The sequence below is a fragment of the Erythranthe guttata genome, chromosome 3 (genome assembly GCF_056151865.1).
Source record: "Erythranthe guttata isolate IM_541 chromosome 3, IM_541, whole genome shotgun sequence".
NCBI classification, from domain to species: Eukaryota; Viridiplantae; Streptophyta; class Magnoliopsida; order Lamiales; family Phrymaceae; genus Erythranthe; species Erythranthe guttata.
The window spans coordinates 12,195,833-12,340,011 of record NC_142535.1 but is presented as its reverse complement, the minus strand read 5'-3'; the positions used below and the strand labels follow the sequence as shown (position 1 = coordinate 12,340,011).

At 35.4% G+C, this 144,179-nt stretch overlaps 10 protein-coding genes, 2 long non-coding RNA genes and 1 pseudogene across 15 annotated transcripts; 11 read left to right on the top strand and 2 right to left on the bottom strand.

Moving 5' to 3' along the window:
• Window positions 1-18,247: 18,247 nt before the first annotated feature.
• LOC105963542 (hypothetical protein) lies at window positions 18,248-18,821 on the bottom strand. The gene has a single exon (XM_012987948.2). The coding sequence runs from the start codon at window positions 18,729-18,731 to the stop codon at window positions 18,276-18,278; it is 456 nt and encodes a 151-aa protein (XP_012843402.2). The 5' UTR covers window positions 18,732-18,821; the 3' UTR covers window positions 18,248-18,275.
• Window positions 18,822-24,941: 6,120 nt separating this feature from the next.
• LOC105963543 (norbelladine synthase) lies at window positions 24,942-25,729 on the top strand. Its single transcript, XM_012987950.2, has 2 exons — window positions 24,942-25,232; window positions 25,294-25,729. Exons 1-2 carry the CDS (start codon window positions 25,049-25,051, stop codon window positions 25,581-25,583), a joined length of 474 nt encoding a protein of 157 aa, XP_012843404.2. The 5' UTR covers window positions 24,942-25,048; the 3' UTR covers window positions 25,584-25,729.
• Window positions 25,730-28,750: 3,021 nt separating this feature from the next.
• LOC105963531 (alpha/beta-Hydrolases superfamily protein) lies at window positions 28,751-31,772 on the top strand. The gene is made up of 2 exons (XM_012987935.2): window positions 28,751-29,340; window positions 30,684-31,772. Exons 1-2 carry the CDS (start codon window positions 28,943-28,945, stop codon window positions 31,603-31,605), a joined length of 1,320 nt encoding a protein of 439 aa, XP_012843389.2. The 5' UTR covers window positions 28,751-28,942; the 3' UTR covers window positions 31,606-31,772.
• A 20,291-nt stretch (window positions 31,773-52,063) lies between these two features.
• Window positions 52,064-54,048, top strand: LOC148771817 (uncharacterized). Its single transcript, XR_016030302.1, has 3 exons — window positions 52,064-52,140; window positions 53,429-53,547; window positions 53,672-54,048. It is a non-coding gene; the product is annotated as an uncharacterized LOC148771817 (long non-coding RNA).
• Window positions 54,049-62,364: 8,316 nt separating this feature from the next.
• Window positions 62,365-67,847, top strand: LOC105963532 (hypothetical protein). Of its 3 annotated transcripts, none has more exons than XR_001173284.2 (4): window positions 62,365-63,349; window positions 65,247-65,434; window positions 66,452-67,105; window positions 67,655-67,847. XR_001173284.2 is itself a non-coding variant. In XM_012987939.2 (3 exons), the coding sequence occupies exons 1-3, from the start codon at window positions 62,695-62,697 to the stop codon at window positions 67,007-67,009; spliced, it is 1,401 nt and encodes a 466-aa protein (XP_012843393.2). In that variant the 5' UTR covers window positions 62,365-62,694; the 3' UTR covers window positions 67,010-67,500. The 3 variants fall into 3 exon arrangements, 1 of the variants encoding a protein (XP_012843393.2); XR_001173283.2 differs by lacking the exon at window positions 67,655-67,847 and adding an exon at window positions 67,212-67,500; XM_012987939.2 differs by lacking the exon at window positions 67,655-67,847 and having other exon boundaries at window positions 66,452-67,500.
• A 2,489-nt stretch (window positions 67,848-70,336) lies between these two features.
• LOC105963533 (Carbohydrate-binding protein) lies at window positions 70,337-71,983 on the top strand. The gene has a single exon (XM_088815529.1). The coding sequence runs from the start codon at window positions 70,412-70,414 to the stop codon at window positions 71,600-71,602; it is 1,191 nt and encodes a 396-aa protein (XP_088671655.1). The 5' UTR covers window positions 70,337-70,411; the 3' UTR covers window positions 71,603-71,983.
• Window positions 71,984-76,450: 4,467 nt separating this feature from the next.
• LOC148771816 (uncharacterized) lies at window positions 76,451-78,588 on the top strand. The gene is made up of 2 exons (XM_088815527.1): window positions 76,451-77,041; window positions 77,431-78,588. Exons 1-2 carry the CDS (start codon window positions 76,896-76,898, stop codon window positions 78,578-78,580), a joined length of 1,296 nt encoding a protein of 431 aa, XP_088671653.1. The 5' UTR covers window positions 76,451-76,895; the 3' UTR covers window positions 78,581-78,588.
• Window positions 78,589-78,652: 64 nt separating this feature from the next.
• LOC148771815 (uncharacterized) lies at window positions 78,653-79,931 on the top strand. Its single transcript, XM_088815528.1, has 4 exons — window positions 78,653-79,014; window positions 79,137-79,535; window positions 79,614-79,701; window positions 79,800-79,931. The coding sequence occupies exons 1-2, from the start codon at window positions 78,653-78,655 to the stop codon at window positions 79,429-79,431; spliced, it is 657 nt and encodes a 218-aa protein (XP_088671654.1). The 3' UTR covers window positions 79,432-79,535; window positions 79,614-79,701; window positions 79,800-79,931.
• On the top strand, window positions 79,490-81,190 carry LOC148771814 (uncharacterized; annotated as a pseudogene). Its single transcript, XR_016030162.1, has 4 exons — window positions 79,490-79,535; window positions 79,614-79,701; window positions 79,800-80,213; window positions 80,311-81,190. The product of XR_016030162.1 is annotated as an uncharacterized LOC148771814 (transcript).
• Window positions 81,191-88,089: 6,899 nt separating this feature from the next.
• On the top strand, window positions 88,090-89,864 carry LOC148771813 (FBD-associated F-box protein At5g38590-like). The gene is made up of 3 exons (XM_088815245.1): window positions 88,090-88,941; window positions 89,297-89,431; window positions 89,559-89,864. The coding sequence occupies exons 1-3, from the start codon at window positions 88,090-88,092 to the stop codon at window positions 89,862-89,864; spliced, it is 1,293 nt and encodes a 430-aa protein (XP_088671371.1).
• A 2,374-nt stretch (window positions 89,865-92,238) lies between these two features.
• Window positions 92,239-102,984, top strand: LOC148771812 (uncharacterized). The gene is made up of 2 exons (XR_016030531.1): window positions 92,239-92,512; window positions 102,545-102,984. It is a non-coding gene; the product is annotated as an uncharacterized LOC148771812 (long non-coding RNA).
• A 12,579-nt stretch (window positions 102,985-115,563) lies between these two features.
• On the bottom strand, window positions 115,564-118,108 carry LOC148771811 (uncharacterized). Its single transcript, XM_088815244.1, has 5 exons — window positions 116,689-118,108; window positions 116,250-116,599; window positions 116,025-116,150; window positions 115,824-115,934; window positions 115,564-115,746 (listed from the first exon to the last, which is right to left on the bottom strand). Exons 1-5 carry the CDS (start codon window positions 118,106-118,108, stop codon window positions 115,564-115,566), a joined length of 2,190 nt encoding a protein of 729 aa, XP_088671370.1.
• A 2,107-nt stretch (window positions 118,109-120,215) lies between these two features.
• Window positions 120,216-120,671, top strand: LOC148771810 (uncharacterized). Its single transcript, XM_088815242.1, has one exon. It carries the CDS (start codon window positions 120,216-120,218, stop codon window positions 120,669-120,671), a length of 456 nt encoding a protein of 151 aa, XP_088671368.1.
• Window positions 120,672-144,179: the final 23,508 nt, after the last annotated feature.

Sequence of the window (144,179 nt, the reverse complement as noted above, 5' to 3'; positions counted from 1 at the left end):
AGCTGGTCCTCTAGTGAAGTCACGGTGATGTCTAGGTCATAAGGACTAATGGTGTACAACTATACCATAGATATCTCTACTCGATTATTGGGAACCACTTAGAGAGTTTTAGGGTGAGGGAGTTCAGTGAACTCGTCAACTTACGAGCACCCACTTATGCATGCCGATATCACAATACCGTTTACTGATGAGATGCAGTACACATACACTAAGTGCTAGTCTTAATGGGAAAGGCCGATATCCTCATTAGTGGCGTAACCCTTCGACTAGGAACACGTTTAACAGTTATAATACTTAAGTAAATATCTCACGATCCTAACGATCAATTACTAGTACTTGTAATAACTGTAAGGACTATATCTATGCTTGTGACAAAGGAACAAAGATATAGAATGCCAAGGTGTTTTATCATTAATACGAATAAATGTTCGTTTATTACAATAATAAATATGAAAAACCACAGCCACATGTTGGCTTGTTCGTCACCTACTCTAACAATCTCCCACTTGACCTAAAGCCAACTACCCATAAATCGCAATCCCATCGACTCTCGATGTTTCTCATGGACCGATCTCGGTAAAGGCTTCGTGAAGGGGTCTGCAACGTTCTCTTCCGAGGTGACTCGTTCTACCTTAACTTCACCTCTATCAATGATCTCTCGGATCACGTGATACTTCCTCAGAATATGCTTTGACTTCTGATGAGATCGCGGCTCCTTAGCTTGCGCCACGGCTCCGGTGTTATCACAGTACAACGGTACTGGATCACTAGCATCAGGAATGACACCCAACTCTTGGATGAATTTCCTTATCCAAGTCCCTTCCTTTGCAGCTTCGGACGCTGCAATGTATTCCGCTTCGGTAGTGGAATCGGCCGTCGTGTTTTGCTTGGAACTCTTCCAACACACGGCACCACCATTAAGCGTGAATATAAATCCAGAATTCGACTTTGAGTCGTCCACGTCCGATTGAAAACTAGAGTCGGTAAAACCCTCTAATTTTAACTCGGCACCCCTATAGACCAAAAATATATCCTTAGTCCTTCGCAAGTACTTGAGGATATCTTTCACGGCTTTCCAGTGAGCCGGGCCGGGGTTAGAATGATATCTGCTTGTGACACTCACAGCATACGCAATATCGGGTCTCGTACATAGCATGCCATACATTATGCTTCCTATGGCAGAAGCATAGGGTGTCCTTTTCATCTCCTCGATTTCACTAGGTGTTTGCGGACACATATATTTCGAGAGACGAACCCCATGGGACATTGGCAAGAATCCCTTCTTGGATTCTTCCATGCTAAACCGTTTCATAACGGTGTCTATGTACAGGCTTTAGGATAAGCCAAGCATCTTTCTCGCTCTATCTCTATAGATGCGTATTCTTAATACATAAGATGCTTCTCCCAAATCCTTCATTGAGAAACGTGTGGAAAACCATGCTTTCGTTTGCTGCAACATTCCTACGTCATTCCCAATGAGTAGAATGTCATCAACGTAAAGCACTAAAAATATCAATGCCCTCCCACTAACCTTCTTGTATACACAAGGTTCCTCCGGATTCTTCTCAAAATCAAACTCTTTGATAGTTGAGTCGAACCTAATGTTCCAACTTCGGGATGCTTGTTTCAATCCATAAATGGATCGCTGGAGCTTGCAAACCTTTTGCTCACTTCCAGAAGATATGAAGCCTTCCGGCTGCGCCATGTAAATTTCTTCATCAATATCTCCATTAAGGAAGGCGGTCTTCACATCCATTTGCCATATCTCGTAGTCGTACCACGCAGCTATGGCCAGCAAAATCCTAATGGACTTCAGCATCGCGACTGGTGAAAAAGTTTCCTCATAGTCAACGCCTTGCCTTTGAGTGTAACCTTTCGCTACCAATCTAGCTTTATAGGTCGATACCTTTCCATCCACTCCAATTTTTTTCTTATAGATCCACTTGCAGCCTATAGGAACAATTCCCTTAGGTGGATCTACCAAGGTCCACACCTTGTTGGAGTACATGGAGTCCATTTCGGATTTCATGGCAGTTAGCCAATGTCCCATGTCCGCATCCGATACGGCCTCATTGTATGTTCCTGGATCTTGTCCAAGATCAACATGATCTTCATCATTTTCGAGGAGGAATAACCTATCCGGCATTTTCCGAACTCTTTCGGATCTACGTACCGTAGGTTCAGGAGGTATATTAGTGGTTTGTTGTATTGGTTCGATTGCTTGTTCTTGCGTTTGAACTTCACTTTGTGGTTCTTGAACTACTTCAAGTTCTATCATGCTGCCCTTTCTATCGGATAGAAACTCCCTTTCCAAAAAGGTGGCATTTCTTGAAACAAACGTCTTTGCTTCTTTGACATAATAGAACTCGTATCCCATTGAGTCTTCGGGATACCCCACAAAATAGCACAAGTCGGATTTACTATCCAACTTATCTCCCAATAACCGCTTCACATAAGCGGGACAACCCCATATCCTAATATGTTTGTAGTTGGGTTTCCGGGAATGCCAAAGTTCATAAGGTGTGGATTTAACTGCTTTGGTGTTAACTCTATCCTGCAAATACGCAGCAGTACGAAGTGCATGACCCCACAAGTATGCCGGTAAGTTCGTGAACCCCATCATTGATCGAACCATATCTAATAAAGTTCGATTCCGACGTTCGGAGACTCCATTAAGTTGAGGAGTTCCCTGTGGAGTCCATTGGGATTGTATCCCATTCTCTTTTAGATAGTCAATGAACTCGATGCTCAAGTATTCTCCACCACGATCGGATCGCAGCTTCTTAATACTTCGTCCGAGTTGCTTTTCCACTTCGTGTCTAAAATCTTTGAACGTTTCAAATGTTTCAGACTTGTACTTCATCAAGTACACATACCCATACCTAGAATAATCGTCGGTAAAGGTAGCGAAGTAGTTATATCCACCCTTCGCACTAACACTTAGTGGACCACATACGTCTGTATGGATCAAATCCAAAAGACCCTCGGCTCGTTCCATTTTCCCTTTGTAGGGTGATTTGGTCATTTTCCCTTTAAGGCAAGATTCACAAGTTAGTAGTGATTTCACGTCCTCCAAAGAGAACAATCCTTCACTGACAAAATCGTTCATCCTTCTTAAAGAGACATGACCTAATCTAGCGTGCCAAAGTTGTGCGGGGTTTTGATCTATCTCCTTACGTTTTGCTGATATAACATTAATAGGTATTTCATTTGGATTTAGTTCATACAAGTTGTTTAATAGTCGTCCTTTGCAAATCAAATTTTCATTCTTTTGTATAATGCAAATCGAATTTCCAAAAACAAAAGTAAAACCTTCAATATCTAATACAGGAATAGAAATAAGGTTTCTAATGAGGGACGGAACAAATAAACAATCGTTCAAAACAATAGGAAAACTAGAATCCAAAACATTTAAGTAAATTGTGCCAATGGCTTCAGCAGCAACTCTTGCTCCATTCCCCATCCTTAGGAAGGTCTCACCCGCTCTAAGTCTTCGACTTCTTGTCATTAGCTGCAAATCATTGCACAAATGTGAGCCACGGCCCGTATCCAATACCCAAGAAGAAGAGTTGACAGACAAATTTACGTCAATGAAATACGTACCCTTTTCAGAACCTTTCTGCTTCAGGTAAGCCTTGCAGTTGCGGCGCCAATGTCCTTTCTTTCCACAGTGATGGCAAGCATCATCAACTTGCTTGCCAACCTTTGATTTGGGGCCCCCACTACCTTCACCCACTTCGAACTTGCTGTTTGGGAAGGGAACTCTTTCCTTTCTCTTCTTTTGGAAAGAACTCTTCTTTCCAGAAGTAGCAGCAATGAGAACAGACTTCTCTTTCTTAATGGTGGACTCGAAGCTGACCAACATGTTCATTAACTCATCCAAGGGAGGATCTAGTTTGTTCATGTTGAAGTTCACTATGAACGATTCATAGGAACTAGGGAGAGATAACAGGATCAAATCCAACGAGAGCTCGGCTGGGAGGGTGACATCAAGATTCACTAGCTTTTCAAGGAGAGTGATCATTTTGAGACAGTGCTCGTGGACCGAAGTCCCTTCGCGCAGTCTTGCCGTGATCAACTCCTTTGTAGCAGCGTACCTCGATGCCCTAATATTCTCACTATACATGCTATCGAGATGGGCCTTTATGTCGAAAGCATGCATGTGAGACTCATATTTCCTCGCAAGCGCGGGCTCCATGGCGGCTATCATATAGCACCTAGCATGAGTGTCATCTTTCTTCCAAACTTCATAAGTTTCCTTCTCAGCATCAGTCGCTGTGGCAGGTATAGTGGCGGGAAGTCTCTCGTTCAAAACATAGAGACGCCCCTCAACGGTTAGTACAAGCTTAAGACTACGCAACCAATCTAGGTAATTAGGGCCATTGAGTTTATTGTCGAGGATTGACATTATGGGATTCTTAGACATGATTATCTGAGACATATAGAGAAGAGGATTATTAGAGATTCGCGTTTAAATGATTGTTACAATTAAATGTTTCGACTTATGTTATTTAATTGTTCTCCCACTAATTTTATCGAGTTCCACTTCCCTCTAGTAGACAAACGAGAAAACTGATTTTTCTTAATGGGCTTTAGGTCCAATAGACAAATATAACCTGTAGTTAATCTAGCCCGATTATATTTGCCCAAAGGTAGATCACAATCAATCATATCCACAATATGACCCTAAATTAATTTTCCTCACACTTGATAATGACCTAAGTTAATCTCGCGAATATCAAAATCGTCGTGTGTCAAGTCTAACCTACCAATCAAAGATGCTCATAGAACTTGATTATGCCAAACTAATGCAGTCCCTAGTTAATCTAGCCGACCACGTTAATTCAACATAACCCTTTTCTATGACTACCTTCATCGCTATGTCAATTGAATTACAGCTTACTCTACCATAGCACTCCCCGCTAACACGGCTTATTGCACTATAGTAAAGGGCTACACATAATCCAACCGTTGGCAGAAGGAAAGAAATAACTCAACAGATTGGGTTTTTCTTTACAGCTTGAAATGATTCTTAATTAAATTAAGAATGAGGGATTTTTATTAAAATGTTTTATCTCATCAGAAGGTTTGGATTGGTCTATGTGATTCCTACATCTATGTTCTCTAAAGGTATATGGAAGCGCATATTGTCCTAAGAGGAACATACGACCTAATTTCATAATTAATCACATTAATTAATTATCGAGTTTTTCAAAATAATTATAGAACCTCAACTAGCATAAATCATTCAAATAATGTTGAGGTACTACTAATTAAGTTGAATCATAATCAAAATTATGAATGTGTTCTATTAATTGAAATCAATTTAACAATTTAAATTAATTAATTAATCAAACATCAATTTACTAAAATAGATGATTGTCGATCCAATTATCTAATTGGGATTAATTGAAAATAATTTTCCAAAAATTAAAATCAATTTGTTTTAAGTTTAATTTTAGAAATCTGAAATATTTTATTTTTTTTTATTTTCAGTGAACCGGTTCGGCCCAACCGGTCTGACCGGTTCGGACCGAAGCGGTCCGGTTCTGCCCGGTCCGGTTGACCCAAATCAGTGGGTCGGATCAGTCGGACCGAGAACCGGTCTGACCGACCCGAATCCACGTGGATTCGGTCAACTAGATCGCACACAACCATCGAACCGGTCGGTTCGACCGGTTCGATCCGAACAATTGAAAAACCGAAGTTTTAAAATAATTTCAGATCCGATTTTCCAATTTTAAACAATTTTAAAGCTGGAAAAATTCTAAACAATATTTCAAAAATATTTTTAACTTACGAAAACTCCCAATTACATAATACAACAATCACTACTTTAAAAATCGAACATGCATAAAATCATAGCATATTAAAACGAACGCAATTAATTGCGTAACGAGCTCTGATACCACTGTTGGGTTTCAGGCACGTGTACGCAGCGGAAAACAAAAATTTTATGCGAATTAAACGAATTTAAAGCACATAAACACATGCCCGATAATATAAATCAATTAATTGCGTACCTTTGCGCTTCCAGCGAAATTAAAAACAACATACATGCTAAAATGTTTAACTGAATTTAAACCAATTAACATGCTCGCGTTTAAACCAACTAACATGCTCGCAACGATTAAAACGATTACACATAATCACATAAAATCCTTCGAAAGCAAACATGAATATTTAGTTTAAACGTAAACGAATCGAAACATGAGATTCGTGTGTTTACCTCTTGAAGCGTGAGGTAGGAGCGCTAAGCAAGTCGAGATTGCTACGGAAACCAATCCGTACAATCCGGGGCAGCAGCGGCGAGACGACCACGGCGGCGCGTGTATCTCACGCGCGGTCTTCGGGTGGCGCGTGGGACCGCGTGCGGCTTCGGCTCGTGTGTTGCTCCTTGGTTCTTCGATCTTCGATCTTCCTCCTCTCGGATTTCAACTCGTACACTTCGATCTACTAAACACGTGGCACTAGACACGTAATAGTTAGAAAAACGGAAGAAAAAGAGAAGGAAAGAAACTACCAAAGCAATCGGCCAATGAACGGCCGATTCCGGCGAGGTTCCGGCGACGGCGCCGGTGATGGCCGCGGGAGAGAGGCCGAGAGAGAGAGAGGTGAGCGGCTAGGGTTTTGATTAGGTCTTGTGTGTTTTTGCAAGGCCTATAAATCAAGTATTTATAGTCCCTTGCATAAAACCCTAACGGGCTTAAGTTGGACCGGGCCCAACAGCTTAAGCTCGTTAGTTCATTTTACTTGCTCGTCTCTCTCAATTCAATGATCGGAAAAATGCAACGATTACAATTTCGGAATCATTATAATATCCTCGTCATTACGAGTGCCAACTCTCAATTTCCAACTTTCCAAAAGTGGAAACCCAAGTTCAGTGCACTTTCTAAATTTGGAAACTTCCCGATTTAGAAAGTTCACTAATACGTTCGCCTATTCGTTTCCTTTTCTTATTCTCATTCATAATTCCAAATTACGAATGTTGGATCCAATCATATATACTTCCAATCATGCAAAGATAAACTATTTTATCTCTGACCGTTTATTCAAAGATCTCATGTGCACGAGCAGTGTGACCCTCGATGGTTCAGGTGTAAGCTAGCCGTGGGCCCACAACCCTTTGTGGTCAAAACTCGTCCCTTAGAGTTACGATTAAGATGAAGCTCGTTTCACCTTAATCACCCAACGAATCAAGATTGGCGTCTAGCAACTACGCGTCATGATTCCCTAGATACAAATGAAGTGCCTGCAAGAACCTTCAGATATAGTTAACGTACAGTACGGTCCCTTCGATACATATGTCCCGATCGAACTAGAGGCATTGGTTCATCGAGACCTCTTTATATGTTCGATGACGGTGCGATCGTTCCAAATGTTGTAATCGTCACGTGCATGACTTAGAGAATCGAATTCTCTAATCATCACTTAGTCAGCTCTGGCCAGAGACTTAGAATGATTACAAACTTTCAGAACACACAGGACATCCAAGACTATTCTAGCGATCGAATCCCCGACTACAATGCACAGACCTCCCACTAGATTTCGGACTGCACGAACACTGGCCCTTGGGATGGTCCTCGGTGGAACTCAGGGACAGGTCACGATACAGCTGGTCCTCTAGTGAAGTCACGGTGATGTCTAGGTCATAAGGACTAATGGTGTACAACTATACCATAGATATCTCTACTCGATTATTGGGAACCACTTAGAGATTTCTAGGGTGAGGGAGTTCAGTGAACTCGTCAACTTACGAGTACCCACTTATGCATGCCGATATCACACTACCGTTTACTGATGAGATGCAGTACACATACACTAAGTGCTAGTCTTAATGGGAAGGCCGATATCCTCATTAGTGGCGTAACCCTTCGACTAGGAACACGTTTAACAGTTATAATACTTAAGTAAATATCTCACGATCCTAACGATCAATTACTAGTACTTGTAATAACTGTAAGGACTATATCTATGCTTGTGACAAAGGGACAAAGATATAGAATGCCAAGGTGTTTTATCATTAATACGAATAAAGGTTCGTTTATTACAATAATAAATACGAAAAACCACAGCCACATGTTGGCTTGTTGGTCACCTACTCTAACAAAATATTTTCTGCCCAGTCCGCATCGGTGTACCCTTCAATATTCAGATGGTCATGCTTACAGAACATTAGTCATTTTCCTGGCTTTAGATAAAGAAGGATTCACATTACGACACTCATATGGTCTTCACTTGGAATATTCATAAATTGACTAACTACACTCACTGTGTACGCAATGTTTGTGAGATAAGTAAATAAGCTTCCCCACTAGTTTCTGATATCTCACTTTATCGGTTGGAACTTGATCACATTATACCCCAAGCTTATGATTTTGCATAATTGGTGTATCCACCGGTTTACACTCTAGTAGCCCCACTTTTGTTAATAAGTCCAATACATATTCCCGTTGGGAAAGGAATATGCCCTGTCTTGACCTCGATACCTCTATTCTCAAACAGAACTTAAGCATTCCTAAGTTCTTCATTTCAAATTCAAGAGATGATTATTTTTGTAACAGGGAGATTTCTTCAACATCATTCCCTGTAATTATCATGTCATCCACATAGACAATCAATGCAGTCACCTTGCCTCGTTGGTGTTTTAGGAAGAGAGTATGATCACAATAACTTTGTTCATACCCATATTTCTTCATGGCTGAGCTAAAACGACCAAACCACGCTCGTGGTGACTGTTTTAGGCCATACAATGCCTTCTCCAATTTGCAAACAATTTTAGCTTCGGTAGACCCTTTATATCCTGGTGGAATGTCCATATATACCTCCTCTTCAAGGTAACGTGAAGGAAGGCATTCTTCACGTCGAGTCGATTTAACGACCAATCTAAATTTGCTGCAAGAGATAGTAACACTCTAACCGTATTCAATTTTGCTACTGGCGAGAAGGTTTCTGAGTAATCTACGCCATACGTTTGGATAAATTCCTTCGCCACAAGTCTTGCTTTGTATCGCTCAATTGACCCATCAACCTTATATTTTATAGAAAATACCCATTTGCAGCCTACTAATTTCTTTTCATCTGGTAGTGGAACCAACTTCCATGTATTATTTTTCTTCAAGGCATCTAGCTCTTCTTGATTGCATGTGCCCAATCTGAATTAGACTAGGCCTCTTCACCACTACTTGGAATATGGCACGACGAAACGCTGAGTCAATTTATTATGAGGCTCACAAAGACCTTGAGTAGACGTGTAATTTGCAATTGGGTACCTCGACAGTAATTTTTCCTTATCTGGAGAGTATTTGTTAGGTAGTTTCCCTCTATTGTGTCTAAAGGAAAAAACATAACGAGTGAAACCATCCAAAATATTATCATTTAAATGTTCAATATAAGTGCTTACCTAAGAGATATTCTCAGGAGAAGGGTGTTCGGGCACTGAAGAAAGAGGGGATTGTGCTTGTTCATTTTCAGCCTCTTGAACCGGTGGTTCTTCATTTCTTGATCTGTATGTTCATTACCATTTTCAAAATCTGCATGTCTGATTCCAGGTTCATTGGCAGTACAAGCAGAAGCTATCCACCAATTCAATTCTTCTACTTGAGACTCCCCCTGAAGAGAAGAATTGAGTGTCGATGAAGAATAAAAATTCTCAGATTCCAAAAACGTGACATCCATATATGTTCGTTTGGTGGTGGGATCATAGCACCGGAAGCATTTTTTTTGTGAACCATGTCCCAAAAATAAGCACCGAATAACACATGGGTCCAATTTGGTACGTTGGTTTTTGTGGAGATAGACAAAGGAAACGCACCCAATTTTTTTTGGAGGAAACATCATTATTGATGGGAGGGAGATACGGGTAGAGAGTGTTTGTAAGGGAGTTTTAAAGTGGAGTATTTTAAAAGGCATACGGTTGATCAAATAAACTGCAGTAGCCACTGCATCTCCCCAATGGTAACTTGGCACAACTGCTCAAAGGAGTAAAGCTCGAGATGTTTCTAGAATATGCCGATGTTTTCTCTCGGCGACACCATTTTGTTGTAGTGTTTGAGAACATGAGTTTTCATGGACAAAACCATGCTTTTGTAAATAGGCTAGAAACCTTTAGTTAATGAACTCACCACCATTATCGGATCGAAGAATTTTTATTTTGGAGGTCTGAACCATTAAATGAAAATTTTGAAAAATAGCAAAAACTTAGTCTTCAGTTTTCATTTGATAGAGCCATGTCATTCGACTGCAATCGTCCACAAAAATTACAAATCAACGAAAACCACTTGGGTTTGTTATCAGGGATGGTCCCCAGACATCCGAATGTATTAAGGCAAAATGAGTATCATTTTTATTCAAGCTAGCCGGATAAGAAACTCGTTGGCTTTTAGCCGTGATACATGTATCACATTTAAACTCGATATACTGCAAATCACGAAATAACGACGGAAGTAGATGTCGTAGATAGCCAAATGATGGATGCCCCAAGTGTCTATGCCATAGCCAAATTTGTCGTTCATGACTGTTGATTTGGTTATGTGTGTGATTTGCTTTGCCCAAGCTGAAGTCATTCATATAATACAACCCCCTCTCTTAGTACCACGCCCAATAATCTCCTTGTTGAGAATATCCTGAAGAAGAAAAAAAGTCGAGTACATTACCACAACACAGTTAAGTTTTTCCGTAAAACATCATTTGGATCAAATGTCATACGGTCCGTTGCTCCGGAGTTAGTAATCCATGCATCATTATTACGACTTGTGAAGGAGAAAAACACCCATGATTATCTTTTGTCCAGGTTTGGGGTAGAGAGGTATGTGGCTGCGGGAATAAGAGAGAGTTGAGAGTCGACTAAGGCCACCGCTGCCAGACCCGGGGTTTCTTCTGTCGATGGGGCATCTCGTTTCTTCCGAGCTTGTAATTCATGCCACCAATCGGGGTAACCATGTAATTTGAAACGCGTTTCCCGATTGTGTTTTGTACTTCCACAGTACTTGCACTTATTTCCATCAAAATAACCCTTGGATCTTAAGAAAGACCCTGGCTTCAAGAAAGTTTGTGATGGACCAGATTTAACTCCTTTGATGGCCATAACAGCACCGCTAGAAACGTTTTCTGCTCCCAAAACCTTCATAGATTGGCGGTGATCCTCTCTTCAAACATGGGCATATGCCTGCTCAATCGAGGGGAAAGGTTTCATCCTTAACACATCACTTCGAACATGGTCCAACCAATCATCTAATCTGTCGAGAAATAAGTTGACTCGCTCTTCCTGTATGATAGAATTGTAGATATGTGTGTACTTTGCACATTCCATTGGAATTGAGCGACAAAAATCGATCTATCGCCATAAACCCTGTAAATTGTTATAATATTTTTCTATAGAGCCGCCTGCTTGTTTCATCCGGGATACACGACGCCTAAGCTTGTATACTTGTGAGGTGTCAGATCCATCAAAGTATGTGGTTGCAATAGAATCACATACCTCTTTAGCCGTTGTTCAACGAATATAATTTACGACCAACGATAGATCCATTAAGTTGATTAGCCAACTTTTCACCATGGCATTCTCCATGCGCCACTTTCGAAAGGAGGGGTCAGTTTCTAGTGGTTAAGGGTAGTCCTCGTTGATGTACCCCAATTTATCTTTCCCAGAGATGTACATCTCGACAACATGAGCCGCCAATCCATAGTTGGATCCATCCAATTTGATGTTGATTGGAACCATCGTGAATCATGTAATAGGTGAGGGAGAGGTCTCAGCCCTTGTTAAGACCTCCGTCATTTTTTAAGTTAGGGTATTAAGGATGTCTTCATTAGCTCTGGATATTGAGAAAAAAACTTGGACCTTTTTTCTAATTAAGAATAAGGAACCCAAGATCGTGCTCTGATACTATGTTAGAAATAATTATTTTATGTATATATTAAACTGGGGCTAATTACATAATATATAGATACAAGAAGTTAATTATTTTAGAAAGCTAATATTTTGCCCTATACAAGGACTACGGGAGAGAGAATATTTGACCCCTAAATGATTCTTAAATCTAAGATTTTCACAATTGGCTAATTACGTGATTCACGCCAACAAAAAGTACATTCGTGCCTCGTAACCACTCAGCACGTATCCTATTATTGTGTTGTACCAATAGATCGAATAGTATATGTTGGTTGACGAATTATGTACTCCCGTATGAGATCATGAGCAATGGGGTTTGGACTTCCATAGTTATGACTTGCATGCAAAACAACAAATTATTTTCACAATTTGTTAGTTTTTAAATAAGACAGTGGAAAATAAAATAATAATAATAATAATAATAATAATAATAATAATAATAATAATAATAATAATAATAATAATAATAATAATAATAATAATAATAATAATAATAATAATAATAATAATAATAATAATAATAATAATAATAATAATAATAATAATAATAATAATAATAATAATAATAATAATAATAATAATAATAATAATAATAATAATAATAATAATAATAATAATAATAATAATAATAATAATAATAATAATAATAATAATAATAATAATAATAATAATAATAATAATAATAATAATAATAATAATAATAATAATAATAATAATAATAATAATAATAATAATAATAATAATAATAATAATAATAATAATAATAATAATAATAATAATAATAATAATAATAATAATAATAATAATAATAATAATAATAATAATAATAATAATAATAATAATAATAATAATAATAATAATAATAATAATAATAATAATAATAATAATAATAATAATAATAAATGAGAGAATTGAAAAGACTTATTGTGTGCGGAAGCAAATAAAATATTCAAAGCGAAAAAAGAGACAATTATTAATTTATTTATTTTTTGTGAAGGAATGAAATGCTCATTGACAATTGTAGTTTTCTTTGCCCTTTTATAGAATAAAAAGAAGGGCCATAGAATTCATAAGTATAGTAGTGCTTTAGAGTTGTTATTCACAATGCACAAATTTCTATGTGAAAAGACAACTAATTTAACAAGCCTGTAAAACACATGTATTTTCAAAAGAAAAACAACATAACTCCTATGTCAAGTTAAAGGCAATGTAAGACAACAAAAGACAAAAATATGTATTTTCAATATACAAACAAACTTTGTTTCATATAATGTGAGAGGGTTAAACCCTTTGTCCAATGGTTTTTTTCAGTAGTCCCACCAATATATATATATATATATATATATATATATATATATATATATATATATATATATATATATATATATATATATGCATCCTAGTTTGTCACTGTTGTCCGCATTTCCATATTTTCTCGTACCAGGTCCCACTCAGCTGGCATTGGTATATATTTTATGCTTATTATTTGTTATATTTTATGTTTTTAATGTTTATGTTATTTTTAAATAATTCATAACTTTTAATAATTAATTTTCCTGTTAGTTCCAATTTTATTTCATGGAAGAAGCCATCATTTTGACTAATATTGTTTTTTTCAAATTTGGATGTTTAATATAATAAATATTTGTTGAATGCGTGAGCGTAGTTAGAATAAATATTTATACCTATTTTATCTCTCTTAGCCATGTATGAAATTTCTTTTTGCATGAATATTAGTGTGATTTCTGATATTATAAACTAATGTAATTGTAACAAGAAATTATAAACGAATGTAATTTTTGAAATTTTCAAAACTCCGCCGATTCCGAGACATTCCGAAAACGGAATGAATTGTTGCATTCCTATTTTTTTTGAAATGGAATTAGAACTTGTATTTTACTTCCGAAAAAAATGGATATTTTTCGAATAAGCTATTCTCGATCAATGCCATTCGATTTTCATCCCGTGACACATCCATTTATATAAGATTTTCATTGGTTTTATGTAAGCGAGAATCATAAGCTATTTTCGATCAATTCCATTCGATTTCTCTCCCTTGACACATCCATTCATATAAGATTTTTATTGGTTTTATATAAGCGAGAATGGTAAATTATGATATTTTTTCTGCAAATTAAGATTATTCGGCGGAATTTCGGAAATTACATTAGTGTATAATATCTTGTTCAAATTCGGATATAGAGAGAACTTTCAACAATATTTTTCTATCTTTTTTTAAATTTGTGGAAAGTGCAAGAAAATCCAAAAGAGAGTTCGACAAAACGCAATAAATAAAAACACATGTACAAACAACAAATTAAAACATAGATATTCTTATAAGGAAAAATGCGGTTTTGCTTTCGATTTTCGGTACTTGCATTTTTCATATAAAATATAACATAAATTAAATTATGGAATCACAAAATATATCTTAGATTTATATTTACATATTTTGAAAAACCATAGAAATATTCGCAACTAAAATTGGATCGAAAATCGGAATTTCCAGTAATTTTATATACCATTCTGATTTCTTTCTAAATAAATTTGAAAATTTTGGAAATCAGAACTTCAAAAATGGGAATGAGAAACACGGTTATAAATTTGGATATTTTAGATCGGAACTGGCGGGATTCAAAAATTCTAATCCAATTTTCACCCCTAGATGTGTCATATTTTGAATTCCCGTTAGTCTGTTAGTAACAGAGACGAAATGATTTATAGATTCGTCACAACATTCTTTCATATTGAATATTGAATAAAAGGAATTTTGATCTAGTGTATCCAAGACCGATTCTTAAATGATTATTTTTATTGGTGCTTCTATGCCTCTGTTTTTTGTTTTCCATTGCTACCTTATTCTTGGTTTTTAGGGTAAACAACATTAAATTCCCTGAACCCCCTTTGTTAATTTTGTTGTGTAGAATTTCCCTCTGTTTTATTTTATCTTGCACATGATAATCTTGTTTCCTTAATACATAACACCGGTTAACTAATGAGGGGATTTCATGCAAAAGAATTCGTAACACAAGGGGATTTAGTACATGTTCAATAATACAAGAGGTTTCATGCAAAAACAATTTATTTATTTACAAATATTATTGATTTATTTATTTATTTTTAAAATTTTGTTAACTTTCAATTTTGATATAGTTGTTTTTTGTAAAATAAAATGGAATCATATTTTTAAAATCCTAATGAGAAAAAAATGTTCTAAAATTTTAAATTGGTAATGGCCAAATTGAAAAACCTTATTAGAAATTTCGATCATACTATTTGATATCGTGCAGAAAACCCTGAAGGCCCAATCCATAAAACTGTTGCTCAACACGGTCCAGATAGGGTCCAGACACACTACATGACAGACCATCCCATCTGGGACAGACGGATGATATATATATATATATATATATATATATATATATATATATATATTTCAGCTATGATAGAGGCGGAAAGCCTGCTGTGTGATGTGGACAAAAGAGGGGCCCACTTGAACCTAGAGTAAAGAGCGAACACATCTGCAAGATCTCTCCAATTGTACTAGTTTAGCTCAAAGTGCACGCAAGAAGCTTGCTGGCGAGAGGCATACATCTCGCTAAGATCTCATCATTTCAACGTGTGAGTATTACCCAAGTTAGAGGAGGGCCCTACCGCCCCACTCTTGAGACATGTATAAATACAGCCTTGAGAGCCAAAGTAGGAGGTATCACACAAATACTCTAATCAACTATCTATACATATTGTTATTTACATCATTTACTAACTTGACCATCAAAGTACTAACACCGAAATAATCCCTCTGGCACTTCTTTTTGCAGGTTTTCCACGGAATCTTTGGACTATCTTTGTGGGCTTTTTATTGTCCAAAACCCATATCACTGTCTTCCTTATACTATTAGGCTATTAGCCAAGAAGGGCCTCATCGCCTTATTCTTTAATTTTATGTATTCTTTAGTTTTATGTATTGCAATTGAATAAAATCTATTTGACTTAATTTGAAAAAAAAATATTATAGTTTAAATACATTATGTTACATAAATCCTCTTGTATTGTACCCAAAATCTATTGCGTTACTAAAAGGTTGTATAAATTTTTCACAATAATTAACGGTGTTAAAAGTTAACGGAATAGGGAATTTTACGCAATAAAAACAACAAAGGGTAAAACACAAAGGGACTTGGTGCGAATTTTCTACAACACGTGCAGTTTTTATGTTGTTAACTTGTGGTTTTTATCATAGAATTAAAGTTTGTTGTGTCATCAGGTGAAAATCGAACATATTAAATCATAATTAATAGTTCAAGAATTTATATTTTTCTCCGGGGTGAAAAAACCGATTTCAGCTCCGTTCTAAAATAATTTGAAATTTTTGATAATTGAAATGAAAAAACATGTTCTAAAATCAAAATTGGCATAATTTAAAAACATCATTTTATTTTATTTTTTCCGACAAGAAAAAATGAATAATAATTGTATCAGTGTAATTTTTAAATTTTGTTTGAATTTTTTGGAATTACTTTTCAAAATGAAAATTGAATGGAAAATCATTTCGTAAATCAAAGTCTCACATATATTCCAATTTAAAAAAAAAATTAGAAAAATCAATAACCAAGATTTCGGAATTCAAAATGAAAAAATATTATTCCAAAATCAAAACTTTTCAAGATGGTTAGGAGATTAAATTCCAATTTTCAGCCCTAGTCGTTATTGTAATTAATTTTCATTTTGATGATTATTTGTAATGTCAATCATTTTCTGGGTTTAAAAAAACAAACAAATCAAATTTATTTGGGCCTCAATTTTTCAGCCGACAAGATGAACAAGCAGACTTAAAGGCCCATAAAACCTGTTTCAAAATATCATTGATGCAAATTAAAAACATTTTCAGAGGGTAAACAAAATGGATATCTTTAGTACATACTCAAAGCGCACTAATATATAATTTTTTTATTCAATAAACAATTTTTAATTTTTTTTTTATGGGTGAACTGTGGATGTTTAAAACACCAAAAAAACTATAAAATTTAATCAATGAGCTGACTTATAACTTAGTCGTTGTTATCATAGTTGTTAAATCGAAAATCGAATACAAAATCGATTTGTCAAAAATTCAAATAGTAAATCGTAAGATTTGAATATCTTTTAAAAATAATATATATAATAATTATATGTAAATATTTTAAAGAAATTGTATAGTGTTATAACAAAAATCTGAGTCTTTTAAAAATTGTGAAGTCAAACTATGAAAGTTTTATCTTGAAGAATATAAAAAATTGATTGAATGAAATATAAATAAATAAATGACCTAATACGAGCTTACTTATGCTATTAAAATCGGTGGCGTGTGAGAATTCGAGTAAAAGTATAACTGTCTCTCGAGAACTACTTAAAATAAAATAATATTTATTTAGAAAAATAGAATTGAACTCATTCCAATTGATTTTCCTAATTCAATAGATGAGGAATATAAGCAAAAGTAATACTCACTCTGGTCCAAATTAACTGTCGCTTTGAGGAATTTTTCTTGTTCTAAATTGTTTGTCACTTTAGAGTTTCAATGATGCATTAGTTACCATTTTCTCAATTTTGCCCTTATTACTATTCATTAACTGAGAGAGGATTAATGAAAACCACATCAATATCATGGATATTTTAGCCATTCTATATAATTTTCTCTAAAATCGACACACATTTATTAGTTTTCTTATGTGCGCAACAACCCAAAGCGAAACATATATTGGCATAGAGGGAGTATGTATATTGTAATTTTGGTCATGTATATATTTGATTTAATAGTATTTCAGGGGATTAAGTGCTGACAATAACGTAATAATCACATCAACTATTTCTAATTATCGTCTAATATCTTTCTAATTGAAATTATTATAAACAATATAATAAATTAAAAATTTCTTTAAATCGTAAAAACCGTAAATTGTAATAATCAAATCGTAAATTGTATAATTTTATCGATTCTTAACATTTAAGATTCGAATCGATTTAAGAATGAATCAAATCGCAAATCATAAGATATTAATACCCATATTCTCTCTTGAGTTTTCTTCTCCATCTAATTAATTGATTATCAAAATATTTTCACCGAGCTCAATTCCTACAACACGTGACGGAGGCATGTCTTATAAGAAATCTCGGGTGTGCCAAATGCCAATGGGATCGAAATATCGTGCAAGAAAACAGAGAAAATAAAATGTTCAATTGGACACGTTCAAATCGACATACAGTACATTAATGGGCAAAATGTTTTTTTACCCGGCCCTACTCTATTTACCAAACTATATAGTTTTTTTTTCTTACACACATTACATAATCTAAACTTTAAAATCAAGTATTAAATTTTAAAATAAATAAATAAATAAGCTTAAATTAATCTTGTTGAATAAGTGACAGCATGACTTCTGCTTCTAGGGTACATAATTCCATTTTTACCACTATTAAAAATATCTTGATCACCAAAATTAATATAGGGCCTGTCTTCATCAATCCTCCCCATGGCCACACTGCTGCTTCTCGGCGGCATTGCCCGTGGCCCAGCCCCAGAGCCCACTATATCCGCGGTGCTCCGAGCTGATGCAGCCCGAGAAAGCTCCGGTAAATCCTCATTTTTGGTGGACCGGGCCGAGTTGACACTGAAACTCTTGGGCAGGCCCGAAACATGCGAGGTTCCTTGGGCCGCCGCCATTACATTGCCAAGGTTCATTCTGTCTCCATAGTCCGACAAGCTTTTTACGTAAAGATCACGGGCCTTGGATAGGGCCCGGATCGGAGTAGTGATTATTCGCATGAACAATTTACGTTGGCTTGCTTTCGATTTCATCGATCGATCTTCTTCAGGAAATAATTATTCCCTTAATTTTGTTGTTCTTTATATATACCACACACACTTGAATATATGTATGTATATATATATGAAGCCGATGTTTCTTGAAAAGATTAACTAAATCTTTAGCTAGCTAGATTATGTATAGATACACTTGAAATCAAAATAAATGGATGTATATATATTGTGTGTTGAGGAATCTTCGTTGAAGTAAAGTGATGGAGATATGAACAGAATTAAGATGGCGCGTGGACTTTTTGTGCTGCCCACCGGTCACCACTCACCAGATGAGATTAATTTATGTATTTATTATCAATTTTTTAGTCAGCAAAAGCTAGTCATTATAATTAGTGTGCCAAACTTGACATTCAAATTCAAATTCAAATTCAAATAAATTATTACTCTTTTGCATGATAATGTTGACGTCATGCCGGCTTCACTGTTTAATTGTAGTTGAAAATTTCCATGTTTTAATTGACATTTAGTTATTTGTGAATTCGGTAGGGTCCATAGCTTTGAAATTACATGTGTGACATTTTTATGTTTTTTTTATTTTTATTTTTTTGTAACGAAAGAACCCGCAACCAACCATATAAGTGCACTGGGTAAACCGACATTTTCGTTTCGTATAATAGTTTTCAAACAGTAGGAGAGACGCAAACCACACTAGACTAACCATATATGACGACCATTGACAAGGATTTTCGATCTAAAGGTATTTTAGTCTTCTAAATACATAGTTTTTCCTAATTTTTTTTAAGCTGCGTGAATTTCTTACAATTTATACAAATGCCTTAAACTTTAGTTATGTTACATATCTCCAGTGTAATTAAGTGGGGAAATATCTTCTTCTTACATAGTTATTGTGAATGTCTTCAAAACCGAACCGGCATAAAACCGGACGACGACCTACTGGATTCAACCTAGTTTGATTTTCTTAATTCTTTTTTTAGTTTTAAGGCTATGAATGTTTTTCTTAAGTGGTGTAGTAAGATAATTGTAGAATTGTTTGTGTTTTTAATGATGATTGATTGCATTAGATTCGACATGACATCCATTTATCGATTGATTTGACTCTTGATTGCACCTCGTGCTAGTTTGTTATGATTGAAGCTTAAGGATCGTATTATAACATAACAAATTCAATGTAGTTTGTGGGTATATACAGTGCAAAAATACAACGAGACTAGTATTATAATTAGTTGGGAAATCTTGGTGTTTAAACACTTGTTGCATGCGCTAAATACATCGTAGTTCGTACAAAACTTACATTATATTTTGCAAACTTGAAATTCAAACAAATTAAATAACATGAATGTTGATCTCACGCCGCCTTCATTATTTATTGGTGTAGTTTGAATAATTTCATGTTTCAATTTAATAAGTTGTGAATTCAGTAGGTCCATAGCTTTGAAAATAAATGGCCCCAATTCTAAATAAATTATTTCTATTATTTAATCCTGCCTCCATTTATTTTTGGGTAAAGTTGAGTGTGTACTCCTAGACTATTGGTTAGGGTTGGGTATGAGTAAGGTCGATAGGGGTACTTATCGGCCAATACTCGATCCGACCATCCGATTTTGCTGAATATTGAAAGGAGCTCTTTGATATAACCCCCTCAAAACTTTTTTTAATAGAGAAATGTCCAAACTATTTTACACCATTTGAGAAAAACTCACTCCAAATTTTAGCCACCCAGTTTTTCATTTATGTCCCTCCACCTTACACATCCCCATGACCTATCAGCCCACTATCCCATGATCCATCAGCCCATTATCCCCATGACCCAGCCGTGTCTCTTTCTTTTTTTTTTTTCTTTTTTTTTTATATTATCATTATTATTAATTTATAATTATTATTATTTAAAAAAAAATTAAATTTTCTTTTCTTTTTTTTTAAATTTTATTTTTATTTTATTTTCCTTTTTTTAACTTTTTTTCTCTATCAGATATATTAATCGACAATGAAGCATATTAAATCGACTATGATGAACTATAGTCGATTAAAGAAACGACTACTAAAAATAACAAATCAATACTACAAAAATGCAAACTCAACTATATTTTACAAAAACAAACAATATAAAAACATTATAATTGACTATACAATTGGAATCAAAAACAAAAAAATCAAAAAATAAAATATAAAATTGGAGTCAATGAAGCATATTAATCGACTATGATGTGAATCATAATCGATTAAGAATCTCCTACTAAAAATAACAAATCACAACTACGAAAAAATGCAAAATCAACTATATATTACAAAAACAAAAAATATACAAACATTATAAATGATTTATACAATTGGAATCAATAAACAAAAAAAATCCAAAAAAACTAAAAAAAATTGGAGTCGATGAACCTTAATCGACTACCAGAGCATAGTCGATTAGCTTAATCGACTATGAACATGTACATAATCGATTAATGTTTCAACCTGTGCGAAATTCTCTACAGGCGTCGTCTTCCGCCCAATCCACCAAAAAACCCTAAATATGTTTCCCCATCGTCACCACAGAGCCGCCACAACACACCATCACCACCTTACTTTGACATTATGACGGTTTTTTATTACAAATAAATAAAATATAAAATCACAACTCGCACCACCAACCAAAGCAGAACCACCACCCATCAAAATCCGATTCCGGCGACAAAACGACAATCTTACCTCTTTTCGTCTCTGATGTAGCAATCCTGACATTCGAATTCAGAATCGCTATCAAAATCATTTATAATGTTTGATGGGTGCTTCCTCTTCTTTCTTTCTCCATCTTCCGGCGGCGACCGCGGCAGCGGCGGAGAAGATTGTCGGAGAAAACAAAGGAAAAAAAAAAAGAGAGAAGAAGAGAAAAGCTGGAACGTTGAAAACGGCGAATAAAAAATTAAAAATAAGATTAGGGTTTTGAAAGAGTATAATAGACAATAAGAGTAGTTTTGGAATTATGAAAATATCACATGAGTGGATATTAGCTAAGGGGGTTATCTCTAATTATTTTTGGAAGGGGGTGTTTCCTTAACTCATTTCCCATATTGAAAACAATTATCGATCCGATCGTTATGGGTCAGATAATAGTTGGCAACTGACTTTGTCGGATAAACAATGGGTCGGTTGAAGGTATTATCGGCCGTCTATTTATTTATTTTTTTATAATAGTAAGATGTTTTTAAAAGTTTTTCAAAAGATATTTAAAATTTTGGAAAAACTTATTTGGCAAAACTCTTAACTTTAAAATTAAGATTCTTTTTTTATTAAACTTCTACAATAAGTAAATATATAATAAAAATATGTGATCAGAATTATAAAATAGAAATAGTACGTAGAGCCAGAGGTTTACAAATTTGTGTTTCGAGTTTTTGAGTTTGACTTAATTTATATATTATTTCAACGTTAAGAAAATAAGAATTACAATTAAATATTTATAATAAATTTATATTATTAAATAAGTCGGTTGGCCGATATTACCCAACCAAAACTACCGACCGACCCTTTTAAATATAGGTCGGTTAAAATTACCGGCCAGACAACAAAATTACCAGTTGAAAAAAGCAGATCGAAAGTGAATCGGTTGGACGATAAAACCGACTCATGTCCAGCCCTAGTATAAGGTGAGTCATATATCTCATTATTGAACTTCAAAACATACCAAAAAAAGCTCCGGTCATTTATGGTAATAGTTAGGAGAATATCACTGTTTGATTTTTAGTAGAGCTTTTTTTGCACTTAAAATTTATTTAATGTACTCCTATTTCCATATTGTTTGTTGAATTAGATTTTTTTTTTTTCAAATTATTTGGCAGTTTAGAATTCTAATGAAGCAGTAGTTGCAAAAAAAAAAATCAATTTTGTTCTCTATCACTTTTAACTACAAATAATTAATTACAAACGTATTTTAGTATTTTTTTATGTTTTCGTCACAATTCATATTATTTATTTATTTTCTTAATATATGGTCAACTAAAACATGAGAAGTCAGTATGAGCCAGTTGCACTTGTGTCAGACAAAAATTCAAAAAGGGTAATGTTTCATTTCAACTATATTGATTCACCTAAAAAGATTTTTCTTGAAATTTGTACTACGAGAAATAACAAAATTGTAGTGCATTTATTAGGGGTGAACATATACCTGCCAAACCCTGACCCGTCCGCCCAATCCGACCTAATCCGCTTGTAAACCGCTAGTTTTGCTTGTTAAAATAATAGTAGCAGTTTTATATTATGAAAAACCCGACTAGAGCGGGTTCGTTGTCGGGTTTACTTGTTGAAACCCGCCCCAACCCGACCCGCCCGCATCATATGTTTAAGCATATATTTTATTTATTTTTATGTTAAAATAGGGTTTTTTGCACTTTGCACTCATGAATTACACCATTTTGTCACTTTGCACCCTTAAATTGCAAAATTGGCAGATTGCACCCTTTAAACATAAATTGTTTGGCACTTTGCACCCCAAATCACTTTTGGCTTAGAAACTTACCTGCAACTTGCTGGGAAACCTGGAAGATGGGCAAATTCATAATTTTCTAATTTATCTATCATCGTACCCCAATTCTTAATCACCGTTCCACCATTTTTATCTTTCGTCCCTTTAATAAAAAAATCCTAAAATCTTTATAGCCATTTATTTCAATGGTAAATCCGTATAAACATTAAACAATAATAGAAAATAACTTTTTTTTTTTTTTGCTTTTGAGTTTAAAAAATAATGTAACTGGAAATTTTAGGCCGAGCCCTCAAATTTTTTTTTGAATAGTCAAATGACAGAATAAGGCTACTGAGAGGTTTATTTGGTGACAGAGAGGTGGTTCCTATTAGTTTCATGATGAGAGGAATTTTTTGGTCCCATTGAATAATTTGGATCAGAAAAATGATTTAAAAAATAACATTACCATGGAATAAAACTTTGATCTTCTGAAGGTGTTATCGGACTCTTGTCTATTATATATTCCGGGCATTCTTGAGTTTTAGTTCAGAATTTACATATTAGGACAAATAGAAATGGCTAAAAAGAATTTTTGATTTTTTGATTAAAAAGATGAAAAATAAATTTAGTGGAACGATGATGAAGAATTGGGGGAAGATGATATATAGATACTTAGAGAATTACGAATATGCCCATCTTCCAGGTTTTTAGCAAGTTACAGGTAATTTTTATAAGCCAAAGTGATTAGGGGTGCAAAATGCCAAACAATTTATGTTTAAAGGGTGTAATCTGCCAATTTTGTAATTGAAGGGTGCAAAGTGCCAAAAGGGTGTCATTCAAGGGTGCAAAGTGCAAAAAACCCGTTAAAATATCAAGTAAATCTAGGTTTTCTCTCACCTATTCTCCTTTTCCGTTTCCGTAGACTGTTAATCTTGTACATAGTTCTCCAAGTAATTGCCATTTTCATTTCTCTAGAAAATTCTTGCTGATGGCTTCATAATTTTAGCAAGCTTTGATTATAACAAATTCGAACAGCTTGTATGATTTTCTAATGAATAAAGAAGCGTGAAGACTAGCGGGAAAGAGTTGAGGGAGAGGAAATGAGAGATTGCGGAGAGATTGGATGGGAGGAAGGGAGAGAGGCGGAACAAGAAAATGGGAGATGAGAGAAAGTTAGGAGTAGGTGCGCGAGATGGGGGCATGAGTAAACAAAAAATGAGGTAGGATTTTTTGGTTTTTGGAATTTATTAAACCCGCCAATTCGCCCGTTAGCCCGCCCACCCGACAAACTCAAACCCGTGCGGTTTATAAATGGCAGATGCGGGTTTGAAATTTGTAACCCGTCAACCGTTGGATCGGATTGAATTTTTCTATAAATTAAACCCGCCCAAACCCGCCCGTATTCACCCCTGGCATTTATAAACAGGTAGAGGAGTTGAACCAAAACTTGTGGCCCCTATAATTTAACTAGGATTAGGAGAAGGGGGTATCTTGATCAGCTCACATTCTCATCCACCATTAGTGGAGGAATAATTAATTTATTTAGTAGGGGTATCCCCGCCAAACTAATGAATTGATTAACATGGCCGATACAGTCATATTTTTATAAATTAATGCAGTGAGGACTAGCAAAATTCTATTGATTTAACTAAATATTAAATTATCGAATTAGTAATGTAATACGTTTTTACCAAGTAGGGACCAGAAAAAATTATTATTTAAATGGGATTATTAATTTATCGAGATTACTGTACTTTGTTTTGCTCAATCACAATTGCATTTTTTTCTTTATAAGTGACAAAATTCATAATTGCTTTTAGTCACACACTATTAGGCATATCCTTTACCACCACCACCAACCACCATTCAAGAGTGAAAAGGCGAAAAAATGTTTGGAACGGTGTCGGATTCGATGGAGGTGAAGGTACCAGCAAGTGAAGCGTGGAAGTTGTACGGTACCCTCGAACTCGCCAAAATCGTACCCGAAGCGCTTCCCAATATGGTCAGCAAAATCGAAGTCGTGCAAGGTGAGGGCGGCGTTGGTACCATCCTCGAGCTCTTTTTTCTTCCAGGTACAACATCTCTCTCTCTCTCTCAATTTCAATTTCAATATAAACCTGATGATCGGAACAGGGAGGAAGGACATGACGTCGTACAAGGAGAAGTGCACGATGGTGGATGATGAGAAACGGGTGAAGGAGACGGAGGTTTTGGAAGGCGGGTTTTTGGATCTTGGTTTTACCCTTTACCGGGTCCGGTACGAGGTGATAGAGAAGGAGGAGAAAATGTGTGTGACGAGAGTGACGATAGAGTACGACGTGAGAGAAGAATTTGCTGCTAATGTTGCTCTCGTTTCCATCCAACCTATCGTTGTTATTATGGAAGCCGTTGCTCGTCACTTGACTCAAAACAACCCCAACTGAGAGATTTTGGCCAACCTGTCCGAAACTTATATTATATATTCCTTCCTTTTCATTTTAACCGTCGCTTTGGTTTAATGCACATTATTGAGAAAATTAATAAATGTGCATGAGTTCTTAATAAATCCATTAAAGTGACTAATATACCCTCTTTTATTAATTGTTTCGCCATTAATTATCCTTCATTGTACTAAAAGATGATTCATAATGTTGAGTTTATTTTATGTTATCCATATGGGCAGTTTGATTGTTATGATTTAGTTCAAGATCAGGCAATGTATTAAAATAAGGAAATTAGTGTGACACTGCCTCCCCATTAAGAAATTGCACTGAGATATGTCCAACATTTTGAGGAAATAAGTAGCGTAAGCAGACTGATGCGCACAAGCTAGCAAAGTGTGGGCAAAACAATGCAGCGTGTGCAGTTTTGGGCGTTGGTGCGTGCGCGCGCCTGGGCAAGGCAAGTGCCCAACAACCTACTTTCGGAGCAGTTTAGAGAGCAGTTCGGGAGCGGTTAAGACCTGGAAATCATGCAAAACCACCCCTTGTAACTTGTAGTAATTAGCCACATGTAAAGTCTATGTGCCGCCACTTATCTTTAGGAAGTTTGGTGTGTAAACTTTTATCTTCCTTGTTTTTATTTAGCTTAGAGTGCATAAAACCGAGCCATCTAGCATTAGAGAGTTCATATTGCAATTGTGGGCATCTGAGTGAGGATTTTATGTGTCCACCTTAGCTTCCTTTGCATTTTTTATTGGGAAATCAATATAAAGGTTGGGCATTGCCCGTAAACGTGTCGTGTTTTTATTTCCGCTGCATACTCTTGTAGATTCTTAAGTTGCCTTCAAAGATTTTGTGTTTGAGCGTTTGTGGGAAGAAATCGAGAGAAGATTGACTGATCTACTCTGATACTCCAAAATTAAAAAAATCCTCCTTCCATGGAGGCTTTAAAGTGACATTTATTTTGATACTCAACCACCCTATGGTTCAAAAATGCTCCCTGGAAAATGAGGTATCAAAAATATAATCAATCCATTATTCTAGGGGTGAGTTCGGGACGGGATTTCGGGAATTCGGAATTTTCGGGATTGAAATTTCGGGATTCGGAATAGAAATTTTAATCTCCATCTCGTCCCATACTATTAAATCCCGATATCCCTAAATATTTGGGAATTCGGGATTGGGATCGGAAAATTCCATATTTTTGCTAAAAAGTAAGAAATATTACATTTTTTTCCCATTATTATTATTTTATACGCTAAACCAGCTTGAATATATTATATTCATACTATTGTTCTTGCACTATTTATTTTTACAACGAAACGCCGAACAAATAAGATTTAAAAAATTTAAAAATAAGTTGAAACAATATATTATATTGTATTCCTCATCTCTTTGACACTATATATAAATTATTGATACTATATATAAATTATAAATGCAATCTACCATAGAAAAAAAGTTAAACAACCATTTTTTTCTCTTTCCCATACAAAAGTTAGAATACTCAGGGGCACACCACCACACACCAAAAGAAATAAAAAACAAAAAAAAGAAAATGATTGTCTAAATTATATATATATATATATATATATATATATATATATATATATATATATATATATATATGTGTGTGTGTGTGTGTGTGTGTGTGTGTGTGTGTGTGTGTGTGTGTGTGTGTGTGTGTTTATTAGGTTTTTTTTCCTTTTTTTCCTAATTCGGGATTAAAATATCCCGATCGGGATTGAACCAATTCTCAAATCCCAACCCCGTATTTGTTCCTAATCCCGATCCCGAATCCCGAATCCCCGAAGTTTTAGTCCCAAATAGTAAAATTCCGATCTGGACGAAACGGGATCCGAATCCCGATCCCAAATGCCCAACCCTGATTAACCTTTCATTAAATGACATGTGGCATTTAAAAATATAATTATTCATATATTTAAAATTTGATAATCTATTTGATATTTGTGGTTGGACACTATTGGAGTTGCTCTAATTTTTTGCTATCAGAGTTGTTCTAAGATGTGAAATATCAAAATACAAAGTCTATTTGATATCTCCATTGGAGTTGAATATTTTTAGTTTGGAATATCAAAATAGTGGTTATGTGTTTTGATAACCCATTAGAATTACTCTAACACACAACACCAATACATCTCAATTTTCTTATTTTCTACACAAAAACAAATACATCTCAAATTTCCACCAAAAATTTGCAAAATAAAAATACAACCATACGTCCCCTTTGTTTTATGTATTATATAATCAAACATTGTTTCATTTAATAAATATATATTTCCTATTGAATTGATCCATTTTTGTCATCAGAAGCAGAAGCAGTGTTGTTAGAACCAGACCAAACCGGTCGGACGGACCTGTTCGATCGTGACCAGGCGATGAAGTAGTTCGATCTGATCTCTAAAATTAGAAAAATTAAAAATCAGGTCAAATAATCAAAATCCGTTTCGACTGGGTAAAACCCGGAAATCGGCAAGTCAGTTAAGGAACCCCGTTTTTTTACCAAAACATATCAAACCACCACCATGTTAGTTATTTTGGCCAGATTTGAGCGAACATTCACGAATTTAAAGGTGGATGGCTAGATCTAGTCGTGAGCGGTCGAAGGATTGTCGGATATGGTCACGGGTGATCGAAGAAGGGTGGTCGATTGCCGAATTTGAAGAATAAAAAATGAGAAAATATAGAGTATAAACAAAATAAATTGAGTAAAAAGTGGAGTAATGTAGATAAAGTAAAAATAATGGGTGGAAGATAAAAAATATAAGGAAAATAATATTTATAAAATATTAAAATTAATAAAATAATGACGTAATAAGAAAAACAAAAAACCTGGTTGAACCAGTTCGACCCTATAAAACCATGACCCAAATGATCGTCTGATTCTATAGTCGGTCCGGTTCTAACAATATTGATCATAAACTCTTAAACACATTTTAATTATTATTTTAAATGTAATTTTCCCCTATTATTTATGGTAGTTTAATATTTTGAATAATGTATCACATTCATTAATTTCTCATTAACCCAAAAATATATTGAGAAAAAATATATAATGAACTTATTCCACCTAAAATTTTCAACCAAAACTAGATTAAAACCTATTTTTGGCCAACAAAAATATTAAATATCACAAAATCAATCACATCAATGCTACAAAACTAGTGATGCCAATTTATCTCTAACCATGAGAAACGTCAACACTTTCCCCACCACAAATCACCAAAATGCCACCCCACAAATTCCCCATCTCTCTCTCTCTCTCTCCTCTCTCTCTTCTCTCTCTCTCTCTCTCTTCCCATATCTCACTATCCACTGCAATTTAATTCATTTCTCGGCCAATGAATAATTTTCACTTAAATATTCTGCTGTACACAAAAATGGCAATTTTATCAATGTTAGCCATGGCGGCATCATCATCGGCTGCTAACGTGCACCCCGTGATTTTAATACCGGGGAGTGGCGGCAACCAATTAGAAGCTAGGCTGACGTCAGAGTACAAGTCCTCAAGCTTGATGTGCAACAAATGGTACCCGCTGAAGAAAGACCCGGATGGTTGGTTCAGGCTTTGGTTCGACCCGACTGTGATTTTCGGACCCTTCACAAAATGCTTCAATCGGAGGATGATGATTTACTACGACCCTGATGAGGATGATTACCATAATGCCCCTGGTGTTGAGACTAGAGTTCCTCATTTTGGATCCATTCAAAGTCTTCTCTATCTTAATCCTACTCTCAAGTAAGTTTCCCATTTTCTTTTTTTTTTTTCTTTTTTTTTTTGATATAAGTAAGTTTGCCATTATTAACCAACCTCGATGAATTAGTAATCTCTCTTAAATAATATTTTTTTCCTGTATGGGCTCCGTAAAAATGTACTAAAATATTAGATTATTAGTTCAATAATTTAATATTTCGCTAAATTAATAGAATTTTGTTAGTTCCGACCGTATTAATTTATTGAGGTTAAACGGTATATCTTAGCCGGTGGAATTGAATTCAAGAAAAAGAAAATATTGAATTCTTGAATAGCTCAAAAGGGTTGTTATAACAATTTGAAATTCTTACCTATAAATTTGTTTTCACCCAAATGCAACTTTAATTTCATGATTCAAATATAGGAATCCTAACTTAATTATATCGTAGGGCAAATTACAGCCAACCTGAGGTAATGCTCAAATTGTAAAAAAGAAACTCCTTATTTAGATAATTTATAATTACAACCACCGCTAAACTATATATTGTCTTGGGTAAATTACACCCACACCCCTGAGGTATGCTTAAATAACTGCAAGGTCCCTGTGGTATCGATAATTACACTCACCCCCTTGAAACGTAGTTATAAACTCTAATGAGATAATGCATTTGATACGTTATTACGATAGAATTCTAACGGACTATTGGTTTCAGGAAGTGGTAGAGACAACAAAGAGTTATGGGTGATTTAAGAAATATTGGGGGAGCCATGTCATCCCATAACTTTATGTTATCTCCACCACTAGCTAAAAGTAATAGTCTATTAGAACCCTATCGAAATAATGTATCCAATGCATTATCCCGTTAGAGCTTCTAACTACGTTTCAGGGGGTTGAGTGTAATTATCGATACCACAGGGACCTTATAGTTATTTAAGCATACCTCAGGGGTGTGGGTGTAATTTACCCTATTGTCTTATATGTCCACACTTATGATTTCGAATTTACCTACTGAATAAAAAGTTCTTTTCGTGAGACTAGTTGAGTGGTGATTTTAATTTTCCAAACATAAGGGATTTTTTTGTAATTAGAGCTTAACTCAGGAGTTATCGTAATTTGACCATTCTATGATTTTAGAAGTAAAGTCTTCCAAATAATTCGTGATTGATTTCGAAAGCTTTTATTAGTAGCATTAAACATGAAAAGTAATTCTAGTAAGTGATTCAACTACAAAGAAACTAAATTTGTTGCATGCATGATTCTTCATTCTATGATAGAAAATCAATTAATTAACTTGACTTATAAATAATTCTTTGATAAGAATTTTGTAGCAAAACCTACAATACAAAGCTCATCTCACAATTAGGAACACGTTGTTCATATTTTGCAGAGGTATTACATCATACATGAAACCCCTAGTAAAATCTCTCGAAAAAGTAGGCTACGTGAGCGGCAACAACCTCTTCGGTGCACCCTATGATTTTCGTTACGCGTTGGCCGCAGAAGGGCACCCGTCCAAAGTGGCCTCCAAATACCTAGCCGACCTCAAAACCCTAATAGAATCGGCGAGCGCCTCCAACGGGGCCCGCCCCGTAATCCTCTTGACCCACAGCTTAGGCGGCCTCTTCGCCCTCCATCTCCTCAACCGCTCCCCAATTTCTTGGCGCCAAAAGTACATCAAACGCTTGATCACACTAGCCGCCCCGTGGGGCGGCACAGTGGGAGAAATGCTCACTTACGCGAACGGGAACTCGTTCGGCGTGCCGCTAGTCGATCCGCTCCTCGTCAGGGACGAACAGAGGAGTGCCGCTAGCAATTTGTGGCTCATGCCTTCCCCTAGGGTTTTCAATGAATCTAAACCGCTAGTGGTTATGGCGAACGGTACGCATTATACTAGTTCGGATATCGGCCGTTTTCTCGGCGATATCGGATTTCCAGAGGGGGTGGGCCCGTACGAGACGCGGGTTTTGCCGTTGGGTTTGCGGGCCCCGCAGGTGCCCGTTACGTGTGTGGTTGGGACCGGGGTGAAGACGCCGGAGAAGTTGATTTACGGGGGTAGTGGGTTTGGGGAACAGCCGGTGGAGATTGTGTACGGGGATGGGGACGGAACAGTAAATATGGTAAGCTTGCTTGCGGTGGAAACGGAGTGGGGTGGGTGTAAGAATCAGTCACTTGAGGTGATCAAGATTGATGGTGTTTCTCATACTGAAATATTGAAGGATGAAAATGCACTTGGAAAGATAGTTGGTGTAGTTTCTTCTGTTAATTCTGGAATTTCGATGAGTTCGTTGGTTGTAAGAACCTTTTCTTGATCATGTTGACAATTTTTTTTTATATGGTTTGGGAATTAAATCTCAAACTTTGTAGTCATACATTTTATAGCTAAACGAGAAAATATAAAATGGATTAGGAGTAAGTGTTGGATTCAAAGATTTGAATTGTATTAAGAATTTTATTATCTTTTGTTTGGTTGATAAAATTATTGATTTCATATACTTCATTTGAAAACGAAAAAAATTGATATATCGAGATTGAGTATAATAAAAAAATAACATTCAATAAATATTTACAAATAAAGTAAATAACGTCCCGCACGACCAATCCAAATAGAATTATCACCATTAAAAACACCAATACAATGTGAACCAAACTCAACTTTCTTCACGATCACCGTCATATTCAAATAGAGGCAGCAAAATTAAAATTAAAAAACAACCTACCCTCCGTTAGTTATTCTCCGCTTGCTCCGCCGTTCTCCATCGTCACTTTTGCTCGCCTCACTGGATTCTCATACGGCTCCGACAGGGCCGGTCCCAGGGTCTCGGAGGCCCGAGGCGAGAAACGAAAACGAGGCCCACTTAATTACCAACTTTATTTTGATTTATTAATTCATTCCTCAACCATAATTCCATAACTTCATCTTCAACATATTTTTGCAAGATAATTTATTCAAATCTAAGAGCTCCATTTGTGATTTTTTTTAATATCCCAACTCAAACTTTTCTATTGCTCATTGTGTAGATAGATACTCAACTTATGAAATTCCAAAATATACAATATAATACAAAATAGCCTAATTATTAAACACAAAATATAAACACAACAAGTTAAAAAAAAAGTATAGGATTAGAAATGAAAGAATCAAGATAATGACATATAAACTTAATTAATTCTTAGCTTGTCAATCAGCACAGAAGAAAAGAAAAAAGGAGGAAAATTAAAAAATAAAATTAGAAAGAAAAAAACAGGGAAATTAAAAAAAATAAAAAAAAATAAAGAGGGAAAATAAAAAATTAAATTAAAAAGAAAAAAAAAGAGGGAAATTAAAAATAAAAGGAAAAAAAGAAAAAAAATATATAAAAAAGAGAAAGGAAATAGCAACTTTTAGACGGCCGGCCAGTCAATGATTCAAACACGCGACCTATGAGTACAACTTAGCCAACTATGTTAAAGACAATTCTTTGGAAAATTTTATAGCTCCATAATTATATAAACATTTCACAAAATTTGAAGCCCTAAAAGTTTTCGATTTTTCGGAGGCCCAAGGCGACGGCCTTGCTCACCTTGGACTTGGGCCGACCCTGGGCTCCGGCCGCGAAGAAATATTGTCGTCGCATCATCCTCTTCATTGCGTCGTTACCATAGTATCCAAAGGACTTCAAAGGCGCTCGCGATTTGTGCCATGGTGGTGGCGGTGGCGGAGTGGAGTGAAGTGAAGGGAGGATGGTGAGATCTGAATCGAGAAAAAAAAAAAAAAAAAAAAAAAAAAAAAAAGGAAGAGAAAGGAGAATGGTTAGGGTTAAGAGTTGAGTGGTTATAATCAAATACAAGTGTAGACGCATAAATTAATTAATTGGTTAATTAAATTAGCCAATTAAATTGTGTCTAAATTAAATTATAATTTATCTTGCAAAATAAGTTATGGAGATAATTATCAATTAATTATTGGCCAATATGATTATTTCTTCTCTTCCAAGTTATAAGAGATAAATATCAATTTAAAGAGAGTCAATCAAATCGCGCTACGTCATCAAGAAGACTTTAAGTAGGACTCTTATTCTACCACTATAAATAGGGACCCTCCCTACACAATTCAAGGAACAACTCAAGAAGAAGAAAAACCGTAGGAGAAAATTCTCTCTACAATATTCAAGTCGTTCTTCATCAAGTTCAAGGCGTTCTTCATCAAATCGAGGGCGTTCTTCAACAAATCAAGATCGAAGGAAGATTGAAGGGTCAAATCCATCAAGAAATCCAAGATCTTCAAGTCAAAACCCGTCAATGTTCAGCGTTTCGATTCGAGATTCAAGTCGCAAGACCCTCGGAAGACGTTATTCAAATCCAAATCAAATCCGGAGAAGATCAAGTCAACGACCCGTCTCCGAAATTCAAAGTCAAACACATATCGTTCTTGAGAGAAGAATCAGAGGATTAAATTAGAGTTTGTAACCCGCAATATTTATTTTTTATTCAATAAAATTATCTTTGTGCAAGTTTTTTTTGTTTGTCTAAATCGCAGATAAGAATTTGTTGTTACAAATTTTGGCACGCCCGGTGGGACATTTCTACCTCTCATCTCTTCTCTCTCGAAGATCCTCGAAGTGTTGCAGTGACTGCTCCACGTTCACAATGAAGATTTCTTCTTCGGATTCATCAAGTGTGGGCTTAGGTACAAGGAGTATGGCTAAGAAGCTGCAAGCATCCTCCGAGACTAACTCGACGCCTCAAACCATTCAGAAAGGCTTGCCACCTCTTGTCAACACAAGCGCAGACGTGGAAGGTTCAAAACGAGAGATTTCACAGCCCACGCCTCGTTCAACATCAAATTACTCAGAGGTGGCATCCGTCATGACAACAAACGCTACAACCATGGAGGAGAAAATTGCAAGTTTGGCAAGGGCCATTGAGGGACTCGCAAAGCATGTTCAACAACGAGATTCTCAAATTGCCGCGTTGATCAACAAGATGGACAAAGCCGATGCTAGTCAAGCTGTGGAGAATCAGATAGAGGCTCAAGACGAAGTCGAGACATCCAGAAAGCAACAGCCAGTTGAAAACGAGAAGGCTCCAGCTCAAGAACTTCAAGTTTCTCCCGAAGGGCTGATTCATGTAGATCAAGTGATGACGCTGATCAGTAGAACAATCAAAGACAAGTTGGAAGGAAGCTCGAAGTCGCCATCAACCTATGTCAAGCCATACACGCAAAGGATCGATGATCTAAAGATGCCAATGGGCTATATACCTCCAAAGTTTCGACAATTTGACGGCAAAGGCAACCCCAAGCAACATGTGGCACACTTCGTGGAGACTTGCAATGATGCCGGCACGTATGGAGATCACCTCGTCAAGCAATTCGTCCGATCGCTCAAAGACAATGCGTTTGATTGGTACATTGATTTGGGGGAAAACTCCATCGATAGTTGGAAGCACTTAGAGGAAGAATTTCTCAACCGCTTTTACAGTACTCGAAGAACAGTCAGCATGATTGAGCTCACCAATTCCCACCAGTGGATGAAGGAACCTGTCATCGACTACATCAACCGTTGGAGAAATTTGAGTCTTAATTGCAAGGATTGACTGCCCGAGACATCAGCTATTGAACTGTGCATCCAAGGAATGCAATGGGGACTCCGATATATCCTTCAAGGAATTCAACCTAAAAGTTTTGAAGAGTTGGCCACTCGAGCACATGATATGGAATTGAGCATAACTGCAAATGAAGTCGAAGAACCTTCATTCCAAAAGTCGTACCGGCTCAAAGAAAAATATGTTGAAGAAGAACAAGAAGATCATGAGGATGGGGGCAAGTGTTTTGAGGAACCAACACCCTATGCAATATGAAAAGTTAAATCAAATCAATCACTCCTTGACACGAGTTTAAAAGGTCTACATGTCAAAATCAAATACTCCTTGACACGAGTTTAAAAGGTCTACATGTCCAAATCAAATCAAACACTCCTTGACACGAGTTTAAAAGGTCTATATGCCCAAATCAAATGAAGTACTCCTTGACACGAGTTTAAAAGGTCTACATGTCCAAATTAAATAAAGCACTCCTTGACACGAGTTTAAAAGGTCCACGAGTTCAAATCAAATCAAGGCTCCTCGATATGAGCATAAACTATCTATATATCAAAATCAAGTCAAGGCTCCTTGATACGAGCATAAACTATCTATATATCCAAGTCAAGTCAAGGCTCCTCGATATGAGCATAAACTATCTATATATCAAAATCAAGTCAAGGCTCCTTGATACGAGCATAAACTATCTATATATCCAAGTCAAGTTAAGGTTTCTCGATACGAGCATAAATTATCTATATATCAAAATCAAGTCAAGGCTCCTCGATATGAGCATAAACTATTTATATATCCAAATCAAGTCAAGGCTCCTTGATACGAGCATAAACTATCTATATATCCAAGTCAAGGCTTCTCGATACGAGCATAAATTATCTATATATCCAAATCAAGTCAAGACTCCTTGATACGAGCATAAACTATCTATATATCCAAATCAAGTCAAGGCTCCTCGATACGAGCATAAACTATCTATATATCCAAATCGAGTCAAGGCTCCTTGGTACAAGCGTAAACTATCTACAAATTCAAGTCAAATGCTCCTTCAGCACGAGCTTAAACTGCAAATGTTTCTCCTTGTCCACATGAGTATAAACTGTGCATGACATCTCTCAAAATGATATATTTTGAACTACGTTATGGCTTGATCCCTTTATAGGTACGTAGGCAACTTAGAATCTCTCTAAGTTCAGTCATGATTTCAAAAGATATATGTGCTTTGCTAGATCGAGCTGCAATTGAAGTTGAGCAATTATCGAGACTCATTCACTCCAAGATGCATTGTCCGTGAACAAGTCTCGAGGGGGCATTTGTAGACGCATAAAATTAATTAATTGGTTAATTAAATTAGCCAATTAAATTGTGTCTAAATTAAATTATAATTTATCTTGCAAACTAAGTTATGGAGATAATTATCAATTAATTATTGGCCAATAGGATTATTTCTTCTCTTCCAAGTTATAAGAGATAAATATCAATTTAAAGAGAGCCAATCAAATCGCGTCACGTCATCAAGAAGACTTATACTAGATCCGATGTTTATGTTTTGAGATTCGTCGCAATCCCTTTGTAGCTCTACCCCTCGTCTCATCGTCCGATCTGGTGAAAAAACCTAGAATATTAGCATGAATACACATATTTTTTTCCTCAATCTAATGCAAAGTAAATTCATAATATAAGTTTGTTGTCAAAGTTGTAACAAGTCCATTGAAGTACTTAAATTGATTATTTTCATATATGTTATGATTTTCTTTTCTAAAAAAAATGTTAGATCATGTTCAAGTAATGGTAGGATATATTTTCTGTTAAAAATAAATTCTATGATTCATAGTTTACTTCATTTATATATATATATGCGACGGGAATTTAGATACAATCACACTAAAACTTGTAGACATTGTATTCATAACTTTGGAGTAATTCTTGAATTCTTGATAGAAGTTTTAATCATATAAAAATTAAACGGATTTTAATCATAGAAGTTTCGATAACTATGCAATGGATTTTAATTTGATAAACCTGCTGGAAAAATTATAAAAAGAATTATTTTTTTATTCAAAATGAAAAAAACGGACATAAAAAATTAAAAAAGAAATACAATTAAATAAAACATTTTTTATTCAAAAAAATTAAAAATCCCATTTAAAAAAAATCAAAATTAAAAAAAATTAAAAATTTAAAAATAAAAATAAAACAAAAATTTTAAATCAAAATGCAAAATGAAAAATATAAATAGAAAAAATAATTTAAAATACAAAACCCACAAAAAAAGAAAAAACATAATTAAAAAATATATAAAAGACAAGGAAATCCAAAATGGGACTAAGTGGGTTGTTTGGGTTATCTCCATCTAATGGATTTATAACTTATAAAATATAATTTTTCGGGCTATCATACTAAGGAACTTCATGGAGGGGTTTTTGTCAAATAGCCCCTTTTGTTATTTGCATTTGTTTGAGAACTCTCCCCCACCCTAACTTCTCATAACCCTATTTTACAATTGCATTATTCCTATTCTCCACTTCTATTACCCAGTATCTATACATTGTTCTATTTTCTACCTTTTTTTTTTTGATAATTTTTTTTTGTAATAAATTTGTCTTATTTTTTTCCTGACAGATTTACGACATCGTAAACAACTACATATTACAATAATCAACTACAAAAATCTAATAGGACTACAATTTATAACAAAACTAACTGTAAAAATACTTCAATCCAATTACAAATTTTAGCAACCCTACTACAAGTTATATATAGTAATCCACTACAATTTATTGAAAACAACTTCAACATCATAACCAACTACAAAATCATCAAACCCAACTACACAAACCATCGAAACCAACTACAAAAACCATCGAAACCAACTACGTTACAATATATCGAAATCAACTATAATATTATTGAAACCTACTATGTAAATTATCGAAATCAACTACAAGCCACCAAAACCAACAAAAAAAACTGGAATTTGGCACGACGTCGGAACTAGATCGCCCATTTTGACAACTAAATGAAATACCGTAAAATCAGCAAAATTCCACGGCGTTTCAAGTACAATGATGAGCCGCCGCAGAAGCTCCACCACCGCCACTCCCCAATTCGACTACCTCCTCCTCCTCCAATCACTAATGGCCTCGAAACTTGTCCCTAAAATCTCCTCCCGTGTCGCCGCTCTGTACCACCGTGTCCCTCGATGAGCTCTGCCTCTACATGTTCCTCAACGAATTCGAGTCTGACTTTGTGTGGATACCAACTCGCAACGGCGAATTGGAGAGGCATGAGGGATAGTTGCTGTGGAGGAGAGCAATGGCAGCGGTGGAAGAGAGTGGTGGTGGAAGATAGAAGAGAAAAAGGGGGAGAGATGTTGACGGAAGAAAGAAAGTGAAAAAGCAACTAGAAAGTAAACGCAGTGTTTCTAGGGTTAGACACTTGAAAAAAATACTTATTCTTTAGTCAAATTCTAAAAATACTTAAAAAAATATTTTTGTACTTTCAATTTTTTTTTTGAAGGAATTAGTTCTAATTTTCAAAACTAAAAAAAAGAAAAAAGAAAGAATTTGGAAGGGCTTGATCTTTCAATCTAGACTATCCAACAGTAAGGTTCCAGCGGTTCAAACAGTCACTTGATCTTTCGATCTGGACCATCCATCACCAACGGTCAGATAATTCCACTAACCCATTCAAATTTGAACCAGTTTAGGAACAAGAATCGAACCGATTTTTTCAATTCCGGTTCCAATTTTTGTCAAACCGGTCTGGTTTTGTAACCGTTGACCACAGTTCAGTTCCAGTTAGAATCATAAACGTGGTCATGTCTAGCCTGGGTACGTCATGTTTGAAAATGTTGATAAGTATTATTAGATTCAGCACGACTCTTTGTTTATTTTTATTTTTAGTTTAATGGGAAAACAATAGCTATATTAATGGAGCATTTCAAAATGAGGGACAGTGAAAATCATTTCACCCCGCTCCTCACAACACACGTACCATTTTTACGAATTGGCTTTGCAATAAATCACTTTTTACTCTCCCGCCATCTCTCTAGAAAAAAAATCTTTCAAACTTCTTTATCAGAAATCGTCCCGAAACTCATCTTGTTGAAGCGCTTTACAAAGAAAAATGAGTGCATCGGATGAGGATTGAGATATACAATACAATGACGTAAAATTTGTTTGTTTTTGTTTTATAAATTCGAAAAATGTGGTTCACAACCAAAACAGGTGCGGAAAAACTATTTTCACGCCCAAAATAGGCGCGTACAAGTCCGATCCACGCCTAATTTGGGACGGACAGTCTTTCCGTGCCCATTTTGGGCGTGTAAACTGTTTTTGGGCACCCAGTTTGGGTGCCGACCACCTCTGTCCGATTAATAATATTATTATTATTATTATTATTATTATTATTATTATTATTATTATTATTATTATTATTATTATTATTATTATTATTATTATTATTATTATTATTATTATTATTATTATTATTATTATTATTATTATTATTATTATTGTTGTTGTTATTAATCATTATTATTATTATTCATTATTATTATTATTCATTATTATTAGTAGTACTAGTAACCGAACCCTACCTTAACACGCCGGAGATAATACCCTACCTTAACGCGCAATAATACCCTACCTTAACGCGCAATAATACTATGTGCAATAATACCCTACCTTAACGCGCCGGAGATTGTGAAGCGACATCTGCATGATTGTATGACGGCGACTGCTAAAGGATGCCAACCGTTCCCTTCGGTGGCAATGAGAACCCAAATCACTGCATGCCGACACGTGGTGTGGCGATTGCGCTGATGGATAAGCAAATTATTGTGCATTTCCTTGCCGAGCTTCGTGTCTTTGCGAAATTGAAGGATCTCTACGGATTTAAAGGAACAGTTGTGTACAGTGAAGCATTGCCAAGGGAAGATGTGCGTCGCATGAAGCTCGTCGCAGTATGCGACCATTTGGATGATAGAAGCGAGTGGAGGTTTTAGATTGGATGACTTTTCTAGAATTGAATATTGTATTTAGTTAGCGCATCTCCGACCGGTTTCACCATTTTTCACCAAATCTCATTTGTGGTGGTGAAAAAATGGGTTCATCTCCCACCGGTAGCACACTATTTTACCTTTCCACTATTTTTGGTGGAAAATTGGTGTTTTTGGTCTCCAATGGATTTTACCAAAATTTAGACCAAATATTAAAATAATAATATTTCACCATTTCACCACTTATAGGAAATGGGATTATGTTTGATCTCCCATAGCATTTCACCATGTATTCCCCAAAACTGTAAATCTAATGTTTATCATAATTTTAGTACATTTTATTTCCTAAATATTAATTATAGATCCAATTTTAAGTAATAAATTTTCTTAACTATATAATTTAAAAATGATGTTATTAATTTTTACAAAACTATATAATCATGACATAACAAGAACTCAAATTATTTTACATATAATAAAATTATACTTAAACAATAATCTCATAAATTATTATATAAATAACAATATTAAAACAGAAATTAATTTTAAATTATAAAAAAATAACTTATATATTCACCATTAGTATCATCATCACCTATATGGTAATTTATTCATATGATAATTAAGTCGGTAATCAGGTGTAATTAGTTAAAATCATCATCTATATGCTAATTAATAAAATGGTGTTAGTTACACCAATCCTATTTTCACCTCTATATTTCGTAGGAAAAATAGGATTTGGTGGGAAAAATAGGAAAATGGTGGATGGGTGGGAGATGAAAATTCTTTCACCAAAAAAATTGGTAGAAAAATAGGATTTGAGTATCTGGTGATATGGGGGTTGATCACGGTTGGAGGCTAAAACCAAATCTCTATAATTTCAGATGTAATGATGATATAGGAATTTTGGGTGGGAGGATAAGAACACCTAAATTAGATAAAAAAAAAAAGGCGATATAGTGACCGGTCAGAGATGCTCTTAGAATAGGTTTTTTGTAATATGTTTTCTTTTTTCCAATAGAGTTGTATCCTTCTCAGTTTACATTTTCAACGAAACAATTTAGTTATAAAAAATGATGATGATGATAATGATATTTTAACTGTCTTATTTCATAACTTTTTCAGGAAGAGCAACAAAGTTCATCTGCATTTGAAGTTGATCATAATGAGTACGTATTTTGCAGTAACGGAACTGTAACTCAAAAAATGAGTTGATAGATTGGACGAGAGCGACCACCGCCAAGAGTCTTGCTGAAAAGTTGGTCAAGCATAGTAGTTCAAGTCCGTGTTCCACTAACTGACAAACCAATGTATCGAAATCGAAAAGGTCAAGTATCTGTGATTGTTTTTGTTTTTTGTGATGTGAACCTGAATTTTGTGTACCTATTAACTGGATGAGAAGGTTCCGCTGCCGATAGTAGGATTCTAAGAGATGTGGTTACTCGACCAAACGGTCTTTGTGTTCCACATAGTATGCGGTCTATTTTAACAAACAAATATTTACAAAAACAAAAGGTTTCCATTTATCGTAAGAAGTATCAATTATGCAGAAACCAAATGGCACAAATTATCTGAATATTCATAAGTCTGTCCTATACTTGAAGGTACCATAACTGCAGTGTTTACAACAAGAGAGAAAGCATTTAAACTGCTGGAAAAGTTGAAACCTAACTAGAAATAACCTAATTTATTTATTTATTATTATTAGTATTATTACTTTTTTTAGATCAAATATAAAAAAAAAAAAAAAAAAAAAAAAAAGGTGAATGTGAATGGTCAAACGAAAATTGGAAAAAAAAAAGTGATTTGAAGATGACAAAAAATGTACTGCACTAATATAACAACTATGGGTTTTGTTGGAATCACACGACAATTACCATCGACGTCTGTTGGGTGCTAAATACCAACACGCAAGTGTACGTATCGCAAACAAGTAGTAAAGTAGACTCGTGAGAGTCGGATGTCGATCCCACAGGGAATACGCAAATTATTTAATCCTAAGTACCAAATCCTAACAATTATGATTTTTATTCAGCCTACGCAGGGTTGTCAAATTAATTAACTAAATAAATTAAACTAATTAAGAAAGCAATTAATCACGAGAAAATATCAATATAAAACGGATCTAGGATTTTATCTTCCCCTATGCGATAATTCTTCACCCAATTAATCTCCTATCATGCAAGTTACGATTCCCGATTATTAACCCAAGACACGAAATTACTCATAACCAGCTGTCGCTGCGTTATAAGCCTATTATTCATAAAAGATTCACTATATGTCTATGCAAACCTAGTACAAATAAAGCATTAAATAACAAGTCTCGTAAACGACTACCTAAGGTATTATCTGTATGTCTACGATAATACATGCAATCAACACACGCATTCGGTGAAAAACTACTCGAAGGCTCTTCTATCCCTGTTCTAATTCTAACAATAACAAATAGCAACATAAATTAGCTACGTTCATGCGCTAAATAAGATCAAGATAGAAGAAATAATCGAAGAATTAAACTTGCATAAAAGTAGAAAAATAGGTTCGAATTACCACATAGGGTTCCAATAAAATCCTAGAATAAAAAAAACTTAGCTACTCATGTTCGTAACGAAAAGCATAATAAAAATATGAAAATTCATAAAAGTCGAGAAATAAAAATAAAAGGAAAACTAGGATGAAGATTCGTCAACTCTTCGTCTTCGTTCTTGTAAATTGCGTGTAGAAAAGATAAAAACTCAAGATTCCCCTGATTTCTCTAATTGTGTGCTTGTGGCCTTTAAATAGGGTGCAAAAATATAATAGGGCGAGTTTCCTTGTGTAATTAAAATTCCTTCACTGCGCCAATACGTTCTTCCGGACGGCCGTGCGAGAATAAGCTTTAAAATCCGGACGGCCGTCCGGTCTTCAATTCTTCAGAATTCTGATTTTTTCACTTTTGGCCCACTTTTTCTCCGAATTTCAGTTTTCACCCCATAAGTTGTCAATTCTTCAATTTGCACCTAAAATACAAATAATAGCCATTTTAAGCACCAATTATCATTAAAACACACCAAAAGCTCCAATTAAAAGGTACAATTAAGTGTATAAATATACACTTAACAACGTCATTGATGACAAAGTGTGGAACGAGTACGTGAAGGTAACAATTTTTTTTGTTCCATTAAGTATCGTACAAAACACGTGCATGCTCTCATTTAACCAAATCATATTTCATTATTTTGTAATAGTCCGATCCTAGTGCTCGCTTGATGCGTTACAAGTCATGGCCCTACTACACCGATTGAACTATAATATTTGAAAAATATCGAGCAACAGGTGAGGGTGCCAAAACACTCGTTGATGCGGTTAATGTATTGACAAAACATGACAAATATGTGAGTGATGTATTGATGGGAGACGAACACATCCCTTATGTTACCGGATCATATAATGACAATGATTCGATGCATGGTGAAGCATACATGTCCAAAATGCATGGCGAAGGAACCTCAACATCTACTCAATGTAAGGGTAAGAAAAATATTAACAGAAGTCCACGAAACGATGACCTTGACCCCCGAATAGTCGACATGATGGTGGATATGACAAAAATATTTGTCGAGACAAAGACATTGCCTAGAAGAACTGGCCCAACGGCATAGGTTTCGAGCATGATGCGTCTACTAAATGTGTTCTATAATTTTTAACCATTAATTTTATATAAAAAATAAAATGAAGTATTTTTATTTGAATCAAATACTCTAACAAACAGGGTAAGAAAGTCATGAATTGTGGTTGAAACGAGGGCTGAGGGCCGAGTTCCCTCTTGGTTGAAGATGGAATCAAATCCACCCTCAATTAAAAAAAAAAGCGGCGGATATATGCAACACATTTTTTATTAGTTCAAACCAACATAAATGAGTTTATTAGTTCAAGCCCGTAAATTAATTTTATTTTATTACATCAAGACCAAACATGACGAATATACCCTTATCAATAAATAATACCCAAATACAAACAAAATCTATTTTTCATTTGTTCAAGACCAAAAAATAAAAAATAAAAAAATAAAAAAAAATAGAAAAAACTCACAATTGCCGCCACCAAACCGCCGAGACACCGACCAGCGAGACTTCTACCGCGCCGGCGACGACCAGCGACCCACCCACCGCACCACCTCCACTGCACCAACACCACCACCAACAAGTCCTTTTTACTAAACTTTTGTTTGTCAATTCAAAAACATTAGTCGAGCATCGATTCTTGATAAATATGCGTGGATGAACATTAATCTATGCTTACTTCTTGTTGGGTTGCAATGCTTTAGCTGATTTCGGAAAAACAATTAAGATTGAAATTGATTTTTTTGTGTGTTTTCGTTGATATTCCAAATTGGTTTATCCAGACCGATTTTGTACACGAAAATCGGCGTTACAACGCCGATTTTTTATTTTTATTATTTATGATTTATGTTTTTTATTTGGTTTTGAATTTCATTAAGGGTAAATTAGTATTTTTATGTTGGAGGTCTTGAACTAATAAAAAAATGAGTTTGCATATATCCGCCGCCTTAAAAAAAAACTTCTACGGTTAATATTTATTAAATCTATCCAATTTTTATTATTTAGTTCTTCCAAAATCCAAATAAATGCAAAAAAAATGTCCTAAGTTTTTTAGTTTCCCATCTTCTAGTTTTGTCAAAAAGTAAAAATAAATTCTTTACTTTTCTTCAGAAGCGCTGTCCCGGAACTCCTATAAGCTTATGCTATAAAAATATCATACGCTCACCACTCTTGAAACAATCATTGCTTCCATTAATTTCTTTACGTTATTGTTTTTGTTTAAAATTGTTTATGTATGCGGTACACAAACGGGTGAGTATGACCGTTTAACTCATCGCAAAACGAATTAACTCGTCCCTGCTCACGAAATTCGGACGACCTGCTGTTGCTCATTCTTTAAAATGGTGTGTTGTAAAAAATAATTCCTATTTTTTAAAAACAAAGCAATAGAACAAATTATTCCCTTTTTTCACTAATTTCCACATATCGAAAGGAGTACAATGGGGAAGATGAATTGAATAAATACACTTTAGAGGGGTACAACTGTCAATTAATGCTAGAGATCAATCTATCCGACTAACCTAACGGAAGATGGATGTAATCAGCCCCTATTCATATGCGCCTAATCCAGGTGACAGGTGACGAGAAACGAGATCCCCCTATTTTTCATGTTTACAAAAGGGGAAAAAAGGGACATACCAATCTACTTACTAAAAGAAAATATTTGGTATCATATTTATCTACATAATAGTAGAAAATTTTCGTTTTTAATACAAGTATACAAGAAATATTTTATAATAATTATGTTGGATGAAAGTTGGATGGACCCGATCGGAAATAGCCTTTTTAGATAATTCAAAAAAAAATCGGTAGTACAAAATCAGTTCCAATTCCAATTCCAAAATTTTCGAAATCTAAGAATTCATTTAAATTCAAAAGGCCCGAAAATTTCGGAAATCAAATGAGTTATAAATTCAAAACTAAGCGGAAAATTTCATAAGTTTCCAAAAAAATAAAATAAAAAAATCCACGTCCATAAAAGTAAAACTAATAACTACTGAATCTTACTTAAAAATAAAAGTAAAAATAACTTCTAAGTTCTAACAACAATTCAATATGTCAAAATCTTAAAACAAAATTTAAATCAAATTGAAATAATTTATGGTCCTAAATTCGTTTAATACAGAGGTGTTGTCTTAAGTGTTATGACACTTGAACAAACATGCAGCGGAAATATAAAGATAAAAGAACAATACTCAGAATTAAAAATGTTCACAAGTAAAGACTTGTGAACTTGCCCTTTACAGGACGGAAAAATATATTAAAATCAGTATTCCAAGAATACAAATGGAAGAGGTGCGAAAACTTCTTCCTTACAAATGAATCATTCTCATGATCATTTTTACAATCAAATCTAGATACTAAAAGAAAAATATTAAAAATTCTAGATTTCAAAGAATGTACTCATAAGGAGTACGTACAACAGATCCTAGAAACACACTAAAATTCTCGAGATTAAAACTTCAGCACTTGTTTTGTTTCTTCGAAATCTGTGAAATTCTTGAGTCTTGAGTTTGGTATTTATAGACTTGCCAAGCTTCCACTCCTCAGCCCATGATCTGCAAGAAAAACCAACCACAAGAGTACTCAAGAAAGTGGGTTAGTGGGTTAGTTTAGGAAGTTAGAATAAAACCCACAATTAAGCCCACTAAACACTACTTAGCCCACTAAGTCATAACACTTAGCCCACTAAGTCATAACTAAAATTTAGTTTGAAAGTAAGAGAGTTAAAAACACTTTTGTATAGAGAACAACGTGTTTCAAACTCCCCCTTTTTAACTTTCTGATCAAAACTAAATTTTAGTTAAAACTCCCCATGAGATATTGCTTGAACTCCCCCTGAATTCGATAATACACAATATATAAAGAAATCAATTCAAAACAAATTCAGCAAGATAGTTCAACACAAATTAAAAGAAAAGAAATAACCAAAATGCAGTCCTAAACAAAAGTTCAGAGGGAAAATAAAAACAGAACAAAAATCCAAATATTGTTCATGAAAACGATTAAAGTAGAATATCCAAAGTCTCCTCAGTATCAGCTGCTGCTCCTCCATCACTAGATCCACTGCTTTCTGCTCCTTGAGCTTCACCCTCATTCTTTGCTTCCTCTTCATTTACTCCTTGCTCTCTGCCTCTGGCATCCAAAGGGTGAGAAGTTCCTGCTTCAGCTTCATGACCTTTTTCTCCCCCTTTTTGATCAGAAAGAGCCTTTTGAAGCATGTCCACCATGGACTGGTGATAGGTAAGCTGAGCTAGAGAGTGAGTAAGCTGTTGCAACAAAAGATCTCTAGGAACAGACACAAGAATGTTAGGAGTGTTGTCAACATGAGGAGCAACACCTTCAGTACCAAGATTATTTTGACCTGATTCAGTTGAGAGAAAATTATCTCCATTCCAGGGAAGATCTTGGACATGAGGAGCTCTTAGAAAATTTTGAGAAACAGTGATCATGCCTTGTGGAGTGTGAAGATATTCTGAGTCATCTTGACCCAAATTTTGAGAGAGTAAAATGGAATAGATGAGAGAAGGATAAGGAAGATGAGTGGAGGGTGAAATTTTCTGGGCAAGATGACCAATAGTATCAAAGAACAGTTTGCCAAAATCAACTGGTAAACCCATCCCCAATTTGTACATGAGTACTGCATGAGGTTTAGTTACTACAGAGACATTTTTGGATGGAATCCAATTCATCACTGTGAGTCTAAACAAGACAGAATAAAAGGCAGTGAGTTGAGAAACCTTGAATTTTCTGGGGTGTGCAGGCCAACTTCTTAAACGGTTTCCAGAAATAACTTTACAAACCTCAGTAAAATCACCATAATTATCCTCATCAATCACAGTAGGAGTTTGTAAATGAGAGTTGATAATTTTGGGAGAAAAGGAGAAGATGGAATTTCGCACAAAAACTTTGCCAAAGTTTGGAGAGTTTTTCTTTAAAAAAGAGGTTTGCTAATTGGCATAAAATTCCTTCACAACCGTGGGATCATAGGAGCAGGCAATCTCAACTAGGTTAAGAATTTTTCTTTGGTGAAGAAAAGCAGTGATCCTATGCCTATCAAACTCTTCCTTAGAAATTTTCTTTTCCTCAATGAATTGACAATTCATGACTTGAGGACTCAAAATTGAATCAGATTCAAAATAAAAATTAGTATTGAAGGCATTGTTTACCTCAAAAGGGGTTGACAAATTCTTCCCATCCAAGTCTGGTTCTTCTTCTTCTGAGGAGTCATCATCTTCTGAATCTTCAAGTTCATCAGGGACATATGCTGGTTCAGGTGATGCAACAGGTGGGGCAACATCTTCTGCCTGCTGAGAAGAGTCTTCAGAAGATTCACTGTCTGAACCAGAGAAGGGCAATTTTTTGCGAAAAGCAGCTAGAGGGACCTCCCAGCTGTCATCACTTTTCTCTGATTCTTCAGCCTTAGGAGGAGATGCATCTACTTGAACTGCTGCTTCTGCCAGAGTTTCCAGAGGATCTCCATGAGGTGTTGATGGTGTTTCTTCAGTAGTGGTGAAATCCTGAGCATCAACAGTGGGAATGTCAACATGCTCTGCAGATGACATCCCAGAAAAATCAGGCATTTCTTCATCCTGATAAGGAGCAGCATCCTCAGCAGCATTCTGATGAACATTTGCAGAGACAGTGGGTGCAGCAGCATCCTCTGGAGCATGTGCAGCAACACCTTCAGAAACAGGATGTTGAGAGGCTGCTGCTGCCATGCTAGGCTGAGATGTCTCCCCCTGAGTTGATGCTGGGGGAGGTGAGTCCTTTGATGATGACTCAGAGGAGCTGGAAGATAGAGCTTGAGCCTCAGATGCTGCAAAGGTAGGATCTCCTTCTTCATCATCAGTTTCTTCATCCACCAAATGAAGACCTCTTGGTGGATTTTGCCTAACTGGAGTACGGCCACCTCTGCCTCCTCTTCTTCCACCTCTGCTTCCTCTTCGGGGAAAGTTTTCTCCCCTCCGGCGTTGTGGCACCGCAGTATTCAGATCTGGGAAGGGGTTCATGCGCTTGGACCGGCGCGTTGGAAACCTTCCGGCAGTGGAAGATGGACCCACGAACTCGAAGTGGTCTGGGTCGATTGGGTTCAGCTCATCTCCGGGCTCAATGTAGCTGATTGGTACAGCGTCAAGGTTGACTGGATGAACGATGATGGCCAGATTTGGGTCTGCTGGTTCAGGTGCTGCAGCATCGTTGTGGACATCACCAATGGCGGCTGGAAGAGGATTTCTAGGTGAAGATGCCATGATACAGTAGATAAAGAAAGATTGCTTCTTTGTGCTTTTGATTTTTGGGTGTGAATTTTTGAGAGAAGAAGCACGAAATTTATAAGCCCTAATTTTGCTGAAGAAAGAAAGAAAAATTGAAGTGAAGAAGGTGAAGAAGTGGTGTGCGTTTTTCTAGGAGAGAGTGTGATTAAGGAGAATAAAAATTTCCTTGGCAGTTTAAAGAAAAACGTGACACATGGCACAATAAGGAGTGGACTTAGTGGAAAATGAAAAAACTAACCCATGTACCCATGACCCATATAAATAGGAATAATTCAGAAAATAAAAAAATAAAAACCGTAGCACTCATGAAATATTCACAAAAATAGAAAAACACATTTATTAATGATTAATAGTGAGAGAAAAAAAATGGCTAATCAGGCGCCTGATATATATGTATATATATATATATATATATATATATATATATATATATATATATATATATATATATATATATATATATATATATATATATATATATATATATATATATTTATTATAAATTTATTTATATATAATTTTTTTTTTTTTTAAATATATATATAAACTCTTATTTTCAAGTCAAACAATTCACATGGAACATGATCAAGTGTTCAGTTTGAAGGTTCCTCAGTTACTAAGATATGACTATCAAAATAGAGGAGTTTGACTTATGTGAGTGTAATTATTCCCTAAATGTTTACATGAAGCATGATCACGTTTCAAGGTGAAAGACTTCCAGTTACTGATTTAGAAAATAATCCATCACAGTGAAGTCATTATTTAATGAAGCTAATGCTTCAGTAAATTATGTTGCAGCTTAAGATATTTGATGAGGTGCTGCAACACATTTCAGGACATGTTTATTGAGTACACATCCCGAGAGATTTTCTGAGTTTAGAAAACCTCTCATAATCTAATGCCTTTGTAAAGATGTCAGCCAGCTGATCTTCTGTAGGAATGTACTTTAAGCACACTATATTTTTCTCAACTATATCACGAATAAAATGATGTTTAATATCTATGTGTTTAGTTCGTGAGTGTTGAACAGGATTTTTTGAAATGTCAATAGCACTTGAATTATCACAATATATGGTCAGGGTATCACTGGTTAACCCATAATCTCCCAACATTTGTTTCATCCAAATTAGTTGACCACAACATCCTCCAGCAGCTACATATTCTGATTCAGCTGTTGAAAGAGATACACAATTTTGCTTTCTACTAAACCAAGAAACCAGATTATTCCCCAAAAAGAAACATGCACCTGAGGTGCTTTTTCTGTCACTAATATCCCCAGCCCAATCAGAATCACTAAAACCTATCAAGTTTGTATTGGTGTCTTTGAAAAACTGAATCCCTAAATCTACTGTACCTGCAACATATCTAATAATCCTCTTCACAGCTTTAAGATGAGTGACTTTGGGATTAGCTTGATACCTGGCACACACACAAACACTAAACATAATGTCAGGCCTGCTTGCTGTTAGATACAGAAGGCTTCCAATCATGCTTCTGTAAAGAGTGCTGTCAACATCTTCTGCAACATCATCCTTGGACAGTTTTTGGCTGGAACCCATTGGAGTTTTCATGTGCTTGGCTGACTCCAACTCAAATCTTTTCACCAGATTGAGAGCATACTTCTTTTGATTTACAAAAATTCCTTCACCTGTCTGTTTGATTTGGAGTCCTAAGAAGTAATTTAACTCCCCTACCATGCTCATTTCAAAAGTGTGAGACATAGAATCTACAAAAGACTGCAAAAGGTTAGCACAAGTAGAGCCAAAAACAATATCATCAACATATATCTGAACAATAATGATATGATTATTAGTTCTTCTAACAAATAGGGTTCTGTCTGCCTCTCCTCTGTTGAACTGGATTTCAAGTAAGAAGTCAGTGAGTCTTTGATACCAAGCTCTAGGAGCTTGTTTAAGACCATACAGTGCCTTCTTAAGTTTGAAAACATGATTAGGTTTGGCAGAATCTTCAAAACCCTTGGGTTGTTCTACATATGCTTCCTCATTTAGAACCCCATTCAGAAATGCACTTTTGATATCCATCTGATACAGTTTGATTTTAAGAAAGCAGGCTATAGCAAGAAGTAATCTAATAGATTCAATTCTAGCTACTGGAGCAAAAGTCTCATCAAAGTCTATACCCTCAATTTGAGTATAACCTTGTGCTACTAACCTAGCCTTATTTCTAACCACTGTACATTTTTCATCAGTTTTGTTTTTGAAGATCCACTTAGTTCCTATCACATTTACATGATTTGGTCTGGGAACTAGGTACCAAACATCATTTCTGATGAACTGATTCAATTAATCATGCATTGCATTGACCTAGAATTCATCCTTCAGAGCTTCTGCAATGTTCATTGGTTCCACTGAAGACACAAAACAAGTGGTTCCAGTTAGTGCACATTCAGAAGATAAATTTGCAAATCTTACCATATCTCTGTAATTCACTCTCTCTTTTCTTCTGGTTCTTATTCCATCAAAGATATCTCCCACTACTTGAGTAGATGGGTGATTTTTCTGAATTCTAATTGAAGGTTTCTTTCTGCAGACATCAAAGGTTGGCTGCAATTCAGTCTCTGTACTTTCTGGAGGATGTACTGAGTCAGGTGTGGTAACACTTGGCTCAGCACCTTCTTCTCTTGAACCTGGACTGTCTGTATCTAGGTCATCTGTGGCAGAAGTGTCTTCTTCGGTTGTTTCTCTTTCAGCAATTAAGTCATCAACTTCATCTTCAGCTGTTTTACTGCGGAGATCAGCAAAGTCATCAAATACCACATTTACAGATTCAATAATGGTTCGAGTTCTTAGATTATATACTCTATAAGCATGACTGTTATTAGGCCTTGTTTGGTTCAGCTGACTAGGCATGATTGACAATATAATCAACCATTTACACGCGTTTGGTTCGTGTGTCAGGAACCCGGGATTGATCCTCGGCCCGGCTATGTATCCCTCATTTGCGTGATAAGCCATCCGGTGAGGGGAGGTGGGTTTATGTAATCTGACTTTCAGCTGATTGTGGAAGGAGTGTGAAATTACTTGGACACCCTCACACTGAGTCCATTATTTCACTCGTACCCACTATAAAAGGTCATATTCTCTCTCCCAAATTGATTTTCACCAGCCTTGGCTCCTGCAACTGGTTCATCACGATTTTCCCCTTTCACATCTCATCTCTCAAATCTCGGTTACGTTCTAATTTTGCTTCTCAATCTAAGTATAACTCGATCTTAAACATGGGTGAAGTGGAAAATCAGATTTGGAAGACAATCGGATTTGGAAGACAATCGAAGAGTAGAAATTCCCAAATCGATTTCTGGACGTCTTCCGATGGACTTGTCGTCGGATCTTGCAGCGTCTAGACATTCATATGCTTCAACTCTTCGAGGTTTGTAACTTATACCCTTGGTTCATAATTTCTTGTTTTCTTCCTGTAACCCTAGGTTTTGTTATTTCCATTGAAGAATAGGAACCTTGCAAACACGAACCCCTATTTTCCCAATCGGTTCCAGTAAAAATAAGAATAAAAACCCTTGCATTCCTTTTCATGAATTCCAGTGGAAAACAACTACGACTTTAATTTAATGTTGGAAATACTGGTGTGAATATTTTTTTTAGTTTGCTCAGTTTTAGATATGGAAAATAATTAAGAGTTGTTTGGTCTTCTATAGTATTCTCTATATTTTGTTGATGAGAAAGAAATCATATTCTGCTTTGCCTTGAGTTTATTTGTAACTAACATCGGATTTGGACTGTGGTAATGGCGAATGTTATGCGACAAGTTAAAGTTTCTCTTTTTATTTTCGGACTGTGGTAATGACCATTGTTACGTGACAAGTTGAATTTTCTCTCTTTAGTCTCTCCAATAGCTTGTTTTTTGGTGATTTGAGAGAGAATCACACTTGTGAGGATGCGTGATGTTAAAATTGCAGATCATACTTGGATATACTATAAGGAATTGAATTAACTGTTCTTTCACTCTTAAGTGAAGTACAAGTTATAAGCAATATTATGTACACTCATCTCCTCAATTATAAACGTATAGTTAATGAAATCTCATCAATTTTTTTCTTCTGTATAATCAACTAAGTACTTTCCAATGAAATCCATTTTTCTTAAATACTATTTTTATGAATTTATAGATTCCAAACACCTTAAGTAGGATTTGATTTAATAAAAAATGCCACATCATTCCTTGTTCAACACGATTTTTATTTACTCAGTGTCATAAAATATAAATGCTCTTGACTGTGGTAGACCTTATTGCCCATAAAAAAAAATATATAATTAATTAAAATCAGGAGGTTTAGTTTATTTCTTTCGGCAATACAACTCTTCCAGGATTTAGACCTTACTTTAAGCATGCAGCAGATTTTAGCAGCATGTATTATAATATCTTTGAGACCTTTGAATACAACTGCGGAGTAATTATGTACTGTTCCTGGAGTATGTATTTGCTAATGATTGAGCTAACTGCAAGTTTACGAGCTATTTTAAGTTCCATGAGGTCTATTTTTGCACGGTCCCAAAAGCATATTAGAATTTAGAATTACCTCATACATATTAGGTAGGAATTTGATACACTAGTGAAAGTTCCATGAGGTCTACTTCTGCCCAATTTGTTGAGCTCGTCATTTTCTTATCTTTACATTACATTTTGGCTCATTTTACTCCAGGTGTTGATTATATCATTTGCTGCATGAGTCCCTCTAATATGGCTCGTACAGGAATTGTGACTACTACAATGCCATCAATTACAAGGAATAACTCTCTACTATATTGGATATGTGTGATTGTGAGCTCATTTCTTCAATCACTAAACATTTTTTTTTTAGTTATTTGAAATTGATCTTGGGATCACTGTTGCCTAAGGTGATAGAATTTGAGATATTCACGTCTTTGGTAATGACTTTTATTAGGTAGTGATCTGGTGAAGAATATCAAATACAAGCCGCCAAGAGATTATAGAGGATGTATGGTGCATTTTAGATATTCACAAACAGATGTAGTTTAGCTTGGCTTCAATAATGCTTCACTTTCATTTTGTTTATGATGCTGAGCTCTGGAAATGTTGTTTATTTCATTGTTTCACATGTAATAGGATTTTTTTTCTTAACTCTTTGTTATTTAAGACATTGTGGTTAGATTTAGTGATATGATCATCAATATTTTATTTATGTTTCAGGAACTATTACATGTAATCTATTTCCAACGAGAATCTCCATGATTCACTGTATGAGTGCCAAGGCATCCGCTCTGACTTAATCTGTTGTAATGCTTTATGAGTGTTGCACTTTGTAGTCCGTCTGGTCTTGTTGTAACATCTGAATTTTACCATTCAATGTCTTTCAAAATGCTTGCAAATTAGTTGAACGAAGTGGAATATGACAAAATGTAGACAACTTGCAGCAAATTTGACAAAAAACCTATCTTTTTTATTTGTTTTTTAATTATTTATTTTTATTTTATGAAGTTCACGAAAGCCGTTTTTTTTTCAATTGTCAAGAACACAAAAACTGGAGAGGGCTTTCGACCGGTGAGATGCATACTTTTATATAAAGCAATGGCGATGGGCAATTTTGGTAACTACTACCTTTCTCCAATCAAAACTTCAAACCAAACATGGGAATGATACAATGAGGTTGGATATTGTATTTTTAATCCGTTAAACCAAACATGAGCTATTACATTTTTGGTTAATCCAAATAGTGCAATCCTACAAGGATTGTGCTATCCCATCCTATCCCAACTGCCGAACCAAACAAGGCCTTAGAGTATCCCATAAACAAACTCAAATCACTTTTTGAATCAAATTTAGCTAGATGATCTCTATCATTTAGAACATAGCAGACACATCCAAACACATGCATGTATTCCAGATTAGGTTTCTTACCATAAAGAATTTCATATGAAGTCATCATAGATCCTAATCTTAGATACACACGATTTGAGATGCGACAGGCTGTGTTGACAGCCTCAGCCCAAAACCTTTTGGACAGATTTTTTGCACTCATCATTACCCTAGCCATTTCCTGGATGGTTCTGTTTTTCCTTTCAGCAATGACATTTTGCTGAGGAGTTTTTGGAGCAGAAAATTCATGCTTTATACCCTTTTTATTACAAAAAGCAAGAAATAAAGCATTCTCAAATTCTTTTCCATGATCAGATCTTATCCTACGAACAGAAACTTGAAATTGAGTTCTAACAAACCTGTACAAATTTTTGAAAACTTCAAAAGTGTCTGATTTTTCTCTTAAAAAATACACCCAAGTATATCTTGAAAAATCATCAACACATACAAAGACATATTTTTTACCACCTAGACTTTCTACTTCTATAGGACCCATAAGATCCATATGTACAAGTTCAAAACAAATAGTGGTACCAACGTGTTGCAACACTTTGTGTGGTACTCTGGTTTGCTTTCCCTTCTGGCACATTACACATATAGGAATATCTTTGATCTTGAGATCTGGTACTCCTCTTATGGCATTGTACTTGTTGAGCAGCTTCAGATTTTTGAAGTTTGTGTGCCCTAGTTTCTGGTGCCACAGCTCTACTTCACTTACTCTTGAGCTCTTGCATGATATGGTGTCACCTGTTTGATAGCAATTATCCATTGATCTGGAACCTGTAAGTACACAATGATTTTGATTATCAAACACAGAACAACAGTATTTATCAAATTCTACACGTAGATCATCATCACACAATTGACTGATACTGATGAGGTTTGACCCCAATCCTTCAACATGTAGGACATTTGAAAGTTTTGGAAGTCCCTCAATACTGAGTGTTCCACGTCCAACCACTTTGCCTTTAGCTCCTCCTCCATAGGTTACACGTCATCCATTAAGTGTGTGGTAGTTTGAAAGAAATTCTTTTGTTCCAGTCATGTGCCTAGAGCATCCACTATCAAAGTACCATGAACCTGAAATGTTAGCATTTAAAGAGGTGTATACTGCCTTGCACAAAAGTTTACCTTTGGGAGTCCATATTTTACACTCATTTTTGACAAATTCTACATTTTTCTTTGAGGTGTTCCTTGGAGTGATGTGACTTATTTTGTAAAACATTTTGTCACTACTGAGTTTTTCACAAAATGGACGAATGTGTCCTGGTGAGAAACAGTAATGACAAACATAACCTCTTATTCTGGAGTCTGGAGGGGTGACTGTGGAATTCCTGCATTCCTTTCGGTTTGCCCCCTCTTCTTTTACAAAGACAATTTCTTTCTTCTTCACTGGCTTCATTTGTTTTTTGAACCCTAGCCCTTCATTTTTGTAGTACTTTTCCATTGACACAATCTCTTCAAGTTTAGTTGTGCCAGTATTCATCCTCTTGATTGCTAGAGTTGCCTTTTTGAGTTCATCTTTCACCTTTGCCAGTTCAAGATCCTTCTTGGTGATTCCAACCTCCAAGTGTGTGATTGTTTCTTTAAGGGAAGAGTTTTCCTTGTTGGCTGCATCCAGAGCTTGAGTCTTCTTCTCCAGGTTAATAACCAATTTCTTACACATTTCTTCCTCATCACTAACTGCTTCATTACTGGATTCTGCTGCATTCAAAGAAATAGAGTTTAAACATGTATAATAATCAGTATTTAACTCAGAAATTTCAGTTACTGAAAGTGTTTCAGAAAGTGTTGCAGCATCCAGAGAAACTCCTTGTGATTCTGTTTCAGAAGCATTTCCAGTGATATATCTGACAGAGAGAGCTTGTTTAGTGGATTGCTGTTCCTCTGTCTGTTCAGGTTGCTCTTCCTCCTCATCACTGACAGCACAAATCAAACTCATTCCTCTTCTTCTCAAGGTATTTGCACACTCATTAGCATAATGTCCAAATCCTGAACAAGCCCTTCATTTAATGTGATCCAAGTTAGGTGGTTCAGAATTTGAACGAACAAATGAAGGATTTTTTAAAGTGTTCTGAGAAGATGTTTGAGGAAATGTTCTCTGTGGAGTAGATCTGTTCCGGGGCTGAGTTTGTCGATTTTGTGAAGAGCTATCTGGAAATAGCTGTCTGGGCTTGATTCCACTTCGCCTGTATGCCCTATTGAATTTCTGAATTTGGAATGCAACATTGTTGAGACATTCCTCTGCATCATCATCATATTCCGGAGCAACATCTTCCTTCTCTAATTCTGCCTGGAGTGCATTTGAGATAGCCTTTCCTCTCTCCTTTCTTTGATCTTCAAAGTTCATCTCTCTAGACTTTAGACTACCAATTAATTCGTCCAGCCGTAGAGATGATGTATCTTTGGCCTCCTCAATAGCAGTAACCGTCATGCTGAACCTTTCTGGAAGAGTTCTCAATACCTTATTCACCAGTGTTTCGTTGCTCAAATGACCACCTAAGGATTGAAATTCATTAGCTAAATCAATCAATTTCTCATTGTACTGAGAAATTGTTTCAGTTTCCTCCATTCTCAGTCTCTCAAATTTGGAAGAGAGTAATCTGAGCTTGGTTCTTCTGACACTGTCTGATCCCTCACAATGTAGCTGAAGAACTTCCCACGTATCCTTTGCAGAAGTGCATACTGAGATCAATTTAAACATAGTTAAATCTACTGAATTAAAAATTGCATTTAACGCCTTTGAGTTTTGGTTAGCATTTGATAGATCGTCTGGTGTCCACCGTAATTCTGGTGTTGGAAACACATCCCCATCCGCATCTATGATAGTTGGTGGCTTCCATCCAGTGAGAATAGATCTCCAGGCTCTCTCATCAATGGCTTTGATGTATGCCCTCATCTTGACTTTCCAGTAGGTGTAGTTTGTGCCGTCGAGTACAGGAGGTCGCATAGAAGGAGTCATCTGAGTATCCATTACGAATTCGTTTCTGAAAAAGAAAAAATAGGAACAAACACTTAGTATACGTCAAGTTTTGGCTCTTGATGCCAATTGAAATAATTTATGGTCCTGAATTCATTTAATACAGAGGTGTTGTCTTAAGTGTTATGACACTTGAACAAACATGCAGCGGAAATATAAAGATAAAAGAACAATACTCAGAATTAAAAATGTTCACAAGTAAAGACTTGTGAACTTGCCCTTTACAGGACGGAAAAATATATTAAAATCAGTATTCCAAGAATACAAATGGAAGAGGTGCGAAAACTTCTTCCTTACAAATGAATCATTCTCATGATCATTTTTACAATCAAATCTAGATACTAAAAGAAAAATATTAAAAATTCTAGATTTCAAAGAATGTACTCATAAGGAGTACGTACAACAGATCCTAGAAACACACTAAAATTCTCGAGATTAAAACTTCAGCACTTGTTTTGTTTCTTCGAAATCTGTGCAATTCTTGAGTCTTGATTTTGGTATTTATAGACTTGCCAAGCTTCCACTCCTCAGCCCATGATCTGCAAGAAATACCAACCACAAGAGTACTCAAGAAAGTGGGTTAGTGGGTTAGTTTAGGAAGTTAGAATAAAACCCACAATTAAGCCCACTAAACACTACTTAGCCCACTAAGTCATAACACTTAGCCCACTAAGTCATAACTAAAATTTAGTTTGAAAGTAAGAGAGTTAAAAACACTTTTGTATAGAGAACAACGTGTTTCACAAATTACTGTTTCAGAAAACAAAATAAAATAAAATAAGAATTATATAATATATATATTATTTATTGGTGTATTTTCGGGAAAAAATCGAAAATTATCAAAATTAAATCGGATCGGAAATCAAAAGTTCCGTTTTTTTTATAATGCCAATTATAATCCAAAAAAAAATTGGAATTTCGAAGTGGAAATGAAAAAAAAAATTGTTCTAAATCAGAATTTTTAAAATCAAAACATGCGGAAATTGGAATTTCCGTTCCAACTTATACCCCTATACTTATAACACTATTTGAGTGCAATCACTATTTATTTTCTTTGTTTATTTTAGACATTTAACTACCTTGGATTTTTTTTTTTGAGAAAAAAAAGCTTGCAATTTTATTCAAACATGCTTTTCAGCAGATATAATATTACATATTGTAACAGGAAGATCCTCAAGAGCAAAATTTTCCATCTTTGACAAAGCTGCTATTTCATGAGCCACTTGATTTGCCTTTCTGAAAATATGTTATATCTGAAAATGCTCGAACCACTCCCTCTTCCGCTTAATATCCTCAATAATATTCCCGTACGTAGCTTCGGAGATTGCAGGTTCACAAACTGCGCAGATAACCTCCATCGAGTCACCTTCAATTACAATCCTTCTCCAATTATTTGTTCGAGCCATTTCGACCGCCATGAATGCCGCTTGAGCTTCTGCCGCTGTGGGATCCAGAGGTTTTTTAATGCAGCGAGAGGTCCATCCCACACACTCACCTAAGTTCGTCCTTGCGATAACTCCTATACCACATATTCCATCTACCTTGTTTATGGCCGCATCGAAATTTATTTTCACAACATTCATTTCCGGTCAAGCCCATCTTACAACACCTCTGTTCGTGCGAATGTTTGAGTTCAGCACTTCTGCTGTAGCATTCCACAAATCATGCCAATATTTAATAGCAAAACTCACTGTTTCCTTAGCTGCCATGTAAATGCCTTCGAACAATCTTTTATTTCTAGTATGCCAGGTCGCCCAACACATAACTACACATTTTCCAAGAACCTCCTTGCCTGCTTTCTCCTTAATTTCCAATATCCAATCAAGCATAATATTAGTTGATGTATTATATATTGAGAAGGGTACGTCACTTAAAGCCCAAATTTGACATGATAATGAACAAAATAATAGGCAATGGATTACTTGTTCACCTATGCAATTGCAAAAGATACATCTTGATTCATCTACTACCTTTCTTTTCCGCAAATTGTCTCCGGTTGGTAAAAGATCTTTGCATGCTCTCCAAAGAAAGATTTTAACCTTACTAGGCAACTTTAAGGACCACAACCATTTCCAGTCCGCCGCAATATTCACACTCGAGCCACTACCATGACGATTTTCTCCATCAACAGCCTTATGTAGAGCAAGGTGATGCGCACTCAGAACTGAAAATCTCCCATTCTAATTATAATGCCATATATACCGACCCTCATTTCTCACGCTCTCAAATGGAATGGACAGGATAGACTCACAATCTTCCTCAAAAAATAATCCACGGATAAGGTCGTCGTTCCATATCCCGTTTTCCAATATCAGCTCACTAACTTTCATATCCATTGGATGATCTCCTCTGGGGGAAAAAATCTGGAATGTAGTTTCTCGTGGCAGCCATCGATCCCCCCAAATATTGGTTGAACGTCCATTCCCGATCCGCACACGAGCACCTGCTTCAAGAAGGCTTTTTGCACTCCATAAACTCCTCCAGATGTATGATGGGTTTGATCCTAAAGTGGCTTCGAACAAATGTAAATTTGGATAATATCTTGCTTTCAATATTCTGCTAAGCAAGCTCTCCGGGGTCACCAACAATCGCCATAATTGTTTTGCAAGTAGAGATGTATTAAATGCCTCTAAATCTCTGAATCCGAGACCACCTGCTCGCTTGCTTTTGCACAGTTCTTGCCACTTTATCCAGTGAACTCCTTTGCCGTTAGACCCTTCCCACCAAAACTTAGCCATAAGGCTTTCGATATCTCTCGTGAAGTATTCTGGTAGACGAAAGCAACTCATTGCAAAGGTTGGAATAGCTTGAACAACCGATTTAAGAAGAATTTCTTTACCGCCCCGAGAGAGCCATTTCTCTTTCCACCCCATAAGTCTACTGTATATTTTTTCCTTAATGTGGTCAAACACCTCTCTTTTGGATTTTCCTACAATTGCTGGAAGTCCAAGGTATTTTTCATGTTTATCCACAACTGCCATGGGCAAGAGATATTTAATCCGATCAATATTTTCCTGTTTTGTCCGTTTACTAAAGACAATACTAGACTTTTGGAAATTGACTTTCTGGCCCGATGCTCTCCCATAGATATTGAGTATATTTTTAATGCTTTTCGCGGAGTTCTCATTTGCTTTACAAAAAATCATTGTATCGTCTGCAAATAGAAGATGAGATATTGCTGGAGCACCTCTGCAGATAGTAAGGCCATCTAAACGGCCCATATTTTCCTCTCTCCGAAACAAAGCACTCAAAGATTCGGCACAAAACAAGAATAAATAAGGTGACAACGGGTCACCCTGCCGAAGACCTCTCTCTGGGCAAAGAGAACCGAAAGCGCCCCCATTCAAAACAAAAGAATAATTAACTGTACTCACACAATTCATGATTACATTAACCACACGGAGATCCATTCCCAGTTTTAACAACATAATACGGAGAAAAACCCACTCAATGCGGTCATACGCCTTACTCATATCTAGCTTTACAGCCATACTTTGCCCCAGACTAGGCTTCATGTAATGTGCTACTTCATATGAGATAAGTATATTGCCTGTAATGAGCTGAGAAGGTACAAATGCAGATTGAGAATCCGAGATAATATGATTCATAAGAGGCTTCAATCTGTTTACTATTGCTTTAGCCGCAATCTTATAAATAACATTACTCAAACTTATAGGCCGAAACTGAGTCATGTTATCCGGATTCGCACACTTTGGAATGAGTACAATATTAGTAGAATTACATGTCGCCGGGAACTCCATATGATTAAGAAACCTCAACACCCATTTTGTGACGTCTTCCCCGACAATATGCCAAAACTTCTGGTAGAACAGTACTGGGAAGCCGTCGGGTCCAGGTGCCTTTAAAGGGTGCATGTCGTCTATAGCTCGTTTGACGTCTGAGGCTGAATATGCTCGTGAAAGCTCCATATTCATAGAATTATTAATCCGCGGCTCAATGGATTCTAAGACTTCATTCAAATCCTCATTCGTCGGATTTGAGGATTTAAACATATCTCGAAAATACTCAGTCACAATACTTTCCAACTCATCGTCTTTATCGCACCAACTACCTTGGATTAAATTAACAGAAATACATAACTTTATGAAGATAAATGGGCGAAAATTTAATTGAGTGTTGTACATACGACATACGGTGAAATACACGGATATTTTTTCATATTTAATTTACAAACAATCACAAATATGTAATGGTGATGTATGTACACTTTATAAAAACTTAGGCACATGTATATAGTAAGATATAATTCGACAAAGCACACCGAAAAGCATGAAATAAACCGTTTAATTGATGAAAGCTCCGTAGCTTGGCTATATGTCTCATACGTTGCAGACTTACGGTAGTAAAAACAGACCATATAGTTTATTTAGTTTAGGGCAAATTACACATACCCCTCAGTTATGGTTAAATTATAATAATCCTTTATGTTTTGGTAATTACAACACCCTTTCAACTATGTATTATCTTACGGAAAAACTCCATCTAAAGGTAAATTCAAGGATGTTAAATCGGTAAAATCGAACTGAAATTTCGGTATGCCAACATTTCATACCATTTAACGAAATGAATATATGATTTAATTCGGTAAATAACCGAATTACATAATGTTTTTATAAAATTATTTAAAATGAGGGGTGACTGTAGTTTACCCAATAGTTCAGACTTATGATGATTTAAAATAGATTTGATGTTCATTATTAGATTTTCAATTCAACTCATGCTTATTCATTACATTGTATATAATTTCAAAAGGCGTTTGAATAAATATTAATAAACAACTAAATGAATGACTTGGTTGTTGGCTAACTTCAATTGGGCATTTAAATTGCGTGACAGAATATATAAACTTATTCCCCAATTGGATAAGTTATTAATTCAAAATAAAATAACTTATTTATCAAAAAAAAAAAAAAGAAAAAAAAAATAGTTTGAAAAATAGGAGTCCACGTGAGCAGTAAAAAGAGGGCGAAGAAAAAAATAATCCCACCAGAAAAAAAAAACATCATCATTTTCTAAACCTGCAGCCAAAACTTTATTCAAAAATCAATCGTCGATCTCCATCACGCAAAAAACGACGTCGTTAGGAAAATATGTCCTGGCTTGCTCGTTCCATTGCCAATTCTCTCCGCCTCGATGACGACGGAGATGCGGCGGCGGCGGAGGAGGAGGAGAGGACCCCGGACGACGTCGTTCCACGACCCACCGCAAACGACGCCGCCGCGTCGCCGGAAGATCTGCCGCGACACAACGACGCGCTCTCTGCCGAAGATCGTCGGTCGTCGTCGGAGGATAGTGATGGCGATTCAGGTTACAATCGTGGCGGCGATGATGGAGATCTCGACGGTGATGACAATCAAGGGCGTGGGGTGAAGGAGGATTTATCTGAATTCAGAGACAGCCTCACGCGCCAACTTTGGGGCGTTGCTTCTTTTCTCGCTCCTCCTCCTCCGCCGCCGCCACCGCCGCCGCTCCCGTTCAGTCAGAAATCGGCTTCGTTGCCCTCGGAAAAATTATCCGGTGGGGCCGGGTCGCCCAATGATGACGAGGAGGAGAATGAAGAATTGGTGGAGTATGAAGAGGGAGAGTCTGGTCAATTTGAGGAGCCTGCATATGAGGATTATTACACAAATTTAATCGAGGACGCAATTGGAATTACGGAGGAAGTTTTGGCCTTCGCGAGGAATATTGCACATCATCCCGAAACCTGGTTGGATTTCCCATTATCAGAGGAAGAGGAATTTGATGGTGAGCAAATGTTTCTGTTGTGTTCTGTTAATTAGTATTGTTGGTTCTGATTTTATATTGTTTTTTGACACTTCATGATTTTGTGTATAAAATTATTCAAACTTGGAGAAGTATTGTTGATAAATTCATACCAGTTTCGATTTTTTTTGACCCCCTTATAAATATTAGAATCGGGAGTGGCACTTTTCACTTCACACCGAATGAGGATTTTTAGTTAGGACAGTGTTTTAGTGACCAACCTTTAGGCGAAGATGGTTCAGAAAAAGCTTGCTTCTACGTCTATGGTGAAAATGTGAGTCATTGTAGTTAGAAAAAGTAGAAATATATCTTTGGAAGTTAAATGGTGGAGATAGTCTTCGATGTCCAGTCGAGAATGCATATAACAAATACAAATAAGTATCTGAATTCTAATAGCACTTGTTGATTTTTTAATTTTTTTTAATTTGTCATTTTATTGTTCTTTCTCTCTTCATCTGCTTAAATGTATGCTATTTGCTGAGTAAAATCCATGATTATATGTAGTATGAGAACAGTGAAGTTTATTGAGTCGACAGATGTGTAATACAAAATATTAATTGGGAATAAGCTCGACACTTACTTATTTTAGTCAATACAAGAGTACTTGCAGCAATGTTGCAAAGTTTGGAGGGGCTTTTGTATGATATTAATACCCGGGCTTAGATTCTTTTAGTGAGGGATGTATCACGGATGATAAATGTACGGAACTAAGGCTACATAAATGTAATTGGAGTATTTTCGCGATGTTATGACTTAGAATTATGTAGTTTTGGATGTGATAAAGTTATTTTATATTCAACTTTTCTTGTAATAGAGATGGGAATGATAAGATGGAGTTGCATAAATCATGTGCTAATGTAATTAAAAAAATTCATATATTTTTTAGTTAGCTGAACTAGATAAAGACTGAATAAGATGGGTTACATTCAGAAGAGATGGATGACCTGATATATACCATGAAATGTAATTGGATAGGTATTAATGGTAAACCATTGCAAGACTAAACCTGAATTAGAGATAATGCAATAATTGAGAAGTTTTTAACTAATTTTACTTTGGAGCTGACCTCCAATCATAAAATAAGACTGATGTAGAGTCCAGAGAAGTATGAAAAGGCTGTTTTTCTGTCGAAGTGTGAGGTAGATGGGCAGTACATACATTTATCATAAAACTGTTTTCTTCAGCTTGATAGTTACTTGTGGAGAATTTGCAAGATGTTTATATAGAAAGTTAAACATTTGCTTATCATAAAATAACTAAGATATTCTTCATATATCTCAGTGTTTGGAAGAATAGCTCCATTAGACATACATAAAAGTTCATTTAATTGAAAAGTGTTTGGAAGTTCTGTTGGAATATAATGATATGAACTTTTTCTGTTGACAATTGCCACAAAAAATACCTCGTCAATGTTGATTTAGTGTGTTTACTAGGAGAAGTAGATGTCTTGTCGAAGATGTTTAGTTGCAGTTAGTGGGTTTATGATAGTTCAAACAGTAACTTGAGGGAATATAAATATATTCTCGAAATACTAATAACCAGACACGTTTCTGCATTATTTAAACAGTCACGTTTTGGCCACTGTGTTATTTTCAGAATCTGCTGACTAGATTTGTTGGGCTTGGCTGATTAAGTGCTATCTGCGTGTCAATAATCTAGTTTATAAAAGTAGAGTTCTTTTGGCGTTATCTACTTCTGAACTTTTTCCCCTGAAAAAACATGGATGTTTTTTGGTTTTACGATTGCGACTCGATGGTTCATATTTTCCCTTCAAATAGTTGTTTTGATAATTGTAAATGAACAAATCCACTATCATTAGAGTAATAACATTTCTACTCTTTTAGTCTTTTCCGTCTAATTGTCAATTTTTCCCTTTCAGATTTCGATATATCTGATTCCCAGTACAAGCATGCGATGGCTGTTGAACATCTAGCACCAAGATTAGCCGCTCTTAGAATTGAACTTTGCCCAGTTCATATGAGTGAGTGCTACTTTTGGATGGTCTATTTCGTTCTTCTGCATTCAAGGTTAAATAAACACGATGCCGACCTCTTGTCTTCGCCGCAGGTTAGTTAGTATTAGACGTCAAAAGCACTGATATACATTAATGTTTGAGTTTGCGGTTATTGAACCATCATTGATTATCCACAGTAGCAGCTCTCACTATTTTTCTGCTTAAATTACCAAATTTGCAACCACGATGCACTAGACAGACAAGTTTACTAAGTTGTAATGTCTGTGTAATATGCTCTTAGTTTACTTACCTTCCCCGTATTTGGTTTTCATGGTAATTAATGTTTTTCCTGACAATCACAAAGATTTCCTTATTGGTTGCGTCGATACAGTTATGTCCCTTAGGTTCGTAATGATTAATGTACATCGCTGTCAAAGAAATAGACCCAGACCGACGTTGTGGTTTTTTTTTTAGCAAAAAGTATAAATAAAAATCTAATTTGGCCTCGTATTAACTAATTTAAGAAGTTCTACGATATTTTTGACAAAATTACTCTTGGGATAATTTCAAGAACCTCATTTTAGTTTAAAGTTTCTAATATGACATCGACCTCTAACATTTGTTCTCGTGTTAATTATAACCCCAGTTGTTTGGTCCAGACTAGGAGCCATTATTTTATGAAAAATGTCGAGTGTTAAACCCCATGATGTTTATCCAAATTTAAAAACATCTGACTGAAGAAGCTCTTCCATATTTAATCAAATTTCCGTAAATATTATCCAAAGTATACTATGTGATAACTGTAAAATGAAGTTCTAGGGGTAGAATTGAAATGTGGCGAACCCTTGTAAGGTTACTATAATTGAACTTTTAAGAACGGCACAATTGTCATTTCTAGAAACGTGATGATTTCTCTCTAATGGATGTTAGTGTAAAATTGATATCCTTGGTGAAGATAAATTTATAATTATTTGTCGCCATCATGAAGTATGATTATTGCCCAGACTTGCATAAGCTAATTATAAAAAAAAAAAAAAAAAACGACTCGCATAAGCTGCTTTCTGTTATTTTACCGAGTGCAAATCATCATATATGTAATATTCTGCTAAATCATATATATTTGAATGCAGATTGTGGAAGCAAGGGCTATGTGGATGCATGAGCTACAAAAACAGAATAAGGAGTCATCGTACTGGTTAGGAATGAATACTTTTTACTCCAAAGAAAGCGCATATTCACCACGAGAGAACACGCATTCTCACGAAGACTCCCGTTTTGGAAGTGCGTCGCACCAAACGGCAGCTGTATACGAGATCGATAAGCACTCGTATAACGAAGTTGAGTTTGTTGACAAGTCGGTTATCAAAGAAGACCCATCGCCCAATTTCCACGAGAAGGAAATTATCGTTGTTTCTTCTTCTTCTTCTTCTTCTTCTTCGTCTTCTTCTTCTTCTTCCATTGAAACACCTATGCAAGAAAATAATAATGATAACGAAGATGAAGATGATGATGAAGATGACTGGCTAAAGGAAGATTCGGATTTAGTCGGTTATTGCAGCACCACAATTATAGAAAACGAAGAAGATATATCGTTTAGTGATCTTGAGGATGATTCAGATTGCACAGTGCCCATTAAATACAAATTAGCCTCAACCCAAGGAAATACAACCGCCAAAACTTCATCGTGAGTTTCATGTCGTTTTTCTGCCAGGGGGGGAAGAATTACTCTACGGACTGGTCCGTGGAATGGACTATGTGCCAGCAGCCCGTCTTAGATTTGCCAGGTTAGAAACATCACAAGTCCCTATTGTTTGAAGTTCGTCGCACGTGATAATAGCAGAGTGCAAAAAGTTTTGGTGATTCTTTTTTTTTTTTTTTTTTTTTTTTCAGATTTATTATTGAAGCCCAGAAAAGCCATTGTGGAGGAACACTTTTTGTTCCTCGTCTTTTTATTTTTTTCCCCTTTCGGTTTTTTGCTATAGCTTTGAGCCAATAACTTGGCTTAGCTGTGCAAATATCTCCCTATCATTGTTAGTGATTTCTTACTACATTGGTTTTTTTTATTTTGATGTTGTGAGGTCACAGCTTCATCTTCACTAGGGAGGAAAAAGCTGAAATGTAATACTTTTAATGTATATATGACAAGAAAATATGAAATATCATGTTGTTTGTTGATTCAGTTTGTATATGTATATATATAGTGAAAATACAGTACCTCTGTTCCGATGTCACATCTAAATCGTGAGATTGTTTAGTTTTTTATTTATTTATTTATTTTTTATTTTATTTATAGACTTGCTCACGGTTTTAAGAATTATCGATTTCTTGATCAGAATTGGAGGGCGAGTTCATGGAATCAGCGTTTCTTGAGTCAGTTTCGTGTTGCTTAAACGATGGTTCTGATGTTTTGTTTGTACCGTTAACTACTCATTTTGCAGATATTTATGTGTGTATATGTGGGATATTGTGTGTACATCTAGATATTCGGTATGATTAATTTGGTGTAGCATATACAAGATCAATTATGCAAGTGATATTTATTTTATATTTTTTTAGCTTTGAAATTAATTAAACAAAAGACTAAGTTATATCGACTCACAAGGCAGACTATTACAATCTGCCCGGCCCCAAGTTCATCCGATTTATGAAATACGTACTGACTTCCGGGTAGTGAAGCATGTAGTGAAAAACTGTGATCCGTGCAATAAAGCCGGCAACAGATTGCGTACTTTGTGTTACGACGCACGGAGTCCAAAAAAAGCCCGGTATTTTGCTTTCTTTCTTTTTAAATTTATGTTTCCCTAAATCTAATTATTGTAATTCTTTAAAGTTACGTAGCTTGTTTATTGTTCTTACTAAGACTTATGTTTGAAAATGTTGAAAATGAACTGCATAAGTAAAATTTGTAATGCACACAATATTTTTGGTTTTGAAATCGTAATAACTTTGAGTAGAAAAGTCAAATTTAAATTCGACACTCATCTTAAGGATCTCTAAAGTGCCAAATCATCTTTGTTATAATTTTCTTTTTAGTTTCTAAGAAAATATTCTAAGAAAATATTTTGAGCCTTGAGTGTGTTTGTTACATTGGAGAAGACATCAGATAATCTCAATCTTGCCAAATGCCAAATAGGATAGATAAAATTTTAAAATTCCCATTTAGTATCTGACATCTAGGATTTTCATAGTTTCTTTTGAGTTTGACATCGAAGATACTCAAAGTTTTACTTTCGTAAGATGAGCTGTCATTTTTGCAATTCTATGGGGTTATTACTAATAGGACTAGGGGAAATACGATGCTACACCTGGTGATTTTCACCGGGTGGCTCTTTTCTTGACATGTGTCATTTTTTATTTATTTTATAATTATATTTCTAAAAACTCATTGGGCCATAACTAAACCCGTAGTGGGAATCTTATTAATTAGGGTGCCTGGTTATATTCACTAGCATAGAATTTCCCTATTAGGGGCTACTAATTCATAAATCATAACTAATCCACCAAAATAGCTCATTTATTAAAAAAAAAGAAAAAAATGTTCTAATTTGAGCTGTAAAAGACTAAATCATCCCTCAAATTTTAATATATTTGAGTTATTTAATCTCAATTTCAATATCAATTTAACATGGTTTAACGATAATATTACTAATTATTCAATTTTGACCTCGAACTTAATTTTGATAGCCGCCGACGTTGATGGCCAATCTCTGGTGTTGAAATTTTTTTGACTTATTTTTCCACCGTTGACTTTTTTTTTACTTGCTTTTCTGAAGATTGTTTTTTCGCCGTTGACAGGTGGTCAATGATGCAAACAATAATATTACTGTTATTGACAATAAGATTAACTGTATTACTGTGGTTGATTTTTGTTTTCCATGTTGCAAACAATAGTAATACTATAGTTGATAGTGATATTAACTATATCACTGTCTAACACATTTATGCCCCGTTTGGTTGGTAAGATAAGATTAAATAATCTAATGAGACCCAATTATTTTATTGGAGTTTGAAACGTCCAACAAAAAAACTCATTAGAATGCAAGATAAGGCAAAATAAGCCATGATAATATAATGTTTGTTGTTCGACCCGGCAATTTATTGAGGATACCAAACACCAAATCAAGTCCAACTATTTAGTTAATCATAATTTATCTTTGGAACCAAACATGGTCTTATATTAAAAAAACAATAATATGATTTAATTAGACAATGATATTAACAACAATATTATTGTGTTATATAATAATATTGTTGTGCAACAGAAAAAAATATATTATAGAGATTGACAACAATATTATTGTCAACTGCAGCATCAACGATGTACTATATTTAAATGAAGGAAACGTAGTCCTTCAACCAACCTCTTTAAACTAATTTAATAGGAATTTTGTTATTATTTTTCTTAAAAATGGAAGAGTTTTTCTTATCACTTCCTTTATTGTATTTTCCCAAAAAAAAAAGAAAAAAAAAAAGAAAATCTGGAGCCTCACAGTGGCGCACGTGACCAGTATCCTGGGAAAGCCAATAGCAGATTATCATCTCAACAACAACAACAACAAACAAACGTATCACCAATTCTTTGTTCTGAATCGCCAAATTAAAATTCCCCTTTTTTAATTGTGCGCCACAATTTTGACCTTGCAAACAAACAAACCCTTCCTCTTTCCTTCTCAATTCAATCGCCCATCTCAACTCCGTTTTATCAAACTCTCTCTCTCTCTCTCTCTCTCTCTCTCTCTCTCTACATGTAGCCTTCTGTATGTACAGGTGGTGCGGCGAAAAAGGAAGGGTAAATATATTTTGTCAAGCTGCAGTTATTTTCCCAGAGTAATTATTACACCAATCAATCAATCAACCAGAGTTTCAGTGTTCACCAATCCCGAGGAGCCTTCTTCTTTCTTGGTATTTTCAAATTTTATCCTTTTTTTCTTTTATTTCCAGACTATAAATCCCTTCAATTTTATCTTCTTTATTAGATTTGAGCTCTTGCAAAATCTATTTCACCTTTACTTTAGGTTAGGTATCTTAGAAGAAATTGGGGATTTTGGGGTTTTTTTTATTTTTCTTTTTTATATATTCATTTGAGCTGTATGGATAATGAGTTGGTGAAAAGGGGTTTAGATTTCACCAGAAGAAAGAAGAAATGGATAATAGTATTGGGACTCGTCGGTTTCTCGAGCTACGGCGCGTACCGTGTGTACCAGATGCCGTGTGTAGCCCGAAAGAGGAAGCGAATCTCAAAGTTGTTCGGCTCCCTCGTTTCGATGGCCGAAATGGTCTCCGATTCCGCCGAGACGATCACCGTCGTGTCCCGTGATTTGAAGGAGTTCCTCGAATCCGACTCCGACGACATTCCCAATAGCTTGAAGCAGCTCTCGAAAATCGCCAGATCGAAGGAGTTTTCCGACTCGGTCACTCGCGTTTGCCAGTCCATGACTGTCGGAATATTAAGAGGATATAATGTCGATAATAGCACGAACGAGATTCAAGAAGTGGAAAGTTCGAGTTTTTCGGACAGGGTTATGGATAAGTTGATGTCTAGTGCCGGGACAGGGTTCGTCTCGGTCGTTGTCGGTAGTTTCGCGAAGAATTTGGTTTTGGGGTTTTATTCCGATCGTGAAAATCTTGGCTCCGAGAAATCTACTTCTTCATCAATGGGTGCTTGGATAAGTGTGGTGTCGGATGATAAATGCAGAGTACTAGTAGCCGACTGCATCAAGACTTTCGTCAGCACAGCTGTTGCGGTTTATCTCGACAAAACAATGGACGTCAATTTCTACGACGAGATGTTCTCCGGGCTGACGGATCCCAAACATCAGAACAAAGTGACCGATTTCTTGGTTTCGCTATGCAACGGAGCTGTCGAGACTCTCGTGAAAACCTCTCACCAGGTTCTTACAGATTCGAATCAAGATTCTGTGTCGGGATCGAGTGAAAAGGCGAAGAAATTCGAGCAAGAAACTCGTTTGAGTAACGATTTGGAGAATAAGGGATGGGTTAGTAGCGTTACGTCTACATTGGCAGTACCGAGCAATCGGAGGTTCGTTCTTGATGTGACAGGCAGGGTGACATTCGAAACCGTCCGATCGGTTGTCGAGTTTTTACTATGGAAAATAAACGAAGGGTTGAGGGGAAGTGTGAATGTTGTTCATGACGAGGTTGCGGCGAGAGGGTTTGAGGTTGTGAGATATGTCGGTGCTAAGTCTTCGGTTATTCTTACTATATGTTTTGCATTGTTTCTGCATATGGTAGGCAACACTCGAGTATTGATGCCTGCATAAAAAATAAAAAATAAAAACCCGAGCGTGGGACATTTTTATTTTTTTGTTATATTTTTATTTTTTCGAAGGAAGCAATTCTTATAGTCTTGAAATATGTAGTCGGCATTGTCAAATTTGATGCGTAGGTTCTCTACGAGTAGTCGGGCTGGCTGCTGGTGGATCGATCTGATGTGGATGCCGATGCTAGAAATTGATTTTAAATTCGGTAATGACTTCTCCGAAATCGTAGTTATTAATTACTATGTATTTGCTTCTAGGACATGAATTCTCTGTTATATAAACATTGTTCGATGTAGATATATATTTTTTTTTCTGTATTTGAAATGTTTTAAAGTGTACTCACAGACTATGAAATTGAGTATTCGACCTGTGATTTTCTCAGGATGCACGATCGAAAAGAAAAAAAATAGAGAAAATAGATTTACATAAATTAGTTTTGCTATACATACATCTATGGCTGCCTCCCCTGCTATTTTGAAGACGATGACTAAATTAGTTCATTACTCGCAATTTCTCCTATTGCATTTCTGTACATTTATATGCAAAAAATATTGTCATCCTTGTAATTTTAAATTCAAGCTTAAAAATCGTGTTTACGACATATCCAAGAGGGGTTTATTGCGAAATATTGCACATTTAGGATACAACTAACTACTGCAGCATCAAGTTCGAATTATCAGCAAGTTCGAATTCAAATGTTTGTGTTGGATGAAGCGCATACAGCTATTGCAGTACCGCGACAAGTTTCTTAGAGAAGGCAAAGGTATTCATAGGGCATAAAACTTCTCCGTTCGACCGGTTTCTTTTTTTTTTTTTTTTTTTTTTTTTTTTTTTTTTTTTTTGCAAGTACTGGTTTTGAATCGCAGTTTTCGCTTTGAAACGACAAGTCTACATCCACTAATGATGATGCGATAAAGTGTGTTTTGAGTAAAAGTAATAGTTATAAGCTCAAAATATATTTATCCGATTTAGTATTTATATCTCATCGTGTTTTCTTTCTTTCGGTTTATTTTTTATTTTTAATATTCTTTCTGCATATGATAACCATCAGAGTCTCTTGCATGAAACTGCAGACAAAATGATCATTTTTTTTTCGTAGTGATAGTTGGTTCTGCTATTTTCGTATAAATGAAGGGCTGAGCTGTTTGTAGACGAGACGAAATTCCTAACTTAGACAAAGAGGCGAGCATCGGGGGTTGGGTGGTCGGATAATTCGGGTTGGGTTTTGGACGGTCTCCTTTTTTTTTGCCTTGAAGTAGATTGTAACTTGTAACTAGTAACTACGAATGATAAAGGAAAGTAGTAATTGATATTACTAGCACAAAAATGATTTATAAACCAAGTTAATTAAGAAGTTGTTAAAACAACTAAAATCACTAGTAGATTTACACTATAATTTCAATTTACACCCTAGAAAAATAGCATTATGATATTTTGCACCTTTATAAAAAATTAATTCTACTTTACACCTTCAAAACACGATAAATCATTCACAATGCACTATAAATTGAATACTTAAAACTTTATGAATAGAACTAGGGGAAATTAGCTGGAGGTCCCTCAAAAATATTTTCTATAGCTATAAGAATATGCGCATTTTACCATTTTGCTAAGAAAAACTAACAGTAACGGCGACGCGGTGATCTGCACAACTTAGTTATATTAATAAGGAACAATTTAGTAAATATACAATGAAGAAAAAACTAAAGCAACTATACAACATATGCACAACTTACTTACACAACTTAGATGGTATAATTACACAATTTAGACAATTTATTTGCGTAGCTTAGTTACACAACTTAGTTAAATAAGCTCAATAAAAAAAAAATCTTTGGTGCGTACATCACCACAAACGTTACCATCACCAAACAAATTTTAATATATTTTGGTTTTATTTCCATGATTAGTAGGTTACAACGGAGATGAATAAGTGTAACCAAAATCGTATGTGTGTGCGTGTGTGGTGCGCATGTGCATATGTAGATGGATGATTATGTGTGTGACAGAGCTTTTCAATGATGGCAGCTGCGGAGAGTATGGATGGAGCAAATTTAACAGAATGCAATGGGGTTGCATGTGATCTGACGGAATGTGAGGAGTTTGAAGAACACATGACTTTCTGGAAATTGCAAAAGTTGGTATGTACTGATTTAAAAGACAATTAGAGTTCAAAAATATTTAGCAAATTACCCCATAGAGCTTATTTTTGTAGTTCAAATTTAATAGTTAATAGTTATGACTTAAGAAGAGTTCACAAATAGAAATTGGGTTTTTCTTTATTTAATATTTATATTCTTTTTTCAATAAATGAACATGCAATCAAATATATAGATGGTTCAGTAAATCCTATTTTCATTGAAATGGTCCTCGTTAAATTTCATTATAACCAATCTATAAGATGGTGTTTAGCTAATTTTATAAAATGTTAAAAAGAGTTTATAAGATGTCAATTTATGAGCTTTTTCAAAGTGTTTAGTAAGTTTTTTTTCAAAAAAATCTTATTTAAAAAAAAAAGGTGTGAGCAAATAAGATATTTTTTAATAAGTATCTCTACCACACTTTTTTATTTAAGATCTTGTAATGAATAAAATAGCAAATAAGTTCATTACCCGAACACTTTTCAGATTAATTCTAAAAATAAGATGTAACAGCTTATCAGCTCTTAAAACATCTCATCAGACGTAAGAGCTTATCAACTGTTTAAAATAAGTTTAGCCAAACGGGCTCTAACAATTCATGTAAAATGGATTATATTTTTATTATTTTAACAAATCAAGAATCATGAATTAAAAAAAAGGGTTGATTTGATATACACCCCTCACATGGAAAATATATAAGGATAGGTCCACCCCTAAAAATATTCTTTTGAGATACTTTCTGGAGATGCAAAAGTACTATTGTGCCTTTATTTGCAATTTTCGCCCAACAACATTTTCACCAACCGCATTTATCATTTTGGACCTGCATTTAGTATTTTTGTACTGCATATAAAATCATTTTTAATTTAATAATTTTTTTATTGCTGTATATATATATTGTACATTTTTTTATTATTATTGTATTTTTTTATAAAATCATTTTTTAATATTTTGATTTTTTTAATTTTTCGATTTTTTTAATTTTTTTAAATTTTTTTATTTTTTAATTTTTTAATTTTTTAATTTTTTTTAATAAATTCAAATTTCGGTAATATTACTGTACTGAAAGTATACTACATATGACTACAGTGTACTCTACATGTTCAAAAGTCATGTATAGTTATATGTAGTGACGTACTGTCTTTTTACCCCAAAATTCATCTACACCAACAAATAAAATTCACAATTTAGATCTTGATATTATAAATCAACTAACAAACAAAAAATGAACAAGTATTAATGTACATTAAAAAACCTATAGCATACATATACTGTATGTTACTACAGGGGACTATAGTTATCTACAATTATCTATAGTTATATATAGTGACATAAATGCTAGACTACTGTAGCATGAATCAAACTTCACAAGGCACTTCATCGCATCTTATTCTCTGCATGTCATACAATTATAATAAAAGCAAAACATGCGACAAAAAAATACGAGTTAAATAACAAAATGAAACATGCAAGTTCGATTACATGAAAAATATAAAAGAAAATGATTTTTTTTTGTTGATAAATTTACTGAACTGAAATCGACTACATGTGACTATAGTATGCTACGAGCCCTATAGTCATGTATAGTTTATATGTAGCCATGACTATACATGACTACATATGACTGTATATGTCTAAGTAACCACTACTGATTAAGTTTCTACTATAGACAAATAAAGCTCTTAAACTCGAGGCATTTCAAATCATCTTCAAATGAATACAAAAAAAAGAACTACATATATTTATAATAAAAAATTAAATTAATCCAAAGAATATTTTTTTTAATATTAATTGTTCACAGATCTTTCAAAATTCAAAAATATAGTAGATCTGGTGCTTTTTTGATAAATGCAGTAAATATATACAAATCAAACACCACCAGTTCCAGATATAAAATTCACCATTAGATCTGACTACAAATTTTCGAATCACGCTTTGAAATTTTCGAATTCAGTTGGTTTTCATAAAAAAAAAATGTGAAATAGTAAGAATTCAGAGCTTAAAAAAATAAATTAAAAATGGATGGACATTCATAAATTAAAAAAATAACTTAAAGAGGTGAAGTGGATGGTTTAATACGGAGTTCAAGGCAGTGGGAGGAGCAACGACGGCCGGCACAAGGCCGTGGCGGAGCGGTGGCGCAAGGCGGCGGCGGAGCAGCGATGGCGGCATTGTAGCGGAGGTGAATGGAGTAGCGGCGGCGGCGGCGCAAGGAGATGGGGGAGCAGCCGCGGCGGCGGAGGGCTGTGGACAGCCATTGAGAGAAAGTTAGAGAGAGATGAAGAGAGAAAGAAAGAGAAGAGAGAGAGAGTTTTAGAGACAGATGAAGAGAGAGAGAGAGAAAGAAAGATAAGAGAGAGAGAGTTAGAGAGAGATGAAGAGAGAGAGAAAGAAAGATAAGAGAGAGAGAGTTAGAGAGAAAGAGATGAAGGGAGAGAAAAAAAGAGAGAGAGCGGGAGAGGGAGAAATGATGGCTGGAAAAAAATGTGGGAGGGAGTGGGAGAAAAGGTTAGGGGGTTAGGGTTTTAAATTGTAACTAAAAGGGCAAAATGAGTATTTTAATTTGTCTAGGGGGTCAATCAAATTAAGATTAGAATTTAGGTTTTTGACTAGAGAAGAGAAATCCATAGGACCTATCCCTATATATTTTCAAAACGAGGGGTATCCCACATTTCCCCTTAAAAAGGAAAGAAAAAAAGGGAAATGAGGGGGCATTTTTTTTTTGTGTGTGTAGTTTTAGGAGGCAGTTTTTAAAATAGGGTTATTTTGGGAGGAGTAACCAAATTGGTGTTGACCGCCACCCACCACGGCGGCACCGAGAGGAGACGCCAGCTCCAACGGCGTCTCCTGTGGTTTATTTATTTATTTATGTTTAAATATATTATTTTTGAACGGTGCATATTCAAAGATTGATCCGACGGTCCAGATGAAGACAGCCGGATCAGGACAGCATGGGGAACGGCGCCTTTGACCAGAAGACGCCGCTGATAACGGCGTCTCTTAAAGACGCCCGTGTCGGTGGCGTCTTCAATCTCTCTCCCCCAGCTCTTCTTCCCCCAGCTCTTCTTCCCCTTCCCCCAACTCTTCTTTTTACTTCTGTTAAATTTTAAAAACAAAAAGAAAAATTATTTTTAAAATTCAAAATAACATATATGATTACCTCCGGCGACTTTCTCCGTTGGGGCCGCCGCCGCCTGCCCGCCGCTGCCTCCGCCGCCGTCGCCTTCCCAGCTGCCGGTGCTCCTATCGCCTCAGCCGGTGCTCCAGTTGCCGCCGCCGGTGCTCTTCACCCAACGAGGTAATTTTTTATTATTATTGTAAATAATTAAAAAAAAATTATTATTATAATTTTATATTATGTCCAAAATTTTTAATTAATTATTGTAAATACATGTGATTAGTGTTTTTTAGGATGTTTGTGGGTTGTTAGTTAGTTAGTTAGTAGTTTATTTCTTTTATATTAGGTATTAGTACTATATATATTTTATAAGCATGGACAATTTTTTTTTGGTGTTGTTTTGTAAAACAATACTAAAATGGTGTTGTTTTGTAAAACATCGGGCAATTAAATTAAATTAACTAATTAATTTTTTGGTGTGCTTAGTTAAATTATTATTTTTTAACTAATATGCCTCATTATTAATTAATCTGGATTGATGAGTTAATTATCTCCTTAATCTTTTGAAGATTGATCGCGGCTAAAACTAATGTCAAAGTGTACGTGTACTTTGGAGGTCACATAATTCCCGATGATTGGGTAGTGCAATATGGTATTGCCCACAAAACAACATTTCGAATTAAGCGTGACTTGTCCTTTGCACAATTTCTGTCAAAGTTGTATCAACGTCTAGATTTCGATGTTAATCAGTTTGGGCTAAGAGTGTGTTGCAAATCTTACATTTATAATGGAGAAAGAATGATAGAGATGATTACTGAGATGACAACAGATGAAGATTTACAAATGTATATTGATCCGGACGAAGGGAATGAGGCAATCGAAGTATTTGTTGAGATTGAACCGAAGTACATTGATAGTGCCCCACCACAAGTGACCGTAGAGGCATTTGATTTGAATGAACCATATTTCTCACAACCAGAGGTGACTCCGGATTTTCTGGCGGCGACACAAAGTATCCCTAATTATTGTGAGACTAGTGGAGCGAGAGAGGTGCACAGAGATTCCCATACAATTAACTATGGTAATTTAGGGGGATTTGTTGGTGAGTCGAGTTCCCCGAGACGGAGCATTTTCGAAGATGATGACCTTATAGGTGACTCCTTTGGGCCGAACAGTCCTGTGAATTCCGAACCATCCGATGACGGAGACGACGACAATGAAGATGAAGACGTACAAGATGATGTTCGGGAGACGTGGTTGCAGCACAACGAGGCGGAAGCAGAGGAACAACCGACGTTGTATGAGTCAATCCCATTTTTCTCGATGCCGTTTCCAGAAGTGGCGGCAGATTCAGTTGATGTTGGAAGGGGCCGATATGATAAGTTTTACGATAGCGATCGAGGTATTCTTGAGGTTGGGATGGTGTTTGAGGACAAAAAACGCCTTTGCGCCGCAGTGAGAGACAATTCGATTCGATTTGCTAAACGGGAATTCACGGTTGTCGAAAGTAAGCCGAAGCTATGGAGTGTCAAGTGCAAGCATAGCACACCTGAAAAGCCTTGTAGATGGTCGTTGCGGGGAATTGAAAAATCGGGCAAAGGATTCTTCCTTATTACGAGATATGGTGGGCCCCACAATTGCATAATGGATGAAATATCGAATGAACACAAGAATTTGGGCAGAAACTACATTGCTGCCTTATTGGTTCAGTCCGTTTGAGATGATCCAACTTGCAAAATAACACAAGCACAGAATATTGTGAGGTCTCAATTAGGATTTCAACTTTCAAAGATGCAAGCTTGGTATGGTTTGAAGCGTTGCAGAGATAACTTGTTCGGGAGTTGGGAGTCCTCAGCGAACAAATTGCCAAAGTTTATGAAGGCACTCCATAGAACGAACCCGGGTACGGCAATTGAGTGGGTTTTCAAACCAATAGATATTCCAACACGGAAGATGATCAAGTACTTCTTTTGGGCCTTCAAGTCATGCTTGGATGGATTCAAGTTCTGTCAAAAAGTTATTAGTGTAGATGGAACTCATCTCTACACTAAGTACAAGCACAAGTTACTAATTGCCGTTTGTTTGGACGCCAATAACCAAGTGCTACCACTAGCATTTGCTCTTGTTGACAATGGAACCACGACGGCTTGGAGGTGGTTTTTTCAAATGCTATCTGAGTAACTTGTGCTATTATCTGAGTGTTCTAGTTATTCGTGTGTATTTATTATTGCACTTGTGCTTATTATCTGAGTGTTCTATGTATATTATTATACAGGATGGATGTCAGTTATGTTTATGGTCCGGGGGACACTTCGTTGCTATACCGCAAGTCAGAGCACGTATCCAGATCGATTACATCGGCAAACGTGGATGATATTGTGATCGGGAGATGCTGTGATGGTTGGATTTGGGGTTTATATGGAGATGATGGTGATGATGATCCACACCCTAGAGTGATGCAGTATTTAATTGATACTATGTTCTATGGAGTATATCGTTGTGGTCGTCTCGTAGTCGATTTGCATCTTATTATACTTGCGGTTTTTGATATTTTTATGTTTAATAATTAGTGTTGGGCATGGTCGAGGATACATTTACTCGCTCCAGCAATAGTACCAGTAGTAGAAGATGATCCCCGTCGGCTTGCATATCCCCACCCTCCTTACGGTGCACGGTAAACATCTTAGTACTAATAATTTATTTATATGAATGTTAATATATTGACTTAGCAAATTTTCATATGATATTACAGTTGGATCAGACCTACTAGTCACACTTGGTCCTCGCGAAACAATATACGTGTTTATCGTACGACGCTCGATCGGATGCTCTGGGATCAGGTTATTTATAAGTTAACAACATTTAAGTTAATGTTTGTGGTCTATTAAAAATTATATTAAAAAAAATTTTTTTTCTTGTTTACATGGATGCCTTATAGTGAACTAGATCCTGAGTTTGGCGCTTTACTTGAGTATCCTGATATAGTGCATCCACAACTTTGGTTGTCGAGTTGTCCCCTTATATTTTACGAGAGAGTTGAGATGCATCGTCCGTATAGGGTGCTACGTCAGTTTGGGAGGGTGCAACATATACCACCACATCCTACTGATCATGATATTGAGATTAAGTTGCATTCTTATGATCGTAGAGGTGCAGGGGTAGAGATTGGGCTCGTTTTCACCGTATCTATGTTGATAGATGGCATGGCCGACTTGATTCTCCCGTTGACTATCAAACAGATCCAGGATACTACGAGTGGTATGAGAGGCACAAACGTCGTTTGATATCACCGGTTGACAATCTTGATGATATCGGTATTCAGGTCGGAGACCCGATTTTACTAGATCTCGTGGTTAGTATTTTTCTCAAAACAACCATTACTTTCGATGTTTTTCAATTTGTTTTTTCAGTTTTTTAAGTTCTTAAACTTGTAATGCCTTTTATTTCAGGGTAATCAGCTTATATCCATGAGTCTTGCTGCTAGAGCAGTTTCTCGAGATTACAATCGGATATATGATATGTATAATGACAACGCTACACGGATGTATGCAGCTGGGACTCAACTTCTACGTAGAGATGGTGCTTCGTCCAGCTTACCTCCGATACCTGCCATACCTCCTATACCTTCTTCGCATCGAGATAGACGTACCAGAAGAAGGTCTAGCGCTATCGAAAGAGCTACTGAATTGGAGCATGACGTGAGACAGACGAGAGAGGGGAACTATTATGCATCTACATCTCGGGTACCTCCATCTGGAGATGTTGCCGGTTCATTTGCTTCTCATACACCCTTTTATGCAGATGTTTCTGTGCATGGAGGTATGGACGATTTATCTACTACACAGGGATTTATGGATATGTTCGGTGCGTCTACATCTCAGGTACCCACATTTACAGATTTAGTTGGTCCATCCACGAATGATTACGTTCCTGATATGCCATGGTCCGATTCTCTAGCTACCCCATATCCTCCTGCTATTGATACTCGGTTCTCTTCATGGGGTCCACATTTGAAGCTCAATTTGGGATACTCAAGTCCCCAAGAGCGGATCCGACCACTGTATAATGTTTCCCATGTTCCATATCCACCGGATGACACCCAGTTTGTTGATGATGTACCGGCAGATCCTGACATTCGTCGAGATGGTAGGCCGCGTAGGACTAAACGGGCACCTGCATGTGGCACTGGTTCACATAGGCACTGACTTCATAGTGTCAATTTTATTTTCTTGTACTCATTTTGTCTTTGTACTCATTTTGGACCTATTTATTTTATATAACTCTTTTATTGGACCTATTTATTTTATATAACTCTTTTATTTTCTAGAACTCCTTTTGTTTTTGTCTACATGTTTTTAAGATTGTACACTATTTTATTGTATTGATTAGATAAATATATGCAATGATTAATTTAACACTAATTGAGAAAATGTAATAAATTTAATACTAACATCAAACTAATGAATGTAGTTAGAATTGTTTTATTTGTAAAAAAAAATTAAAAATCAGAAAATATTAAAATATTAAAAAATCATAAAATATTAAAATAATAAAATATTAAAATATTAAAAAATAATAAAAATATTAAAAAATCAGAAAATATTAAAATATTAAAATATTAAAATATTAAAATATTAATAGGGAGAAGACGCCACCGGTGGCGGCGTCTCCAGCCCTGCCGCCGTTGTGGGTGACGTCTTCACTTGGTGCCGCCGTCGGCGTCTCCTACCGGTGCCGCCGTTGCAAGTGGCGGTCAACCCCAATTTCGTAACTACTTCTAAAACAACACCGTTTTAAAAACTACATATTAAAACCACACCAAAAAAAAAAAAATTGCCTCGGAAAATGAGGGATAACCCCTTCATTACATAAAAGAATAGAGTGTGGATCAAATTCATAATTGATAGACAAGCCTCTATTATATTTTAGGGGTTATTTGAGAGAACCCCCTCACTAGTTTACATAATGTGGGATAAGCCCAAGCATTTTTATGTTTTCGAGTAAAATTCATTAGTTCTAAGTTTCATTTCATATAAACACAAATAATTAGCTTATACCCTCATAACGGTTTGTTTCATCTTATTTTATTTTATTTTATTTTGATTATAATTATTTTTATTTATTTATTAAAAAAAAATTACTAAGAAAAATTATTTTTTAAAAATTATTTTTTAAAATTGTTTTTCAAAGGTGGTCTGGGTGGTCAGAGCCCCGATTAGACTGAGCATTAGTTAACATCAATTAGTAGATATTTTTTTTCTCTTATCTTTTATTTTATTGTAGTTTTTTTTCCAGCGGCTTATCGTCGGAGCTATGGTTAGCTGACTCAACATTAGTTAACTTCAATTAGCTAGTTCACATTCATTTTTTTTTTCTTTTATCCTTTTTTCTTATATTTTAATTTTTTTTTCCGGCGGCGGGTCGTTGGAGCTCTGTTTAGCTGATTTAGCATTAGTTGACATTCCACTTTTTTTTTTTCTTTTTTTTCTTTTTCTTTTTTTTTTTTTTTTTCTTTTTCTTTTTTTTTTTTTTTTGCGTCGGCTGGTTGTCAGACCGGTTAGCTGACTAATCATTAAATAACTTCAAAATTAGTTGACATTTGACATTCCATTTTTTTTCCTTAATTTGTTTCCGATGGTGGGTCGTCGGACCGGTTAGCTGACTCATCATTAACTAATTCAACATTATTTGACATTTGACATTTGACATTTCATTTTTTTTCCTCTAATTTGTTTCCGGTGGTGGGTCGTCGGAGCTTCGGTTAGCTGACTCAACGTTAGTTAACTTCAACATTAGTCAACTTTAACATTAGTTGACATCTTTTTGTTTTTTGTTTTGTTTTCCTTCGGTTGTTTGTCGGAGTTCCGGTTAACTGACTCAACATTAGTTAAACTTCAACGTTTAGTTGACATGTCGTTTTCTAGTTTTTATCTTTTTTATTTTAATTTTTTTTCCGGCGGCGGTCGTCGGACCTCCGATTAATTGACTTGCATTAACAAACTATTATTAGCTGACTTCAACATTAGGTGACGTCCAATTTTTTTTCTTTCAACTTTTTAACTTTTTTTTTTTTTTCAGCAACGGGACGTCGAAGCTCTGATTAGATGATTATGCATTAGCTCACTTTGCATTAGCTAACATCTGACCATTTTTTTTTCCTTTTAATTCTTTTTTTCCGGCAGTGGGTATTTAGGGCTTCGATTAGCTGATTAAGTATTAACTGGTACTTGACAATTTTATGTTAATGTTTAAGTTAACTAATGTTGAAATTAACTAATATTGAGTGAGCAATTAACCAGAAATTTGACGACCCACAGCCGGATAAAAAAAAAAGAAAAAAGAAAAAGATGCCTACTAATGTTAAAGTTAACAAATATTGAAGTTAACTAATGTTAAGTTAGCTAATCCGAGCTCCGACCGACTACCAGAAAACAATTATTGATTGTTTAAAGTTAATTAATATTAAAGTTAATTAATGGTGAGTCAGCTAATCAGAATTCTGACGATCCACGATCTGAAAAAAAGTTACAAGAAAAAAAATTGGATTGTTTAAAGTGCACTCATGGTGAAGTAATTTCCTACTCTCTTCCCTCTTTTAACTTTGCATGTGATCACTCTCTCTCTTCTCTATGTTATATTTCGTTTTTCTTTTCTTTCGTTATTTCTACTTTTTGCACATTTTTTTTCTCTTTCTTGTTAATCTTCTTTTTCCTGACAATAGAATCAGTCTTTCGTACTACTGTCTGGATACCATTTCTATTTTATTGTCTGATAGCTTATGTTGTGGAGATTTAACTTAGAAATACTATAATCTCAATCTTAAACTGAAAAAAATAGAGTTAAGTGATGAGAAATTATAGTTGACTACCATTGTATTTGTTGAATTTGAATGCCTATCAAAGTCCACTCATCTGTTGAGACAGACTACATGTTACGACATTAGGTGACGTAACATAATTGTTGTGTTGTCACAGTAATAAATCTACGAAAAGCAGAATAAAGAACACAACAATTTAATGTGGTTCGGATACAAACGTACCCTACATCCACGAGGACTTGCAAAACTAGTTCAGATTTAAGTGTACATTAATAGGACTTAATAAAACACTAAAGACTCCCTCTTTATGTGATACGCCGTTCTTGCACACGACTCGAACTTGTTGATAATCAAAGCAATTCCTCCTCCGCACTCTTGGACTTCCTCCAATGTTGAACTTCCTTCAAACGGCGGATCGACCTCTCCCGAGATCTTTTAAGCACTTCTCCCGAAACGCCGATCTTCTTTATGGCCTGGTAGAAGAAACCTGTTCTGTTGCCACACCTGTCGTGCAGACAGGGCTGCAGCACGGGCTGCACCCTTCAAAGCCTTTATGCTGGGATTTTTCTTTGTAAAGCTCCATCGGACTCATATGAGGTTGAGGGCCTTATATAGGCACAAAATCTCCACCCTAAACCTAACTTGGGCCCTAAGAAATCGATTTAACTAGGTAATAGAATCCTAGTCGATTTCTACTTCTATTCTAGATAAGTACAAAAGATACCTAACTAGAATATAATACATGGAAATAAATCTAAGTCCTAATAAAAATATTACAAGAATAGGACTCTAATTAATTCTAAAATAAACATGGAAAACAAATCTTTGCCAATCTTTAGTTTCCACGTATGGCGGATTTCTTCAATCTTCACAAACAGAAATCTCGTGCCAACAATCTCCCCCTTTGGCATTGATTGGTTAGAATCCATGTTTAACAAGAACTCTCCGTGCAGATGAGATTTACTCTCCCTGCAACAAAGATGTCACTTTTCTTCACCCGTCTTGGTCTTCTATCAGAGTGTCCCATCACGGGGCACGTTACAACGCAACGGAATTGGGTGAATGCCGTGACAGACTTCCGTCTCAACCATCCTTGTGAACACACGTCATCCAATAAGCAAAGCAAACAAATCAAAACCCAAAATCAGACACTAAGTATATCTAGTGACCCGCTCTGATGCCAATTGTTGAATTTGAATGCCTATCAAAGTCCACTCATCTGTTGAGACAGACTACATGTTACGACATTAGGTGACGTAACATAATTGTTGTGTTGTCACAGTAATAAATCTACGAAAAGCAGAATAAAGAACACAACAATTTAATGTGGTTCGGATACAAACGTACCCTACATCCACGAGGACTTGCAAAACTAGTTCAGATTTAAGTGTACATTAATAGGACTTAATAAAACACTAAAGACTCCCTCTTTATGTGATACGCCGTTCTTGCACACGACTCGAACTTGTTGATAATCAAAGCAATTCCTCCTCCGCACTCTTGGACTTCCTCCAATGTTGAACTTCCTTCAAACGGCGGATCGACCTCTCCCGAGATCTTTTAAGCACTTCTCCCGAAACGCCGATCTTCTTTATGGCCTGGTAGAAGAAACCTGTTCTGTTGCCACACCTGTCGTGCAGACAGGGCTGCAGCACGGGCTGCACCCTTCAAAGCCTTTATGCTGGGATTTTTCTTTGTAAAGCTCCATCGGACTCATATGAGGTTGAGGGCCTTATATAGGCACAAAATCTCCACCCTAAACCTAACTTGGGCCCTAAGAAATCGATTTAACTAGGTAATAGAATCCTAGTCGATTTCTACTTCTATTCTAGATAAGTACAAAAGATACCTAACTAGAATATAATACATGGAAATAAATCTAAGTCCTAATAAAAATATTACAAGAATAGGACTCTAATTAATTCTAAAATAAACATGGAAAACAAATCTTTGCCAATCTTTAGTTTCCACGTATGGCGGATTTCTTCAATCTTCACAAACAGAAATCTCGTGCCAACAATCTCCCCCTTTGGCATTGATTGGTTAGAATCCATGTTTAACAAGAACTCTCCGTGCAGATGAGATTTACTCTCCCTGCAACAAAGATGTCACTTTTCTTCACCCGTCTTGGTCTTCTATCAGAGTGTCCCATCACGGGGCACGTTACAACGCAGCGGAATTGGGTGAATGCCGTGACAGACTTCCGTCTCAACCATCCTTGTGAACACACGTCATCCAATAAGCAAAGCAAACAAATCAAAACCCAAAATCAGACACTAAGTATATCTAGTGACCCGCTCTGATGCCAATTGTTGAATTTGAATGCCTATCAAAGTCCACTCATCTGTTGAGACAGACTACATGTTACGACATTAGGTGACGTAACATAATTGTTGTGTTGTCACAGTAATAAATCTACGAAAAGCAGAATAAAGAACACAACAATTTAATGTGGTTCGGATACAAACGTACCCTACATCCACGAGGACTTGCAAAACTAGTTCAGATTTAAGTGTACATTAATAGGACTTAATAAAACACTAAAGACTCCCTCTTTATGTGATACGCCGTTCTTGCACACGACTCGAACTTGTTGATAATCAAAGCAATTCCTCCTCCGCACTCTTGGACTTCCTCCAATGTTGAACTTCCTTCAAACGGCGGATCGACCTCTCCCGAGATCTTTTAAGCACTTCTCCCGAAACGCCGATCTTCTTTATGGCCTGGTAGAAGAAACCTGTTCTGTTGCCACACCTGTCGTGCAGACAGGGCTGCAGCACGGGCTGCACCCTTCAAAGCCTTTATGCTGGGATTTTTCTTTGTAAAGCTCCATCGGACTCATATGAGGTTGAGGGCCTTATATAGGCACAAAATCTCCACCCTAAACCTAACTTGGGCCCTAAGAAATCGATTTAACTAGGTAATAGAATCCTAGTCGATTTCTACTTCTATTCTAGATAAGTACAAAAGATACCTAACTAGAATATAATACATGGAAATAAATCTAAGTCCTAATAAAAATATTACAAGAATAGGACTCTAATTAATTCTAAAATAAACATGGAAAACAAATCTTTGCCAATCTCTAGTTTCCACGTATGGCGGATTTCTTCAATCTTCACAAACAGAAATCTCGTGCCAACAGTATTATAGTTAGACATCGAAAATTTATATAGTTGATATCGAAAATATGTAGTTAACTATCCAATTTCCGTAGTTGACTCTGGGGACAATATAGTTGACTAACAAATTTTCACAATTGACGTTGAAGTTTTGTGTGCAATTTTGCTTCTTGAAGGCTTAACAGTAGATATGGTGATTGGAATTCGACGATTGAAACACCGTTGGATTCCTCGCGTCGAGATCCTTCTTTTGGATGTTATCTTGGACGACTCACATGTCTGTGAAACAAATTATGGGAATTATGTTGTATCTATCAAATAAAATATATAAATTGATATATATATATATATATATATATATATATATATATATATATATATATATGTTGTAAGAAACTATTTTCATAGGAAACGACCTATGTTCGATTTGTTGGATTTCACCATTTGATTGCGGATCTTTTTGGAAGAATTTATAACAGAATCACAGTGGTTTAGAGAATTTATCACAGAATCACTTCCTGAAACCATTAGTTCGGTAGAATTTTATCGTAATAACGTATCCAATGCATTATCCCATTAAAGTTCATAACTGCGTTTCAATAAGTGAGTGTAATTATCGATATAACAGGGACCTTAAAGTTACCTTAGGGGTTTGGGTGTAATTTACCTTTTTTTTATAACGAGGAGTATGCCTAATTAAACCAAAAAAAAAGTATTCTCACTTCACATTTCACAACCTTAAATTTTCCGTTTTTCTTTTTTGGGAGGGAAACCTATTTTTCTTTGGAAACGTATCTTATTAATTAGTGAGAAAAATCCTAGTTCTACCATACACGATTCTCTTTCCTTGTCTTTTGTTACAAAGTCCCCATTTTATTAAGAAGTCTCCTTCACTAATTACTCTCTCTCTACCTACTCTCTCTATCAGCTACTCTCTCTCTATATCATGTTGCTTTAATCATCAAAAGTATTTTGCTAGTTAGAGAAATCAAGATGGCATACAACAGGAGGAAGAAAGTTTCATCAAAGAGAAACAAGAATCAACATAAATCTCTACCCAAGGTATGATTAAATTAAATCCTCTAATTATATTATCAAAAAAATATATATATATGTATATATAATTAATAACAAATTTATAATATATATATATATATATATATATATATATATATATATATATATATATATATATATATATATATATATATATATATATATATATATATATATATAATTTGTTGCAGGAAGAAATTATAGCAGCAACAACATGCGACAATGGTGTTGACATGATCAGCCAATTGCCCGACGACATTCTTGTGTCGATAATCTCACGGCTCCCGTTGGCCGATGCCGTATCGACGAGCATCTTATCCACACGATGGCGCCACCTCAGCACCTACACCACCCGTCTCGATTTTTCTCCCTCCAAAAAGCAAACGTACAACCGCGAAACGAGATTCTCAAACTACGCGAACATGGTCGATCGCGTATTGGATTCCCACAAGGGAGGCCATTTTTTGGAGGAATTCCGAATCCACGATTTCCCGTATTTTAGTGGCGGGATATCAGAATTGCCCCACATCATCAAAAGGTGGCTCGAGTTTGCGTTGTCAAAACAAATCCACGCCATCGACATGCACTTACACGAAGAGTACTCTTCCCTCGTTTTCCCGATTTCGAGTTTTCTCACCGAGAGCGGCGTTGCCCTGCGCCCGGGGTTTCAGTCCCTTAAGGAACTGTCTCTGCAGGCCATTGGTTTCGACGACCAGGATCTCGAGTCACTGCTTAAGAACTTCGTCCTTCTAGAACATCTCTCGATAAAAAATATCTCCGCGTTGAGAGAAGTGCTCGTCGATGGCGATTGGGCGCCGAATTTGAAGTACTTGAACATATCTTCGTGCGCGAATATCAGGTCCATCGAGATTAGAGACGCGATCAGCCTAGTTTCGTTGAGGTTTCACAAATTGCAACTTTCACGTGACCTTGTGCTCGAGAATGTACCGATGCTTCTCGAGTTTAGCAGTTGTGACAATATTTGTTACAATCGTGGTTATCCTATTGACCAAATCATTTCAAAGGGAATTATTTGTGAGCGATTAGTCAAGGTTAATCTCTCAGCTGATCCATCTCATTTAATGGTAAGCGTTGTGCATTACTTCTCTCTCTCTCTCTCTCTCTCTCTCTCTCTCTCTCTCTCTCTCTCTCTCTCTCTCTCTCTCTCTCTCTCTCTCTCTCTCTCTCTCTCTCTCTCTCTCTCTCTCTCTCTCTCTCTCTCTCTCTCTCTCTCTCTCTCTCTCTCTCTCTCTCTCTCTCTCTCTCTCTCTCTCTCTCTCTCTCTCTCCCTCACTCTCTCTCACTCTCTCTCACTCTCTCTCTCCCTCCCTCCCTCTCTCTCCCTCTCTAGAATGTGTGTATATATGTCATGTATGCATTGTCGTCATAATATATATATGATTCTCGATTACTTGATTTTGTTTTCGTGTTATTTTCCAGAAACACGATACCGACGTATCGCTGCCATTTCTCAAACATATGGAGCTGGAAGCTCATATGCGTAGTCCTTCTAGCAGAGATCAACTCGTTCGTATGATCGATGCATGTCCATCTTTACAGAAACTTGAGATAAAGGTACTAAATTTAATAAATACTATAATTTTTCTTTGTTCTTCACATTATATATAATATAAATTTAAAATAAATAAACTAGTGAATATTTTTGTTTGTTTGTTTGTTTTTTTTTTTTTTTTTTTTGCAGTTTCATTTGTGGGTTTCGGGGTGGTTTGAAAATAAAATGCTTGGCGAGCACAACATTGAGTTGAATAATACTCCATGTAACAATCCAAATAACAATCTTAAGAAGGTGAAATTGACGGGATTTATCGGATGTTCTTTCGATTTGGTAGTTGTGTCCCATGTCATTACAAATGCTGTGGAACTTGAAGAGCTGTCGATCGAAATTCGGGCCGAGGCCCCGAAGATCACACGACATAGGATGAGAGCTCTTGTCTGGCAACATTTACAACCAATGCTGCGAAACTCCATTAATTTCGTCATAATCTAAGATGACCAAGTGGAAAATTGTATGGAGTATTATTAGAAATTTGTTGCATGTATGTTCAGAGTAACCTTTACCACTTTAAACTTTAATTTAGATGCAAGGTTGAGTTTAGTAGTTTACTGTTATGTTTTCTACATTGTCATTTATAGCTAGGGCTACAAGTCGGATGGATCGTGGAGTTTTTATAAATAATTTGATTCCGAATATAAATAGTTTTAAGTAAATTCGGTACTTATTGACCAATCAAATATTGACAAGTGTTTTCCTAAACAAAATGTTGAAAAGTGTAAGATCTTATAATCAAATGTCAATTAGATATGAGGGACCAATCAAATTCACGCGTTCATCAAGCCTTAACTTTTGATTCGAGCTCAAGTCCGAACCCTTGAATAAATGTTATCAAATTAAAAAAATAAAAATCGAAGAAGATCAAAGTACAAATTTCTTAACTTACTCATCGCACGTTTGTCAAGTCATAACGTTCGAAACATTAAAATCTTATTTGTACGATTATTTCTTATTTATTTATTTATTTACGAACGTAAAATTTTAGTTTAAAATAATACTTTTGACATGTCCACAAATATGTAGAAAATGTGATATATGTTAAGCAAGTTCCGGGACAGTTGTAGAAAGACTTTATTCACGACTTGATCAAATCATTCCTTATTGTCCAATATTTATTGAGGAACAAAGTATTATAAATACAAGATACATGTTTGTCTATAATCAACATAATTATAAGTCAAGTCTTTTATGAGCGTGGTTGTCAGTGTTTTTCGCCATTTAATAACAATTTATGTTTGTCTATAATCAACATAATTATAAGTGAAGTCTTTTATGAGCGTGGTTGTCAGTGTTTTTCGCCATTTAATAATAATTTTTAAGTATTTTTTTCATGCACAAGAACTTCAAAAATGTCCCAATTAATTAAATAACAAGAGATACGAAGCAAGTGAGACCTAAAAAGTTATTGCTAGTATGCATAGTGAGGGTCTTTCTGCTGCTCTGGCGCCTCTTGAAAATAATGAGAATGAGGTCTTTCTGCTGCTTTGTCCACTTGAATATAATCGGGGGCTTTTGTCTGCTTTCGGTAATGAGGGGCTGGTGGTTCTGTCAGCTGTTACACTCCCATTAAACAGAATCAAGCCCCTCGTTAGAGTCTCTGAATTTATCGAGATCGAGCCCCTCGTTAGAGTCTCTGAATTTAGTGCGTGCAAGGGGCAGATTATCAGCCCGAAGTAGATTTTGTTGAGTGCACTAGAATACTTTCCAGCTGGGCTTTAGAAGTATTGTGGATAAAATTCAAGTTATAATTTTGCTACATCAACATCCACTACGTCTAATTATGCAGACTTGCGACCTCAGGTTGGAAAAGTTGGTTTTGTATCAAAAACATGGATTATAGTCGGGTAGGATCGATAAGGCGACGCGATAAGGGGACGCAGGGATACCACGACTAACAAAAACAGGCGTGCAACATTTATCTGGGCTTATAGGCGAAAATTGGTGAGGTTCTACGGAGATAGTAATTACAAATTACATAACCAGAGTGTTTAGAAAAACTTATTTTTTATATTTTTTTAATTGTTGCAGATTTATCTAGATATTAATTAGGGAAAAAGAGCGTTTAAAAATGCCTTATTTTTCTATCTTAATTGTTGCAGATTCATCTAGATATTAATTAGGGAAATGAAGTGTTTAAAAATGCCTTCTGTCTTTTATCTTTCATTAAAAATTGTTGCAGATTTATCTAGATATTAATTAGATAAAGAGAGTGTTTAGAAATTGTATTATTTGATCTTGAAAGATCTAACAAAAACTATGTCTAGAAGATAAGATAAGCCATGATAATATAATATTTGCGGGTCGACTCGGCAAGTTATTTAAGGAAAAAAGAAAAAAAAATGACATTACTAATTTTAAAATATGAAATTCCAACAATAAATAATGCTTTGTGGATAAATAATAAGAAGAAATTATACTCTTAGTTACTTATTTTTTTTTTTGTAACATTTTCCTGTCTTTTCATCCATCTATTTCATTTTATTTTTCCTTGTTACTGAATTAAAAGGATTTATCTCCTAGTTACTTATGTTTCTTATGAAAATTACAATTAAATTTCATAAATAATATATATATATATATATATATATATATATATATATATATATATATATATATATATATATATATATATATATGGGAAAATGAGTGATACCCCTTAGTTTTGAAAATATATATGAGGAGGTCCATTAAATATTTTTATCCTAGTAAAAAATCCAAATTCTGATCTTAATTAGCGAGACCCCTGAACAATTTAAAGTACCCGTTTTACCCTTTTAGTTTTAATTCAAATACTTGCCTTAATCTCTATTCCACCAAACCCAAGCCGTTTTATTTCCCCGATCCCCTTTATCTTTCTGTCTTCTTCTCTTCCTCTCTCTCTCCCCCTCTTCATCTCTCGTCTTCTCTCCCTCTCTCTAAGTCTCTATGGCCAAAAAAAAAACAAATCTCTGATGGTGGCGTCGAAGAAGAAGCCGAAGGCTGGCAAGAAGCTCCTCAAGGATGCCGGAAAGGCGGCCATCGGCGGAGAGAAGAAGAAGAGGACGAAGAAGAACGTGAAGACATACAAGATCTACATCTTTAAGGTGATTCGTTTTATTTTTCCCCTGTTGCCCAGTCATTTTTATTAAATCCTAATCGTTTGCTTAATAATTTTTTGTGTTTTGCATAAATTAAAGATCAAAACAAATTGGGATGCATTATGCATATGTCAATAGAATTACCAAAAGTTTTATCTGTTCACAACCTTGTTTATCTCATGTGCACTCTTTTTGTTTCTCGATGAATATTGAAGTTTCAGTTTTTTATTTTATTTTTAAAAAGAGAGAGAGGTAGAAGCTTGATGATCGGTGGAAGTTTGCATTTTTTTAATATATATAAAATTTGAGGAATGTAGCACAAAGTGTTATTGTAGAGGATTATTGTTGGGTGCTAAATACCTAACACGCAAGTGCACGTATCGCAAACAAGTAGTAAAAGTGGACTCGTGAGAGTCGGATGTCGATCCCACAGGGAATACTCAAATTACCTAATCCTAAGTACCAAATTCTAACAACTATGATTTTATCCAGCCTACGCAAGGTTGTCAAATTTAATCAACTAAATAAATTAAACTAATTAGGAAAGCAAATAAACAAGAGATAATATCAATATAAAAACGGATCTAGGATTTTGTCTTCCCCCTATGCAAGAATTGCTCACCCAAAACCCCTCAATGATGAAATATATGATTCATGATTATTAACCCGAGACACAAATTTACTCATAACCCGCTGTCGCGTGTATTATGAGTCTATTATTCATAAACGATTCACTATATGTCTATGCAAACCAATTATAAATAAAGCATTAACTAACAAGTCTCGTAAATGGCTACCTAAGGTGATATCTGTATGTCTACGACACCACATGCAATTGACACACTCATCCGGTGAAAACTACTCGAAGGCTCTTATACTTACCGTCTAATTATCAAAATAGCTCTGTCGAGTCTATCCCAATAATCACAGATAAAGCACATAAATTGATCAAGTTCATGCACTAACAATCATAACAAGTATAAGAAATAATCATAAAATCATAATTGCATAATCTCAAGAAAACGGGTTCACAATCCCCACATAGGGTTCCAACAAAATCCTAGATTAAAAACTTAGCTACTCGTAATTCTTATAAGAAACAAAATAGAATAAATAAAATAAATAAGAAAAACTATGCTTGAGTCTTCGTTGATCTTCGTTCTTCGCGTTTTGTGGTGTAAAATTTTGTGCTTATGGTGTAGAGACATGTTGCTTTTATAGGCGTTTCTTGATAAGGAAGTAGTAGAAACCTAATAGGACTCAATTTCCGCCACTTTCCCCCTATCAGAACTTGTTATTCGATTTTCGCCATGTTGGAGTCCGAATTTTGGAATATTGTGTAAATAAGAATTGTAGCCCTTGAAATTAGCTTTCCAATGCCGCCAAAATCACCTAATTCGGAGTTCGTATGAGAGAGATATGCTCGAAATCGTGGACACTGTCAAAGCTGTGGCGAGATTCCTTCTTCCAATTTGATTTGTTTCCTTATTTGCAACTTTTTCCTTCTTTTTGATATTTTTTCCTTCATGGACACCTAATTCTCGTTTTTCACCTATAAAACACAAAATCAATCAATTAAAGCACAAATATAATTAAATCTAAACAAAAGATCCACGTAAAGTAAACGTATTGAGTGTAAAATCTACACTCAACACACCCCCAAACTTGAACTTTTGCTTGTCCTCAAGTAAAATCAAATTAAGAACACAAACCATGACAATACATCTCATTACATAGATCGATTGATCAACTTCATGTTTTCAGAACTTGCAATTATGATGATAATTCCTAGGTATTCGCAAACTTAACATTCAACGGCACTTAGTCACTTACTATTACCAAAAACCACAAATCATACAATTGCTTCAAGTATCCAATATTTGCAAGTTAAAAATAGAGAAAATTTATACTTACATGCATATATTTGACTCCAAATACTCACCAAATTATTTTACTCAACTAATATTGAACAATAAGCTATTGGGATCATTGGGACTTTGTGGCTTTCAATTGTTAGGCTCTTTGGTCCGAGGTAGGTAATATGGGTATGTGTGGCTAATTGTCTTGAATTGAGGTGATTACGCCAAAATTTGAAAGATAGGCGTTTGAAACAATGAATTCACCTCTAGGGACTTAAATAAACTCGATTCTCCAAAATTCACACGTCAACACTTTTGCCTTGAGGCACTGGATCGAGTTTTCAACACAACTCAACAACTAGTCCTTATTTCTCCCTTCTAATCTATTCTTCTTCTTTTCTTTTTTTTTTTTTTTTTTTTTTTTTTTTTTTTTTTTCGAATCGAAGAATTTAGATATATATATATATATATATATGAAGATGCACATATATATCTATCCTTTTTCTTTTTTTTTTTTTTTTTTTTTTTTTTTTTTTTTTTTTTTTTTTTTTAATCGAAGAAGAAGAAAGATCTTATAAGAATTTTTCGACCGACCACCAAGGGATAATTATTCAAAAATCTCCACTTTTCTACCTTCTACATATTGGCTAAAAGAAAGAACACCTTTTCTCCGAGGCTCAAATCAAGGTTCTAAGGATAATTTGACAAAAATGGTAGGCTTGAAAGGCTCAAACGGTTCAAAGAAGGCCCAAATCATATCCCAAATCACTTACTATCAACACTTCGTATCATAAATGTCCTAAGGTGAGATTTAAAACCGAACAAAGCATGATTGAGCACAAATAAATTCCAAATTTAAAATGCAAAACATTCAACCAAAGCAATGCACAAGGTGTGATTCCTAGCAATAATTCACTTCTACGTTCCGTTGAATCGAAAGTTGAACAAATATCTACTCCTTAAAAGCATAAAACAAGTAGTCTCATCATCAAACATTGACCATCTCTCATCATCATAATTCATCGATGCATTCGACTCAAGCAATTGTTTTTTTTTTTTTTTTTTCGGAAAAAACGATAAAAGCAATAAAAATAAATAAAAATAAATAAACCTAATGCATGCAAACTAAAACAAATAAACACAAAAAAACATGCTTTTTTTTTCACCCCCAAACTTAAAATTTTCGTTGCCCTCAACGAAATTAGCACAAAGTTTAAGGATAGAAAACACCTGATTTAGTCGGAATCGTTGTCTTCGGGGTGTGAGAATTTGTGGGAAAGAAATTTGATTTTCCTCTTGCGAAGATGCCCTCTATGTCTCTCGGATGACTGTCCCGATCGCAATTCCGACCTTAAAAATAAGAAATCAAATAAATTAATTAGAATGCATGCCTATGAAAATAAAAATAAAACATAAAATTAAAGAAAAATATGAAAAACAGTAAAGCTCGGGTTGCCTCCCAAGAAGCGCTAAATTTTAAGTCTTCAGCCAGACTTTGCTTCTTGAAATTGTTATGTCCAATCCAAAGCCTTGTAGATTGCGCATCCATCCATGAGCTCTATCACTTCAATTGCAACCAAGGCATAGATAGCACTGCAATATGTCACGGTCCACCTTAGCTTGTAGTCTTTTTTGGTTGTAATCAATCGGTACGAAGCCAAGATGGGATTTTCATCACCCGCTCCCTTAAATCGGTATACAAAAATCTCCAGTCTGCGTATAACCTCCACCTCAAAAATATTAGTCTTCTCATCAACCACTCTTGATGCCTTCAAATCCACATTTAGATCAACGACAGAGCCCACACCTAGAATATCTTCAATCATTACATCCATGTCCTTCTTCTCTTGTTCTGAGGCATCTTCGTGGTTTAGCTCGATTGCCTTCTCAGATTCATCATGCTCAAGTGTCTTCGTAATTTCTATTTCTCTCACATCGACACTATTTTCCGGACATAGAAGATTTTTCTCACCGCAGGCTTCACCCGAATTTTCTTTGATATAACCATTGCCGATTTCGTCTGGAATATTTTCAAGAGATTCAGATTTTAATTTGAGCGTCATCTCTTCCAGTTGTATCTCCATGTTTTGAAATGATGCTTGAGTGGACTTCATAAATTCGGCAATGAGGGATACCAAATCAACTTGTTCATCAGTGCTCTGCTGCTGCTGCATTGGATAATAATTTTGAAAATCATCAAATTGTGGCTCTCTATGTTGAAACTCGTTCAAATCTTGGTCTTGAAAGCTTTGCTCGTATGTGTTGTTGGTGTAAGTGTTCCAATAACCTCCGTTGGTAATTTCGTCGAAATTCGTCGCTGTTGGTGATCCCCAACATTGATCGGAATAATGATTCCCACCACATGCTGAACAAAACGGAGGCATATCATAGGTGTTTTAGAGGTACTCGTCAGATGAAAGCCATTCATATCCCGTTTGAGGTGCCCGAACATTGTAACCAGACATGAAACAAAAACAAAAAATAAAAATAAAAAATAAAAATAAAAAATAAAAAAATAAAAATTAAATGGCTGAAGTAAGAAAAATTGCTCAAATTTGATATTAGAATAAATAGATAATTTAGCCGTATTCCCCGGCAACGGCGCCAAAAACTTATTGGGTGCTAAATACCTAACACGCAAGTGCACGTATCGCAAACAAGTAGTAAAAGTGGACTCATGAGAGTCGGATGTCGATCCCACAGGGAATACTCAAATTACCTAATCCTAAGTACCAAATTCTAACAACTATGATTTTATCCAGCCTACGCAAGGTTGTCAAATTTAATCAACTAAATAAATTAAACTAATTAGGAAAGCAAATAAACAAGAGATAATATCAATATAAAAACGGATCTAGGATTTTGTCTTCCCCCTATGCAAGAATTGCTCACCCAAAACCCCTCAATGATGAAATATATGATTCATGATTATTAACCCGAGACACAAATTTACTCATAACCCGCTGTCGCGTGTATTATGAGTCTATTATTCATAAACGATTCACTATATGTCTATGCAAACCAATTATAAATAAAGCATTAACTAACAAGTCTCGTAAATGGCTACCTAAGGTGATATCTGTATGTCTACGACACCACATGCAATTGACACACTCATCCGGTGAAAACTACTCGAAGGCTCTTATACTTACCGTCTAATTATCAAAATAGCTCTGTCGAGTCTATCCCAATAATCACAGATAAAGCACATAAATTGATCAAGTTCATGCACTAACAATCATAACAAGTATAAGAAATAATCATAAAATCATAATTGCATAATCTCAAGAAAACGGGTTCACAATCCCCACATAGGGTTCCAACAAAATCCTAGATTAAAAACTTAGCTACTCGTAATTCTTATAAGAAACAAAATAGAATAAATAAAATAAATAAGAAAAACTATGCTTGAGTCTTCGTTGATCTTCGTTCTTCGCGTTTTGTGGTGTAAAATTTTGTGCTTATGGTGTAGAGACATGTTGCTTTTATAGGCGTTTCTTGATAAGGAAGTAGTAGAAACCTAATAGGACTCAATTTCCGCCACTTTCCCCCTATCAGAACTTGTTATTCGATTTTCGCCATGTTGGAGTCCGAATTTTGGAATATTGTGTAAATAAGAATTGTAGCCCTTGAAATTAGCTTTCCAATGCCGCCAAAATCACCTAATTCGGAGTTCGTATGAGAGAGATATGCTCGAAATCGTGGACACTGTCAAAGCTGTGGCGAGATTCCTTCTTCCAATTTGATTTGTTTCCTTATTTGCAACTTTTTCCTTCTTTTTGATATTTTTTCCTTCATGGACACCTAATTCTCGTTTTTCACCTATAAAACACAAAATCAATCAATTAAAGCACAAATATAATTAAATCTAAACAAAAGATCCACGTAAAGTAAACGTATTGAGTGTAAAATCTACACTCAACACACCCCCAAACTTGAACTTTTGCTTGTCCTCAAGTAAAATCAAATTAAGAACACAAACCATGACAATACATCTCATTACATAGATCGATTGATCAACTTCATGTTTTCAGAACTTGCAATTATGATGATAATTCCTAGGTATTCGCAAACTTAACATTCAACGGCACTTAGTCACTTACTATTACCAAAAACCACAAATCATACAATTGCTTCAAGTATCCAATATTTGCAAGTTAAAAATAGAGAAAATTTATACTTACATGCATATATTTGACTCCAAATACTCACCAAATTATTTTACTCAACTAATATTGAACAATAAGCTATTGGGATCATTGGGACTTTGTGGCTTTCAATTGTTAGGCTCTTTGGTCCGAGGTAGGTAATATGGGTATGTGTGGCTAATTGTCTTGAATTGAGGTGATTACGCCAAAATTTGAAAGATAGGCGTTTGAAACAATGAATTCACCTCTAGGGACTTAAATAAACTCGATTCTCCAAAATTCACACGTCAACACTTTTGCCTTGAGGCACTGGATCGAGTTTTCAACACAACTCAACAACTAGTCCTTATTTCTCCCTTCTAATCTATTCTTCTTTTTTTTTTTTTTTTTTTTTTTTTTTTTTTTTTTTTTTTTTTCGAATCGAAGAATTTAGATATATATATATATATATGAAGATGCACATATATATCTATCCTTTTTCTTTTTTTTCTTTTTTTTTTTTTCTTTTTTTTTTTTTTTTTTAATCGAAGAAGAAGAAAGATCTTATAAGAATTTTTCGACCGACCACCAAGGGATAATTATTCAAAAATCTCCACTTTTCTACCTTCTACATATTGGCTAAAAGAAAGAACACCTTTTCTCCGAGGCTCAAATCAAGGTTCTAAGGATAATTTGACAAAAAGGGTAGGCTTGAAAGGCTCAAACGGTTCAAAGAAGGCCCAAATCATATCCCAAATCACTTACTATCAACACTTCGTATCATAAATGTCCTAAGGTGAGATTTAAAACCGAACAAAGCATGATTGAGCACAAATAAATTCCAAATTTAAAATGCAAAACATTCAACCAAAGCAATGCACAAGGTGTGATTCCTAGCAATAATTCACTTCTACGTTCCGTTGAATCGAAAGTTGAACAAATATCTACTCCTTAAAAGCATAAAACAAGTAGTCTCATCATCAAACATTGACCATCTCTCATCATCATAATTCATCGATGCATTCGACTCAAGCAATTGTTTTTTTTTTTTTTTTTTTCGGAAAAAACGATAAAAGCAATAAAAATAAATAAAAATAAATAAACCTAATGCATGCAAACTAAAACAAATAAACACAAAAAAACATGCTTTTTTTTTCACCCCCAAACTTAAAATTTTCGTTGCCCTCAACGAAATTAGCACAAAGTTTAAGGATAGAAAACACCTGATTTAGTCGGAATCGTTGTCTTCGGGGTGTGAGAATTTGTGGGAAAGAAATTTGATTTCCTCTTGCGAAGATGCCCTCTATGTCTCTCGGATGACTGTCCCGATCGCAATTCCGACCTTAAAAATAAGAAATCAAATAAATTAATTAGAATGCATGCCTATGAAAATAAAAATAAAACATAAAATTAAAGAAAAATATGAAAAACAGTAAAGCTCGGGTTGCCTCCCAAGAAGCGCTAAATTTTAAGTCTTCAGCCAGACTTTGCTTCTTGAAATTGTTATGTCCAATCCAAAGCCTTGTAGATTGCGCATCCATCCATGAGCTCTATCACTTCAATTGCAACCAAGGCATAGATAGCACTGCAATATGTCACGGTCCACCTTAGCTTGTAGTCTTTTTTGGTTGTAATCAATCGGTACGAAGCCAAGATGGGATTTTCATCACCCGCTCCCTTAAATCGGTATACAAAAATCTCCAGTCTGCGTATAACCTCCACCTCAAAAATATTAGTCTTCTCATCAACCACTCTTGATGCCTTCAAATCCACATTTAGATCAACGACAGAGCCCACACCTAGAATATCTTCAATCATTACATCCATGTCCTTCTTCTCTTGTTCTGAGGCATCTTCGTGGTTTAGCTCGATTGCCTTCTCAGATTCATCATGCTCAAGTGTCTTCGTAATTTCTATTTCTCTCACATCGACACTATTTTCCGGACATAGAAGATTTTTCTCACCGCAGGCTTCACCCGAATTTTCTTTGATATAACCATTGCCGATTTCGTCTGGAATATTTTCAAGAGATTCAGATTTTAATTTGAGCGTCATCTCTTCCAGTTGTATCTCCATGTTTTGAAATGATGCTTGAGTGGACTTCATAAATTCGGCAATGAGGGATACCAAATCAACTTGTTCATCAGTGCTCTGCTGCTGCTGCATTGGATAATAATTTTGAAAATCATCAAATTGTGGCTCTCTATGTTGAAACTCGTTCAAATCTTGGTCTTGAAAGCTTTGCTCGTATGTGTTGTTGGTGTAAGTGTTCCAATAACCTCCGTTGGTAATTTCGTCGAAATTCGTCGCTGTTGGTGATCCCCAACATTGATCGGAATAATGATTCCCACCACATGCTGAACAAAACGGAGGCATATCATAGGTGTTTTGGAGGTACTCGTCAGATGAAAGCCATTCATATCCCGTTTGAGGTGCCCGAACATTGTAACCAGACATGAAACAAAAACAAAAAATAAAAATAAAAAATAAAAATAAAAAATAAAAAAATAAAAATTAAATGGCTGAAGTAAGAAAAATTGCTCAAATTTGATATTAGAATAAATAGATAATTTAGCCGTATTCCCCGGCAACGGCGCCAAAAACTTATTGGGTGCTAAATACCTAACACGCAAGTGCACGTATCGCAAACAAGTAGTAAAAGTGGACTCGTGAGAGTCGGATGTCGATCCCACAGGGAATACTCAAATTACCTAATCCTAAGTACCAAATTCTAACAACTATGATTTTATCCAGCCTACGCAAGGTTGTCAAATTTAATCAACTAAATAAATTAAACTAATTAGGAAAGCAAATAAACAAGAGATAATATCAATATAAAAACGGATCTAGGATTTTGTCTTCCCCCTATGCAAGAATTGCTCACCCAAAACCCCTCAATGATGAAATATATGATTCATGATTATTAACCCGAGACACAAATTTACTCATAACCCGCTGTCGCGTGTATTATGAGTCTATTATTCATAAACGATTCACTATATGTCTATGCAAACCAATTATAAATAAAGCATTAACTAACAAGTCTCGTAAATGGCTACCTAAGGTGATATCTGTATGTCTACGACACCACATGCAATTGACACACTCATCCGGTGAAAACTACTCGAAGGCTCTTATACTTACCGTCTAATTATCAAAATAGCTCTGTCGAGTCTATCCCAATAATCACAGATAAAGCACATAAATTGATCAAGTTCATGCACTAACAATCATAACAAGTATAAGAAATAATCATAAAATCATAATTGCATAATCTCAAGAAAACGGGTTCACAATCCCCACATAGGGTTCCAACAAAATCCTAGATTAAAAACTTAGCTACTCGTAATTCTTATAAGAAACAAAATAGAATAAATAAAATAAATAAGAAAAACTATGCTTGAGTCTTCGTTGATCTTCGTTCTTCGCGTTTTGTGGTGTAAAATTTTGTGCTTATGGTGTAGAGACATGTTGCTTTTATAGGCGTTTCTTGATAAGGAAGTAGTAGAAACCTAATAGGACTCAATTTCCGCCACTTTCCCCCTATCAGAACTTGTTATTCGATTTTCGCCATGTTGGAGTCCGAATTTTGGAATATTGTGTAAATAAGAATTGTAGCCCTTGACATTAGCTTTCCAATGCCGCCAAAATCACCTAATTCGGAGTTCGTATGAGAGAGATATGCTCGAAATCGTGGACACTGTCAAAGCTGTGGCGAGATTCCTTCTTCCAATTTGATTTGTTTCCTTATTTGCAACTTTTTCCTTCTTTTTGATCTTTTTTCCTTCATGGACACCTAATTCTCATTTTTCACCTATAAAACACAAAATCAATCAATTAAAGCACAAATATAATTAAATCTAAACAAAAGATCCACGTAAAGTAAACGTATTGAGTGTAAAATCTACACTCAACAATTATTATGTGAACATGGACTTGTAAAGGGAACTGATTTTGATTTGTACATTTGAACGTATATTAATAATAATTTATGTATTTCAAACTTGATTGTGTTATTGCAGTTAATGATAATTGTTGATTTTTTGTCACAGGTCTCGGTGTTTGAACAACTTCTATGTACGAAGTTTTTATCGAGAGATAGGGTATTCGTCAAATCAAATTATTATTTTTTTGCAACTGATAAATCGGAATTGTTATCGTATTGAAAAGTGAGATTTGAAGCTATATACCGCAAGCTACACTATATATGACTATACTCGTATAGTTACATGTGGTCATATACATGTAGTCATATATAATCACTTGTGGTCATAGACATATAGTCATATATAGTCACATGTGGTCATATAAATATAGTCATATATAGTTATATGTAGTCATATACATATAGTCATATATAGTCACATGTCGTAACATGTAGTAATATATAATTATATATAAACTATATGTTTTTTCTGATGTATAGTGATGTTGATGATCGTGTATATCCATGTTTTTGTTCGGTACTAATTGATTATGATGATTTGTCCTTTGTTGAACAACATATGCATGTGATTGTGTATTTCGATCTATATTTGTACAAGTTAATTTATGATATCAAGATTTAAATTGTGGTTTTTGTTGTTGGTGTCGGTGAAGTTATTTTTAGTATATAATAAGCGGTCTACATAGTCGGTCGACTATATATAACTCTGGGGTGAAAAGAAGGTACAAGACTGAAATACGTGGAATGTGGGATTCCACAATTAGTTTTTAACTCTCTTATTTTTCAAACTAAATTTTACTTATGATTAAGTGCTTAGTGGGTTAAGTATAGTACTTAGTGGGTTAAGTAGTGCTTAGTGGATTAAATTGTGGATTTTATCTTAACTTCTAAACTAACCCACTAACCCATTTTCTTGAGTGCTCTTGTGGTTGGTTTTCTTGCAGATCATGGGCTGAGGAGTGGAAGCTTGAAATGTCTATAAATACCGATTTCAATACTCAATGAAATTGATCGATTCCGAAGAAATAAACACCGAGAGCTGAAAAGAATACATGAGTATTTTAGAGTGTTTTTAGAATCGGTTGGTTGTAGTACTCTTCATGAGTATAATCTTTACGTACTCCTCAATGAGTACATTCTTTACGTACTTCTCATAAGTACATTCTTTGTAGTCTAGATTGTTTAGTATATATGTTTCTAGACTTGGTTGTAAGAATGATCAAGATAGTGATTCATCATAAGTTCTTTACGTACTCCTCACGAGTACATCTTTGAAATCTAGAATTTTTAATATTTTTCTTTTAGTATCTAGATTTGATTGTAAGAATGATCATGAGAATGATTCATTCATAAGGAAGAAGTTTTCGCACCTCTTCTGTTTGTATTCTTGGAATACTGATTTTAATATATATTTTTCCGTCCTGTAAAGGGCAAGTTCACAAGTCTTTACTTGTGAACATTTTTAATTCTGAGTATTGTTCGTTTTATTTCCGCTGCATGTTTGTTCAAGTGTCATAACACTTAAGACAACACCTCTGTATTAAACGAATTCGGGACCATAAATTATTTCAAAGACAATATATATAACTTTGGAGGAAAAAGAATGTACATGATTATATATAACTATACGTGACTATTACATGTACTATACTATATAGTCATTTGTAGTCAATTTATGTACAGAAAATTTATTCAAAAATATTTTTTAGTTAAAAAAAATTAACAAAACAAAAAAAATTCAAAATTAAAAAAATTAACCAAAAAAAAAAATTAAAAAATTAAAAAAATAAAAAAAAAATTAAAAAAATTAAAAAAATAAAATAATAATTAAACTTAATTTAAATAAAATAAAAAATAATAATAAAATAAAAATTTATAATATTTTATTGAAAAATCTGAAAAATGATAAATGCAGGTCCAAAAGTGTTGAATGCAGTTTCCTATTGTGTTGAATGCAGTTGGAGAAATGCTGAATGCAGTTGGGCGAAAATTACAAATAAAGGCACAATAATACTTTTGCCTATCCAGGGGGTTATCTCAAAGAAAGATTTTTAGGGGTGGACTTATCCCTATATATTTTTCATTCTAGGGGTGTATATCAAATGGCCCATATATATATATATATATATATATATATATATATATATATATATATATATATATATATATATATATATATATATATATATATATATATATACTAGATTTTTTGCCCGTGCAATGCACAAGATTGAAGTAAAATTAATACCAAGTAAAGTTCAATTTAAACGATAAAATTGAAGTTTCAATTCATTTTGATTTTGCTATATATGCATCGATGATAATCCTCCATCCATAAACTTTTTTTGCCATATTTATTAATTTGATTTTATGTTTTTTTATGTAATATGGTTGTATATTATTTATCTTATCTCAGTTAATGTAAGAGTTTGACGAATCTTATTCTTTATCACCCATAACAAGCCTCAGTAAATTTACTGTAAATCAATGATGCCATTAAATCTAAAAAGTTTATCCGGAACAACTTTACTTTTATTAATAAGATAAGAACCAAATGTTTTTCTAACCAATTAAATAATGTTCCCATAAAAGTAATATTAAGTAAAAAGACAATTTTAATGGGAAAATATACGTAGATTTGGGACCAAAAAGTCTAGATACTTAATGGATTTATTACACTTGAGTATATTAAATACAATAAAAAATAAATAAAACTAATTAAATATATAAATGACAATTATAACTATCAAATGAGCGGAAAAAAAAAATCTAGGGTTTACCAGGAGCAATCTTACTTTTATTGATAAGATATTAGATTTGGGTAAAAAAATATGGATACTTGATAAATTTATTAAACTTGATCATATTAAATGAAACAAAATAAAAAATAAATAATTAAAAAAATAAATGACAATTATAACTATCAAACGAGCGGAAAAAAAATCTTAAAATTTACTAGGAACAACATTATTTTTATTAATAAGATATTAAATGAAACAAAATAATAAAAATAAATATTTAAAAAATAAATGACAATTATAATTATCAAACGAGCGGGAAAAAATTCTTAAAATTTACCAGGAGCAACCTTATTTTTATTAATAAGATTAATAAGATACGTAGATTTGTGGTCAAAAAATCTGGATACTTAATAAATTTATTAGACTTGATTCTATTAAATAAAAAAATTAATAACAAATAAATAATTAAATAAATAAATAACATTTATAACTATCAAAGGAGCGGTAAAAATTTCCTAGGATTTACTCGGAGCAAGTTTACTTTTATTAATAAGATACGTGGATTTGGGTCAAAAAATCTGCATACTTAATGGATTTATTAAACTTGATTATATTAAAATAAATAAAATAATAAAAATAAGGGGCCTTAAGATATAGGTCCCTGGTGACAAAACTTATTAGAACTAAATGACAAGTCCAACTAAACATTTGCTTCACATCCTTTATAAAATTTATTACAAAAATGTCCTTTCACTCACAAATTTAATATTTTATTTGTTCTACATTTAATAGTTTCATTTTTACGTCTAATATTTTTTTAATTTTGTTTACAGAAAATATTTTTATCGTTTTCTTTTCTTTCTTCATTTTAGCATTTATACAATATTATAAAATAAAATTATTTTTTTTCCTTTTTCTTTTCTACATAATATTATATTATTATTATAAAAACAAAACCATGCTTTTTTTTTTCATTTTTTAATCGAATATACATATTTTTATGTAGTAGAGTATAGTATAATATACATATTTTTATGTAGTAGAGTATAGTATACCACAATATATTATAGTATAGTACTATTGTATACTATGGTATACTATGTTTTCCGCCAATAACCCCCAGTCGTCACCAACACTCGCAACCAAACGCAGCTGCCGCCAAACTCTAGCGGTCAAATTAGCCAAAAAAATGTTCTATTTTTTTTAACATAAAAAAAGCTTTCAATAACAGCCGATTCTTCGATTCATAACGTCGTTAGACACTTGTAGACAACTAGAGTCATTTTCAAAACCCTACTTTTGCAATTTGGAACCCTAGCATCGCTAGCAGTCGTATACCAGTCGACCGTCTCGCCGTACACGCAACTAAACGCACACATACCATGAATTCATCATAACCAGCCCTAGCCACCGCTATAAAAACAACGAAAATACATATGCAGGCACACATCTCGCCAACCCTTCCGTGATGCAATCGCCACTTCCCCGGCCAAGGCGAGTCAGGGACATCGACCCGCCGCACAAGGGCATCTGAATTGACCACCATCGTCCCATTGCAGTTCTATTAAAACCTCAAATTTAATAATTAAAAAGAAAGCAAAAGAAAAAAAAGTGAATGCCTCACAGGGTGCGGAAATAGAGAAAGAGAGAGAGATAGAGGAGAAGATGAGGAGTTGGGCAGATTGGGGCGTGCGGCGTGGAAATAGAGAAAGAGAGAAAAAGAGAGAGAAGAAGAGGAGGTGGGCGACGGAAGAATAGAGAGGAAGAGAAAGAGAAAAAATAATAGAATGAGAGTAATGTATTTTTTTATTTGTTATATTAAGGGTAGTTTTGGGTTTAAAAAAATTAAAAGGATGTGTAACAATTTTTGTTCAGAATTAAGGATTTAATAAAAAAAATCTAATTGGGCTTGTCCCCTAGTTCTAAGGTTTGAGGGGTTTCATGCATATTACCCCTAAAAATAAATGATTAAATAAATAAATGACAATTATAACTATCAAATGAGTGGGAAACTTTTCCTAGGGTTTACTCGGAGCAACCTTACGTTTATTAATAGGACGAGCGGGAATTTTTTCCTAGAATTTACCACGAGCAACCTTACTTTCATTAATAAGATAGATAGATATATATATATATATATATATATATATATATATATATATATATATATATATATATATATATACATTTATATATCAGAACATTCGAGAGAGAATCCGTATCACCCAAGATCGACATCGAAGTTACGCCAATTCTCGAAGAAGAGATTTAGAATTCGAAGTTGGAGACTCCGTATTCCTTAAAGTGGCACCTTTCAAAGGAATAATGCGATTTGGAAAAAGGGGAAAGTTAGCGCCTCGTTTTATCGGACCATTTGAGATTCTCGAGAAAATCGGCACCCGAGCCTATCGTCTAGCCCTACCGCCTAACCTGTCCAATTTCCACAACGTGTTCCACGTGTCCATGCTTCGTAAATATATCCGTAGCCTAGATCATGTACTAAAACCCGAACCTATCGTATTATCCCCCAACCTAACCTACGAAGAAAGACCCTCCCAAATCCTCGAATACAAAACCAAAACCCAACGTAACCAAAACATTCGCTTGGTTAAAGTCTTGTGGCATAATCATACTTTAGAAGAAGCCACGTGGGAACGCGAGGAGGAAATGCGTAAACACTTTCCGGAATTATTCGGGTCAGGTAATAATTTTGGGGACAAAATTATTTTAAGGGGGGAAGATTGTAACACCCCACATTTTCGAAACCCTAATCCCTAACCAAAATTCTATAACCCGAAAATTCTCACGTACAAATCATTATGAATTTTACTACCTTAAATTCTTTAAGTGCTTTATTTGCTTAGATTAATAATCATTATATGCTGATTTGATTATATAATTATGTGCCAACTTTATTTCTATAATCTTAAGTGGATTAGTTATTGATAAGTATGTGTTAGATTAATTTATGTGACTTATGTGTATAATTAATTTATTTATGTGATTTCATGATTTAATCATAATTACATGCATAATACATGCATATACACGTACATATACGCATACATATATGCATATGCTATAACCTACTCTTGACTATAGGTAATATAGGTACATGTATATATGTATATGTGTGTGTGTTCGGTTTTGTGTGTATGAGAGAGATTAATAATTTTATTAATTAAGAAATAAAATTAGAAAAGAGATGTATGCTTGTCCACTTGTCAAAGTGTGATGATTTACACTAATCCAACAGTACTCAATGTGGATTAGTAATGTGAAGAGACACTATTCCTTCTTCTTTTCTTTATACCTACACTCCCACTTGTCTTCTCTGCACCACCACCACCGAAGCACCACCACCTCCATCGGCCACCACCTCAAATTTCTTCAAGAAAAAAATATAGAAATCAAAATGCAAATCCCCTATATAAGTTTCACCATTGAATATGCCAAGAACACCATCAAAAACACTTGCCCTCTTACGGGAGATCTAAACTCCTCCCAACTTGATATCAAAGCTCTTACCTTCTCCATTCAACTAGCTTGGTTCAATCTTGGAGCCACTTCTTGAAGGAGGTAACATTGTATCTTCGTTTTCTTCATTTCTCTTCATCCTCCTTTTCTTCCTATAAAAACCCTCTTTTCTTTTGAAGGTTTTTCTTTCTTCGGCCAACACTCTTTGATAGGTAAGAAATCTCGAATTTCTTGCTGCAATCGAAGGGTATCATAGTATGGAAAAGGATTTTCGAAACTACTTAAAAGATTTCCTCACTTTTAATAAAAATTAGGGCTTTTTGTGTAAAATCCGAAATCTCATGCTAATCTTGATATTTATGTTCTTGCACGTCTAATCCATGTTATAATCTGTGAATTTAAGAATTTTGTGTTTGAATATTTAATATTTCGAATTTTTGGGAATTTTAGAAAAAGAAAATGCGTTTTCGAGATTTTTGGGGTTGCATGTGTAGATCTATGAATCTTTAGGGCTAATCTGCAATTTCTTGAAGTTTCAGCATGAAAAATGTTTTCACCTTTAAAATCTCAGTAGGAGTAAGGGAAATTTTGTTATTTTCTATTTGACCATGGTTTGAGATTAATAACTGTTGGAAAAATCACTTTTTGGCAACACTACTTGCCGAGTATTTTAATTTTTGTAAATTCGATTTTTGAGGAAACTGCAAAATTCTTTTTGCATCTGTTCATTTATTCAGTTAGGCAGCCTATAATTAAATTTGAGAATTTTTTGATGCCATTTGCTATTATTTCGAAATATTGGTTGTGCATGTGTCATAAATGGAACTTTTGTGTTTTAATCATTATGCCTTGAGTATTAATAGTGAGAATGTGAATTTATGGTTAAAAATCTTCAGCAGAACTATGTTAAGGGGCTGTAAGAATTTTTTAATTCATTTAATGAATAAAAGTGGGAGAAATCCCATTAATGAAAAGATAAAAATGTTGGTGCTTTAAGGGCATGGTTTGATAATTTAATGCTAATTAAAGTGTGTTTTGGGGCTGCATGTTAGGTGTATATGTGTGTGCCGTGTGTGTGCTGTTGTGTGTGTAATTTATGATATATAAATATATGATAGGGTTAATTGCATTTCGCCACCTAGACTTTGCCCTTTTTTGCACTTTACCACCTTAACTAAAAAAAGTTGCACGGTCGCACCCAAACATTCATTTTTGACGCACATAACCACCTGGAGAGAATATTCTGGCGAATCTTTCCACTTTCCGGCGCACGCACGCTGCACATGCCAAAGTACATGGGCTTTTTCGTCTTTTCCTTTAACATCCTCCTAAATGCCTTAATTCTGCCATAATTTTCCCTCCATCTCAATTTCTCCAAGTTTGATTTCCCTCCTCTTTACTTCCTCTCCTCTTCTCTCTTCTTTTGTCTGCATTTTTGTTTCTCCTTGTTCTCTCTTCGTTCTTTCGTTCTTTTGTTTAGATTCTAGACATGTCACAAATTAGTGGAGTCCAGGTCAATAATACATGCTACTGTGCAAGAATGGCAATAATGAAAACATCTTGGACCGATTTGAATCCAGGGAGGAGATTCGCTATATGTCCCAAATATAAGGTATGAATTTCTTGTAAATTTCGTCAATGTCAATCTTATTTTGAATCCATTGAGAAGATTTGCTGATTTTGAATTCTTATAATGTGTTCTGTTTTTTTCCAGCAAATTGGGGGTTGCAAATACTATGTGTGGATTGACCCTCCAATGTGTGACCGATCTCGTAACATAATTCCTGGTTTACTTAGGAAGATCAACAAGTACGAAGATGAGTTGAAGAAGTAAGGAGATGAGTTGAAGAAGTGTGAAGATGAGTTGAAGAAGTGTGAAAAACAACTCATTAAGAAGGGGTCAAGGGAAAAATGGTTGTGGATTGCCTTGACAGTTGCAATGTTTTTAGTGTATATGTTTGTTTAGATGTTTAGAACAAGTATTGATCTTTCTATGTTATGTAATTGCTTTCAATTAAGTAGTTGTAATAACTTTTTAACTTTATGTTGTTGTGCAATGGCAATATAGATTTGTAATGAATGTTATTGTATACCTTCTGAGTTTTGCATAAGAAAAAAATCTAATCATTTAAAAAGTAACTAAGTGAACAAGAAACAAACTACATAGTTTTACAAAAATCCAAAATACCACAAAACTAGTATTTCACCCGTGCGTTGCACGGAGGTCAGTTTCAAAATGAGAAAAATAAAAATATTTAAACGATTAGCTCTTTATAACAACACCAATTCAAGTAAAATAAAATTGAAGTAAATAAAAAAAAATTATCTCTTAATTCAGAGTTGTAATATATGAAATTTATTTAAATATTACAAAGAATAATACGTGAAGCGCGCAAACTTAACAACAAACATAGTAACACAATAGATATTCAAATAACCTGCAAGTTTATCACTGACAACATTCAATTAGTGATGCACCTAACTCAAAAAACAACACAACTTATAAATGTTGCAAAAGAGATACAATGTATATGCCACAACCAATAGTGATATCAACACTGATACTAATATTGATACTCTAATACTAATACTGATACTAATACTAATACTAATACTAATACTAATACTAATACTAATATACTAATACTAATAGTAATATTAATACTAATATTAATATCAAAACCAATACCAATACCAATACCAATACCAATACCAATACCAATACCAATACCAATACCAATACCAATACCAATATTAATACTAAGGGTAAATTACAAACACCCCCTGAGGTATGACCAAATTACAAAAACACCCCTCTTGTTTGGATAATTACAACCACCCCCCTCAACTCATCAAATTTAGTGGAATCTTCGAGATTATATGGAATATTATCACTTTTGTACCCGTTTTATCCCATTCAGACTCTACATTATGAAGCAAGATTAACATAATATGTGATTTTTAGCTTGTATATATCAGTTTGTGGTGCATCGAAAACTGTATTTTTTACGCAGAGAGTACAAACTAGAGCACATTTCACGGAATCTAGATGACTATGTTGAATTTGGCACCATAAAGGTAAGAAAAAATCATAGTTGAGGGGGGTAGATGTAATTATCCAAACAAGAGGGGGGTTTTTGTAATTTAACCATACCTCAGGGGGGTGTTTGTAATTTACCCTAATACTAATAATAATACTAATACTAATACTAATACTAATATTAATACTAATATTAATACTAATACTGATACTGATATTGATACTGATATTGATACTGATACTGATACTGATACTGATACTGATACTGATACTGATACTGATACTGATACTGACACTGATATTGATACTAATACTGATGTTTATTGATACTCATAGTAATATTAGTATAAATACTAATACTAATATTCATACTCATACTAATATTGATACTCACAATCATGTTGATACTCATATTGATACTGATACTGATATTGATATTGATGTTGACACTAATATTAATACTAATAATACTGATACTAATACTAATACTGATATTGATACTAACACTGATACTTATACTGAAATTGGTACTGAAATTGATACTCATACTGATACTGATACTCAAACTGATACCAACATTGATACTTAAATTGATACTGGTACTGATACCGATATTTATACTGATACGGATACTTGTATTGATATTAATACTAATATTAGTACTAATACTAATATTATTACTAATAGTAATATTAATACTAATAACATTACTAATACTATTAATAATACTAATATTAATGCTAAAACTAATTTTAATGCTAATGTACTAATGCTAATATTGATACATATACTGATATTGATATTGATATTGATATTGATACCGATACTAATACTGATACTGATACTGATATTGATACTGATATTGATACTGATATTGGTACTGATACTGATACCGATACTAATGTTGATATGGATACTTATACTCATATTAATACTAATATTTGTATTAATACTAATATTATTACTAAATGTAATACTAATACTAATACTAATACTAATACTAACACTAACACTAATACTAATATTAATACTAATACTAATATACAATACTAATACTAATACTAATACTATTATTAATACTATTACTGATACTAATATGTTAATGTTAATACTAAGTTTAATGCTAATTCTAATCTGAATATGCTAATGCTAATTATAACTGTAATTCTAATATTATTCAAATCATTATCCTATTCTTAATACTATTCATAACACTAATCATAATTCTAATCCCAATCATAATCATAATCCTATTCCCAACACTAATCATAAGTCTAATAATTTTAATACTAATAATGCAAATGCTAATGCTAATGTTAATTCTGATTCTAATTTTAATTATAATTCTAATCACAATCCTAATGTTAACCATAATCCTAATACTAATATATGTCACTAATTATCGTACTATGCATAATCATAATCTTATTATAATTCTAATACTAATATTAGTCATAATCCAATGTTAATTATAATATTATGTTAATCCTAATTACAATCCGAATCCTATTTCTAGTATTAATACTAATACTAATTTAAAAAATATTATTTATAATTCTAATTCTAATGCTAATATTAATCACAAATTTTGAGTTTGCATCAATATTTGTTTTTTGCAATGATCTATTATTTTTTATAGAAAAAAAAAATTATATTCAATCTCGAACATGTATATCAAATTTCTTATGTGCTAAAGCATAAAAAAATGCATATTAAATATATTAGAAATTAATATTTAATTATATTATGAAACTGACATTAAATTATTTAAAATATTATAAGGGTATAAGCAAACGTTAAGACGTAAAAGAACAATAATCGTTGTTAATAAGATAAATTATGAAAATTCTCCTGAACTTAAGCTAAATTACAGAAAACACCCCCAGTTATTGGTGATTACCAAAATCTACTTGATGTTTGTTTCTGTCTTACACGACCTCCTTATGGTGTGATATTATACGGAATATTTTTTATTCCATGTAATATCCCAAAAAATATGGGTTCTACCCTTGGAGACGTGTCATTTCTTTTATCGTACTTTTTAAATACAAAAATTACGCTCAGGGGTGGTCATGGTCATAATAAAAATTTGTGAAAGTGTTATTAAGAAGAATAAACATTTCGCGTAAAGTCCCCTGAGGGTAATTTTGTCTTTAAAAAATACCATAAAGAAATGTCGCGTGTGCAGGGTATAATCAACATTTTTCGGGGAATATTCCGCGTAACAAATAAATTCCTTGAAAACTCATACCATAAGGGGGTCGATGTAAGACGGTAATAAACATCAATGTATTTTGCTAATTACAAATATGTGGGAGTGTTTTTTTTTAATTTAGCCTAAGTTCAAGTGGTTTTCATAAGTTATCGTTGTTAATATACAACTTAAACTTATTTACAGTTATGACCATATGTTAAAAACAAACATAAAGACTGATGCTATTGAAAATAGATCAAATTTCAAGTAAACAAAAGTCACTATAAAATGCTTATATAAATAAAAAATGGAAAAATAAAAATTAGTTGATATTCTAAATATATAGAATATATAGTATATACGATCATTATACATTTTAACCAAAAGATTTGATATTATTAATGTTTGGTTTGAAATAGAGTGAATAAAGGAATTTAATACCAAAGAATTAGAATAACATTGTTATATTTTGAACTATATAAAATCAATTTGTTTTTTATTAATTGATTAAACTTAACTTATGTTATCCAAGTTATTAGAATAATCATGATAAAGTTTTTTATTTTAATTAGTACATAACTTAAAAAGCTAAATCAATCGTAAAATTTATTGTCACTATATTCGGTGAAGAAAAAATAACCGATTAAACAATAACATGAAATTCATGTAGTATAATTTCTAATATGGTAAATAATGGCGAGTATATTACTCTACGCATGGTAGAAACACATAGTGTCGATTTTCGCAATATTGTAAATTCGAACATTTATCTTTTTTGTTTTTACAGATAATATCAATATATAATATTAAATTAGTTAAAAAAAAATATATTCTCTCGTCATGTTCATGTAAAATGCACCATATCAAATAATTTATTTTGCAATATTTTGTTAATATAAATCCAAGTTTATTAATTAAAACACAAAATTTCTGTGATACCACCAATTATGCAATTACAATAGGGGATATTTTAAATTAAATTTAACTAAATTATATTAAATTAATTATAAAATTAAATTAAAAAATAAATTTATTTAGAGTTTCCAACAAAGTTGATATATTTAGAGCATTTTATAAATTGTAGGATATAAATATATTAATAAAATAATTAAATATATTTAATTATCTTTAATTTTGGAAAATGATGACATATTTTTTTATGATTTATTTCCACCAATCAATTCGCCACTTGGGATAAAATTAAGGACTTGTCACCAATTGAAATTGCCAAATGTCAATCAATTAGGTGTGGAATTCAACTTTTATATATTATATAGATAGTGCAAAGTCTTACCAAAATGCAAAATACATAGTCTTACCAAAATATAAAATACTACAAAATAGTGCAAAGTCTTACCAAAATGCAAAACAAAGTCTTAGCAAAATGCAAACTACATAGTCTTACCAAAATATAAAATAGTTCAAAATATTACCAAAATGCAAAATAGTGCATAGTCTTACCAAAATATAAAATAGTGCAAAGTCTTACCAAAATGCAAAATACAAATTACATAGTCTTACCAAAATACAAAATAGTTCACAAGACCAATAACAAAGTCATTCTCAAAAGAGCAATCCCGAAAGATCATTCCCAAAATGCAAAAAGTATTGATCTAAAATGTTCAAAATGTAATTAAATCACAACAATAACATCCTAACAAAGTAAATGGCCACTATTTCTTTGGTGTGGCTTTTCTTGGCCTCAGATTCTTTGATGGGGATGAAGGCTGAAGCACAACTGACTTCTTCCCTTTGCTTGTTTTGGCCACAATTGTTGTTTCATTCTCCTTTTCCTTCCCATTTCTTGTATCCGAAGAAACCATTGTTTCATTCTCCTTGCTTGTCTTACCAATAACCTGATTTTTCCCACAAGTTAGAATAAAATAAATTATAAAAGAAATTAGGGATTTCAAATATATCTTAAATACATCACCTTTTCAGAAATCATAGATTTCTTCCCCTTTCTTGGCACTGGTAATTTCTTCTTTGTTGAAGGCTCAGCTACACTTTCTTGAGTCTGGTTGATGTCAAAAACAAGCTTCCTCTACAGCAATGTAAAAAATCAAAAAACATCAAAAAATCATAAATTAACATAGAAACAGTAGTTTGGCTACAAATCACAATAGCTAAGTACCTTTCTGTTAATAGCAATACTTGTTTGAACTTCCATATGAGGTTCAAATGTAGTGTGACTTTGTTGTTCTGTCACAGTTTGGCTTTGTTGTTGAGTAACAGTAACTTGTGTGTTTGACTTATTTCTCTAGCATTGGAAACAAATTCAACTGCATTAGTTAACAATTAACTTAATAAAATAATGAATAATTGAAAACTATGCATTGTCATTAACTGCACCACTTGCCTTCTTCAAGGGGCAACTTCTTGCATTGTGGTTTTTCTTTTGACATAAACTACATGTCATTATGACACCTTGTCTACCCAAACTCCCAATCCTTGTTACTGTTTTAGCAACTGGTGGTGGGATGTCCTTTGGACCATTGATCTCCCCTGGTTGTCTTCTTCTTTTGTGCAGTTTAGGCCTGCCTGGCATCTTCATAATGTCTGGAGGTAGCAAGGGTGGCTTTCCAGATTCAGGCCAAGATTCAATTCCTTCAAGTGTGTCAGCTAAGTGGCTGTACACTCTCATACAGGTGTTCTTCTTATACAAGTCTTCAACATAATCTTCACGCATTCTCCCTAGATAGTACATGCCTGAAATGGAATGTGCACAATGAATTCCAGAGATTTGCACTTTCTACAATTGCAAGTCTTATCTCCCAAATGCAACTTAAATCTATCACCATAGCAATTCTCAACTTCAAACTGATCCTTACCATTCCAATTATCTATGAACTCCATTGATTTTTTCTTCAGCTCCTCTATCTGTCTCTGAAAGTTAGGACATATGTCACCCTTGTGGCTTGCCATCTTATCCCTCTTCACATGCAGCCTCTTCATCAAGATCTTTCTGATTGCCTCCAACATATCAATTATTGGTAGACTTCTAGGCCTTAGAATCATTGCATTAAAACTTTCACACATATTGTTCAAAAGTGTATCACATTTTGAATTTGTATTTAAAAAAACTCTACTCCAATGTGCAGCAGGCCTTTTTGCAAGCCATTTGAAAGCATCTTTATCTTTGGAGGCCAAATCTCTCATCACTCTTTCAAAACCTACCATTCTTGAAGCTCTAGCAGCTTGCCACAGAATGTTCTTGAGTGTCAATCCTTTATGTGATACCTTGAAGTTACAGTACAAGTGCATGACACAAAATCTGTGCTCACTGTTAGGCTGAACTTCCTCCACTGCATCTAATAACCCCTTCTGCTTGTCACTCATGATGGTCCAGTGCTGACTCTCCTCAATCTTCAAGTCTTCTTTCAGCAAATTCATAAACCACAACCAACTTTCTCTCTTTTCCTTTTCTACAACAGCATATGCAAAGGGATACATGCCATTATTTCCATCTATCCCCACTGCACATAGAAGAATCCCACCATATATGGACTTCAAGTGACAACCATCTAAGAAGATGATTGGCCTACACCCATCAAGAAACCCCTGTCTCAATGCATCCCTGCAAATGTAAATTCTTTTGAACTTCAGTTGATCTGTTTCACCACTTCCTTTGATTCTAACAGTGGTCCTAGGACTAGACTTTTTAATTTCATGAGCATACCTCCATCTGAGCCCATACTGCTTAATATTAGACCCTGTACTCTTCTCTATTGCCTTTTGCTTTGCTCTGTACAGTTGGTGTCTGCTAAATAACAACTTGCAGTCATTTTGGACCACAGTCATCATAGAGTCCAATGGCCATCTTGGATCAGTAACTATTTTGTCTGCATATTTAGTGGCCAACCACCTAGAAGTTGCACAAGCCACCCTCTCCTTTCTGTTACATTCATGGACTGCATTGATTGTCTTGATTTTAAAGGTGGATTCACCTCTCATTTGAGAAGCATAGGCTATCCAGGGACAACTTGGATGCTTGCATATGGCTTGAATCTTATACTTCTCATGAAGCCTCAATTTTATGTCCCCACCATTAACTATGGAGTGTTGTCTTATGGCATCTCTAAAACTCTGTGCATCATTGAAGCAAACACCAAGCTGAAAGTTAGGATCAATCATGTCTACCTTTGGATTAAAAACTGGAAAGTTGGGGTGTTTCCATTGATCTTTCTTCGCAGTTTCATCAATCTGATCTTCTGCCATTTTCTCTTTCCCCTTGTTTAATCTCCTAGACCTTCTAGGTTCTTCAGCCTATTCATCTGACCTAAGTCCACCCCACTCTACCCCATGATCAACATTGTTATCATATTGAAAATCATCATCAGATGCAAAATAATCACTAACATTGTTATCATATTGAAAATCATCATCAGATGCAAAAAAAATCACTATCAACCAAAAAGTCAGAGTGCTCTGAATCATCTCCAACTGACTGAACATCACTGCCACCACTTTCATTATCATCAAACAAACCATCATTATCACCAAAAATGCCAGTCATATGATTCACATACATATTACTACCAAGAACCTCAAATTCAGGCACATCAGACTCAGACACATCATTAAACTCATCAACTTCATCAACATCACCCACATACCCTACTGCTTCATCTACATATGGAAGATTATCTAAATCAAAGGAATCAGGTTGACTGTTTTCAGTTTCATCTTCTATTACTTGTAGGTGCTTCACATAAATTGTAGTGGCTCTGTCTTTGTCAAGATAGTTCACTAATTCCAAAGCATCATTATCATTCTCCATTAAATAAAGAACACTACAATCTTGTATTGCACTTCTACTGTGATAGAAATCATCCCAGTCTTCCAATTTTAATTCCCTTGCCATTTTAGTTATTTCAGTCATTGACATTTCATCATAACAACAATAGTCAAAATAACTAACTTTCCCACCCACATAACAGATTTTATCTAAATCCATAACTTTTCCACAATGGTGCAATACTATTGTGAAATAATCACTATTGCGGCCTGCCAAAAAATATATAAAACACATTTTCAGAACATGTGAATCTAATAAAAAACTGTATGATGTGGTAATAAGGACGAAAACATCCCACTAATGAACCACCCGACCTTAACCAAACCATCCATAACCTCTCGAACCTTATTCGAGAACAAGCCCAAAACCACCAAAGACAAATTGACCAACTTCTTCGATGAAACTGTCCTCCTCCGCCTCCTCCTCAAGAAGCACCTCATGCTATTTACGAACGATTCCTCAAAATGAACCCCTCCGAATTTCCTGGTGGAACCGATCCGACAATAGCCGAAGAATGGGTCAAATCCCTAGAAGTGATCTATGACTACATGCAAATGACCGATCGTGATCGTGTGCATTGCGCTCTATTCCTACTTCGAAACGAAGCTCGTCACTAGTGGGAAGGAGTCAAAGAGGGAGTCGACCTCGACACTATACAATGGACCGATTTCAAACTACAATTCTTCGAAAAATATTTCTCCAAGGACGTACGTGCCCACAAACTGAAGGAATTTCTAGAACTTCGTCAAGGTGAACTGCCAATGCTCGAGTACATTCGTCGCTTCGAACGTGGCTGTCTCTATGCCCCATTCATCGCTCGAGACCCTGAAGAGAAAAACAATTACTTCATCCGTGGCCTACAACCTGATATCCGATGAGATATCCGTATGTCCGATGCGTCGACTTTCAGACAACTAGTGGACAAAGCTTTGATGGCAGCCTAAGACGAAAAGGAGATCCAACAGAACCGTCGATCCCAAGGCACGAGCCAACGCCCATGGAAGAGGCTAACTTCGGCAACCACAAATTCAAGGGCAACCGAAGCCAACCACCGAATCAATCTGGACTCCCACAGCCGCCCAAACCAACTTGCCAACAATGCGGGAAAGCGCACTTTGGAGCTTGTGTACAAGGGATGAACACGTGCTTGAGATGTAGAAAGACCGGACACATAGCAAAGGATTTTCCGAACGCTCATAATCGTGCTCAAGGACGTGTGTTTGCTATGACAAAGGAGCAGATTGAGCAAGATCCCTCAATGATAGCAGGTACTATATACATTTTCGACGAACCTGTCTATGCCTTAATTGATTCTGGCTCTACTCACTCTTTCATATCGGAGAATATGATTAGAAGCCTTAAGATCAAACCTAGTCAGTTGAGTCACGACTATAGTATACTCATTCCCTCTGGCGAAGAAATGATCTCGAACCTAGTTGTAATCAACTGTTCAATCGAGTTCATTCACAACCTATGAATTTTGACCTCATCGTCCTACCGATCCGCAATTTTAATATCATTCTAGGAATGTATTGGTTAACCGAATATAGAGCCCAAATCGACTGTGCCCCGAAAACAGTTATTTTTCCTCTTCCAAACGGCCAAACCCTAAAATTCCAAAGCCAAGCCAAAACTTCGATTCCCATTATCTCAGCCATAAAAGCCGTCAAACTCATTCATAAAGGGCATTACGGCTATCAGGTAGATGTCGTGAATCCCGAACTCGACGCCAAACCTCAATTATCCGATGTCCGAATAGTGCAAGAATTTCCCGACGTATTTCCCGACGATATTCCCGGACTTCCACCCGACCGAGAAATTGAATTCGAAATCGATCTAATTCCCGGCGCCGCACCAATTTCCAAAGCCCCGTATCGCATGGCCCCGCTTGAATTGAAAGAGTTGAAAGATCAGATCCAAAAGCTGCTCGACAAAGGTTACGTTCGACCTAGTCACTCACCAGTGCTGTTTGTCAAGAACTAATCAAAAACCGATGTAATATAGTAACATCGATTGCATTCTATAATTTAAAAGGAAAGAACCACAAAAAAAAACATTGAAGAAAACCAATTAGTAAGTAACTTTGACATTCTTTCCGATTGTGCCAGACATGTGCTTTCCGTCGAGGGCAAATTTGACTCTGCAAAATATTTTAAGAGATACAATGAACATCCCTATTATGAGAAACAAAAAACAAAAACTCATTAAGTCAATAAAAATATGACCTATATAATCCTACCTCGGACACAAGTCATCCCCCGCCCAAATTTCTCAGCGAAAGCAGTCGACAATTTCTACAATAATCAAAATGGTAACAACACATTTAGTTCAAAGAATCAAAACAGGCCTGGAAAACCAACTCAACCAAAAAAAATTGTAAGAAAAAAAAATTATAATCAGACAAATATAAAAAAAAAATCGACCTCGTAGGCAGAGGGATTGGGTTTGACTGACACGTCAATGGAGATGGTTGAGCGGACGACCACGGGAGCGCTGGAGCTGGTGCGATTAAACAGACATGGAGCAATTTGTGGAAAATAATTTGCGGCGGCAACACAGGGAGAAGAAAACGAGCATATAAAGTAGGAGGAGGAAAGAAAATATGAAAAAATCGGTGACGCCAGAAAACGTCACTCACCGTCGACGGGGCACACAGGAATTAGGGCTATTGGTAGAAAGAAAAGCGAAGAAAAATTTAATAGCATTTTGTACGAGACAAAGAAGATTATATAATCAGATTTTTTGGAATGAGTCCATCAGCAGTGCTCAAAATCCATGATAACTCCATACCCTCAATAGAAGAATATGGGTTTTAATTTCACTTTGAGCCCTAGAAAAATTTAATAGCATTTTGTACTCTCTAAACACAATAAACCATTCAAATTGCACCCGAACTAAACTTTTAATAGTTTGTATGGCAAATCAATCTTTCTAATGGCATTTTTGTTTTGGTGAAATTTTTTTGACATACAAAGTGCAAATTTAAAAGAATTAGTCACCGAATAATTTTAAAGCTAAATTTGTTTATCACAAAAGAACTCTCATTTTTTTTATCTCAACATTCGATTGGTATATCGTTTACTATAATTTTTTAACTTACCTGCTTGGATTATTTCTATATACAAAAATGGCTAAATGAATTCTTTTCTTAACTCGACATTGCACGATATATGTATAAAATTACCATGATTGATTATATCAATTTCTTTTTATTGATTCCAGTAAAATAACTAATTTATCGATAAATTAATTGTACATACGTTCATATACCACAAAATTAATTAAAGATGTGCACAAATTTGAAGAAAACCAAAAGACCTAGTACAATTGTGGGAAAATTGAAGATGCGAACAATTTTTGAGAGAGAAAACATAGTGAAATTCCATAGTAATCCTTATCGAAAATAAAAATAAAAAGGTCAAATCTTACTAATAGTCTCTCGTCTTATTATTTAGTCCCACTTTAGTCCCTCATGTCCCAATTGTCTCATTATCATCTTTCTATTCTACTCTATATCAATATAGTCCTTCGTTGTATAATTTAGTTAACTTTAACGGAATCTTTTGTTTATTGGATAAATATTATATTCTTACAATTATTTATAATAAACTATAAATAAATTAATAAATACTACATATATACTTGATTTAGTTCTTTAAATATTAACATAAGAGCATAAAAAATATAAATAAATTTTTGATAAAGAATATACATATTATAATTATTTAAATATGTTTCTAAATTATATCCACAAAATAGATGATTGGTTTTATATTAATATAAATTAATATTTCGTAAAAATAGTTGGTTTTTAAGTTATATTTTTGTTGGTTGTAAGTTGTAACTATTATTTTTAGTTTACAAACTTTATTATTTATTGAAAAAGGTCTTAATTTATCAAAAAAAAATATTCTAACAATGAAATATTCCATCCGTTTTTAAAAAGATTCCGTTAAAGTTAACAGGTCTATACATCAAAGCATGATATGAGATGATTTATAGAGATGATCATATGAAGAATGAAAATAAGACAATTGAAACATGAGGGACCAAAGTGAGACTAAATATGAAGATGAGGGACCATTAATAAGATTTGGCCAAATAAAAAGATTTCTGCAAAAAACAAATAAATATGCTCTAACGTTGCTTCTATGTTTGTGAAACATGTACATAAAAGACCATTCATTTATTTTAAACCATATACTAAATTTTTAACCATTCATAAATTATTCATCTTAACATGAATCCAACTTAAAAAATTTGGATAGACTTACTATGTTAACCTAGAAAACTAATTTCTCTTAAACCATTCATCTAAAAGTGCTAAAGTTTTAACACAACGCTTATTTATATGTCAAACATTTGCATAAAAAATAGTTTGATTTAAAACTATAAATAAAAATGTATAGTTGAATCAGTGAAAACCACAAGCAGAGGAATAAACTTTAGAATTAATAATAAATTACATGTTCGTCCAAAATCTATACAACTTTATAGTAAATAATATATATTTACACAAATAAAATATAATGAATCACAAACAACTAACTATAAGACATGGAAAATTAAATAATGGATCATTTCTTTCAAATAATATTCTAAAAGGGTACAAAAATAGTTTTGTTTTAAACAAAACCTTTTTTTTTGACAATGGTACAAACTAAACTATAATATCAAAATGCTTAAAAAACCATACATGCATAATAGGCAACTAAAGAAGAATAAAACAATAAAAAATAAAGAACATATACACATAGAAAAATAATTTATTTTTTCATACCATAAATCTACATGAAGTGAACGGAAAATCACAACTCTCAAGCTTTCAGTCATAAAATCACATATAACATTTCACTCAATAACAAATGTTGACAAAAAAAACAATTGAGTCATAAAATTATGCCTTGCTATTTTTCTGTCACAAAAAACATCAAAAAATAATTCGATTTTCAAAAAGCAGAAGAAGAGAGAAAGAACAACATATACCCGACCAGTCGAATAAAAGAGTAAAACACGTAATTCTTAGGCAGACATCTTACTTTATAAAAAATCCATCACTCCATAGAAATTCTTAAGTAAAAAAAAAATGATGAAACATACATTAGTATGACATGACGGCCAAGAAGTTTATATAAACGGAAAGAAGTAGCGATTGAGCGAAGAAACGTGATGACAGATTGTGAGAAAACTTACTAACATACAGATTGTGAGAAAACTTACTAACATCGTGGGAAGTTTTTATTGCTGTTATCGGGAATCCAATGCCAGATAGTTTAAAACAAAAAATTGTCATTTTATATAGACCAATAAGCCCCTACGGTTACAGATATTTCACAAAAACGGGTCTAGGGTTTCGAGGCAAAACCTTTCTTCCGTATGTAAAGATTACATTTGAGTGATTTTAAACTGACTAAAATAAAACATGCCCAACGAGCCGGTCTCCAAGTTCGAGAATGTCGGGGGTCCTTTGCCACGTGTCGAAGGGGTCGAAAGGTTAGCTCCACGTGATATCCTACAAAACCAATTAAAACGTTATGTGACTTGTCGAGGGTGGGCCCGCCGATTACACTCCGACGCTCGAGTTAGATATTGGAAGTGATACTTTGCAAAGGCTAAAATATCACCCAAATTGGAGATGGAACAACAAATGAATCATGCCTTATATTTATAGGAGGAATAGACTACTAGTTTGTCGTAAACTTCCGATGTAGGACTATTGTGCTTGAATCTTAGCTCTAAGTAGATTTTTCCTCTAATTGGGCCGAAAAACCTACTTAGGTTCATCATTAATCCCCCCACTCCCAATATGGGCCACATGAGGATGGCCCATCTTGGGAGTAGTATAAATGGAAGTGGCTGGTGCACTTGCATTAAGTCGCATTTGACTTGAGCTTTGAAGGAGAGCATATTTGTAGAGAGAGAATTTCTCACTCTGAAGATTTTGACCAAGATAAGAAAAAAAATCTCCTCTCTTTCTTTAACTCTTCTTTTCCTTCTTCTCTCTCTCCTCTATCTTTTTCTCTCTTTCTTTTCTTTGTTCTTCACACTTTCCCCTCCCCTCTTGTTATCACTACATACATATATATTATTCTTCCTTGGTCTTTTTTTTTTTTTTTGGTTGAATGGGTTGGACTTTGTTGGATGAGTCAAGTGATGAGTCGATAGAAGTAGTGGGAGAGGGGGAAGACGGTGGTGGGAAGGAGGATTTTGGTGGCATTGGCGGCGGTTTGGGAGGAGAGGGTGCCCGGGTCGAAGGGTATCGGTTTGTAGACAAAATGCAATGGGGCGGGGGTTGTTGGGTCGAACCCCTTCGGGTCAAAAAGCAACTGGGCGGGGGTGTTTGGTCCGACAGCCGTCAGATCCGGGCATCGTGGGCCGAGAGTTGCCGGGTCCGAAATTAGTGGGCCGGGAGCCGTCGGGTTCGGGCGTTGTAGGCTGAGAGCCGTCGGGTCCAAAATTAGTGGGCCGGGAGCCGTCGGGTCCGGGCGTCGTGGGCTGAGAGCCGTCGGGTCCGAGGGGTCCGGATCCCGCGGCCAAGGATAGGGGGCGGCCGTCGTTGTTGATCCGGAGATTGATTTGGAAGACCCGGAGCATTGGGCGGGGTCTCGAAAGATTGATGTGTTCGGAACAAATCGCAATTTGCGGAAATTAAAAAGGCACAAGGCGATGACGAAACACAAAGAGCTCGAGCCTATTGGTCATTTTCTCTCGTCTTTGGGCGACGACATTCATGTCCTTAGCTCGGATTACTCGAAGGAGAAAATCGTTCGACATTTTATCCGAATGGATGGTCGGCTATCGCCGTTCGCGCCTACCCCGCCGCGGTCAACGTCGGTAGAGGGTAGTGATGATGGGAGTAGCTCGAATGAGTTGGGGTTGCCAAACGTGACGCCGGATGACGGCATTGGGCCGAGTGAGAGACTTGATCGAGAGCTCTTGAAGGAGTTAGATTTTGACACTTTGTTTGCTACGGATAAGTTGACGGATATTCGTGATTGCCTTGGGGTCGTTGGAGACGTGGAAATTAGAATTCCGGCCAAGGGTAATAAGTGCTATGCTCCACCGGTTGGCTTCTTTACTTTCTATGGCGGCCATTTCATGGTTGGCTTTACTCGACCGCCGAATGCCCTTCTTGTAGAAATATGCCAAGGTGCCGGGATTTGTATTAGTCAACTAACTCCAAATGTTCACCTATATTTCCTTGGTTTTTGCCATCGAGCGGAAGTTGCACAAGTTCCGGTATCCGCCGAATTGTTCCATAGTTTGTTTATCATGAGGCCGTTACTATCGGGAGGGCCGCATTTTCATTTTTACCCCTGACCCTCGTGTAAGTTCTTGCTAAAATGTAGCTATAAATGGGACGATTGGAAAATGTGGTTCTTGTATGCTCGAGATGTTGAGGGGTTGGTTTCGCCAAAATGGGACGGAGGTTGCCCTGTTTTGGCGACGGAAGAGATGCTCGGATATCAAATTTCGTGCGAAGGAATTGGTTTTTTTGAAAACCCGTTCGACCCATGGGTAGACTTGACACCATTTTTTCTTAGAAACAACCTCATTTCCTTCTTAACCTTTTGTTTTTATTTATTATTAGTCCATTATATTATTTGATTACTAGTATTTAATTATCTTTCGTTTATAATTCTCTTGTTTCCTCGTGGTTTGTAGGTGAAAGGATGAGCTACTCGGAGTTGAAGAAATATCGTGCCATGAGGGATGAGAAATTAGCCAAGGTTGCTCGGCGGGACTCGTTACCGGTGTCTCGGTCGAAGTTCCCTAAAACATCGACGGGGCGGGAGAATGATAACCGAAAAGGATCGGATAGCCAACGAAGTGATGAAAGGACGCCGACCGATGGCGTGGGTGGATCTCGGAGCGTGTCGACGGCGGGGGTGGCCGACGGGCGCGCGGGTAGTGGGCGGCAGCCGACGGTGAGTGGGGCTCGACCGGAGTCGGCGGGGTTTATATTACCCTCTCCTATCGTCATTTTTCGTACTCCCTCTACTTCCTCGAGGGAAAAGAGGGTTCGATCTTCGGAGGATGGCAGGCCGGTCTCGGACTTAAAAGAGAAAAGACTTTGCGCCGCCGAGGTAGTTACTCCGTTGCCGGCTAAGGGTCCGGTTATTGATCCGGATCCGACGCCTTTGCCTATGGGAGCCGGGAAAGGGTATTTCCTTTCGGAGACCAATCGAAACATTGGCGGCGGCTCGGTTTTCGATACACTTAATGATAGCTTGGCGGTGGAGAACGTGCTAAGATTTCCGACGGAGTTTGATAAAGCCCGACTTGCATCGAAGTCGTTTGATTAAATGAGGGGTGGATTGGGAGGAGACCTCTCCCGGGTTAGTGGCTCATTATTAGGCGGCCTCAAGGGGTCTCTTGAAGAAGAAAATAATAAGTTGGCCAAGTTGGAGAAGAAACATAAGCAACTATTGGCCCTTTGAGAGAGCGAGAAGAAAGAGCGTCACAATGCCGAGGCGGGGCTCAAAGAATTATGCGCCGAATTGGAGAGAGAAGTTAGAAGCCACCTCCTTGTCGGCTCATAGTGGGTCGGCCAGGGTATTGGAGACCCCGTTGGGTATCATCGTGATTGAGCAATTTAAGGCGAGTCCTATTTTTGCAAAGTTGCAAAATCAGTATGCGAACAAATTCTTTGATGAGATCGTCCGGGATTGCCGTCGCTTGGGCGTCGCCGAGGAGATTTTGAAGGCCATAGAGCCTAGTGTCTTGGAGGTCGAGGAGATGATTGGGGCACTTGACGATGTGGACGCTTAGGAGGAGCTCCTTGATGCCGCCACGCCGACGGTGGAGGGTGATCCCGCCACTTAGGACTTAGTATATATATTATATATATTTCTTTTTCAGATAGGTGCTCGTATGAGAGCCGTATTATTGCTAAGGCGTTGTCCAGCTCTTATTTTGTCGAGTTGCCTTGGATATACCATTGGCTTCATTTTCACTCCGCCATATATATATATATATATATATATATATATATATATATATATGTTTTTTTTAGAAGGTAATTTCATTAACTAAAAAAAATATGCGCGATTTTTCTGTATGAATGGATCGTTTCAATCGCTCTTCAATTTCGCAATTCTCGTGTCTTTGTTATATAGTGGTTGATCAGACCGCTAATTTTTTATTTAGGGAGGCCGCCCGTACGCCTATGTTTTGATATGAACATTTTATGCTGGGGAGGGGTCCCTTGGGCTTTTAGCCACTGTTTCTTTTGCTATTGCAGAGGTTATGGGAGGGAAATAGCAAGGGCCAAGCTGGCCAAGCCCATATGGCCGATGATTTTTCCCCTCTACCCCGCGTTTTAGCATTTGACCGTTGATCAAGTTTTTACTTATTTTATTGAGTGTGCCGACTTCCGTAGGAGAAAGGTACGGCGGGCAGTACGCCCCCGGGAATTACTTGATTAATAATATGGAAAAAATGCACCGGGCGACATGCCCCTGACTTGTTCGTGAAAAGCGGAAATAAATAAAGTAGTGGGCCTCGCAGGACCGAGGGTTGGGAAATGGAAACCTTTTAAGTAAAATATTTCTTCAAATTACCGACATTCCAAGTCCTCGGCAGGTGGCGTCCGTCAATATGCTGGAGGCGGTATGCTCCTGCATTGACAACTTGGGTTATTTTGTACGATCCTTCCCATTTTGGATCTAATTTGCGCACGGCTTTGGAGATTCCAACCTTTCGGAGGACTAAGTCTCCGACCTGGAATGTCCTCAGCTTCACCCGTTGATTATATCCTCGCGCCATTCTAGCCCTGTAGCGCGCCGCCTGGGTTGACGCGGCCTCCCTCACTTCCCCGAGGAAGTCTAGATTGGCCCTGATTGCTGAGTCATTATGCTGGATAGAGTAGTTTGCGATTCGCCATGAAGGTTGTCCTATTTTGGCTAGAACCACTATCTCCATTCCATATGCGAGGTTGAAGGGAGATTCTCCTGTTCAACTTCGTGGGGTTGTGCGATAGGCCCACAACACGCTCCGCAGCTCCTCGACCCAAGCGCCCTTGGCATCTCCTAACCTCGTTTTTATCTGTTGCAGGATTGTCCTGTTTGTTACTTCGGTTTGGCCATTGGCCTGCGGGTTCCCAACCGAAGTGAAAAATTGCTTGATCGAGAGCCCTTCGCACCATTGTGCCACCTTGTTCCAGCAGAATTGGGTGCCATTTTCGAAATTAAGGCACGGGGTATCCCGAAACGGCAGAAGATATTTCTCCATAGGAATCGAATGATGTCGGGTTGCGCTATCTTTGCAAGAGGCTCGGCTTTTACCCATTTAGTAAAGTAGTCGACTGCCACGATGAGAAATTTCTGTTGACCTGTGGCCGGTGGAAATGGCCCTACCAAATCCATTCCTCATTAGGCGAAGGGAATTGGGCTGTCAATCGGGTGGAGTAAGGAGCCCGGCATGTGCGAAATGTTGGCGTGTATCTGACATGGTCGGCACTTCTCGACCAATTCCTTAGCATCTTGTTGCATGGTTGGCCAAAAATATCCTTGTCGTAAGGCCTTCACGGCTAGAGTTGTTGCTCCCAAGTGATAACCGCAGATGCCTTCATGAATTCCGCGCAAGACGTACTCTGCTTCCTCCGGGGCCAGGCATTTGAGGTAAGGGATAAAAAAACCTCTTTTATAAAGCTCACCTCCGATAAGTAGGAAACGGGAGGCTCTTATCTTTACTTTTCTTGCGGCCGCTCCATCTTGAGGCAATTATGACGTAGAAAGATATTTGGTTATCTCGTCTTTCCAGCATGGTGTGTTGCTGGAGCAGAGGATTTGCGTGCTTGAATCGATTTCGGTATGGCCCGATGACAGAAACGTGTTCGTCGACTGTCGATTTTTGATATAGAGCTGGCCAACCGAGCTTGTTTATCAACAGCTGCGTTTTCGGCTCGGGGCACTTGTTTGACCTCCGCTCTCTCAAAGCCGGCTATGAGCTTGCGCACAAGGTCTAGGTACTTAATCATTTTCTCATCTTTGGCTTCGTACATCCCCATGACCTAGCTTACCACTAGCTGTGAGTCGCTATAGATTAACAAACTCCTAGCTCCCGAGGCTTGAGATAACTTCAAACCGGTTACGAGGGACTCATATTCTGCTTCATTGTTGGATGCCGGGAATTCCAACTTTAGGGCATATTCCATGGTGTTGACTTCTGGACTTTGAATGAATATCCCGGCCCCACTGCCACCGATGGTGGAAGATCCGTCAATGTGAAGGGTCCAAGTTAGGAAAGAGCACGTTGCCTCGGTTGACACCATCTCCACCAGAAAATCCGCAAGGACTTGCGCCTTTATGGCCGGTCGGGACCGAAAACTTACCCATACTCACTTAGCTCGATTTTCCACTTGGCCAGCCTACCTGACGTCTCGGGGCTTCGGAAAACTTGTTTCAAAGGGAAATTTGTCAAGACCACCGTCTGGTGGGATTGAAAATAGGGTCGTAGCTTCCGGGCTGCGATGACTAGTGCTAAAGCGAGCTGTTCTATCCCCGAATACCGTTGTCTCCTCGGAGGGCGCGAATGACATAGTAAACAGGTTGGTTCAATCTCCCCCCCTCGCGTACCAAAACTGCACTGACTGCCTCTGACGTAGTTGCTAGATATAACAGAAGCTCATCTCCCTCTCTGGGCTTGGTCAGGAGAGGGGGTGACGCCAAGTACTGCTTGAGCTCCTCAAAGTTGTTTTGGCATTCCTCTGTCCACTTGAAGTTTTTACCTTCTCGGAGTATCTTAAAGAAAGGGATTCCTTTCTCGGCCGAGCGAGAAATAAACCGGTTCAGCGCGGCCAAGCATCCGTTCAACTGTTGGAGATTCTTGATTGATTTTGGCAGAGACATGTTGATAAGAGCATCGATTTTGGCGGGATTTGCCTCTATGCCTCATTGCGAAATCATGTATCCCAGAAACTTCCCTCCTCTCACCCATAATGTACACTTTGAGGGGTTTAATTTCAACTTGTACTCTCTTAGGATGGTGAAGCATTGATCTAAATCTCGCACGTGGCTCGAGGTCTTGAGGCTCTTGACAAGCATATCGTCTATGTATAACTCCATATTGCGACCAATAAGTTTGTCAAACATAGTGTTCACAAGTCTTTGGTATGTGGCTCATGCATTCTTGAGTCCGAATGGTATCACCTTGTAACAGTAGACACCCTGATCTGTAACAAAACTGGCCTTCTCCTGATCCTCCAGTGCTAACTGAATTTGGTTATACCCTTGGTAGGCATCCAAGAAGCTCAAAAGTTCACATCCCAAACAGTAATATTAATTAAAATATTTTTTTCTAAGAAAAAAATTCAAAAAAAAAAAAAGGTCGACGCCAGAATCTGGTCGGAAAAAACAATTCCGAAAAAACAATTCAAAATATTATTAAAATGAGGGTTAATGTGATATATTTGTTTAAATCCGGGGTTAATGTGTAATATTAAGGAAGTTAGAGCATAATGGATGAAATTGATAAAAATAATATTATGGAGCCTATTTAATCTAAAGACATGAGGATGGGTTTATTTAAAAGACTGTTTTTTTTTTTGACCAATGTGCATTTAAGTCCCTTGTTATGTCCCTTTTTGCACGATTATTTCTTATTTATTTATTTATTTACGAACTTAAAATTTTCGTTTAAAATAGTACTCTTGACATGTCCATAAATATGTAGAAAATGTGATAAATGTTAACCAAGTTTCGGGACGGTTGTAGAAAGACTTTATTCACGACTTGATCAAATTATTCCTTATTGTCTAATATTTATTGAGGAGCAAAGTATATATTATAAATACAAGATACATGTTTGTCTATAATCAACATAATTATAGGTGAAGTCTTTTATGAGCGTGGTTGTTAGTGTTTTTCGCCATTTAATAACAATTTTTAAGTACTTCTTTATGCACAAGAAATTCAAAAATATCCCAATTAATTAAATAACAAGAGATAGGAAGCAAGTGACACATACAAAGTTATTGCTAGTTTGCATCGTGAGGGTCCTTCTTCTGCTCTGACCCCTCTTGAAAATAATGAGAATAGGCTCTTTCTGCTTTGGCTCCACTTGAATATAACGAGAGGCTTTTGCCTGTTTTCAATAATGAGGGGTTGGTGGTTCCGTCAGCAGTTACACTCCCATTCAAATTGTTGTAGGTTAATCTAGGTATTAATTAGGGAAAGAGAATGTTTAAAAATACCTTATTTCTTTATCTTTTAAAAAAAAGTTGTTGTAGATTTATCTAAATATTAATTAGAGAAATTGAGTGTTTAGAAATGCCTTGTGTTTTTTATCTTTCATTAAAAATTGTTGCAGATTTATCTAGATACTAATTAGAGAAAGAGAGTGTTTAGAATTGTATTATTGGATCTTGAAATATCTAACAAAACTATGTCTAGAAGATGAGATACGCCATGATAATATAATATTTGCGGGTCGACTCGGCAAGTTATTTGACGAAAAAAAGAAAAAGAAATGACAATAATAATAAGGCCGCGTCTATATGCAAGACTAATTTCACTTTTGGAAGACCAAATTAAAATTTTCAATGTATAAATACTATAATACCCTTACTTGTTAAAAAATAGAAAATTCCAAATGTGCAATACCATAAACTCAAAAACACAAAAAACCCTATTACAAAACCACAAGTGCAACTCTCATCTTCTCCATCTTCCAAAACCCACAAAACATTTCTCCTTCCTCCTCCATAAACTCACAAGACCTAAACATTCAAAATCATCAAAACTCAACAAATCTTACGAAGATGGCAAGTATGGAGTCAGAAGACATCAAAATAGAATAAACCCAAGAAAGTATGCATTTATGTGTTTTTTAGTTAGAATATTTTTTTTAAAAAAATGGAATTTTTATATGCATTTATGCATTTATACATATGGAATTTTTTTGTATAAGTGCCTGACCAACCATTTTTATTATTCTAGGTTCAGGGGTTATATCTCTTTCACTAATAAGCTTATCCCTTGAATTTGTATTATAAATAAAGGAAAAATTAATGTATATGACAAAATTACCCCCAACTCTTTACACCAAATTCTTAATTGTAACCCCAATTTAATCAATTTTTACCACAAAAATCAAATTTTGACTTTTTTTTTAAACTCTTTTTTTTTCAGAAAATATTTTTTTGCCGCCGGTCTTCGGCGTTGACTTTTCGATTTTTTTTTCTGTTATGCTTTTTTTCCTCCACCGGTTTCCGCCGTTGACTATTTTTAGTACTTCTTTTTTTTTTTTTTTTTTTATGCCCGTCGCTAAACGTTAACCGTAATTGTGCTGTCAATAAAAGTTATTATACTGACACTGGCAGTAAATTAACGTAATTATATTGTCATTGACAGTACATTAACGTAATTCTACTGCCGTTGACAGAACAATTAGAGTCAACGGCAATATTATTATTTTATTTTTGTTATTTTTTTAAAATTTTGTTTGATTTGTTGACAAGTCGATGTAATTATATTACTGTCGTTGACAGTAAAATAACTATAAACACAATAATATTACTGTCAACCACATCAATATTATTATTTTTTTTTGGGTTTTTTGTTTTGTTTGAGTTATTGACGGAGTAACGTAATAATATTACTGTCTATTATTGTAATATTATTGTAATATTATTGTAAACACAATAATATTAATGTGGTTGACGATAATATTATTGTTGTTACAGTAATATTACTGTCAACCACTGTAATATTAAGGCATCGTTTGCTTAATGCTACTAAGCTCTATTAACTAAATAGTAGGGATTAGTAAGATGTTTCGTTGATGAGATTCGTATTTATTCTAACCCGCTACTATATTTAAAGCCCGCGATTAAATGCTATTATTTGGTTAAATTAGTAGCACCCCTCTCCCTATGATTAATTTAGTAGAGGGTGATTAAAATAGGAAAACACAATTAGTGAGACATCTTACGGACTAAATAATTAATTAGTCAGTGGAATATTATTCCAATCTCACCTAATCCAATGTAATTCGATATAGGCGAGGCCCATTTTTTTTAGTTTTTTATTATGTTTACATTTGTTGAACGGACAACATATTAATATTACTCTATTACACAATAATAATGATTTGATGTGTTAATATTAATGTGCTAGAAATTAATATAGCAATATTATTGTCTTAAACTGTAGTATAATTAACTTTATTGTGTTTAATAGTAATGTTGTACAAGAGTTTATAGTAATGGGCTTATATGTAAAGTGCCCACAAAGGCGGACCCAGGGGGTATTAGCGGGGGGATAGAATATTTTTTGGGGCTAAAATGGTACAAAAGTTTAACTTTAGAGGGCTAAAGTATATAAATTAATGGATAAATAACACAAAATATTTAAAAAAAAAAAAAAAAAAAAAAAAAAAAAAAAAAAAAAAAAAAAAAAAAAAAAGAAAAAGGAGGTAAAAAAAATATTTCCTGCAGGAGCGGGCCCCCCAAGGTTTATTTAAGTTTTGTTTAATTATTTATTTTCTTCTGTACATATGACATATCATCTGTATAAGAAAAAAATGTTAATTACATGTAACTATTAGAATAGAATAATTGAAAATTAATAAAATATAATAAAATGCTACAATATAAATAATATGATTGGAGAAGATAGTAAAAACTGAGTTGCTATAACACTGTTGATGAGCTATAATAGATATAGCATTATTGATTTTAGCTTGTAACATTGGAGATGCATTTATTCATAAAGATGACCTGTCTAAAACTCTTTTACAAAAAAAATCAGACAAAGTTAAGAGGTGTGTGAAAGACTAAACGACCATCTCCCATTTTAATATGCTTCATTTTCATCTATTTAATCCAATTTGACATCAATTTGATCACAAATTTCACAACTTATTCAATTTTGACCCTTACCCCAATTGACTCCACATTTGACAGTAGACGTCAGCAGTTGCCATTAATCGCATTCTCCGACGTTGATTTTCTTTTTCTTCTCTATGCTTTATTTTTCTGTTGTCGGCGCCGTTAACCAGCGGCTTGATTTTTTTTTTTTTTGAACATCTTTTTGCCCCCGTAAAAAACAGTAATATTACTATGGTACTGTTTAACACAGTCATATTGCTACATTACTATCGAGCACAAATATTAACACAACAAAATTACTATGTTACATAATAAATGATTGTAATACAATAATATTATTATGTTGACCGATCAGACGAACATAATAGAAAGAGAAAAAAAAATTATATTGTTGTGGTTGACAGTAATATTAGTAATATTATTACGTTGACCGATCAATAAATCAAACAAAATAAAAAAGGCAAAAAAATATATATTGATGTGGTTGACAGTCATATTAGTATGTTTACAGTAAAATTACTGCCAACTACAATAATATTATATTAGTAGACAGTAATATTTTTACGTTGAACGGTTTACAAATCAAACCAAAAAAAAGGCAAAAAATAAATTAATATTGATGTGGTTGACAGTAATATTATTGTGTTTACTGTAATTTTACAGTCAACGACATTAATATTATTGTCACCAGTCAGCAGGGGTCTGAAACAAATAACATAATTTTTTTTCCAAAAAACTTAAAAAAAAAAAAAAAAAAAAAAAATCAACGCCGGAAACCGGCTGCAAAAACAAAATGTTTGAAAAAGAAAAGGTCAAAATTTGATTTTTTTTTTTGTTCAAAATTAATGAAAAATGTACATTAATTATCTAGGGAGTAAGAAATTAAGTAATTTCATGTAAACAAGAAATAATATAGTTTCATATTTAAACAATGATGAAACTATTATTTCACTTGCTCATGTTCAACACATGTCATGTGCGCTAGCACAATAAGTCAAAACAATAACTACAAAAGTTATTCTCTGTTTACCGTGATCAAAACAAATCACTTAAATATTGTGCTTCAAGTGTCCCGCAAGGGATGGTCTAGCGGTTGGAGCACGTTTGTCTGTATCAATTGACCCCGGTTCGAATCCCCTTGCCAATGGTCGCTATATAGAGCTTGTCACACATGGTTAGCCTAGTGCGGTTTATATCTCTTGTATTATTTGCAAGTTATTATGCGACGGTATATGTTTACCTGATGCACATATATGATTGGCTGTGGGTTCATTCATTACCAAAAAAAAAATTGTGCTACAATCTTTCACCAATGGTTAGTCCAATTCCATCTAAATTGTGAATGTTGAATCCTTACATTCTAAACAAACTTTTGAAATAATCTTTTTGTGCGCTATATCACATAATTTCGAATACTATTAGAATAATAGACTTGCTCACTTAATTAATTGATAACTAATCACTATCTAATTAAAAGTACTTGAAACGCACATGCATTGAGTCTCATAAATGACTAATAAATAAATTTTATTAAAATTTTGATCGTTTAAATAGATAAAAGCGAGACTTATAATCTATTATCATTGCACATAAATAGGTGTCAACAACTATAATTAATTCATCAGTTAACTATGATATTATCCAGTTGGCTATACAATTTATCGTTTTCCTTGTTGATTCTTCAATGCCAATAAAAAAAGAAAAAACAACAACTGCAACCATCTAAACAAATTTCGATAGAAAATTGCAAAATATCATCTTATTAGGTGGCTACATGTAGTCGACTATATTTTAATGGAGTACAAATGTTTGAAACTAACACTACGGAAAAGAAATCTTGGAGGTGCAACAAAGAAATCTTCCAACGCATGGCTAGGATTTTGGGCGACCATTCAAAGGAAATACTTTTGATTTATGAAGGTGATACGACTTCCATATCTGCTAGGGTTTGCATGCGGTGGCCTAAAACTCTATCTTCGCAGCGCTTGAGCTCTTTCAATGCGGGGTTAGGATTTTCGTTGACATTCTGATGAGATATTCCTTCGTTTTTTAAGTTGCAACGATTTCCCATATTTGCTGCAAGTCGTTCATGAGAAAATTAAGAGTTTGAGAACATAGCAATGGAGAAGGTAATAGCCAAAATAGGAATCGTTTTGGCTAGAGCACCCAAATACGCTATACATTTGACACGGGTTTGCCGTAATGCCAAAGCTATGGCGAATGCATATATTGTCATTGGTGCTAAATAAAGATAGCCATTACTAAAGATTGAATTCCTTCTATGGCTCCACATGTTAAACCAATACGAATATAATCTACATGTCCAATTGAACTATGAGCTAGAAGCTTGACTTTCGTTTAGGCTATGGTGGCCAGCGCTCCTAAGATCATAGAAGCCCTACAGGTAGGGGTGGGCATTCGGGTCGATTCGGGTAATTCGGGTTGGGTCCGGTTATTTCGGGTCGAGTTCGGGTTTTGCTATTGTTTTTATTTTTATTTTTGTTTTAATAATTATTATTTAATACTTCCAATTCTAAATGTGACATCACACTTCATAAAATATCAAAAATATATTAGATGTTTGTTGCTTTATTTGGTACAAATACGGGGAGTAAAACATATTGTTACATACACATATTCATAAAAACAAAAGAATTACTAAATTTGTTACACAAAAACAATTAATCACAAAAACATTAAAAAAAAAATTACAAACAAACAAACAGTATTACAGTAACCAATTTCACATAATATATATATATATATATATATATATATATATATATATATATATATATATATATATATATATATATATATATATATATATATATATATATATATATATAGTATATAATTTTTTTAATTTATTTTTAACCGGGTACACGATCGGGTACCCGGGTAGAATTGTTAATATCCGGACCCGACCCGGTTTGGGAGAATCGGGTACCCAAATCCGAAACAAACCCAGTTTATTCGAAAACTACTCGATCTGATTGGGTAATACCCGACCGGATCGGGTCATACCCGAATAACCCGACCCGAATGCCCACCCCTACCTACAGGGGTTTTCTCAGGTATATTCATCCAAGGTGGATCGACTCATCAAGTTCCCATTGAAAATAGTAAATGTATAATTGGAATTAAAAAATGTTTGGGTTGCCTCAATTCATAATTACAAAATTTGGGTGTGTTCATAATTAAAGGTGCAAGTATTAATTAGATCTAACTTTATCAATTAATATAGTGAAAGGGTGTCACCATTTTCCTTTTTCCTTTTGTTTTCTTTTATCGAATTGTTCTCACTACAATTGAAGATTATATACATAAACATTCATCTTTTAAATTTTAATTTTACTTCAATTTTATCCCTTAATTCTAATTTTACTCTAATATATCATCCCTCAAAACTTAATTTCGCTCCAATTTCACCGCCTTGATCGTTTGAGCCCATTCACCGATGTTGATGGTCAACGCCCGTGTTGACTTTCTTTTTCTTCACATAAAAGGATGTATAATATTAAGAAGCGACCATCAATAAAACTAATATATATATATATATATATATATATATATATATATATATATATATATATATATATATATATATATATATATATATATAATTCAAAAGAATAAATTATGTTCATGATTGCGCCGGCCTGTTTACATATTGATGATTATGATCTACGTTTGATGTCTTTATCTCTGTTTCCAAATGAATAGAAACATCACATATGCTGTTTTGCGCATTGTTCCTTTCACCTCAATTATGAGACATTGTTAGCATATGCTCTGTTGAGTTCATCTTTCATGTGATTTTAGACAGTTTCTTTACCTTATTTTCCCATCTTCTTTAACTCGGACCATTTTACCCCTTCAAACTTCGCCTGGAAAATAATACATTTATTGTTTTCTTTTTTTAAATTATAATAGCTAATGTTTTCTTTTTTTAAATCATAATAGCGAATGGTCTAATTATTACGGAGAGTTAGATGATGCACCTGATTATTTACATGGGGTGATTATTAACCGTGGATAAAATTAAATAACCGTTCACTACACAACATACACATAGGGTGTCTGTGTGATTATGTGCAGATTTACGATTAACTCTCACCCAATGTAAATAATCAGATGTAAGAGATACACTAATTATTACTCTAAGGCCAACATCATTCTTAATGTTTGATTTGGTCCGTAGGTCTTCGTCTTCCTCAAGCCAGCTCCGTCCGTACTCCGGGTGAATAAACCTGCAACGCCGGGAGGGGTTCCCGGCGGGAAAGCTCCGACGATCAAGTCAGTGATCGGAATAGAAGAGAAAATGTATATGCAATGTAATAGTGATTAGTGTGTAAAAAATCCCCTGTGTGTGTATGTTGATTCTCTTATTTATAGATGAGGAAAGCTTGGAAGCCAAGCTTTCCTTTTTTAGGGTTTTCCCCTTTCCCCCAAGTCATGTATCTTGGGCCTATATTATCCTGGGCTCGCCTTACCGCGTTTTGGTATTGGGCTAGCGAGTTAAGGTACTCCCACGTAGTTCCGAGGTTCGCGCCATATGACGACCTCGCTCACAGGACCGAGCTACGGCATCATGGGTTCTTCATTATGGGCCTATCATATTAGGCTTACCCTAATGGGCTTATGTTTATTTATTAATTGTCAAACAAGCCCGTATCAACTACTCCCCCCTACTCCTTATTTATAAAACAAGTCGGCTTTTCTTTACCTCGTTTTATAAGTATGGAGTATGAGGCATCAGTTCGCACTTCGTACTTGATTCATGTCGGCATACGCAGCCTCTCTTCCTTTCCCTTTCATTAATTGCTCTGACACCCCGCGTGGTCGGTTCAAGTTCCCTAGGTCATCATGAGAAGATTTCCATCAGCGCTTTTCGTGCTAGGTTCGAGGTAATTTGCATTAAATCCTGTCCGTTCGGATGGGCGGTTATGATTGGTTTTTTCTCTTTCCTAGGTCATTACTAGGGGAGTCCAATCGACGTCTCTTGCATCGGATTCGGGGAGACCTACTTTGAATCTTGTCCATCCGAATAGACGGTCACGATCGAGCTTTCTCCTTTTCCTTCTTCTATAAATACCTGGTCCTTGCCATTTTTTAAGTTTTTTCCTTTTTTCACCCTTGTGCTTTCTCTTCTCTTATTATTTCTTCTCCGGCGAACCTGCTTTTCCGAGACAGAGATCTTATCCTTCGTGCCCATTTTCTTCCCCGACAAAGGTATTACTTCTTTCCCCCATCTCTTATTATCCCCGCCTTTACTCTTCGAATTGATAATGTCTGCCCTTTCTCCCGATCCTTTCGGCCAAAAAATGCCCTCCGGGGAGGAGGGTGAAAACCCCGCTTTTTCTATCTCTTCCTCGTCGGAGGAGGGTCCCTACTTCTCCCCCTCGGGCAAACTCTTAGAACGGCCCAAGAAGAGGGGCAGAAGAGAGGTTTCGTCTTCTGCGAGGAGTGGTTCTCCTTCCCTATCTGAAGGACGAGATTTGGATGACCAATGGGGACCTAGTACTTTAAGCGAGACAGATCTAAATAACTTAGTTCGCGACATAGGCCTCCCTACCGATGTCGAATTGATTCTTCCTTCGCGAGATGATCGCCCTCTAAACCCTCCTGTGAACCCAAATATCGCTGTGGTGACGGGAAAAACCGGGAGGTCAAGCTCCATTTGCAGGAAACACTCGTAAGATATGACGTCCACCGAACTTCCGGGGTCAACGAAGGCGCGAGCGACATCGTATCCTCCCACGTTAATCGTGATGAGGAGAGGATCACAGTGAAAATCATCTAGGTCTGTTTCATCTTCAGGACTGAACGAGATAGTGGGATAGTGACGATACTTTGGTGTAGAAATTTGGCAAACTTCATGATTATTTTTTAGGCTACCAAGATGACGTCTCCTAGCCCGGTGAGTATCTCCTCCTGTAGGACCTCCTGAAATCATCTGAATGTACCCTCTTTTCGGCGCTGGCGGTGGGGGCGGTGCTCGTGGCGGGTTCCCGAACTGGGCTTCACGTTTTTGCCCCCGAGGTGAATCTATCTTCACAAAATCCCCAATCTTGTTATCCCTGATGAGACGTTCCACTTCGTCTTTCAGATGTGCGCAGTCGTCGGTCGTATGTCCGTATTCGTTATGAAAACGGCAGAAAGTACCCAATGTCGGATCTCGACGGGGGGCTCCGCGAGCAGTTCGAGGCCACCGCAGATCGGCTCTCTTCTCGATCGCGTATAGCACCTGGGATAGAGGAGCTGTAAGGGGCTGGTATGATTGGAACCGAGATCCCTTAGCCTCCGGGACAATACTCCGACTAGGAATATTGGCATCCCTGCGAGGTAACATGGGCTCCTTGCCTCTCTTTACTTCGCTGACCCGTACGTTTGTGGCTTGGTGAGATTCCTCCACTTTCTGTTGGCGGGCTTCTTCTAAGTTAATGAACCTAGATGCCCTTTCTAATAAGTTATCGAAATCAGGTGATGGCTCCAGCGCTAGAGCTCGGAAAAATTCATCATCTCTCAACCCTTGTGAAAGGGCCGCCATGAGTACCTCGTCACTGGTAGTCGGGACTTCCAGGGTGGCCGAGGTAAACCGTTTGATGTAACTCCTGAGGCTTTCCTTCTCCTTCTGGCGGATGCTGAACAACGATAGGGAGGTTTTCTTGCACTTTTTCGAGCTGGCGAACTGGTTCATGAAGGCCTTAGCAAATTGTTCGAAAGATTGCATGCTCCCGGAAGGCAACAAACCGAACCAGGCCTGCGCAGGCCCGGCTAGGGTGGTGGCGAAGGCACGACATCTCACCCCTTCCGTGAGCTGATGAAGTGATGCCGTATTGTTGAAACGGCTTAGGTGTTCGGCGGGATCCGATGTGCCATTGTACTCAAACGAAATGGGTCGGTAGCTAGCGGGTATGGGGTCGTCATCGAGGTGTTTTGCGAAAGGGCTAGATCCCACGAGATCTCGCATTGACCTGTTCCGTAAGGCCTTTAATTCGTTCATATCACGTCTCAGGCTGTCTACTTCGGTCCTGACTCCATGACTGTCGCCTCCTCGATTTTCCGAATAACTGTCGCCTTCATCATCAGTTCGCCCCTCGTTCAGAGAGCGTCTCAGGTCCCTTTTGGGTCGGTTATCCTGAGGTAAGGATTGGGCGTAATTGCGGATGGCCGTGGTGATCATGACTTCGACTTCATCTCGGGTGTACGTGCGCTCATCAGGGGGTGGAGCCGGTGCTGCAGCCGGTCTTTTCGAAGCAGCTCCAGCGCTCTGAAATTCAAAAGAAGGGCTTCCTGAAAAGAGAGGGACTCGTCTCTCTTTCTCGGGCGTGAGCAGGCTGCACCCGGACTTCTCCCTCGAGGCAGGCGGCGGATCAACGCCAGGTGTATCGTGAGCTGCTGCTTCCAGCTCCTTCTGTAGGTTTCGGGTAACCGTGTCTTCTCCTTCCATTTTTTCTCCACGTTCTTAGCTCAGATCTGGACTTCCGGGGGTAGATCTGATTTTTCCCGGAAGCTGTTTTCCCAAAACTTCAAGATTTTCCCACAGACGGCGCCACTTGATTTGGTCCGTAGGTCTTCGTCTTCCTCAAGCCAGCTCCGTCCGTACTCCGGGTGAATAAACCTGCAACGCCGGGAGGGGTTCCCGGCGGGAAAGCTCCGACGATCAAGTCAGTGATCGGAATAGAAGAGAAAATGTATATGCAATGTAATAGTGATTAGTGTGTAAAAAATCCCCTGTGTGTGTATGTTGATTCTCTTATTTATAGATGAGGAAAGCTTGGAAGCCAAGCTTTCCTTTTTTAGGGTTTTCCCCTTTCCCCCAAGTCATGTATCTTGGGCCTATATTATCCTGTGCTCGCCTTACCGCGTTTTGGTATTGGGCTAGCGAGTTAAGGTACTCCCACGTAGTTCCGAGGTTCGCGCCATATGACGACCTCGCTCACAGGACCGAGCTACGGCATCATGGGTTCTTCATTATGGGCCTATCATATTAGGCTTACCCTAATGGGCTTATGTTTATTTATTAATTGTCAAACAAGCCCGTATCAATGTTTAAAGTGCTTTTTCAATATGATCAAAAGCAAGGTTATTAAATTTGATTTACTAATTTATAAATTGTGTGACATCATGAGTAAAACGTATAAATTAAAGCAGGGTCAATAATGAGATTGAATTTCAGAGATATGTTTATTCTCTTTTGAGCTGTCCTGATTAATAATAGTTTCTTGTTAAAAAAAAAAAAAGAAAAAAAGCTACTTTCTTTTTTGTGGGGTTGATATTTTCAAATATAATGAACAAAAAAAAAAGTAATCAATTATTATCACGATACCGAGTGATGGAGATTGGGCAGATTCACCAATTTCAAGATTTAGATCCAAACTAGAATTGAATAGTAGTAGTCAAACAAGGCTTGAATAATTATGTATACTTAATCAAAGTCCACTATAATCCAAATTGATACCACATATATGTAATCGAAAATAGCCTTCAATGATTTTCTTGGTCCTAGTTAGAAATTCTAGTAAGATAGAATATACCAAGGAACGAAAATAAAGACATATATATCTATATATATACCTAAAGGAAATTTCAGAAAATCACGTCCGAGTAATATTTGGATTCTTTTCGAGATTTTGGGGAAATGTGTTTTGAGAAAAATAAAATAAATTGTAGTAGCAGTTAAATCGTGTTTGACAGCGTTTATAAAAGGTATTTTAGAAAGAAAAAAAATTAAAAATAAAGTGATGTTTGATTGTTTTTTTAGTGAAAACAACTTTCAATATATACGGTCAAATCTTTGTGCTGCAGCAGTGCAGTCAAATCATATGTGGAGTAGAGAGAAATTTGCTGAAGTTGTTATGCGAATCTGTTTAAAAGCTTAACAAACACGAATTTGTTTTTCAGAAAATAATAAAAATGAAATAAAGACGAAACCAAAAATTACATGGTTTCGCATAAAGGGACTCAACCTCAAGACTGCTGAGAAATTTTAATACAGGAAAAAATATATATATGCTTCACATCATAGAGATCTTTTTATCCAAGTATATTTTACCACCTTCCTATGTATTTTATTAGACTAAATACAATGAAATGTGATCTAATCTAACTATAAGAAAAAACAATTGAATTTTAAGCAAATATAGAAAAATAAAAAGGAAAAAAAATGCAATCCCTCGGGATAAATTGGATTGATCATATCGAAATATGTAGTTATTTAACCATTGGTAAAAAAAAAAAAAAAAAAAAAACAAATATTAATATTAATTCACCAGAAATAAACAAATGGAATTAAAAACTGTAATTAGCTTGCAAATATTCAATCATATATTCATACAACACCATATATAGTTCGTCTTCACAAACCAAAAAAGAAGGGGCAAAAATGGAAAAATATAAATCCCATCTTACAATTTGAGAATATTTAATTTAATTTAATTTTACTATACATCAAGAACAATTAATACTCAGCAAAGGCTTTAGCTTTTTTACCTTTGCCTAATCTTCTTCTTCTCACACCTCCGTTGTCGCGATCGTGGCCTCCGTAATTTCCATCGCTGAAAATCAACGGCAAGTTATCGCCGCCGTCATCTCCGAAATCGTCTTCGTAAGTGGAAATGCGAATGCAAGAGCATCGTTCTAATGACGCGAAA

Bases quoted from the DNA above. Each gene is read 5' to 3' on its own strand.
- LOC148771810 (XM_088815242.1), top strand. From the start codon at position 120,216: ATGTATTGGTTAACCGAATATAGAGCCCAAATCGACTGTGCCCCGAAA.
- LOC105963533 (XM_088815529.1), top strand. From the start codon at position 70,412: ATGGATAATGAGTTGGTGAAAAGGGGTTTAGATTTCACCAGAAGAAAG.
- LOC105963532 (XM_012987939.2), top strand. From the start codon at position 62,695: ATGTCCTGGCTTGCTCGTTCCATTGCCAATTCTCTCCGCCTCGATGAC. The intron at 63,350-65,246 runs GTGAGCAAATGT...TTTCCCTTTCAG, and splicing joins AGAGGAAGAGGAATTTGATG to ATTTCGATATATCTGATTCC. The intron at 65,435-66,451 runs GTTAGTTAGTAT...ATTTGAATGCAG, and splicing joins ACCTCTTGTCTTCGCCGCAG to ATTGTGGAAGCAAGGGCTAT.
- LOC148771815 (XM_088815528.1), top strand. From the start codon at position 78,653: ATGCAAGCTTGGTATGGTTTGAAGCGTTGCAGAGATAACTTGTTCGGG. The intron at 79,015-79,136 runs GTGGTTTTTTCA...ATTATTATACAG, and splicing joins GGAACCACGACGGCTTGGAG to GATGGATGTCAGTTATGTTT.
- LOC148771816 (XM_088815527.1), top strand. From the start codon at position 76,896: ATGATTACCTCCGGCGACTTTCTCCGTTGGGGCCGCCGCCGCCTGCCC. The intron at 77,042-77,430 runs GTAATTTTTTAT...AATCTTTTGAAG, and splicing joins GGTGCTCTTCACCCAACGAG to ATTGATCGCGGCTAAAACTA.
- LOC105963543 (XM_012987950.2), top strand. From the start codon at position 25,049: ATGTTTGGAACGGTGTCGGATTCGATGGAGGTGAAGGTACCAGCAAGT. The intron at 25,233-25,293 runs GTACAACATCTC...TGATCGGAACAG, and splicing joins CGAGCTCTTTTTTCTTCCAG to GGAGGAAGGACATGACGTCG.
- LOC148771811 (XM_088815244.1), bottom strand. From the start codon at position 118,108: ATGGCAGAAGATCAGATTGATGAAACTGCGAAGAAAGATCAATGGAAA. The intron at 116,151-116,249 runs GCAAGTGGTGCA...TTCCAATGCTAG, and splicing joins GAAGTTGCCCCTTGAAGAAG to AGAAATAAGTCAAACACACA. The intron at 115,747-115,823 runs GTGATGTATTTA...GGGAAAAATCAG, and splicing joins AATCTATGATTTCTGAAAAG to GTTATTGGTAAGACAAGCAA.
- LOC148771813 (XM_088815245.1), top strand. From the start codon at position 88,090: ATGATCAGCCAATTGCCCGACGACATTCTTGTGTCGATAATCTCACGG. The intron at 88,942-89,296 runs GTAAGCGTTGTG...GTTATTTTCCAG, and splicing joins CTGATCCATCTCATTTAATG to AAACACGATACCGACGTATC. The intron at 89,432-89,558 runs GTACTAAATTTA...TTTTTTTTGCAG, and splicing joins TACAGAAACTTGAGATAAAG to TTTCATTTGTGGGTTTCGGG.
- LOC105963542 (XM_012987948.2), bottom strand. From the start codon at position 18,731: ATGAAATCGAAAGCAAGCCAACGTAAATTGTTCATGCGAATAATCACT.
- LOC105963531 (XM_012987935.2), top strand. From the start codon at position 28,943: ATGAATAATTTTCACTTAAATATTCTGCTGTACACAAAAATGGCAATT. The intron at 29,341-30,683 runs GTAAGTTTCCCA...CATATTTTGCAG, and splicing joins TATCTTAATCCTACTCTCAA to AGGTATTACATCATACATGA.